Source organism: Paroedura picta, chromosome 4 (assembly GCF_049243985.1).
Source record: "Paroedura picta isolate Pp20150507F chromosome 4, Ppicta_v3.0, whole genome shotgun sequence".
Classification (NCBI taxonomy): domain Eukaryota; kingdom Metazoa; phylum Chordata; class Lepidosauria; order Squamata; family Gekkonidae; genus Paroedura; species Paroedura picta.
The window spans coordinates 82,971,479-83,115,657 of NC_135372.1; the positions used below are offsets into that span (position 1 = coordinate 82,971,479).

The 144,179-nt window shown below is 42.4% G+C and overlaps 1 long non-coding RNA gene across 1 annotated transcript; it reads left to right on the top strand.

Annotated features, from left to right (window-relative positions):
* Nucleotides 1-32,259: 32,259 nt before the first annotated feature.
* On the top strand, nucleotides 32,260-110,802 carry LOC143836823 (uncharacterized). Its single transcript, XR_013230767.1, has 4 exons — nucleotides 32,260-32,308; nucleotides 73,599-73,724; nucleotides 79,761-79,880; nucleotides 108,824-110,802. It is a non-coding gene; the product is annotated as an uncharacterized LOC143836823 (long non-coding RNA).
* The last annotated feature ends 33,377 nt before the right edge of the window (nucleotides 110,803-144,179 follow it).

A 144,179-nucleotide genomic window follows, 5' to 3' on the forward strand; every position in this document is an offset into this window, starting at 1 on the left:
AATGGATATAAGCCTGATATACCCTTCTATGTGGCCATCATTTCCTGAAAATTTCGGCCACATTGATTTCTTAATCATACTTAAACTCAAATGAACAACTTTTTTCTATCAGATCAAGGTTAACATGAATATCAGCAGGCCTGTTCCAGCTTGCAGGTATCCATAAGTGGGACTTCTTGCTGTCACCATCCCTGTCTTTTTCAAGGTCAGCCTGAAGAATGTGGTAATTGGCTAATCATGAGAACCTGTGGGGGTGGTTTGGATCCATTTTGGGGGGAGGCTGTGTCTATACACATGCCTCACTCATTTTAGGGACTCCCTTAAGGAGTCATGGGATGAAGCTATATAGCTGCATACCCAGCTTGGGGGTTGTTGGCTGACTCTTAACTTCCAAGTGGCAAGGGAATCACATAATGGCTTATGCCCATGTAGGGTCATGGGGCTTGCTACTCCACAGGTGCATCCCTAACAGGTAAGCTGGAGAAAGGAGTGACATCAGGCAGCATGCAGGGCACTTGATGCTGGATCCATCCCTATGTGGTGTTAGTTCTGCAGTTGCTATCCATTAAAACTATGGACTATTTTTTCTCCAGTCAGATCAGATCTTTGGTATTGTTCTTCTCTCTCACTCTTTCTCTCTCCTTTTCTCCTAGGACTGGAATTAATACATTGCATAATGTTAGAGTTGCCTGCAGGACAGCTATATACTTAGGGCGCACAGACACCCCCCAAACATTATTCAGGTTTTGAGAAACCACAGAAGTGGTGTAATCATGGACAATATGGTTGGGAAGCATAGTTGTGTATTTGCCCATGCAGAGCCCCTCCCCACCCCTCCAGTCCATCAGTGACCATATATGGTCATATCACCTGATAAATATTTAACACATTTTAAAATATATAAAAGATTAATTAACTCCCACCCATTCAGGAAACCCTTCCAGGGCCATCAGGAAACCGAAGGGTTTCATAAAACCCTGGTTGATAAAGTCTGATATGGAATGTGAGATTCCACACCATTATCACTAGTGTCTCTGTAGGCCACCCAGAGAATAAGTCCTTCTCTCATTATTCTACTGTGGTTGGGGGCACAGCTCCCCTTCATTCATCATTTACTGGGCCCTCCAAGTAAATATAAAACAATAAATCGATGCAAGGAATACAGATTACTTGGTACATGTTGAGCACTGAAAAACACTGGTACATTACTAGATGCATGTGGTATATGGGAAAACCAAAGGTGGTAAGGATGCAAAGGATGAAAATCCACAGTTCTCATGACTGATCTACATACATATTCATGAATTATCTTGTGTCTATGAAGAGGCCATCACAAATGTAGTACCATACTAAAAATGGCTATAGAGAGCCAGTTTGGTGTAGTGGTTAGGAGTGCGGACTTCTAATCTGGCATGCTGGGTTCGATTCTACGCTCCCCCACATGCAACCAGCTGGGTGACCTTGGGCTCGCCACGGCACTGATAAAACTGTTCTGACCGAGCAGTGATATGAGGGCTCTCTCAGCCTCACCCACCCCACAGGGTGTCTGTTGTGGGGAGAGGAAAGGGAAGGCGACTGTAAGCCGCTTTGAGCCTCCTTCGGGTAGGGAAAAGCGGCATATAAGAACCAACACTTCTTCTTCTTCTATATATGAGCCCTGTGGTGGCAGAATGGACTGAAAGCAGGTTGCTGATTTAATTATCCCTGTGAACCCTTCAACTCTAAACCTTTCCTATATGTCAAAAACTAGCTATTAGAAGGAAAAAGTCTACTCAGCTAACTGCCAGTTGCCTTGAGATTATTGACATGAGAGTTAGAACATTCTGGCCTTTGCCACTCAGCAAAGTTCCATGGGCTACTGAGACCATTTTTACAGTTCTGTAATAACCCACATCTATATTCTTAAAGATCCAAACAAAGATGAAATTTCCACACAGAGATCTGCCTCCCTGGGAGGAAACTGAAACTACACTCTCCCTTTGCCCACATTTTGTGAATCCCCTTATACCTCAATTTTTAATTTGAAGGTCCTATGAGAGGAATTCAGTATTCAACCCCACCCCCAACATTCCATCCTGCCACTTTGTAACGTGACTCAGTTTTGCGATGTGACTCCAATGAGAAGTTTTTCCCCAGCCAGCCTTCCTCTTCTTTCCTATGCCTTGCTATCTAACCTCAAACGCAATTCATACTATGGTTTTCCTCAGTTTAAAAAGTGTTCTGGAAAACCTAAAGGCAGACTTGGAAGGTTGTTAGTTCACATTGAGCAATGAGCTTGGGTTCCTAAACTCCACACCTGTCTCTCTCCATTTTTACTACACACACCCCTGCTTTTATATGCAGGCTGAAGAGATGAGGAGATATCTAAGAAGAAGAGTTGGTTCTTATATGCCGCTTTTCTCTACCTGAAGGAATCTCAAAGCAGCTTACAATCATCTTCCCTTTCCTCTCCCCACAAAAGACATGCGAGATAGTTGAGGCTGAGAGAGCTCTGATATTACTGTTCTGTTAGAACAGCTTTATCAGTGCTATACTGAGCCCAAGGTCACCCAGCTGGCTGCATGTGGAGGAGGAGCTGGTAATCAAACCCGGGTCACCAGATTAGAAGTCTGCACTCCTTTTCAGGAGTTTTCAAAGGAACGCAATACAGAGTGGCTCTGCTCCAAGACAGAACTTTGTTCTGTTGCTTCAGACCAACATGGCTACCCACCTGAACTTGTTCAGAGCATTTTTTTTGTGGCTTGAAGGGGTGAGGGAGGAAGCAAGGGTGAAGGGAACAGTAGCAAGCAAAACTCATGAAGTTGGAGAGGAAAAGACCACAACTTTTACAGAGTACAATTGTAGGAGAACCAGCACAGCACAGGGCATGGATCCATAATTGGGCAACCCACCTGCTGGTTGATGACACCAACCTTTTGCCCAATCTGCAATTGCAGGATGGCAAGTTCAGGAGTCCCAGGTGGGTGTCCACCACTGTATGGTTCCCTTGCCACCTGAGTATTAGAGCTGAGTGCCAGCTCCTGAACTAGGCATGCTACAGATGGCCCACCACCATCAAGTCCCCTTATTGGTGTCCCCAGACCAGAGAAGGTAGGCCCAAAGGTATTGACTTCCCCAAACTGAATCTGGTCCAGTGCCCAAACTGCCTGTGAAAAACTGTGACATGCATGGAACAGAAATAATAGAATCACAGAGATGGAAGGGGGCCATACAGGCCATCTAGTCCTCCTTGATGCAGGGTCAGCCTAAAACATCCATTACAAGGATCTGTCCAGGCACTGCTTAAAGACCACAGGCAATCTACATACCAAACCATGCATCAGCATTACCACAAAGTGCAGAACCAAAGGAGACTGGGTGGGGAAGAAGGAGCAGACAGTTGCCATCAGGGCAGGCTACAGCTCCCCAAGAACTGAAGAGGTGGGCCAGGTGAAAATTCTGGCTTTCAGATCTGCACCTGGAAGCCTCACCCCTCCTTTAGCCAGCCTGGCACCTGACTGCCTCCCTGAGCCTGGTCAGTGCAAGCCCTAGCAACTGTCAAAGAACCTTCCCCGTTGCTCACTTACCATCCCTGTGACCACAAAAGCAGCCACAGTTAAGTCCAGGGCCATTGATTTCCCACAAGCGAACACAACATTTGGATCAGACATTGCACCAAAAAGGCGAGCACCAAAAAGCAGCTGCTATAGAAAGAAGGCTTCAATTGAGCAGGAGTAACAATTCCAAGTTACTTTCACAGCTTCAACAGGAGCAACATAAATACAGCCAGTGTTGTGTATCTCTTTCTTTTTTCTCATCTCCAGTCCCTGCCCTGATCCTCCCAGTTCATCCAGGACCTAGGCTAATCAGCACTTTGCAATTGAATAAAGGGTGGGGGAAAGGGAAATTGCTCTCCTCTTGATTCTCTCTGTGCCCAGCTGAGATAAAAATAAAGGGAACAGCGCTGTTGAACTAAATGGCTTTTTCTATTCTAGCAGTCTTTATGTCCTTGAAATTTCATTTGAAATGGAACACTCTGCTATTTCTGCTTCAAAGGGGAGGGAATCAATACAATCAACACGTTAAAATGGTCTCAGTTACAATGGAAAAGTATCTGGGAAAAGAAGAGATGATATGCTTAACAAACATCTGTAAACATAAGACTGTCTGTAAAGAAGGCACATCTTTTTTTAAGCTACTGGGTGGGGGATGGGTTGAGCAAGATGCAATCAGTGTATGACAAATATGGCTTCTGCATTAGTTGTCATTGGGAATACAAAGTATCATTAATAAAGGATTAAAGGTCTCTGAATATGTGCAGGATAGTCCTCTCTTATTTGGATAACTGGTTTGCTGATGCCAGAAACTATATTTGCTAAACATGTCAGGGGCTATGGGAGATGGAATTGACTCTGCTGTGCCCTCCTCAAATTCCAAGTGTTCATCAGCTTTGTATGTATAGATTAGGGGCTGAGCCTGTGGCATTCAGGAATACAATGGGTGCTAGCTTGAGGGGGTGGGGTGGTAGAACTCTGTGGATAGCCTCTTGCTCCCACCAGGACCTGGAAAGGCTGCAGGCTGGAGGCCCCTGGGAAAGGAACTCACTGGCAGGGGCAGCTCTCATGCTGCCTCTGCAACCTCTGAGCCTCAGAGGGAAGTGGAAGGAGGAGTGGTGGTTGGCTGCTGGACAGACAGGCAAGATGGTTGGAGGAGGAGGCACTCAGAGGCGGGACAACTGCCCAGAGTGGGTGTTCAGTGCTGAGTGGCACTTAAGCCATGAGACGTGTTCCTCCTCCAATAAATTATGTGGAACAGATTGTACCACTTTGCTTTTTGCAAACATGCAATTAGAAGCTTCTAACTTATGCCGTGGCACTTCCCTTCTTCAGAAATGAGTCACTGAGTGGTGTGGTATAAGGTGTATATATTTATTCATGAACTTAGCTCAGTGCTATTAAATCTGTGAGACCAGAGTATAAAAGCTCTGCCAACAGCTCCTTCCTCTATATTGAGCCACCAATAATTAGTGTGATGGCTGAGGTTGGCAATGCATGTGCATATATCCATGTCCATATCCATATCCCATCCACCCACCCACCCACCCACCCACCCACCCATCCATCCATCCACCCATCCATCCATCCATCCATCCATCCATCCATCCATCCATCCATCCATCCATCCATCCATCCATCATGTTCTGTGTAAACAGCCCAGAGCTGCAAAGAAATGGGCGGTATAGAAATCTAAATAAATAAATAAAATAAATAAATCCATCCCCTTCCCTTCCCAGACCCTTAACTCCCACCCTAGCTCTTTCCCCAGTCTTCCAAGTCCTTGGGGGTGATATTATAATGAGGAACTCCTTGCTCCAACTCCAGCTATAGAGAGGGACAGATCTGCTTCTGTCCACCCAACCTCAATCAAAAATCTGGCAGAAGAGCTCCATCTTATAGGTCATGCAGAACTGAGCCAGCTCTGGCAGGGCCCTTAGCTCTTCTAGAAGCTCATTCTTCCAGGCAGGGACCAGGGAATAAAAGGTCAAGGTCAGGGCTGATCAAGGTCAAGCAAACTCCCTGTGGCCCGGGGGTTACCAGTAGCCACAGTGCGAAGAGCTCTGTGGGGGGCACAGGGAGAAAAAGTACAATGGGCCCAGGCCACATATGGCTTTAAAGGTTAAAACCTGATCCAGTACTCAACTGGCAACCAATGCAGTTTTCTCAGCACTGGCTGGATATGGGCTTTCTCATGAGGACCTCAGTGGCTGCATTCTGTACCATCTGTAATTTCCAGATCAAAATAAAGAGAAAGGCTGCATAGAGCAAGTTACAGAAATCCAATCTGGAGGTGACCATCACATGGATCACTGTGGCCAGGTGTTCAGGCAGCAGGTAGGGTGCTTAGTAGCCTTGCCTGGTATAGGTGGAAAAATGCTACCTGGGCTACTCTAGTGACCTATGCCTCCACTCTAACGGAAGCATCCAGAATCATGGCTAGATTCCTGGCTGAGTGCGAGGTCTTCAGTTGCACTCTGTCCAGGCTAGGCAAGCATGCTTTTTCATCTGGCCCCTTTTTTCCAAACCACAATTTCAGCTGGCTTTGCCTGAGCCATATTGCCACTGCTTCCAAACCACCAAAAATGTTTCTGGTGGGGATTCAGAGTGGCCATCTATCAAGAGATAGAGCTGGGTGTCATCAGCATAGTGATGACAGCTAAGTCCCAAGCTCCTGACAAGCTAACCCAGATGGTGTATAAAGATGTTAACCAATGTTGGGGAGAGTATCATGCCCCGTGGAACCTCACAAGGGAATTGGTAACTCTGTGACTGCATCTCCCCCACAGCAACCAATTGTGTCCAGTTCCGCTAACAAGTCACTTCTGACATAACAGCAGCCCTATGAATGAATGATCTCCAGAACATCTGATCATTAACAACCTTGTTCAGGTCTTGCAAACTGAGGTCTAAGGCTTGTTTTGTTGAGTCAATCCATCTCATGCTGGAACTTCCCCTTTTCCTGCAGTAATTAATCATATACAACCAGGCTCTGCACTACAGCTGCATCTGGTTCAGTCCTACAGATAGGGATTCTTACCTGAAGCATCTACAACAAACTTGGCTGCAGTTGACAGACCTACTGTTGTCATCAGCTTTCCCAACCCACCTGTTGGTGTAATGGAGGGCAGAGGGGTGGAACTGGTAGAAACCATTATTCATAGAATCATAGAATCATAGATTCATAGATTCATAGAATCATAGAATCATAGAGCTGGAAGGGGCCATACAGGCCATCTAGTCCAACCCCCTGCTCAACACAGCATCAGCCCAAAAGCATCCAAGAAAAGTGTGTATCCAACCTTTGCTTGAAGACTGCCAATGAGGGGGAGCTCACCACCTCCTTAGGCAGCCTATTCCACTGCTGAACTACTCTGACTGTGAAAATATTTTTCCTGATATCTAGCCTATATCATTGTACTTGTGGTTTAAACCCATTACTGCGCGTCCTTTCCTCTGCAGCCAACAGGAACAGCATCCTGCCCTTCTCCAAGTGACAACCTTTCAAATAATTAAAGAGGGCTATCATGTCCCCTCTCAACCTCCTTTTCTCCAGGCTGAACATTCCTAAGTCCCTCAACCTATCTTCATAGGGCTTGGTCCCTTGGCCCCAGATCATCCTCGTTGCTCTCCTCTGTACTCTTTCAATTTTATCTACGTCCTTCTTGAAGTGAGGCTTCCAGAACTGCACACAGTACTCCAGGTGTGGTCTGACCAGTGCTGTATACAATGGGACTATGACATCTTGTGATTTTGATGTGATTCCTAACCATCACTATCCTCCTGGGGGTATGGCTAGCTCCACATCTGGCTGTCCTGCAACCCACCAAGCACCTTAAAGTGACTCCCCTTTTGGTCATGCAGGAATCCACTCAGCACAACCTGCACAATGTTCTCCAGGCAATGCCTAGATGTCATAGGAGGCAAGCAGCTTCATTTACAGAGAGTTACTGAATGCCAAGCACTTCTTCAGCCTGCTCCTTTCAATCAGAGCTGTGTGCCAGGACAAGTTTGCAGGTCTGCTTGCCCTATCCATTCCTTGAGGGGCTGACCACTGTGACTGCAGGATGCTGCTTAAGAGCCAACTGGCTGTCAGCCATTGCCGAGTCCAATCACCCCAAATCATGCTTGCTTCCCCCTCCCCCGCTTCTTCACTCAGGCACAAGTGATTCCCACCCCATGGCTGGGAGCCTGCCTTTTGTTTTATTATGCACATGAAAGATTAATGATGTTATAATTATGTAGTCGTTTACTTATCTAGGAGAGAAAATGAGATGATTCAGGAGCCTGATGTTACCCTAGATTCCCTCCATCAGCTCAGTCCATATTCTAGATCAAACTAGACATGACATGGGATATTCATGCTCAGGATTTGCCAGTTCGGTTGGTTTAGCTGGCACTTGTAAGAGAAAAGAAATTGAATCAAGGATAACCCATTCCCCTCTGCTGTCATTTTCATATTAAAACCTTCTCTGCAAAGTTGCTGTTCACTCTGTGGGAGAAACAGAAAATGCTACAGCTAACATGCTACCAAATAGACATAAATGTTTTCTTTTACAATGTAATAAATAAGCCACTACTAAGGGTCTGAATATAAAACATAGTGATCAGCAGGACAAAGAGTGCAAAATGCAGAGATGTGTAATAAATCCATACTGACTTGGCTTTGTCCAGTCTGGTAATATATTTGGATATATTTAAAGTGTGAGTTTTCCAGTTCTGCACAGTGGCATCTCACACTTAGAACGTTAATGTTAATACAAAATGAACATTATGTGTGATCATATTTACCAGGAATATTACAGGGGAGGGAGAACACTGGTAACAAAGTAATAACTAAGAACCAGTGGACAAGCCTTGGTTAAAAAACCCCAAAACAAGGCATACATATTTGAAACAGTCAAATATGTAGTAGCTCCAAATATGCAGTAGCCATAAATTAGATGTGAAGACAGTCAAGGAAGGAAGCATGTGAACATGAATAGAGTAAAGGGCTTGACCCAGCAGCCCTAACCTCAGTCACCCACCTAGCCTTGGAGACATATAAATGGTGAGTGGAGACATATCTGAGGAACAAATGGTAGTAACCTCTGTCTGATAGCTGGTCATCAGCTTCTAATGTTTCCAAGGTCAGTGTCTGGATAATGTTCAGACCACATCAATGCACCCCTATGAAAACACCTTACCTGCACACCTGACTTTAAAGAATTTTGCTTTCCCATTATTCATGGATTTGTTGGATAATATTGGTGCTATTTTCAGCCCCCTCCAAATCTGACAGTATTCCTGTATATCTTTTCTTCACAACATTATTGGCTGTCGTTACCTGATTATAATGGTGTTTGGATAAATGCTTTGTGTCTCAGTCAATGAATATATATGCCTGCCTTGAAGAGTGAGTTCTACTGCAGGAATATGTTGTATGGGCCAAAAATCTTGAGTTGCTTGGATATTATTCAGCACGGGGTTGTACATCTTCTTATTCAGTTCTGGCTAAAATTTTAAAAAGTTACCTTAAAGCTTCCCATATTGCTGTATTATGCCATTTGTCTAACATTCCCCCTCCTCACATCACTGCCCCCAGAATGTGTGCGTTTGTTCTCTTTCTACTCTGTTATCTTTTCTGTGTTGAGTGACTTTTGAATGCTGATAATAAGGGAATGCTATTTGGCTATTGTCAATCATATACATATTTTCTGGTTAAGATTGGCTGGATAGAGCTGATCTTTTTGAGATGTACAAACCTGGGAACAGGAACATATATTTTCAGTCCAACTTTATGCTGCCTAAAATAGCCATATAAATGCAAAAAAAGATTTAGGGGAAAATATTTTGTATCAATCCAATCTCTTGTCTTACAAATTCATTGCTATGAACTGGCAAAGATTCTTTGTCGAGACAGCTTATTTATGGATTTTAGTAATTTAGAGGGAGATAATCCTTCTTAATTTAACCAATTGAGAAAAGATGTCCTGCCAGCTCAAGAGGGGGTATTATTTGGCATGAATTACAAACAGAACTGCATCTTCCCTGGAGAAAATTTGGCTGGTTGAGAGCACAGTTCTAGAGCAATAATGTTAGGAAAGAATTTACTGTATACATTACTATATACAGCTACTATTCATTTTTCTTCAGGATATATCTCCAAAGCCCCATAGCTGAAAACTTACTTTTCAAATAAGTATGTCCACTGTTTCATTCTTGAGTTTGATCCAACACACCGGATGTGAACATAATAGGAACAGCGAACAATGGATGAAGTGGGTAGCTATTGTGTATTCTCAGTAATTGGAGATATGACTTAACCCTTCAACATGAGGGTTTCATTTATTGTTTATTTTATTTTAAACTAGGTTCAAAGCCCATTCATCAGAATGGGCTTTCAAAGGTCCCCTTTGCCACGGCCGCCCAGCACACCCGGCAGCCCAGCGAGATGGCAGGTGTGCTGGGTGGGCACGGGGAAGTCATCTATAGCCCCCTCCCCGCCGGCAAGCCTGCAGCTTCCCCGGGGCCCACTGAACACACCTGCCGCCTTGCTGGGCATCCAGCACACCTGCCTCATGAGAGCATCCAATATTCAAATAAAAGGGCTTTGAGGAAGAAGACTGAATTTATTGAGGAACTAAAATATGGAAGTAAGACATAGTTTAAGAATTAGTGAGTAGATAATAGAAATACGAACATTTGAAATCTTACTCCTTGGTTCTTTAAAAAATCTGCCATCCATCCCATTACTATTTATAGATTAGAACTATTTTCTTCAGGGAGCAATGATAGTAAGGTAGGTTCAAGTCCCAAGTACTGTTTATGACTCCTATGTGCAGTCTGAAGTGGTACAGCTCATTCTACCTTCTCTGTACTTCACTACTTTATTCTGTTACATGTGCAATGAGATTGTGTCATGAATGCTATTTCTAGGAATGCAATCAAGAACCTACTTACTTGTAGAAGAAAATCTTTCCCCTATGGACATACACATAAACATGTGTCATTTCATTCAGTTTTACATGTCACAGAATTTGGGTTATCTTGATGAAAAAAAATTATTTTTTAAAAAAGGTGCACACTACATATAGTCCTGCCCTGTAAACTTTCTTAACTTTGTAACAAATGCCATCTCTGTACTAATGAGTTCATGTAACACTATATATATGTGCAAATTAGTTATAAAACGTCTATTTAGGAAATTGTGAGTTTCATACAGGTACATTATCATATGTGGTGTGTAGACATGCACCTAACTTGCCATGGGTGTGTGTCACAAAATTCTGCTACCAACTGGCCTGTTCTGCATAGAGTAAACATGGAAAAACAGACAGTTGATGGTATAAATACATTTATAACCATGAAAGTAAAGTGTAGAAAATTAATTAAAAATAATTATTAAATAAATGCATAATCTGTGATGAATGAATGTATTTTGAAATGTGCTTAATCCAGGAAAGTTGAAGTACAGATGCTCTTTATTCAGTTAAATCAGTGAGACTTAAAACTATTCACTGGCTGGATTATGCCTTTTATGTTGAAATTGTGGTAAAGGCTGAACAAGAAACAAAGTAATGACTAAATTTCTGGCAATGAAGGAAGTCAGTCTTTACCCTTTCTGTCTGTTCATATTGATGAAATTTCCTTGGAATTTACAGCAAATCAATGAAGCAAATACAGAGCAATAGAGACAGATAATATTATTGACACACACAAATAAGCATAGCAGTATGGGGGAGGATTAGAAAAGCTTTAAACTCCTAACTTAAAAAATATCTATATTTTTCTTTTCTTTCTGGCTGGGTTGAAAATTAAGAGCATTCTATGAATATTTATAACAAATTCCTTCTATCAGAGGATACATTAAATCTTGCAGCATAACAAAACTGAATTACCATGAAATAAACTTTCTTAATTAAACTAATTAAATTTCTTCCCAGTATGTAATTTAGAAACTCTGATAAACCCTGGTTGAAAAGGTTCATTTTTGCCTTAAGCTGGCCTAAGAAAGTGTGAGCATCTGGCCTGCATATGAAAAAGCTTATTCAGGACAATTTGAGGTAACATTAGCTGCTATCCATGGTGCTGCGATGATATAGGGATCACACCTAAGGAATAAGCTGCACCTGTAACATGCATCTTTTGTCTACAAAATCCAGACCAGTCATATACTAAGTTTTGCTTTCCAAATATATATGTAGTGTAAATGTATTTTTACCACTTTAGATTTTATTAATGATTGATAATTTTAATCATTCAGAATGTCTCCAGCTCATATCTGAATTTTCCACTTGAAAATATCTACAAAAATTCACAGTATTATTTCTAATATCCACGTCATATATGTAAAGTATCAAGCAACATCAGGATATGAAAAAGATGGCTTACATTCAGCATGGTATAACAACTAATAGTTGTTATGGAGTTGATGCAAACAAAAGGCATTTTCAAATGGTCAGAAGTCTAGATTGCTGTGACCACTACATGGCTGATTTCATGTATGTCTGAGTAAAAATTAATTCCAGATTGTTTGCCAGACAATGGTTTTAACTCACCTGCCATGTAATTAGGGCCATGTATGCTTTGTGCAAACAAGGGCATAAACAAATAGAAGTATGATAGTGTAACACATATTTTATACAAGAAATTCTTAATTCTGTAAGAAAATTAATGAAATATTAATGTCTTTATGTTGTATTATTAATTCAGCTTCTGCTATATATAGGAAGTGACAAGAAATGGTACAGGGTAAAAAAGCCTGTCTTTTAACCATCTATAGTTCACATCCTGAACCTCATCTGTCCTCCATAAGATTTGGAAGTTCCATTAGATCAAGCATGAATACATTGTGATCCACCCATCCGAATGAAGCCATCCATTGTGCATACTGTTTGTCCAAAAACCGAGCTATTTTTTTGTAGTCTCAGGCATCAAAATCTAAAGCATATCAAGACCTTGGTGGTGTGAAAGCCAGAACCAGAATATGATTTTTTCCAGTTACAAGATCTAGAAACTTGCTTCCTAAAACAAATTTCTAATTTAGGCAAATAGGTAACATGTATCTTCAGACAGAACATTGCTAAGCATTCTACATTTTTAAAGGAACCACAAATCAGTAGTAAAATCAGTAAAGAAGAAACCCCACAAAACATGTAGCCAAAAGGATTATTAGTTGACACAGACAGTATAAAAACAAATGGTACAAGCTTGAAAAGAGAAAGAAAGGGCATCTGAAGGACAGCTAGGCTATAAACACTTATGTGGCATTTTAATAGTTGTTTAGGGAGAACTTTAGGTCAACAATGAAACAAAAATTTAAAGAAAAATCCAGGGGCACTTCAAAAATGAGTTCTCTGCTAAGACCAAAGTATCACAATATGACCACCAATAGGTTGCTGACTCAGAATGGAAGACATAGAAGAGGTGATGATGATGATGATGTTAGCCATTCAGTTGTGTCTGACTCTTGGTAATTTGGCAGGGAGTTATCATATGGCTGGGTGTGGATGCTGTGACACAGTTTACTAATGTAACAGGATTAACTTCTGCATTTGAAGGACAGCTAGGCTATAAACAGCTGGGCTATAAAATAGCCCTACTGTTATTATGGTCAGTTCTTAGTCTGATGAAGAGTGCTTACACTCAAAAGCTCATGCCTTGAATAAATCTTTGTTAGACTTAAAGGTGCTATTGGACTCTGATTTTATCTTGGTAATTCTATAGGTCAACTGTTGCCATGTTTTTTCAGTCTTACACTGCTTCTTTTAGTTGTACACTGCTCTGGCAAGTGTCCATTTTGATTGTATCTAACCACTGTGTTCTTTTTCGGCCTGGTTTCCTTTTGCCACTAACCAGTCCTAGAATAATTGCTCTCTCCATTGAGTTGTATTGCATGATATGGCCAAAGTAAATGAACTGGAGTTTTGTGATTTTGCCCTCCAGTGATATATCAGGCTTTATGTGCACTAGTATTTCCTTGTTTATGACTTTTGTTGTCCATGGAAGCTGCAGAAGACTTCTCTAGCACCAGAGTTCAAACAAATCTCCTGTCCAATGTATTCACCATCCAACTTCCACAGCCATAAGTGGCTTTTGGAAATAGGATAGATTGAACTAATCTATAAAATAAATTTGGTAATCAGGCTTATGTCCTTGCTCTTCCATGCTCAGTTTAAGTTTATCATTGCTGAGTGACCCAGAGTAATTTGATGTTTAATTTCCATACTCTGATCCATTTGTGATCCAAGAAAAATGAATTCTTGAATGCATTCAATCTCTTCATCATCAATAGAAGAGGTAGCTATTTTTAAAATGAAGTATTCATACATGCAAATGCAAAGTAAACATTGCGCAGCTCCAACACCCTACCTGTCCTTGGAACACCTGGCCACTGTGATCCATGCAATGGTCACTTCCTGGTTAGACTTCTGTAACTCGCTCTACATGGGCCTACCTTTGTTTCTGACCCATAAATTGCCATTGGTGCAGAATGTGGCTGCACGGGTCCTCACTAAGTCACCTTGGAGGGCCCATGTCCAGCTGTTGCTGCGACATCTGCATTGGTTACCAATTTGATTCTGGATCAAGTTCAAGGTATCATCTTTGACCTTTAAGGACATTCACAGCTTGGTCCTTACCTCTTGCCTCCTTATGCCCCTTGCAGGGGTCTTTGCTCTGCAGGTATGAATTTGCTGATCATTCTGGGAACCCAGGAGGCACACCTGGCCTTGACCAGGGCCAGGGATTTTTCAGTCCTGGCCCCTACCTGGTGAAATGAGCTCATGGAAGAGCTGTGGGCCCTGATGAAGCTATCAGGGTTTCACTGGGCCTGCTAAATGGTACTCTTCTGCCAGGCATTTGGTTGACGCCGGGTGGAGACCATGGAGTGTAAGATCAGGTCTCCCCTCCCCCCTGGTTCCTGGACCTCGTCTTAGACCATGCCTGGATGTTGGGCATCTATCCCCTAGTTTTTTCCCCATAAAATGTATTCTGACCGTAACCTCCTGATGACCATGGCTATGAGCAATGAGGTGGTGGTGGAGGAGTTGTATGTTTTTATTGCCATCTTTTGTTTGCTTTTTGTTTTTGTTTAGCTGTTATGTTATTGTGGGAGTACTATTGTAACGGATACAATTTTAAGGGGATTTTATTGTTATTGTGGGGAATATGATATATTGTAAGTTTTTTATATGTGTTATATATCTGATATTTTATGTGAACCACCATGAGCCAGTTCTTGGGAGTGGCAGTACATAAGTATAACAAATAAATAAATAATATATAATTTATGAAAACACTTATATCGGCACAAGCCTAAACCTGGCCAGATTGTGAAGGAACCTAGCTTTCAGTTAGGGAAATCAATATTGGCTCATTACGTTATGATGTTACTTGGAAAAAACGGTGTGTCAGCATGTCAAAAATATCAGGAGAAAGCTATATTATTGTGCCTTTTTAATAAAATTGCAGAACAAAAGGATAAATCTTATGCTATCAGCCTATTGGAGGTTCAGGCAATATGGAAGTTGTAGTTACTATTTGCATCCCTTTACGAAATTTGCTTTATTTGCTATGACAGGACTCATGGTCTGTGCAGTGTTATGTAGCTGAAGTAACATACTAATGCCATTGGAACAGACCTTATTCCTAGCTCTGCCTTACTTGTTGAAAATTTCTCAGAATTCACAAAGGTCTATTTACAAGTTAATCAAATAGTTACATATTGACCCCTCATTTGTTTCAAAAGTGTTCTTATGTAAAATGTATGTCAAATTGGGGGATGGGACACAATATGTTGACTATATATTGAAAGAATATGGAAGACCCATGTGATTGGCCCTGTCCATTCATATGCACTCCTTGGGGGTAGAGAATTTCACAAAAAAGAATTTTTGTGGTTCATTAAATGCATGCACACGCATACACACATACAATTTAATCCCTTGAAGGCTGAAAATTCTCTCAAACCTATTATAATTAGATTCCATCCCATCAGTACTGGCACATCTTTTTGGTACAAGGACCCAGATGCTTGCAACTCTTCCACTGACAGACCAAGTTCTTGCCTTGGAAGAATGTTCCTTGAGCTGAAGGAACATACTAATGTCATTGGAACAGACTTGTAACATGGTAACCATGGCAACTAGTAAGTCATTCTAGTTTCACTGTAACAATGAATTTAACTCCCCCTCTAGAGTTTGCCAATATGGAGAGAGGAAATCCCAAAATGAAAATGTGTATTTGTGATGTAGTGTGTGTGTTTTGATATACCCGATATCATGTGCATGACTAGGGCTGTGATCTTAAACACAGCTATTTAGGAGAAAGTCCTATAAGCATGGTGAGGTTTAGTCTGAGTAAACACATATGCAATCAGAATATGAGGCTGAAATCTAAATCATGTGTATGAGGAGAACTGACATTTGGAGAAGCAAGTAGTCTAGAAATCAAATGAGAAAACAAATATTTAAAGAAATTCAAAAGCAACAGCTTTAGCAATTACATCATCTTCAGTCTGTTTATATGAGCATGAAAGGAAAAGGAGTGAAATTGTTTTCCTATGAGATAGCAAATGGTACCTCCTGCTGTGGTATCAAATTTAATATTGGCAGCCTCCTGTGCCTCTCTAGTTCCATGCTTGGAGGCTGGCGTCTGACTTCCTGGCACCAGCAATGCCTCAGAGGTGCCTGACAGATGTGGACAGAGAGACGAGAATTGCTTGGTTAACCTTGCTATGCATCTGTTTCACTGGGGTCTTCTGTCTGACCCATGAGAATAGGGGAGGCTCCAGAAGGAACTCAAGGCTTCAATAATTTACATGCACCCAATTAATCTTCCTTACATATAGCTAATTAGCGGGGGACTATGTAAAGTGCCTTGGGTTTTTTATAACATTGATCAATTTGTGGGAAAATAATGAGGTCATAGAACAGGGACTCAACTGGTAAATCCCTTTTTATAACCCGAACTAACAGTTTTGTAAACATCTTAGCAAGAGAAAATACAGCATAGTTAAATTAGAAGGCTTATTTCTAGTTTGTAAGGTTTTAGAGATATCGTGCAGAAACTTTTAACACAACATCTGATATTGAATTTTTGCTCATTAACAGCCTAGTTCTGTAAAGAGGCATTCAAAATGAGTGAAGGACAGGCCTGATCTACTCAAGAGAGCATTTCCAAAACTGAGTTCTTAATTGACATGCCACAAAAATTCCTTTTAAAAATGTTTACTCCCTAGCACCTGTGTGATACAGCAGATCTTGTAAGAGCATCATTAGCTACTTAACGTACCGACTAATGTCTAGTAGAGTTTAAAAGATGCAGATGCATCCTGGGATCTGGGCACATGGAGGGTTAATGACACCAAATGGAACACCTATAATAACTATGATAGTGACCAAGATTTGAAGAAGCATTCTGTTATAGGTTGAAGTCAATATACAGGCACAACAGCTGGGCATCAGAAGGGCAACACATGCCTGTTTTACCTTATATTAAATTTGCAACAAAACCAATTGATTTCACTGGATCTTTCTTCCAAGTAGGAGCTAATGTATTCATTTTGTGCATACCTGAATATAGCATAAACCAGCTTATTATAATTGTGATACATATGAATCGTTTCGATTCAGAAATGACCTGGTAAAATATACGTGATATCTATCATACGCAAATATTCTTGAGAGCACATTGATGGCAAAACTTTCTCATGAAAGTTTGGAGGAAAAATGGTTTATCTTTCTGGTTCTGTGCTGACTCAACCAAAGTTTTTGCAGAAGAGCAGCATGCTATTTTAATCTATTGATTTATGCTAAATGCTACAGTATGACGAAATGTTTTGTTTCCTTGACATTGCAGGATCAAATTACAACTTGCAATCTTGTTTCTCCGTGTGCTAAGCTTAAATATCTCATCTACCTTTTTTGTACATTGCTGTCTTGCAAGATTACCTGTTGGCCAATTGTTTTTGTTTGCTTTGTTTTTGGTAAATGAAAAAAAGGTTTTAAAAATGAAAGCAGTTTACAAAGTTTACAAAACCACTGCTTCTTTGGATTTTTAAAAAAGAGAGAGACATTCCTCATTATACATACATTTTATATTTAATGTGGTACTATTGTTTATGCATATCCATAAAATGTTATTATATGTGATTAGAATATGTCTCACTTTCAAAGCCAAGCTGGAATCCTAGCTAAAATATATATAAAGAAGCTATTTCTGCAGAGTTACTTGTCTTAGAATCTACACACACTTTGGATACATTTAAACCTAGCAGTAACCCCCACACAAAGTTTAACCCTTAGAAGAGTTACTTGTACCCTTACAAGACTATAAGTGATACAGTACCACAACAAGCTTGAACAATGCAGAGACTGATACAGAATGAGATCACATTACTAATAGGAGATATACATACACTTTGATTAAGGAATTATCAAGTTTCATGCAATAAAACCATAGTCAGTACTTCATGCTAAATGCAATAAACTCAATAAATATCTAGTTACTCCAGGCACCCAAGAGCTATGGCTACACCACTCAAGATGGAAGGCAAAATGTCAGAAAGAGTTAATAACAGAGCAAGAGAGAACTATAGCTATCAATCCTGAAACCCATTGAGGTCCAATACCAAAGCAGGTGGCTGGATGGCAGATAATTAAGAAAGGGAAACAAGTGGTGCCAAATCTCACCCCAAATGGGAAGATCAGTAGTTGTTCAAGCCCTCAAAAAAAAATGTTCTCCTTATTGTGCTTGGTAATTCTGGGATCCGGCACCCAAAACACATTCCTGTGTGTGTTTTCTGCTGGTGGAGTATTAATGGGAAAAGGGTGTGTGTGTGTGTGTGACAAAGCAGCCCTCTCCCTATTAGCTTGGCATCTGGAGCCAGCAGTGGTGTACATCATAGGACAGATTGTGACCCTAGATATAGGACAGGTAGTCAAAAATAAACAAAAGATTCTTTTATTTCCAGGTTGGAATAATAAGCACCAATTTCGCATGAGGAATTTGCCCCCTGGACAACCTCTCATTGTTCATGGGTTTTAGTGCTGCTTCCACATGACATTGGCAGAAACCTGGAGCTCTCAAGTGGCTGGTGGGTTTTTTTTTTTTTTGTAAGATTTGCTCTGCAATGAGGGAAATTGCCAAATCCTGGTTCCCCTCATCTTGCCACACTGGAATCTGGGGCACAAACAGGGGCAAACCTGGGTGGAGGGAGAAACACATGACAGTCTCAGTAGCATTTTGCCCAACCTCGCACCCACCCTTCCCCTCTCCATTTCCATGGCATGGCCTCTGTTCCTGCAGGACTGCAAAGCTACATGCCCTCAATGAAAATAAAATCTTCTCCTTATTGTGCTTGGTAATTTTGGGATCAAGCACCCAAAACACATTCCTGTGTGTGTTTTCTGTTGGTGGAGTATTAACAGGGAAAGGGTGGGGGCGTGTGATGAAGCAGCCCTCTCTTTATTAGCTTGGTGTCTGTGCTTTCTGTTTTAAATCTTTACTGTGAACACATAATCATTGTAGTCCAGTTACCACGGCCAGTCTATCACAAATGTATCTGAAAACAGAAAGATCATAAGGGGCTTTCCACACAAGGACCAATTTTGCTGAACGTTTTCAGTATGCAGAAACGCTATATTAAATAGTGGCATTTTGTCATTCCGCATACCTTTAATTTTAGTGGAATATTGAAGTCCCAGAAGTATTGTATTAATTCCCCACAGGTTTCTGGTCTTGCTGGAATTGCAACAAAGGAAGCAATATTTTTCCACGCTTCTTCCTGTCCCTGGCCGTCAATCCAACAGAACAGCCAATGAACTGTTGTGTTTGTGCTCCTGAAAAGCTCCTTTCCCTTTAAAAACTGTTTTTTTTAAAGCTGAAAACACCAGTAGCAACAAATATGTGTCCATTCATTGTCTCAGAAAGACTTTTTTTGCTGGCGTAGGAGCTGGCACTTAATCATTTACACGCTCTTCAAATAAAAGAAAAATCCTCCCCCCATGGGCGCGATTTGTGGCCGAAATTACAGGCAGTGTTGAACAGGGGGCTGTATTGTGCTTGGGAACTTTAAAGACACTAGTAGGGAGCTTTGTTTTACTGTTAATCACTTCTGTGGAGGGACTGTAGCCGGAGAAGCCTTGCTCATTCGTTGCTTTCGCCAGTCTAAGGGAAAAAAATGGTGATTGTGTGTCTGGAAGCTCGGGGGCGAAAGCAAGAGAGGGACATTCTTTCTACCTCTACATTGAGAATGCACATGTCTTTTTTGGATGTGTTGCAGGTTGTTCTCAAGAGTCTAGCAGTTTTTAAAGAGGGAATCCACCTTTCTGGATTTCCCGAACAGCGCTATAATGAAGCAATTTTTGCGGGAGTGTTGCAGGAATGTTGCAGATTGTGTATGATGTCATGTGGAACGTTGACATTTAAGTCATGCGGAATGGCCCCCAGAATCCTGAAAAGAGAGCTAAGGGAATGTTTCATTGTTGTGGCATGATTCTGCAGCAACGCAGAAGTGTAAGTTTTAAAAATATGTTTTGGTGTTGTGGCATTTCCCCATAGCAATGCAGAAGTGCCTTAAAAATAATTGGGGGGCTTTGGGGAGGAAGGAAGTTTGAGTCCCAAAACAACAGCTGTGAAGAAGAAGAAGAAGAAGAAGCAGCAGCAGCAGCAGCAGCAGCAGCAGTAGCAGCAGCAGCAGCGTTGGTTCTTATATGCCGCTTTTCTCTACCCAAAGGAGGCTCAAAGTGGCTTACAGTCGCTTTCTCTTTCCTCTCCCCACAACAGACACCCTGTGAGTTGGGTGAGGCTGAGAGAGCCCTGATACCACTGCTTGATCAGAACACTTTTATCAGCACCGTGGAGAGCCCAAGGTCACCCAGCTGGCTGCATGTGGGGGAGTGCAGAATCAAAGCCAGCATGCCGGACTAGAAGTCCACACTCCTAACCACTATACCAAACTGGCTGAGATTGGTGGCTTCCTTGATTGACAAGCTGAGGAGCAGGGAGAGAAATCCGGGTTGTTCTCTCTTCTGGCTTCTCTGTTTCACCTTGTCAGGAAGCAAAAGGCTGTGATGAGGCAGCAGGAAAATGCGGGAGGAGTCTCCAATCAGGAAGCTTGCAAACACGTGGCTTCCAATCACATGTTTGCAAGCAGAAGGCGGAGCATGGTTTCCACCTCCATGCAGAATTGGTCAAGGTGGGTCTGATATAAATGCTTGTCAAAAGGGAAGAAGAGGTGGCCCCAGGTTACTGTGACTGATGAGAGGGTGGATTAAAGATAGTAAGGGAGTGGGTTCTGATCCAAGTTATCCCAAGATGGGACTTTGGATGTCAATTCAAATAGTTTAAAATGGATCCACTGTAAGGCCCAATAGGAAGACTATGTTTCCCCCCTCTTGTTGTGCTGTCCAGAACAAGTGGTGGTCATCTTATATTTGCATACAAGTTACAAGTATGTATGGTAGTAAAAAGCTCTTTTAGTATAAGTTTGACAGGAGGCATCTTACAGTCATGGTTGTCTTTCTTTAGGGCAATGGATCAATAGGCCATTGCAGGTAATTAGATGGAAGTTTACCAAAATATGGGTCTTGATCCTCTGTTTTGATACTGGAAATTCTAATAACAAGTTCTGCTAGTGGATAAAAAGCATATTAATGACTGTAAGTTCTTGATTAGTGGTATGAATGCTTGCATTGGATGAAATGAGATGTTCTTCCATGTGACTCCCTGGGAGAACTATTCTGCTCTGGTTATCATGATTGAATAAGGTATATTTCTGTTTCTTCTTCTGACTTTATACCTTTCATTTCCATAATGGACACAGACTTGCTTGATAGGAGAATACAAAGTCAGGTCCCCGAGAAAAGTCTTCTGGAAATATGCATGCATATTCTTCTAGACTGTCTCATCAATTGAGCAAAGAGCAGGGAATTGAACAAGTGGTGGGCAGTGAGAAAGATGCACACAGTTTTGACTGAGTGAGGAGTTTTCTTCCTCTTTAGAGTTGTCATTTTCCCTGCTGGACTCCTGTATCCTAAATGACTGTCTAGCAGGTTAAAGATCAGCAACTGATTCTTTTATTAGTGCAGATATTCTGTGGCTGGAAAGGTTTTATGTGCCATATTTCTGGCTATTGGGATGGGGCTGAAGTACAGGAGTCCTTCCAGAAAAGGCCTTTTGATCCTATTTTCCCCCTTCCTTGTTGCCTGCACTCGAAAGATAGAGTTGCAGGTGTCCTTTTCCTGGCAAAAGTATTGTCTGCTGTGTAGCAGGAAGGAATGCAAAGGGTGAAGCATTTTCATAAAAAGGTACATACATGTTGCATTTGTGCAGGTCATATCGCGGTTGATAACACAGTTATAGCCTTATATATATATATTAGAAAATAAGCCTGCTGTAGTATAAATACAGCGGGCGCTAGCTGTTAGTCCTGGCCCCCCCGCGCTGTGGCCTAACTCAGGCAGCGTAGTCTGATCGGGGTCTGTGTGCGGGCGGGGCGGGGGGCGGCGGGTGCCGCCACGGCCGATCGTGGTTCCGCCGCCAGTGCTGATCGCGGGCCTGCAGCTGCCGTTCGCGGCTCCTCCTCCGCCCCCGCTGAGAGCGCCGCCGCTGCCGATCTCGGGGCTGCCACTGCTCATCGCGGCTCCTCCGCCACCTCGCCAATCGCGCCGCCGCCACCGCCAATCTTGGGGCCAGCGCCACCGCCGATCATGGCTCGGCCGCCGGCACAGATTGCGGGCCCGCTGCCGCCAATCACGGCTTCTCCGGCGCCCCCGGCGAGCGCGCCGCCCCCGATCTTGGGTCCGCCGCCGCCGATCGCAGCCACTCCACTGCCACCACCGATCGCGGCTTGCCCACCAGCACCACTGCTGGCTCCACCGCCACTGCCAGCTCTGTGGATTCCGTCAGGCTCTTGAGCTGCCGCGGCGGATGGTGGTGGTGCTGCTGTGGTGCTGCTGCTGTTGCTGCCGCTACTGGCGCGAAGCACCTCCCGATTAGTTAGTCCGGCGGCAAGGGACCAATTGCGAGCCGCACATAATGCAGCTCGCAATTGGTCCCTTGCCACTGTACTGACAATCGAAGGACCCAATCGGCAGGCACAAAGCGCCTGCCGATTGGCCCCTTCGATTGTCAGTCCGGGGGAAGGGGCCTATTGGCACCCTTCCTCATCCCAGACAGGGCCCGCCCTCGGGGCCCTTACTGCTTTATTTAATCCGCTCCACTAGGAGCGGTTAAAGATCATGTGATTTGCCTGCTTTCATCCCCCCCCCTCGCCCCGAGCTGCAAAGTAAGCAAGGAGTTAAAGTCATTTTTTCCTCTGCGTTTCCCTTGGCAATAGAAATTATAATGCCATGTTTTAAAGTCCTTAGTATAAATATAGTCTCTAAAAAAGAGAAAAGAATAAAATTCCTGCATCAGCTACTAACATTTAAGAGAATATGGATTTTTAGATGTGTGTAGAAAGCTTGCAGTGGAGCAGTCCTACTCATTTTTCATTTGGAAGTAAGTACAATGAAATTGTTGGACACAAAGCAGGAGAGAAGGGATCCCATTCAACAAGGACTGATGCATTAAATGGAACGCAGTATGTGGAAAACATACTTAAGAAAGAAATTAGGATCAAGTGGCAAGTCTAGCATTTACCACAAAGCTCCAAGCTGATTTTTCATAAAATAAAAAAGTCCCTGAATTGAGAAATATGTGTATCTTTTAGATTGGATTGTGCAGTCAAGAGTATCAAGAACGAAGGAATAATAAATCATTGGACTGTATGTCAGAGTAAATGGTACAAGATAAACCCCTGTTGGAATTGTCAAGAAGGTGACCTTAGGAGCTGCAACAGAATACCTTAAAAAGGAAAGAAAATAAAAGATCAACATTGCCTTTTATCTGAAGGAAATCTGTGTCCACTGTCTTTTCCTGGGATTGTTATAATGTACTGTTTATTAAATAAATTATGGCTTGATCTAGGGACACTGCTTGGCAAAATTATTGAAGATGCTGGGGGGGGGGTGTAAAGCTATTTGTGGCAAATGAATGCCAGCTGTGTGCAATTCAAAACATCATATTGAACTGGCTGGAGAGGAGAATCTGTACAGCTCTTAAGAATTCAGCACTACTTTTTTCATCTTAGGCTATTGATTCAGAATTCATCATATACTGGTGAATAGACAGAATGGCTTCATGGACACTGATTTGGAAATGGGCCAAAGAATGGCAACACACATAAAATGCACTGATTTTTCAGATGTATCAGATTATCCCGTGGCAGGAAAAACCTGCAGAGACAGAGATTTCCTGCTATAGGTGACACTTCCCTGATATTTGCAGCACTGAGAAAAGAATGTATACCATATGTTTATCTTAACAATGAATTCTTTTTGTGTATGCGTGAAGTGGATTTCTTGCCATATTTCTGAAGCTGTAGAGCAGGAGACAGGTCAAATAATTATCCCTGATCTTCATATATTTCTGGAGAGCTCATATTTCTTTAACAATGCAGAAGACCTGAGTTCCAAAGATGGGGAGTGCTCACCAAGAACAACTTAATGTGCTGTTTTGTTTCGGACTTGTGTTGAGGGCTGCTCTTTGTAAATATGATGATGGAATGAAAGTAAAGTTGAAGATAGGCAGGACCCAAGCCCATCATAGACTGAATTAATGGTATGTCTAAAATGGTGACGCTTCCAGTACCAATGGAAGTTTTTGAGCAGTCTTTAGGATCCTACATCTACATAGACTAGTTATTGGGAGGAGGGAACAACTTTAGCCTCCCATCATTCTAATGATGTCCTTGAATGTGCTATTTTTTACTTAGCTTCATGGGAGTAAGGATTGTCAGTGTCTATTTGTTGATGTACTTGATGGACTCTATCACTCTCTGCTTTTGACCTAGGTTGGCCTAGCCCAGCATCTCTGTGTGCAGAGATTTGCATCTCAGATACATATTTTGGCCAGCATCCAAAAAGCTACTGTCATAATGGCAGACTTTTTCTTGGTAAGTAATATTTGCAAACCCTTTACTTGATAGGAAAGCTATGTAGTTTTAAAAACTCATGATAAAAATCAATGTGTCCTCCAGCCTATGTTTGGTAGCTAGACATAAAGGCAAAAGGCCTGGTGTACAACAATCAATAATAGCAAATTGCAAGCCCTGGAAATGTAAAGGTAGTCTACTTAAATAAAGTAAGGAGTTATTATTCATTCTAATAGATTTGTAATATAGTTATGTGCAAACTACTGTACTGATTTTGTAATATTTTTGTCACCCATAGGATTTTTACCTATAATTGAAAAAAGAATATTTATTTACAAATAAATCGGTGTTATTTATTTATTTACAATATTTATTTACAAATGCATTTGTAACTGTGTATTATTGTACTAACCTCTGATGAAGATCTTATAGATTGAAATGCTATGTTGTTGTTATTAGGTGCGAAGTTGTGTCCGACCCATCGCGACCCCATGGACAATGATCCTCCAGGCTTTCCTGTCCTCTACCATTCCCCGGAGTCCATTTAAGTTCGCACCGACTGCTTCAGTGACCATCCAGCCACCTCATTCTCTGTTGTCCCCTTCTTCTTTTGCCCTCAATCACTCCCAGCATTAGGCTCTTCTCCAGGGAGTCCTTCCTTCTCATGAGGTGGCCAAAGTATTTGAGTTTCATCTTCAGGATCTGGCTTTCCAAGGAGCAGTCAGGGCTGATCTCCTCTAGGACTGACCGGTTTGTTCGCCTTGCAGTCCAAGGGACTCGCAAGAGTCTTCTCCAGCACCAGAGTTCAAAAGCCTCAAGTCCAAGTATGTTGTATTTATAGTGTACATGTTTGACTGATGTGTGTGACCTGTACGGAAAAGAAGTTATGTTTTAAAAATGTTTTAATTATCTTGAGCTCTGTTTAATAATTGATTATTTAATATATTTTTATATTTTTTGTCTCTCAACCTCTTTAGCTCTCACTCATACCCATCCTTAGCCAGAAGCAAAAATAATGAACTGGGAGGGGTGGGTCCCGGTGAAGAAACAAATATAGAATAATACAGACGCACTGGGAAACCAATATGGCAATAAAATATCCAAACTGGACTTATATAGAGTCATCTCTCTTCAGTTTTAGTAATTCTTTTATTCTTATTTCACTCAAGTACCAACGCGTTTCGCCTTACAGCTTTTTCAAGGGATGATTTTTATATTTAAGGTCCAACTTATTAAAGAATCTCTTGACAGAGTATAAGGTCATACAATAGCTAAACTTAGCTTGTGGTGCTTCAGACGCTCATTCTTAGCCAGGACATATAACCTGGTATGTTGCTTCCTGCTCCTTTAATAACAATCACAGATTATATTGATTTTGTTATATGTGCACAGATTGTGAATGTCTAATGGTGATTCAAAGTGGATTGTAAGAATTTCTCTCCAATATTAAATGAGGTGGGGAAAAGAGTCCAGTGTTCAGGAAACTTTTAATCTGTTGCTTTAAATCAATGCAATTGAATGAATCCTTTTCAGTTCCATATGCTGTGAATTTCAGAGTTTTGTGAATTTCTTCTACTTGAATAGGAAAGGACTGGCAATTGGAGGAGTTGAAGGGCTCTCCTTTCCAGTCCAGCTGGAGTGGAGACAGGTGCTTGTTCAGCCTCTCCAATGGCCTCCTTTCTGGTCTCATTGCCTTACTCTCTCAGGAGTGCTCTTCATACAAGCTTATTCCAGTACCACATGACAACACAAGTGAATCTTAGCTCATGGCGATGAAGCCTCTATAGTCCCAGTTTATTTTACATTGCACAACACAAACAAGACAGCACCTGGAATGGGAATCAGCTTCAATATACCAAGCAAACCAAAAAGGCCTCTTTTGGTCTCACTACAGGTATTATTTGACATTAAACAGCTACTTTTCTCACAACATACAGGGAAGGAGCAATTTGAGGATAATAATGATAATTTTAGACTACTCCCTGCCCTTTCCAGTTGATGTGTAGCTTTCCTTCTAACATAAGTCACATGGGGAGCTGTGCTCTGGGGTCCTAAATTTGTGATCTCACTTTAGTAACCTAAACTCTACCCTCCATCCCTAAAGAAGAGGAATTTCCCCACATGTTAAATAAGTTACCTAGTAGGTTTTCTAAACTAGGTAAGAGCTGTGTCTCTAGTCTCTGCTGAGATAGCATGCATTCATGAACTGTTGGATGTAGCAGCTCTTTGTAGCAACAAAAAGGGCACTTTCACTGTAGGGAGCAAGGTAGGGATAAACTTTTGGTTACAGGAACAAAACATACACATTTCATAAAATATTAGAAACAGCAAAAATATATGACAGTGAACAACATTCAGAAGAATGGTTATATTTAAGACTGAATACGCCAGCTAACATTGTCCCCAGATACTTTTCCAACTTTTCCATCCCCAGACAGATGCACTATATAAACTGAAGGAAATCCATCAGAACACCTTTCCCCAAAAGGATGCCCTCCTTATTATTTAATACTTAGCTAGTTGGTGGATGGCTTGGATTTTGAACTGTTTTTAAATATAAATTATGGTTTTAAAATCTAAGGTATTTTATGATGTTACTCACCCTGAACCTCATGGGAAAGGTAGGTTTGAAAAATAAAGGTACATCCCAGCATCCTCTGATATTGCAAGGGGTTATGGGATTCAATGCTCAGATTGAACACTGTTTCACTGATGTCCTGCAGGTGGATAACGCAAAATTGGATTAAAAAAACAGCACCATATTAATTTAAACATATTAATTACAAATATATGTGCCAATCTAAATATTACATTTTTAAGAGAGTCAGTTCCAGATTCCCTGGACTCAACTTTCACTCTGTATTTAAAAATAAATTGAGTTGTGTCTATGGGCCAAGCCAAACATTTGCTTTTTAAAATGTGTGGGTACCTCTGACCCAATTTATGTTGGCTATGCAGCAACTGCAGGGAATAGCTATTAAAAATAAAGCAGAACCTGTTTGGGCTCAGAACAGTGCCACAAGTGGGGGGTGGGGGAGAGAGAAGAAGAGCTTCTGCCTCCCCCTAGCTGTATTTAGCATTGAAACAGAGCTGGGTTGGGGAGTTACTTTCCTGTCTTTGCTGTTCCAGATTATTATGTGCCAAACATCTTTTCAGCTATAATGTAATAGATCAAAGGTCCATTTGATGGTGGGTGAATGACAATTACTGTATTTTCCGGCCTATAAGACGATTGGGCATATAAGACGACCCCCCAACATTTCCACTCAAAATATAGAGTTTGTCACATTACATTACAGTACCTGTCATTGTCACCATTGTAGGGCTGCAGTGCAACCGCAGCACCTCCAGCCCGCCCCTGCATCTCCCTGTGACAAGCACTAGTGCGCAAGTGCACATGTGTGAGCTCTGAGTAGACAAGGGGTGGGCCAGAGCGCCGCTGCTTCCCGCCGAGCAGAACGGACTGGTCACGCTGAAAAGGCTAACCCGCTGCGGCCGCGCTGGATACTGCGCGATACTGGATGGTATGTAGAATGAGGTGGGCGGGTATCGGGAGGCCCCTATGGGCAGCTATGTCTATCCCAACTGAAGTGCACCCAGCGTATAGGATGACCCCCCCCCACTTGGAGGCATGTTTTTCAGGGGGGAAAGTATACGCCAGAAAATACTGTACAATTGCCTTTAGGAAGTAAATTACAGGAATGTGTTGCCCTTATTCTGATTTGGCCTGCAAGGATTAAGGAGGTTCTTTTGAGTCTTCAGCTGCTGCATGAATTCACGATTTTATCCCTTTGATATTAATGGCACTTCCAAGGAAAATGCACAGTTTTTAAATCATCTTTGTTGCATTTCTTTTGTCCTCTTTGACTGCTCTCTATTTATACTGTAAATTTCATAGTGAATCTTAATCTATATATGAAATGAACAGTGCCATCATAAAGCTAAACTGAAGCTTCCTCTGGGAGTGGGTTCTCAGCTGAGCTCAAACTGAGCATGAAAGGAGTGATTTATACTTTCCACCATTTCTCTGATGGTCTTCTCTATGGTGGCTGGAACCTAAAGGGAAGTGGGGTGGGTGTGGGGGTGGGGTCTCAGCTGAAGCTGAATCCAAACATGATGGAATAGTGCCTAATGCATTCAGTGACCTGACCATATAAGCATCTTGGAATAGAAGACACTGCAGAAAAGTCTGCATTGCAGAAAAAGCCTCAGCTCCTTCACTGCTCTGAAGACTCTTGAAGCAGATACTCATATGAAGGTATTAAAGCTGGAGTGTGTACTGTATATGTGTGTGTATATATATGTGTAAGGGGAAGAACCCAAAGGAAAAGGTGTCCCTAGGCGTAATGATAAAATTTGAAGTTTAGAGACATTCCATTATGTTTTATAGCACTATAGAACTGACATTTATGGATTGGCCCTAAGATCAAGTAACCTTTACTAGTTCTAGAACCTTTACTAGTTCTAGAACCAGGCTTAAAGTCTGCTACACAAGATGGTTTAGTTGCTCTTTATATTGAAGTAATTTTCAGACATTTCTAATTTTGATAAAGGACTTAGACATATTGCAGACATTATCCTAATTCTTAGCTTTAAAAATGAAACCCAGCACTTAATATTTGGTCCAGGAAGCCTACCAAGCCTCCGACATTTGAATCAGCTTTGGGATTTTGATAGTACCTGACTGAAACCAGAAACATAGTCAAGTAAAAAAAAATTCCTGTAAAGAGTAAAAATAGTATAAGTGAATCCAATGTCTGATGCATTCAGAATCACTCTGGTTGTGACAGCTTTGTATTACCTGACAATTTTAGGTGTTCATTTTCATTTTAGTTCTCCCGGGGGGGGGGGGAGGGGGATAGGAATGTAAATACAAAGACCTTTGAAGTAAATTACTTCTCCAATTTATTTCTGCCTTGTTTCCACAGGAGACAATACTGTTGCTATTTTTCATCATGTTTTGAAACATTAGAAACTTCAATCAAACATTTTAGTTCCACTCCCTGGACATTAAAGTCCCGTTTTAGCTGACTTAAAATGACAGATAGAAAGAGTACTTGCCAACACCCATCAAGTATGGACTCGGAGGCCAACAGGTAAAGTGGACTTGCATATTTTTGGTTTATATTGGGCAACAAGGAGACATGTGTATATTCAGCAATGGAGAATGAGCTTAGCAAGAAGTTGGTAACATAGTGAAAATGGACTGTTTGCCAATGTTTATTAGGTGATTATACCCTTAAGAACTCAAGGCAGATAACAGGTAGTTATAATAAAATAATAACAATCTTTATCAGAAATAAAATAATAAAAGAAATAGACAAACATATATTTAGCACACTAGAAAACTAACGGATAGGAAAATAAAGTGGGGAAAAGGGTTGTCAGTATATTTACCGGTCTTGAAGAGTAGTGAGTAGGGTTGTTTGTGGCAGCATCTGAATTGGCTGTTCCAGGCTGACGCAGCCAGCGCTGCGCCGTGGGAGGGAGGGGGAGCGGGAGGGGAGGCATGGGTGCCAGTGTGTAACTCGGGGCACACATGCAGACATGGAGTGTGTGTGTGCCGAGTTACGCACCGGCACCCATGCCCCCCCCACAGATTGGTGCTGGAACAGCTAATTCAGATTCCGCTGTGCACAACCCTAATAGTGAAGCAGAAATATGACACAACCAGCCAGAAGTGTGAAGGGTGTTCTGAATAGGTTTCCATCAGATGCACACTTTGGGCTTGGCAAAGCTACTGTTTATATATGTTTTTAGGAGAGGGGGGTATATGACTGAGACCAGGTGAACACAAGGTGGAATTTGCCATGGGGCAATATATTAGAAAAATAGGCTTTTAATTTGTAATCCATCTTTTCTAGCAGTGTCTAGGTGTTTGGGAAATAATTTCCATTGGCAGATAGGCAAAGAGTGGATTATACCTTATAGATTGAGAATCTTTCCCAGGAAGCTTTTAAGAAAACAGAACTCTGCCAGACCCCTTGCTCAGCAAATACAATGGGGTGGGGGTGGGGGTCAGTGAGAGGAGAGCTGGCCGTGTCTTGGATTGAAGCTGCTATGTTGAACTTGTGACAGGGAAGATGGAGTCTGGTTGTGGCAGACTTTACAGTGCTTGGCTTGGCATACGTCTAGACTATAGATGAGTGCTGCTAGTTGTTCATAACACATGCCAACCTGTAATGCCATCCTTAACAGTCTAGACTGGTATCTTGAGAGAGTAGGTTGAGTGGACCAAAGCAACTGAAGTTCACAATATTTGCAATAATTTGTAAATGGAGCATATGGTAAATCAATTCAATGTCCATTTTACCACTGCCCTTATCCAGTCAGTCTATATTCTCAACATGCCAATTGAATTGTATGAATTAGCCTATACTCTAGCACAATAATTTCCTGTTTCTTCAGATGTATGAAAGCATGGCAAATGAATGTACTTTTGCATACATATAACACTTAATCTTGAGATATATTTAAAAAAATATTAATAGAACAGAAAATATTTAAAGAAAAGAGGCCCAATTGTAGAATGAGTAGGGGGGGGGAAAACTAGTGAAGCAAGGCCCCCAAATTTATAGTGCATTTTTTCTTTGTCATATAACATTTCAAATTTGTTGCTTAGGGGAAAAAAAAAAGAAAATTCTGTCTAAGTAATCCATGAGTGAATGGAATTGGACCTGGCTCTTTTATTCTCCTATATGTTCCACCACAGGCAGGCTTCTTCATTTTTCTAAATCCCTTTTAGAATATATTTATTTCTTTTCCCAAGTCTTCTACATAAAAGTTTCTTTGATCTAAATGAATTATTTCTCTTTTGAGCTTGTTTGGAGGTTCTAGCAGGGGAGTGCAGCTATCATATACCCTTGACCAAAGAACAGTACACTCCTATTTGGGATGGTCGTCCTCTTCGACCGAGCACACAGCTTCAGTAGGGATGCACATGGAGCAGTGAAGGTGGTAGGGGACGCCCACCTAGGCAGCCACATCAGCCGAATCAACCCTGGTGATCAATAGGGTGACAGATGTTACAGCCAGATTGCCCTTACATCTGAATTATTTATCTTTTGATCTGGATGGCCAACTGTGTATTGGATAATTGAAAAACTTTATTTTAAAATCACATTTCACTGCGAGTATTTCCATCAGTGAATGCTATGGCATTCTTGTGAAGGTTTCCCCTAAAAATAGAAGAATGTCTCAGCCCTTGCCTCTTCTCATGGCTTGTCAATCCAGTAGAGTGTTCATAAGAGGATGATGCTGTACTCCTGATTAATTAGCTGGAATTAATAGTAGCCCCTGGTTTTGTTCTCACAGCCACTGTCACAGATTACAATCAACATTCCATATGTTTGACTACTCACTCAACAGCATTTGATGCTGCTAGATTAACTCTTTGCACGCTTTAACAACTCTTTTGTTGAGATCATCAGTGTGGCAAAAGTATGCTTAAAGGGCTCAGCATTATCCTTCAGTTTTTTATTCCTGATTAATTGAACTACACTATTCCTAATACTGAATTACCTTCTTGCTTTTTCAAACCTAGTTTGAAGGGTGGAAGCATCCCTATTCTGTTAGCTTTAGGCCATAGTGCATTAGCCATTTAGACTTCATCCTTGTGACTTTGCTCAGATGAACAGTATGTGCTGAGCAGATGCAAGCTATATATGTCAGCACAAAGTGAGTGGGCGGGGCAAGCAAGCAAACGAGGTGAGCAGGTGAAATGAGCGGGTGGGGCAAGCAAGCAAATGAGGTAAGCAGGTGAAATGAGTGGGCGGGGCAAGCAAGCCGATGAGGTGAGCGGGGAAGTCAGCAGGTGAGGCATGCAAGCAAACAAGGTGAGCTGGGGAAGGGGGGGGGGCTTTGTCTTCTCTGCCACCACACTAAGGTTCCTCCCTGGCTGCCAATTTTCTCCCGGGTGCCTTTTGTAAGTGTGCCTGCTTATTGCTTTGTGTGTGTATGTCCCTTCCCTAGGCTAAAGCTTCCCAATTTGAAAATGATTTATGACATTTTGGCTTCTATTATTATTCCTAATGCTGACTACGGGCTTTTTGATTGATACACCTTAAATTTTAGTCTGCATCAAAGAACAAGGGCATAGAAATGCTTATTGCAAGACCAACTTATATATAAAAGATTTTAAAAAAACCGAAACAGAGATGGAATGGCAACTTTAGCAAAAACATTTTATTATCACCATGTAGGGTGTCAAATGCTTTATCCGACAGACTTCCCCTTGCTGGCATACTGAAGGCAAAAATTTACACTGGGGCTCTCATATCTCCAGTGCCCCTGAGTTAACTACCCCTCTCACCAGGCATTAGCCAGAAGGGGATCGTATACCCAAGAGGGATCTTACAATAGTGCTGTCAAGCAGCCAAGCCCAGGGGCAAGGAATGTGCAAGGCTCCTCCGCTGAATAACTGTAGTAACGACAAGGCACAAACTCACTGGGACTAACTACAAGGCACAAACAACAAGACAGTTCCAGGTAGGGCTAAGCAAAATAAAAATAAATGGAAGGAAGCTCACTTGTTAGTTAACTTACAATCCTTCAACATCTGGTGCAGCCTCAGAGGGAGGCTTCCTGTTGCATAGTGAACCTCTCCCCAGGACTGTATTTACAAGCACCATCCTCCTTCATCATTCACACTGGACTTTCTTTTTTTGTCTGTCTCTCTGAACCCCAAGCAAAGGAACAGCTCCCCTTTTTAGATCCCCCTCCCACATGGACTGATAGGGCATTGGCCAATCTGGCACTAGGAGCCAGAGTTCAAGCCTGCCAGAAGCAGGACAGTCAACGGAGGGATGTTAACACCTCAAAGAGATGGCATATTTTTACCTTTGGGTTGTAAACTATGCTCTCTACCCAGCGAAGTGTATCGTTCCCATGCTGTGCCAGTCTTTGGGATGCATCTACCTTGTCCATCACCATAACTGTCACATTATTGCTGCCATCTGCCCCTCATCTCACAAAGTACCTTTGAAGCAACGACAGCAATCTACAAAAAAAAAAAAAATCACTTGAGTGAGAAATATGGCAAAGAATAAAATAATACTATACATAAGTTTTCTAATGTTTTATATTTGTTAATTGTACTTAATTGTTAATTGTTGAAATTTAAAAAAATTACAATACTATTTTTGCGTTCTATGAGAAATTTTGCTGTTCCATATAGACCCCCCTCCCGCGGTCTATGGTATCCCTCTTTAACAATATTAAAATCTGGACACCTGAATAAAAAGGGGAATGAGAGCCAGCACTCAGGCCTCTGTTCCTGCTTGCAACTGAGACCACAGCCCCTACCTAGGCTTGTCTATGCTTGCATCCCTGTGGCTGGGAATGAACAGCTGTCCGTAATCCTTGCTGCGTACACATAAGTTTTGTGTCCATGGTTGCTGAACACAGGTAGGTGGAGTAGGGGACACCATATTGAGTCACAAAGAGTGGGAGGGCCCAGCATGCTTACTGAAGCTGCTTGCATGCTGGAAACTGTGGCTAAGCTTAAGATTCTAGTTACTGACTGCAATTCTTCTGACACTTTGCTTAATGGAGTAGACTTTGGGACGTATCTGAACTTTTTCAATTGCATTATATGAGGAACTATTTTCACTCTTTCAGTCTACTTGGTTCTCAAGAAATAAACTAAATTAATGAGGAAAAAATCATTAGAGCTAAGCAATTGCAGAGCTGCAGCAAGCTATTTATTTTTTAGTTACTGCTTTCCCTAAAAGCTCAAAGCAATTTCAGTCATAAATGTTCCATATACAATGAATAATTAAAATGTTATCTAACACTAAAATACAAACATCATCTGACTCTAAAATACAAATACAAACTCAACATTCAGCCATAGATTATTCTTAAAAGCTCCACCTTATACTTCCTCCAAACCATCAATATGGAAGAAATAGCCCGCAAATCATTTGGCAATCCATTCCTAATACACCAAGAACTCTTTGTTTCGCTTACAGAGGAAATTGAAAGGAAGACCAAGAAAGAAGACTGTAAGATCTGTCAAGGCACATTTATTTATTTATTTATTTATTTATTTATTTATTTATTTATTTATTTATTTATTTATTTATTTATTTATTTATTACCTATCACTCCCAGCAAGCTGGCCTGCTGCGGGCAATCTTTTAAGTAAGTAGGACCTAGGCTTTAAAGAATTTTTAAGTTAAAAACCATCAACAAGACCCAAGAACACTTTGGTAACCAATGATGTTGATCCAGTATTGCTGTAATTTGAGCAGTCCAGTTCTTCAATAAACCTGCTGAACTAATTCTGAAGCAACCATAGCCTTATGTCATCTTCAGGGGCAGAAAAAATATAGCACATGGCAGTAGTCTAGTTTTACAATTATAGTAGCATTGATCAGTGTGGCCTGGTCAACTGTATCTAAAAGGGGTGGAGTTTTGATCTGGATTTAATTGAAGAAGTAGAAAAAGAGAAAATGACTCTTTTTTTATATCCCATTTTTCACTATCCGAAGGAGTCCCCAAAAGGTTTATAAACACCCTTCCCTTCCTTTCCCCACAACAAACACCCTGTGAGATAGGTGGTGCTGAGAGAGCTTTAAGAGAACTGATCTGTAAGAACAGCTTTAAGAGAACTGTGATGCCCAAGGTCACCCAGCTGGCTTCATGTTGAGTAGTGGAGAATTGAACCCAGTTCTTCAGATTAGAGTCTGCCACTCTTAACTGCTATTCCCTGCTGGTAGGTTCTATTCCTTTAAACAAAGTGTCAGAAGTTGTTCCTCAGCAACATTGACCTGCTTCTTCATCCATAGTTTTGGGTCCAAGAGTTCTCTCAGCTCTTCGTAATATCTACTAATGTTAAAGCCTTACCTGAGGTTGACAATATGATCTTTTCAAGGTTACCAGCCTTCCTGGTGAATACCATCTCTGTCCAGCGGTGGTCTTAGCAATTGATTGATTGATTGATTTATATTGATTTATATTTATATAACCGCTCTTCCTGTATGACATCTTGGGTTGGTTCACAATATAATAAATACATTAAAACATTGATCATAACCAATAAAACAATAAACAATTAAATTTTTAAACAATTGAAAAAAAGCCTAGGATTCCAATTCTCAGCATAATCAGATTTTGTTTATTTATTCCAGGAAGGCTCTTCCAGGATCTTATGGAAGGAGACCAATAGTTGTTATACTATAGATCATATATTGGCCCCAACCAAATATGGCAAAAGGAAACGTGGTCACCAAAGGATCAAAGCCAACACAGGGATGACCATGAACCAACTAAAAGAAGCGGTAATTGACAGAGACGTGTGGTGGAAGCTTTCCTATAGAATCGCTGAGGGCCAGACACAACTGAACGGATGACATCATTATCATCATAAAATACTTAGCAGAAGAGCTCTATTTTACAGGACCTTTGGAGCTGTGAAAGATCTTCTGGGATCTCAATCTACCAGGCTGGGTCCAGGGCCAAACATTCAGTTTGGGGGGCAGGGACCACCAGCCAGTTGGAATTGGTAGAATGCAATACTCTATGGGGAAGGCAAAGTCACCCAGGTGATCCCTCAGGTATATTGGGCTCAAATCACAAATGGCTTTAAAAGTTAATACCAGAACCTTGAACTGGCTCTGGAACTTAATTGGAAGCCTATGCAGCTGTCTTAGCAGCTATCTGATTCTAGGGCCTGTGGCAAAAGTATAGGATGAGTCCCCAGAATCATCACCACCATTATGCTGGCCACCTACTGGGGCCTAACAATATGTGACCATGTGAAGTGCGTGGAAGCCATGACCCAGAGCTGGCTGCTTGAGCCCTGGATGGATTGCGCATAATGGGCCATAGTGGGCCATCACCAAGCTAGTAGCCAAGTCCCATATATGGCTGGTACAAATGTCACCTGCAGAAGTGTTTTTGAATCTCCCCAGCAGGAAGTCTGGGGAAACTGCCCTGCTGTCTATTTTCTGTATGCTCCTGCCTCTGTCTTATCTGGATTCATCTTGTGTGTGTGTGTGTGTGTGTGTGTGTGAGAGAGAGAGAGAGAGAGAGAGAGAGAAATGCTCTGGGTGACAGATAAAGAGGTCCACCCAAGGAGATGGACTGGGATCATTTCTGCACCAGGAATTTGGCCTGGTACAGCCCTTGTCCAGGCATGGGGTTAGTTTCTGCTTCTGGAAGAAGTTGGCAGCAGTCCAGGGCAAATGAGGGCTCACAGTGTGCGAGGCCTGAGACTGCACCAGACAAGTGCCAATGTTGACCTGAAGCAGAAATTAGTACTGCAACCAGATGAATGCTGCGCTGGGCCAGATTTTTGGTGCAGAAAAGGTTTGGGTGAGGTAGCCCTCCCAAGGAAGGGCAGCTTCTCCGGAAGTTCTGTCCTCACCCATTTTTTATTTTGTTTTTAAGGTGATCCCAAAACTGCTGATTTTCTTGTGAGTATAATGCAGCGAACACCTGGTATATTCTCACTTGAAAGTAATTCCCATTGATGTAAGAGCACATAAATCACCAGAACTGCCTGTGATGGTGGGAAAGAAAAAGAGTGTTCTTTATTCCTGGTGCTTGGGCTGAATTCAGAAGTGAAAGTAAGCTGATACTTTCCTTGCCTTTCTTTTCCAACAACCCAAAAGAACCTACTTTTTAGGGATGTTACATATTGTATCATATAATATCTTAGATTTAGGATAACAGGAATCTATTATTACCTTTTCTCCCTCTGTAATTCTCTTTATTAAAAATCATGGGTGACTTGAAGATTAAAATCAACACCTTAAACTTGATCTGGAATTCAATTGCCAACCAATGCAGTTGCTGGAGAACTGGTTGGAACTGGGTTCTCCACAGGGTCCTCGTAAGGCTGCTGGCAGCTGTATTCTCTACCAACTTTAATTTCTGGATCAGGGATAAAGGAAGGCCACGTAGAGCGAGTTACAGTAGTCTATCGTGAAGGTGACTGTCACCTGAATCAACATGTCTAGGTGTTCTGGGGTCAAAGAGAGAACAAATAGCTTTGCCTGGTATAGATGAATAAACACTTGGCGAGCTGCCTTAGTGACCTGTGCCTTCATATTCAAGGAGGTATCCAGGATCACTCCCAGGTTCTTTACTGACTATGCAGTCTGAAGCTGCACCTGCTTCCTCATCTGGCCCTTTCCTACCCAGTCACAGGACCTCTGCCTTTCAGGATATTTAGCTTCAGCCAGTTTTTCTGGAGCCATTCTGCCATGACTCCCAAACATCTGGCCAATGATTCAAGGGTTGCATTTGGCCAGCTACTCATTAAAAGGTAAAGCTTGGTGTAATCCATATACTGGTGATAACCCACTCAAACCCCCAGACAAGCAGGCCAAAAGGGTGCATGAAGATGTTGAAGAGTATGGGGGAGAGTATTGTGCCTTGTGCATAACTGTTCCTCCCCAATAACAACTTCTGTTTCAGACCTTGGAGGAAGGAAACCAGCCACTGAAGGGCTGTCCCCCATATCCCTGAGTTGGTGAGCTAACAGCTCATGATCAACAATAGCAAATGCTGTGATAATATACCAACAGCGCCATTCTGCCTTGGTCCAGCTGTCTATGGAGGTCATTTGTCAGAGTGACCAGCACTATCTCCATCCCATGGCCTGGCTGGAAGCCAGATTGGGAGGGGTCCAGCACTAAGGCTTCATAGAATCATAGAATCGTAGAATCATAGAGTTGGAAGGGGCCATACAGGCCATCTAGTCCAACCCCCTGCTCAACGCAGGATTAGCCCTAAGCATCCTAAAGCATCCAAGAAAAGTGTGTATCCAACCTTTGCTTGAAGACTGCCAGTGAGGAGGAGCTCACCACCTCCTTAGGCAGCCTATTCCACTGCTGAACTACTCTGACTGTGAAAATTTTTTTCCTGATATCTAGCCTATATCGTTGTACTTGAAGTTTAAACCCATTACTGCGTGTCCTCTCCTCTGCAGCCAACAGAAACAGCATCCTTCCCTCCTCCAAGTGACAACCTTTCAAATACTTAAAGAGGGCTATCACGTCCCCTCTCAACCTCCTTTTCTCCAGGCTGAACATTCCCAAGTCCCTCAACCTATCTTCATAGGGCTTGGTCCCTTGGCCCCAGATCATCTTCGTCGCTCTCCTCTGTACCCTTTCAATTTTATCTACGTCCTTCTTGAAGTGAGGCCTCCAGAACTGCACACAGTACTCCAAGTGTGGTCTGACCAGTGCCGTATACAATGGGACTGACATCTTGTGATTTTGATGTGATGCCTCTTTTGATACAACCCAAAATGGCATTTGCCTTTTTTACCGCTGCATCACACTGCCTGCTCATGTTTAGTTTACAATCCTCAAGTACCCCAAGGTCTCGTTCACACACAGTGTTACCTAGAAGCATATCCCCCATCCAGTAGGCATGCTTTTCATTTTTCTGACCCAGATGCAGAACTTTACACTTACCTTTATTAAATTGCATCTTGTTCTCATTTGCCCATTTTTCCATTGTGTTCAGATCTCGTTGAACTCTGTCTCTATCTTCCGGAGTATTTGCCAGTCCTCCCAATTTGGTGTCATCTGCAAACTTGATGAGTAGTCCCTCTACCCCCTCATCTAGATCATTAATAAATATGTTAAAAAGTACCGGGCCAAGCACCGAGCCCTGAGGTACCCCGCTACTCACCACTCTCAAGTCTGATGAAACACCATTGACAACAACTCTTTGAGTGCGGTTCTCTAACCAATTCCCTATTCACCTGACTATCTGAAAATCCAGATTGCAGTCCTTCAATTTATCCATCAGAACATCATGGGGATGTTCATCCAAGTGTACTTTCAATTGGTCTGCAACCACCTTCTCCAGAAACATAAGATGTAAGATGGGGCGGTAGTTGTGGATCCAAAGATTTTTTTTAATAGAGGGCAGACTGCTGCCTCTTTTAACCTTCCCAGAAACATCCCTGATACAAGGGACTGGTTGATTATGTCCCAAAGAGAGCATAATTGGATTCATAAATTGGATTCAGGTGCCAGAATATAAGTACTCACAATTATGGTACAGCTGCATGTGTGTACTTTTATGAGATACAATGAACAACATGAGGGACAAGACAGGAGATAAAGAAACTGCACAGATAAGTATGAATAAGGATAAAAACAGAAGCTGATTCCTTGGGGTTGCTTTGGGTTTTATCCAAAGCTCTAACCATACCTCTTCAAGCAGTTATGCATGCTTCATTCTGAAATACCATTCAATGAATATTTCATCTGTTGAAGCCCACAGTCAACCAACCATATGTTACACAAACAAGATACATTCCTCTACAATTATGAATGTCAGACAACTAATCAGGAAACCATATTGTGAGTTCTGAATTTACCAAATACTGAATTAAAAAGTCATAAGCCCTAAATAGAAAAGTGAGCTCTCATAAGTACTTAATTGGCAAGCACCTATGAAAAGAAGCAAGCTTGCCCACTGGAGATAATTGATCAGATCCACAAAATTTGTTGGTCATCACAAATATTTGACTCACCATTCTCTTTTGAATACTGCAGAACAATCCAAGGTCAAAAACAAGTCATTGTTGTCATTTAGAGGAATGTTTAATAACCACTGAGATTAATGATATAGCTTCCAACCTATGACTCCCTTTGTCTACTCAGATTGTTAAAATCAGAAGTCACAACATGTGCTGTTCATCCATGCAATTAGAAATATCTGATGTCACCAGACTCACTTCCTTTGTAGGTTTTTATAGAGCTGGAGTTAATGCTGAATATAATCTCCATCCAATCAATGGTATTGTGCTGCATCCAATGAAAACCACATTCAACATAACTGCTGCTAGTTCCTGTTTAAAGTCCTAATCAGAGCCCGTGCCAACGTGTAATCATATTGCAGAATAAATTTTTGTAATATAGAATGTGTAGAGCAGATTCTTTTTATATGCTAAAAAAACTCCAGTGCTGTTCTTTTAAGGCTATTATCAAAAAGTTTATTTTTAAATGTTTCAAACTAATAGCCAAGTAGCTATAAATGTAAGGCTGTAACACACCCTGAAAATATGCCAAAATTGTAAAAGAACTGATGTAGTTTATACAGGGTTGGAGTCCCTATGGGAAAGTAGAACTGGGCTGGTAGCTGTTAAAGAACTCTGTGCATGAGCTTAGAGGAGTAATGGTTCATTGTTATAGTCCTGTCAACACTAAAGGCCCTAAATGAAGAAATGACATTACCCAACCTTATGTTGTAACATGTACCCATATGCTGACTGGCAAGATATCAGATCGATGTGGATAATTACATATTGCTCAATTTTTCTTACCATGGAAATTTACAGATCAGATATTAATATCAAGGATTTTCCTACAACAGGGGATTGCAAAACAATGCACATGACAATTCTCACCAGGTCATATTCTCACAAATGAGGAATAAATGGACAATACTCCATGGACTTAAAGAACAATGGAGAGAAAAGGAGAGAATAGAAATGGAAGTCATTTCAGACCATCAACAACACTAACCTTTGCAAAATTATGGGGTGATAAGGAATGAGGTATCCCTACATACCTCTGCCCAAAACAGCAACAGCCCTATAAGCAAATTTTTCTTTTTTACTGTATTAATATTGAGTATTTGGGAAGACAGCTGTCAACCCCAGCACTCAGGTGTGCAGTGCTAGAGGAATGTTCCCTATATCACTCTTGTTGGGAGTATCTGGGGTAAGAGATAAGCAGTTTATTTTTCACAAACAGCTCTACAGAGAATTGTTCCTCAGACAAAATTTTAACACAGCACATATTGTTGCAGGTCCGTGCTTGTTTTTTCCTCTCAGTAAACTAAGCTATGCTATCAGTACTAGATTGTAAAATGAAGGGAGAATAATAGAACTGGGAAAAGGTAGCACTGCATGGTCCTACAAAACTTAAACAAGAGGGTAGAAATGGTATTATGATAGCTGTTAGGGGCTTGAGCAAAGATCTTATTATTTCATGCCTCAAAAGTTTCAAATTCTAGTGTCGTGTCTATGTAATCTGTTGCAGAAAAACCAAAAAAGGTTGTAAAGGGTTATTCTCTGTTTCTACCTGTCTGACCAAATCAGTCCTCAAGCCACCACTACTGTGGCCTGAAGCCAAAAGAGAAAGGGCGGGTTACCTTTTTCTTCCTACATGTTTCAGCCTCTTCTTTTCATTTTCGAGAGGAGGACACTGGGAAATATCTCAATAGCCTCTTTGCTGATCTTATTTTACCACACATGCTGCATTGTCATTTCCCATTTCTTGCAACAATAAGGATCCTGATGGAGAATCAACAAGCTTTTTCCTGCAGCTGGGCCTTACTCCCAAGCCTTCTCTGTGGAACTTGTATCAACCAGCTATAGTTCAGGTGCTGGCTGTTCACAGGTCTGCACCTCATGGCAACCTTCCTCTCTCCCCATGGTTAGCTCTGAATGGCATCAAATTCAACTGCCTGGCAAGATTTCTTTGTATTGCAGCATAAGCTTTGTGGGCTAAAGTTAAGATTATTAACTGGAATGTATCCCATAAATATAATCATGATACAACAAATCAGTAATCTTTAAGGGCTTCCAAGACTCAAGCAGTATTATGTATGCATGTATGTATGTATGTATATATGTATGTATGTATACCTGTAAACACAACAAAAAGCCGTTGCGTGCATTTCAAAGTGTTTACAATCTAAACATTTCACTAAATTATAGAAAGTTTCAATAAAGGAACAAAGGAAGGACAGGGGCACTGAATATAAGAATATAAGAATATTTCTTATTCTCTATGTTCATTGGTTAAAGCACTAGTGAAATCTTCAGCATATCAGCTGAAATGACTGCCATATCACATAAGATCATTTTGAAGCAGCTGTGAAAAGTGTATTAAGCCTCATTAAAGACATTCAAGTCACCATGGTGCACATAGTTTAATTTCTTAATCTTCCAGAGGAGTCGTTGGTCTTCTTGCCACAGCTGGTGGCCCAGCTTATTGTGGTTGGTGCTTCCATCTTATTGCAGCTGACACCTTTGGCTACTTTCAGCTTATGCCTCCAGCCTGCTCTGGGCAGTTGGCATTCCAGTTGTTTCTCCAGTCTGCTTTGGACTGCAGGACTCCCATTGCTGATACCATTACCAAAGTGCTTGCAAGACCTCTAGCCTGTGACTGGTACTGCTGTAGCTGTGATACCACCTGCCCACCTTGAACTGCATTGAACTGGGTGACACAGGTGGGAAGGATCTGCTTGCTGCTCCACAAGCTCCCTGGACCTATAGGATTTGCCTGGGCACTAACTGCTTTGTGGATCATTGTAGCCTATGACACCTCTGCTCCATTGACTGGTTCCCTGACGGCCACTAATTTTGCCTGTGCCATCACTTGCTGCCCACTGTAGCTGCTGGTAGCCACACCTCTGTACAGATCATAGGCCCTTCTGGCCTCCTGCTTTTGTGGCCAGTTATTACCTTAGGGTCTGTGTATGGGGATCTGCCAACACCATTCTGGCTTTTCAGTGTCAGTGTTATTCTGCAGCTCACAAGCCTTAGGCTTGCAGTTCTACTTGCAGCTTTACTTCAGCAGGTGGCTGCCTGCAGCATGACTGACCCATTGCCCTACTTTAATGTTCTATCTTGGAGAACTGGCCTATCTGGGCTTTGGTCTTTTGACACATTTAAGGAGGTGGTGAGCTCACTGGCAGTCTTCAGGCAGTGGCTGGGCAGATACTTATCATGGATGCCATTCAGGCTGATCCTGCATTGAGCAGGGGGTTGGACTAGATGGCCTGTATGACCCCTATTATTCTATCGTTCTATGAAATATCAGCATCACTTACAAAATTATATTTATTATTCTATCCCTATCTAGGATCCAATCTACCATTTACTGTTTTGATTAGAAAGCTAGACTCTTAACAGAGGAACCTCTAAATTCAATGATGTTAGTAATTCCTTCTTCTCACCAAGCAATTTCTCCTCCTTAACAGCTCCCATTCATAGTCCTTGCATCTTCTTATGTCCTTGGGAACATATTATTGTTCCCAAGGACATGAGGCCTCTTGGATTAGACCAGAATAAAAATGTGAAAAATAATTGCTACTAATCCCAAACAAACATTCATTTGGTAAATACTAATCATTAAACTCTTTAATCATAGTTCCTCAGCAGTGGTATATATATGTCAGCTCCATTAAAAAGTGGACTTTTAAATATTGGACTTGTATGAAAAGAAGTGTTTTTGGATATTTTGTGCATACTTACTCAGGAGTATGTAGGTCACCAACAGAATTATAATTTCTAAATTCCCACTCCATATTTCTGCTTTTTCACAGTTTTTATATAATATTTGCAGACTTTTCCAATCAGTTGTATCAGCAGATTTAGTCCATGTCTGAAGACCAGCAAACCTGACAGTCTATTTGTTATTAGGGTAATAAATAAACAGGAAACTTGTCAAAGGCAAAATTATTCTATGTGCCTTTGTAAGATAAATGCTGCTGTTGAACAGACTAATATTTATGAACTTGAAGGCCACTGTTGTCAACCCAGCTAAAAATCTAACATTATGACATTAAAGCTAATACATAAATAAGCTATTTTGGGCTTCTGTACCCAAAAGGAGCAGATATGAGTCTACTAATAAGAATTTATCTGTAACTTTCAAAGTAGCAGGTGGAGCATAATTCAACTACTACAGCACTATAGCCTTGCCCCAAGAAAAATACATCATAAATGTTCTATCAGCAATTGTGTGTAAGCTGAACAACTTGCGCTGAGCTTTTGCATTAATAAGATGGTTTGGTTTGCCTATCAGAATTCTTCTTTCAGGTTATGAACACTATACATTTACCACAACAACATGATGGGAAGAAAATAATCAGGGTACAAACAACCCATCATATAGCAGGATGTCAGGGACAGCGCTTTATCTGTAGCTTTCTTTCTGGTTAATCACTATTCCTCCTGGGCAACGTATACCTAGCTGTGGTCCTTGCATCTTCCTAGGTTGAAAGCTTCTCTCAGGTTGATTGAATATTTTTTATAGCATTTTTCTCAGATGACATTGATTCCACAGTTCTCCTTCAGACAGAAATCTCTTATGCATTGACATATAGCTATAGAAATAAAAAGGCCAGGCCCCAACTTGCTTGATACACACTTTCAGCATTTGACCACACTCTCATGTGACCATGAAACACTCGGCTTACTTATCAGTGGCTCTCAATGAGCCCAAAGGACACAGAGAATGGACTGCAATCAAACACATTGCTGAAAGGAGGTAGAGCTTGATTCTTACACCAGACATCAATTCCAAAGCTGGATTGCTGCATGAAAAATGCCCCTCCCTGAGAAAGAGAGAGACAGAGACAAAGACAAAGACAGAGAGACAGAGAATAATATGCATTTTAAAGTAGAGTTATTTCAGTTTGGACTAATTTTTTAATCTTGTTTACCTACAAACTGGTGGTAATTTTAATTTGTTAAAAATTTATTAGGAATATACTTGCATGCCACCTTTCCTTCACAATTCAGTTAGTCAGGTCAGATGAGATATATTGTTATACATATATATATATATATATTATTATATTATATTATATTATATTATATTATATTATATTATATTATATTATATTATATTATATTATATTATATTATATTATATTATATTATATTATATTATATTATATTATATTATATTATATTATATTATATTATATTATATTATATTATATTATATTATATTATATTATATTATATTATATTATATTATATATATATATTATTATACAATGCTAGTACATAAACAAGATGATCATGCAAACTAATAGTGACACTCTCATTTGTCAGATGTTTTAACTCTTACTCTTCTTCCTGTGAGAAGAAATTAAGATAGTTAAGGAAAAGCACAAGCACTCCTGAAATTAGACAAGACCTAGTGGTCCTTAGGGAGAAAAAGGCAAGAAACTAAATATTGACAGATAATACCCAACATAAGATTAAAGGTTCAAGTTCTCCCCACTGACCATTGCAGGGATCACAACTGCTGTTGCTAAAATACACAGTGTTTTGTAAATTCAAGGATGGTAGATGCAACAAAACCAGAAGTCTTGCAGCATCTTAAAGATTATCAGATTGATCATAGCATAAACTAGAATCCATTTTTTCAGCTGCACATAGTGATTTCTTAACTACCGAGAGGAAAATATTACATGCAATGAGTATGTAACCCAGCGTGTTGAACTGGACTGGGGGCTTGTGTCCACATTACATGCTTTTCAGGAATGATCCCCTTTCTAGCTAGGGACATGTTCCCACATGTATCTCTTCTATTTAAAGGGATGTAAGCTACAGATACAGGGCAATGCACTTAGAACATGTTCCTGCTCTTTTTAGAGTCAGACAGGCTGGCCCACCCTCAGTGACGCTCTTCTGCCACAATACAGACAGTGATTACATGCATTTAAATTGTCTGCATGTAGAGTCCCATCCCAATCATCACGAATTTTATAAAAGGAGTTGATGTGTGTGTAATTTGTGCACATGTGGGATTTGTAACCCCACTGTAGCAAATTCATGTAAATAGAGGACATGGCTAGTATGCTTGGTTCTGCTCTTCTTCTTTACACATTGCCTTCTAGTTGTTTATGGGCATTTCCAACTTGCTTTTATATTCTGTTTTAATAACTGGTTGCTAATGGATTTTTCCTGTCATTTTTAACAGACCCATTATAGTAACTGGGTGCTAGTGGAATTTATTTACGTGTTCAGTCAAACCCACTTGCATCAGCTTAGCAAAGTGCGATTGAGCTGCTTTTGAGGGAAACAGCTTCCTTTTATTTTCTACCCCTTAGTTGTGCTTCTGAATTTCTATGGAGTCCTGTTTAAAATAAACATAGCACTTTTTACAATGCTGCTTCCCACCCCTGCCCATTTTGCCATACACATTTCCATGGAGGCTTTTTAAAATGTAATCTCAATGGTGCCATTATAGTTTTAGAATCTTTTCCCTCTTAATAAAACAGTAAGGGGTGTAGGGGTGGGCTCAGTCCGTGATGAGGAAGGGAAACAATTGGTCCCATGGCCCTGGAATGACAAGCGGAGGGACCAATGGGAAGGCGTGAAGCGCCTTCCAATTGGCCCCTCACCAGGACAGACCAAAATTCCATCCAGCCAGGGGCAATCTGGAGAAATGGCTGCCAGTCTGCTCCTGACCACCACAGGGAGAGGAGGTCAGAAGGGCTGCTGAGGGGGAAGAGAACAGAGGCTTGGACAGGCTGTGCTAGGCCTTTTGGCCCCAAGGCTGTCCTAACTGTCATGTCCAACTGTAAATTGCCTTAGAACCCTGACAGAGCTGGCAGGAGGCTGCAGAGTGCTCCCCCTCCCCCCCCTTCAGGCCTGCTGCGAAGGAGCCTCTGACAGGCCCTGACTGAGGGGAGGATTTTCCTTCAGAGAGCAACGGAGGCCTACTGCACAGTGTTATTCTGCAGAGGAAACTGGCTCTTTTGTCTCCTGTTTCATCTGCACAACAACCCTGTGCAGTAGGCCTCAAGTCTTTCAATTCAACAACAACAACCTGTGTGGGAGGCCTTAAATGTTTCTTCTCTACCACAAGCCTTTCCAAAGTAGCCCTTTCTGCCTGGGGAGCTGATCTGCAGGTGAGCTGTAATTCCAGGAGCTCTCCAGGCCCCACCAGGAGGTTGGCTACCCCTGGGTTGGAAATATTCCTGGAGGTTTGGAGGTGGGACTTCAAAATCATACAGTGCCTCAGAGTCCAGCCTTCAAAGGAGCCATTTTTGCCTGCAGTTGGGAGGGAGTGATGCAGGTGTGTCCCTCCTGGGCTATGGGCTATGTCCAGCCCTTCCCAGCAACTGTTTGTATTCTGGGACGCAGACAAGCAGACCAGCATTAGTCCTGTGAGTCTGGAAAGTGCATGAAGATCTAAATAAATTCTTACAGCCTGAAACTGTAAATAGGGAGAGGAAGGGAAGATGCTTGGAGACACCTGAGGCCTGCTGGGTCACTGCGGCCCAATCTCAGTTCTCTCCGACCTCTCACAACCCCACATACCTCACAGGTTGACTATTGTGGGGAGACGAATGGAAAAGGTGTTTGTGAACCGCTTTGAGACTCCTTTGGGTAGTAAGCAATAGGGTACAAAAATCCATTCTTCTAAGGAGCAACCATGAAAGAAGCATGAGGACACATAATATTTTATCAACAGGGAAAAAATGGAAAAGAAGGAACAGGGTGGAGACCTGTGTACTGTGACTACCCCATGTGTATTAGGGCAGAGGGGCATTTCGGTGTCTGTGGCCTAATTCACACAAGAAGCGAAATGACGCAGAACTGGGGGGGAATTGGTTGGCATGTAATCTTCCCCTAAGAAGAGTCTCCAGTCTGATTTTCCCTTCACATATCTGAAGACATAGCTCTGGAAAGCTCATCTGTAACCACTATGCCACAATTCCCAAAGGTCAGTCTTTTCCCACACTCTATGAACATTCCAAACCACAGGTTCTTGACACCCATATCTCCACACCCATGCCCTCATTTGCAACCATGCCACCACAACCTTCCACACAATACACACATTCAACCCCATGCCCTTACAGATTGGACAACTCCTCCACTTCCTCTTCCCACTGCCAAGCTCTAGTGCCCGTTGTATTCTTGGATACAATGGGCTTTGCCCCTAGTCTTTAAACCGCCCGCGGCGCCACGGGCGCTGCGGACTAAATAAAGCAGTAAGGGCTGGTGGGAAGGAGTTAGGGTGGGCTCTGTCCGGGATAAAAACTTGGAGGAGTGAATCAGGAGCCGCAAAGCGGCTCCTGATTCGCTCCTCCGAGTGCCACTCCAGGGCAAAGCGGCTCCTGATTCGCTCCTCCGAGTGCCACTCCAGGGCCAAGTATCCAAGCTCACCTCCCTATTGGACACTTGGCCCGTCTCGACAGCCCGCCACTAACTCCACACTCCGCCCGAACAGCCATCCTTGCCAGATGGCTGCTGGGCAGGAGCCTTGCCCCACGGCCCAGGACTTCAGGGAAAAACCTTCCCCTCCGCCCACTGCATGCCCTACCCTGCCTATGGCCTTCCAAACAACACCCCAGCGCTTCCAACCCCCACCCCGAACGTCCGTCCCCGCCCGCCACATCCCCAGCCCCCAACCAGCACACCCTTCCCACCCCTACTCCCCCACTTGCCGCTCCTCGGTTCGCCGCCTTTCTCCGGCTCCCCGCTGCCGCCGGCGTCCGCAAACTTCAGCCGCCACCTCCCCGCTTCCGCCGCCCTTCGCCGCTGCCGCACACACAACACCAATGCCCATGCAGACTTGGAGTGCGCCGCCGAGCCGCTCCGCCATCCACACCACGCCCCTGACACCCCCGCGGCCCACAACATGGCCGCCCGCCTCAGCCCTGCCCAGACTACGCCGCTGACAGCCCCGCAGCCCACAACATCGCTACCTGCCTCACCCCGCCCGGATTACGATGTCCACAAACCTGCCAGATGAGGAGTCGCCGCCGCCGCCGCCCAAAGGTACGCCGCTTCCATGCCATGCAGCCCCGGCCCTGCCAACGCCTTCTGCGCTCCGCCGGGGGGAGGGGGGCAAGCCTCCTGCGGCCCCGTGCTGGCCTGCGCCACGCCGGCCAGGCCTACCCTTGCCCAGTGCCAATGCCATCTAGCGCCCATTTTATCTACAGTAAAATGGGCTTTAAATCTAGTAATAGAATAATACAGTTGGAAGGGACCTTCTGGGTGATCTAGTCCAACCACCTGCACTATGCAGGACACTCACAACCCTATAGCTCATCCACTGTAACCTGCCACCCCCTTGAACTTTCACAGAATCAGCTTCTGTTTAAAAATTTCCAAAGATGGAGAATCCACCACCTCCTAAGGAAGCCTGTTCCACTGAGAAATTGCTCTAACTGTCAGGAACTTCTTCCGAATTTTAGATGGAATTTCTTTTGAATTAATTTCATCCCATTGGTTCTGGTCCAGCCCTCTGGGGCAAGAGAGAACAACTCTTCTCCATCCTCTATATGGCACCCTTTTAAATACTTGAAGATGGTTATCAAATCCTCTCTCAGTTGTCTCCTCTCCAGGCTAAACAGACCAAGCTCCCCCAACCTTTCTTCATACGTCTTGGTCTCCAAACTCTCACCATCTTTGTTGACCTCCTCTGGATACGCTTCAATTTGTCTACAACCCTCTTCAACTGGGGTGCCCAAAACTGAACACAGTACTCCAAGTGAAGCCAAATCAGAGCAGAGTAAAGTGGTACCATCACCTGCCGTGATCTGGACACAATAATCCGTTTGATACAACTCAAAATCCCATTTGCCTTTTTAGCCCCTAAGTTACATTGCTGACTCATGTTCAGTGTATGGTCTACTAAGACTCCTAGATCCTTTTCGCACATACTACTGCCAAGACAATTCTCCCCCATCCTATATTGGTGTGTATGGTTTTTCCTGCCTAAATGCAGAACTTTACATTTGTCCCTATTGAATTTCATTTTATTCAGTTTAGCCTAGTTGTCAAGCCTATCAAAGTCATCCTGTATTCTGATTTTGTCTTCTGCTGTGTTTGCTACCCCTCCCAGTTTAGTATCGTCTGCAAATTTAATAAGTACCTCTCTAATTCCTCATCCAAATCATTTATAAATATGTTGAACAATATAGGCCCCAGGACAGATCCCTGGGGCACTCCACTTGTCACTCTTCTCCAAGAAGATGCTGAACCATTAACAAATACCCTGTCAACCAGTTATCGATCCACCTGAAGTTTTGAAGTGTTATATTGGTTTAGCACTATAGCTTCTTCTGTCTTCTTCTTTTCATCCTTTAGCTGGCGATCTTTATCCTTTAGCAGCCAATCTACTGCTGTAGGTGCTGCTGGATTTTTTGCCTTGTTTATAATATGTTTTCACTGTTGCCGATTGGTGGCAGTTGTTTTGGCCATGTGGATAGTCAATCACTGGTTTCTAAGGTCTTCCTCAATCTGTTTAAGCCATGTTATTTTTGACACCAGACACTGGATCTTCCATTCATTTGGTCATTCTCACCAGAGGGGTTTATGAGGCAGTTTGCTGATGTTCATTCTGCATGGCCAAACCATTGCAGTCTGTTAGCACTATAGTGCTCAACTTAGAACATTGAAAAAAACTACAAGAAAGATTGCGTGGCATAAAGAGAGCCAGTTTGGTGTAGTGGTTAGGAGTGCAGACTTCTAATCTGGCATGCCAGGTTTGATTCTGCGCTCCCCCACATGCAACCAGCTGGGTGACCTTGGGCTCGCCACGGCACTGATAAAAGTGTTCTGACCGGGCAGTGATATCAGGGCTCGCTCAGCCTCACCCACCCCACAGGGTGTCTGTTGTGGGGGGAGGAAGGGAAGGCGACTGTAAGCCGCTTTGAGCCTCCTTTGGGTAAGGAAAAGTGGCATATAAGAACCAACTCTTCTTCTTCTTCTTCTTCTTCTTCTTCTTCTTCTTCTTCTTCTTCTTCTTCTTCTTCTTCTTCTAAAAGGGTGGGGGGGAAAGCAGCACTGTTTGAAATGACCATAGCACTTCAGAGATAACTCCTTAATGGAAGGCAATTTGTTGTATGAAACCCTTGTCCTGCATCAGTTTACTTGAAATTGGGCCAGCAATGAATAACATCTGGTTTAGAACAGTAATGTGAAAATCTTCTATGCTGAGTATACAGAGATTCTGTTAACAATAATTGTGGAGGTTCAGATACTAATTTCTGTTACTGGCTCCCTCTGGTTGTCCCAGCTGGCTGTCCTCTCCAGTTGTCCGGCTGACTGACTGACTATATGCCACTTCTTTAAATGTTTTAATAATGTTTTAATTGTAATGATATAATTTGTAATGTTTAATTTGTAATGAAATAGTAATGTTTGTAATGTTTTAACTTAACGATTGCAAATCCCCCAAAGCCTGCTTAAAAAAGGAATGAGATCCTTTATGATAAGTTTGATAAACGTTACTAGTGCTAAAATTCTTCACATACCCTGGTTTCAGTCCCCTTAAATATGATAGGAATGAGGTGCAGTGCTCACTTCTTTAAGGTATTCAATGTATGGATCTTTTGTGAGATCAAGATACTCTTTTTCATACAACTTGCAACTGCATCCTTCACCTAAACGTTTTGCTGATACTACGCCTAGCACTCTCTGTCCCTTGCCTCTCTGTCTCTTTGTCTTTTTCTCTCTCACACAAAATGTTTTCTGAGGTAATTTTTAACATCTTAAATTGTATTAAGTTGTCATGATACTGTGTATTCAAACCTTTGAAATCAAACATCTTGTTCCCATCTCTCAAATGTCATTCTTTTTGGAAGGTAATTTTTTTGACAGACACCTAGGAAGCTGTTCTGTAAACCCCGCTAGTGTTCCAGGTGGGACTGAGACAATCAAGATTAAACACCATCTAATTTCTACTTTTATCCTCAATATTGCATATAACACATGGCAGACAGAGCAAGATCTCCAAGGAGTTTGGCTGAGCCAGTGTCTGGCAGCCTGGGTGGTAGACAATATATTATTTATCATACTCAATGGAATGAGGTGGGCACTGAAGCTACTTACTGGAGCAGCTGCAAACCCCCAGTCTCCTCAATTTCCCAAACAGGTAATTAACTGGAAAGTCATTTATAATAACTGCTGACATCTCCAGAGATCACAAAATGGACTGTTATGTTGGTAGCTTTGGTGTAGTGATGCATTAGATGACAGTATATTTTCAAAATTTGTCATAGGATTTCTGTTCTCTGTATTGAAGAAAAGACATATTTTAATTTTCCTCATGTATAAAAATTTTGGTGTTGGGGACAAATAGATTTATGGTTGAATGGTTCAGAAGAGAAAAACCTATGCTATTTTTGACAGCTGCTGATATGTAATCATCAATATATTTAACACTCAACATGATCAAATCTATCTGGAGACTAGTGCCCTGAGTAGAAAAGACATATCTTTTTACTACCCTAAAAACATCCCAAATTTGTGGGACAATCTGAAATCTAACAAACAAACAAACAAACATTGAAGTGTTAACCTCTCAAATAATAGAAGCAGCATCTGTAGCTGTAAGAAACAAATATCCCCAGTGTCTAGATAAATGTACATTATCTTCTAGCAGTGGTTTCTGTCAGAAAAAGGGGTAGGGGGTAGGATGTTTTCAGGGCTGTTTTGGCCTTTCAGGATGCATTTGGTCCAGGCCCAGCAGCAATCACCAAGTTACTTGCATGACTCAACAGCATGACTGCTGTTGAAGCCATCCCACAAAGGCCAATGGGATGTAGTGATTGCAGTATCAGTCTAGGATTTGGGGAAGAAGAAGAACTGTTTTTTGTACCCCACTTTTTACTACCCAAAGGAGTCTCAAAGTGGCTTACAATAGTTATTTATTTATTTATTTGTTTGTTTGTTTATTTATATACTGCCCTCCCCAAAGGCTCAGGGCAGTTTACATAGAACTGAGAACCATACAATAAACCATACATATAAATAATTATAACATTAATATTGTCCACCCTTTCTCTTCCCACAACAGATACCCTGTGAGTTAGGTAGGGCTGAGACAGCTCTGGAAGAACTGTGACAGACCCAAGGCCACCCAGGCTGCATATGGAGGAATGCAAAATTAAACTCTGTTCTTCACATTAGAGGGGGTTGCCCCTAACCAGTACAGCAAACTGGCTCTCAATTATTTATTTTTTATTTATTATTACATTTCTATGATCATCCCTCTCAGCATGGCCATCTTGGGGTGGTTTACAATAATTCAATAAAACAATTAAATTCAATAAACAATAAAAACAATTTAAATTGAAAAGGCTTAAATCCCTAAAAGATGAATCTGCTCATGTTCAAATCCCGATTCTGACATGGAAATTCTCAGTGTGACCCTGGGCGAGTTTCATATTCTCCGTCTAACTTACCTCACAGTATTGTTGTCCGGATAAAGTGCAAAGAGAATTATGAAAACTGCTTTGGGTCCCCATCATGAAGAAAGGCAGGATCTGTGAAGAAAGTAAATGTTGGAGTGTTTAAAGATGCCGCTTCTACTTTCTAGTGGAACTGAAGTCAACATGCTAGCACAATGCTAGTACACCAGGTCCTGCTTGCTCTTCCCTCCTTCCGTCTCCCTTATCATGAGCAGTTCAATTAAGAATTTCATACTGGAAACCATGAATGTTTCCTCACGGAGGGGTAAAACATGCGTGGCCTCCTGCTTGCAAATGTAGGATAGTAAACCTCGCATTTGCAGCCCTCCATACGGGAGACCCATCCCATGTTTTTCCTCTGCTCTGTCAATGCTTTCTACTTCCTGATGAGGCTGCAAAGGAAAACAAGCTGAACTTCTGCCTCCACTCCTTGGCTTGTCAATTACAGCAAGCCACCAATCACAGCACAGTGGTTCTCTTGTGGACTAAAACTTTCTTCCCCCACCCCTCTGAGCCCTGAAATTAATTTTTAAAGGCATTTCTGCATTGCTACGCGATAATGCCACAACACAGAAGCATTTTCAATAATCAGAAATCCTTAGTTATGCTCTGTGTGAGGATGGAGAAAATAAGCCATATCTATTATGTTGCGGCAAACTGTAGCTTAGTGTAATGCCTCCATGTTTACAGTTTACCAGAACTGTAAAATAGTTGAGTATTCATTTTATTATAGATTCATGGAAGGGGCCATATAAGTCATCTAATCCACCTCCCTGCTCAATCCATGAGTGACCTAAAGCAGCCAGGATAAATATCTGTCCAGCTGCTGCTTAAAGACTGCCAGTGAGGGGGAGCTCACCACCTCCTTAGGCAGCCAATTCCACTGCTGAACTACTCTGACTGTGAAAAACTTTTGCTTGATATCTGACCGGCACCATTTGACACATAGCCAGCTTGGTGTGATTAGGAGTGCTGACTTCTAATCTGATGAGCAGGGTTTGATTCTCCACTCTTCACATGCAGCCAGCTGGGTGACCTTGGGCTCACCACAGTTCTGATAAAGCTGAGCAGTAATATCAGGACTCTCTCAGGCTCGCCTACCTTACAGGGTGTCTATAGTAGGGAGAGGAAAGGGAAGGCAACTATAAGCCACTTTGAGATTCCTGGTATAGAAAAGTGGCATATAAGAACCAACTCTTCTTATTCTTAGTTTAAACCCATTACTGCAAGTTCTATCCTCTGCTACCACCAGGAACTGTTCTCTACTCTCCTCCAAGTGATAACCTTCAATACTTAAAGACAGCATTCATATCTCCTCTCAACCTCCTCTTCTGCAGGCTGAACATTCCCAAGTCTCTCAGCCTTTCTTCATAGGTTTCCAGGCCCGAATCAACCTCATCACCTTCCTCTACACCCTCCCATTTTTGTCTACATCCTTTCTGAAGTGATGCCTCCAGAACTGTACCTAGTATTCTAGGTGTGGTCTGACCAATGCAGCATAAGCAAGGCTATGACATCTTGCAATTTTGATGTGATGCCTCTGTTAATACAGCCCAAGACTGCATTTGCATTCTTTACTTCCACAGCACACTGTCTGCTCATATTTAGCTTGCAGTCCTCAAGTACCTCAAGATCTCATTCACTCATACTGCTACCCAGCATTGTATCTCCCATCCAGTATGCATGCTTCTTATTTTTGTGACCCAGATGTAGAACTCTACACTTATCCTTATTGAACTGCATCTTGTTTTCATTTGCTCTCTTTTCCAGCGTGTTCAGATCTCATTAAACTTTGTCTCTATCTTATGGCATGATCATTATTCCTCCCAATTTGGTGTCATCTGCATATTAAATGAGTAGTCCCCCCTCCCACCCCAAATCCAGGTCATTGACAAAAATATTGAAATGTACTGGACCTAGTACTGACCCCTGTGACACACCACTGCTCACCTCCCTTCAATCTGATGAATCTGATTCTGCTAAGAGCACAATAAATAACTTCATCTTTCTGGCCGTGTTGATTACATTTGGCAAATTTTTTCCCATTGACTAGCACAAAATTATCAGGAGATTTGATACTTTCTGGATCTTCAAGAAAACAGTATCAGTTTTCTATAGCGCAGTTGGTTTCAAATTACTCCAGAGGACATAAATGCCTTAATTTTGTTTCAGGAATAGCATTGTGAACCATATTCTGCCGCCATCTCACTTCTCACAATGATAGTATTTCAGTTAATTCATTCTCACGAGAGCCCCTCCAGCTCACAGTGTGCAAGCAGAATGTGTCCCCTAAACTTATTTTATATACTAGAACAGATTTTTGTTTCCATGTTTTCAAGTTTGCCTAATGTAATTGGTTTTTGCCCATTGAGGCAGGAAGCACATCTTCCTTCTTTGCTGAACATAAAATTAGCTTTCACTGCTGATTCGTGTTTGTTTGGCTCTGTATAAACTCTCTGTCTAAATGAGTTTGTTCTTTCGAAAGCAAATATCGCTTACAGATTTTGAAAGTGCAGGCAAAAATTTGTAATCTGCTTTCTTCGTTCCCCTTATTATGTTCTGTTAATTTATGTATACATTAGCATGCATTTGCATGATTTATTCAGTTAAAGCTGTACGTGTTTATTTGTATAGCAGCTCAGCAAGCTTTATCACAAAAAGTAAATACTAAGTTTCAATACCATTGATGGATTATAGTCTTGGACTTTAGCCAAGAGAAAGAATCATTCTAATGCTTTGTCATTTCACTGGTAAGAATGTTTCCAAGGAAGATGTTTACATTATTCTACTCAACAGAAGTGAAATTTCATCTGCAAAGCTGAGTACTTGAGCTAGACCAGGATTTCTAAATCAGGGGTTTGAGAAACCCTGGGGTTTCTTGATGGCTCTGGAAGGGTTTCCTGAATGGGTGGGAATTAATTAATTTTAACACATTTGCTAAATTTGTTAAACATTTATCAGGTGAAATGACCATATATGTTCATATTGATCCATCCCTCCCTCCCCAAAGGGCCAATGATGGGCCTGGAGGGGGTGGAAAGGGGAGGAACTCCAGGTAAGCATGTACACAGCTATGCTTCCCAACCCTATTCTGTACTATTGTGTCAGTTCTAGGGTTTCTCAAAGCCTGAAGAATATTTCAGAGGTTTCTTAGTGGTAAAACAATTGAGAAAGCCTGAGCTAGACCCTCAAGATAACAGGGTTGTATCAGTTCAAGAGGAAAGATGAATTATACGCCACTGGGGAAAACTGTCTCCCATTCTGTCTCCCATTCTTAAATGTAGCCAAAGTCTTACCTTTTGTAAATGCAGTTAATTTAATGTCCCGCATGATGTCATAAACAAACCGCAAAACTCCTGTCAAACTCCAGCAACAATCAGAATTTTATAGCACTTAGGGGGAAATCTAAAAAAGTGGATTCTCCTAAAAAAAAATGCTAGACTTCTGAGCACAAGCCACAACACATCAGCAAAAGACATGTGCGTTCTCAAAATAGCAGTAGAAAGAATGTCCCTCCCTAGCTCTCGCCCCCAAGCTTCCAGAGACGTGATCTCCATTCCCCCCCCATTGCAAAAGGAACGAGTAAGCGAGGCTTCTTCAGCTGAAGTCCCTCCACAAGCAATTCAGAAGTGCTTAACAGTAAAACAAAGCTCCCTTCTGCAATTGTCTTTAAAGTTTCTGAGCACAATACAGCCCCCTGTTTGACACTGCCCATAATTTTGGCCAGAAATTGCATCCATCTGGGGAAAAAAAATTTTTTTTGTACTTAAAGAGCATGTAAACAATTGAGCGCCAGCTCCTACACCAGCAAAAAAGGTCTTTCTGAGACATTGAATGAACAAATATTCATTGCTACTGGTGTTTTCAGGCTTTTAAAAAACAGTTTTTAAAGGGAAAGGGGCTTTTCAGGAGCACAAACACAACAGTTCATTAGCTGTTCTGACAGCCACGGGCAGGAAGAAGCACGTAAAAATATCGCCTCCTTTGTTGCGATTCCGGCAAGAGACCAGAAACCTGTGGGGAATGAATAGACCGATACTGGGATTTCAATATTCTGTTAAAATTGAAGGTGTGCGGAACAACAAAATTATGCTATTAAATATAGCGTTTCTGCATACTGCAAACATTTGGCAACATTGGTCGTTGTGCGGAATGGCCATGTGAATTTGGGTTCATGTTAGTTCCACATTGCCTTATATCAAGCCAAGTAGGAAAAACAAGCCACATGGACTGCACCCTGATTGGCCCTATTCCAACTTGGGCAGCCGGACATGTCCCACCCTCCAGGCTGTTCACAAATATATAGAGGATGAACCATGGATAAGGATAATTACTGAATGACAGACAGTAGTGTATTAACTAAGGATATTTTCTCAGTTACACCCTGTTCATTCAGCTTTCATGAGGCGTAGCAATTCAGAGTATGATAATATTAAATGTAGGAATGAAGCATCAACTCAAGAGAATTTCTGTATTAAGCTGTGCAATCTGCAGTTTTTTTCACACATGCCCACTCTTCACATGCTCTTGATGTTCTGCAAATAAACAAATGAGCATCCACCAGTTGTGAGTTGGCTAGCTCAAAGCCTTGGATTGTATCAGAGTGATGCATGCACAGAGACACTGAAAAAAACAGTGCTAATGAGGTTCTGCATATTCGATTGAACCCAGCAGAAAACATTTGTGAATGATAGTGCTGGCTTGGATTATATAATTAGATGAGAGGAGGGAAAAGAATCTTACAATACTGTTTACACATTTTAGAAATACATAAACACACAAGACCAAATGATCTCAACGAATCACATAAGCCATGGTCTATACAGGAAGAAATCAGTATCTGAATTGTTTATGCAAATTTGAAAACAGGGTGGAATCTTTCATCTAAATTTATGTCAAGATAAATGTCAGAGGTCAGAAGTTGTTTTTTTATAATCTGGAGCACAACAAAAGATAGAAACAATTCAAGCCAATTTAACCCGCAGAATCCAGGGAACCGTATTCCACGAAGATGCTGAGAATTCTTTGCTGGAGAGGCCTCTCTGAACGAATTCACAAGGTGCCATGATTGTTTAAGATATCTTAAAATGGTTTAAATTTCGTGAGTGAAAACATTCGTGAGTTCATAAACATTCAAAAATATTCTGGAAGCTCTATTTTAAAAGTATATAGTAAAAGGTAAAGGTAAAGGTATCCCCTGTGCAAGCACCGAGTCATGTCTGACCCTTGGGGTGACGCCCTCCAGCGTTTTCTTGGCAGACTCAATACGGGGTGGTTTGCCAGTGCCTTCCCCAGTCATGACCGTTTACCCCCCAGCAAGCTGGGTACTCATTTTACCGACCTCGGAAGGATGGAAGGCTGAGTCAACCTTGAGCCGGCTGCTGGGATTGAACTCCCAGCCTTATGGGCAAAGCTGTCAGACGGCTGCCTTACCACTCTGCGCCACAAGAGGCCCACTGAATGTAAAATTCAGTGTATACACAAAAGCGGGATGTATCTGGCAAATACATAAAATAAGTTCTTTTTTTAGTTAATAGATCTGTTATTTTAGCACAAATTAAAGAAAAGAAAAATAACAAACTGCAGAAAAAAGAACAAAGAACATGCATTTCACATCACTTACATTATAAGATTACATTCTTGTTATTATTTATTTTATTTCTTTTTAGCTTCTCCATCCCTCCATATTGTAATAAAGTATATAATATACCTTCCATGCTTCTTATATTGTACATACCTTTCATTATATTCAGATTTAGGTAAATTTCTTTAATCTTCAATTCTAGCTGAAACGGAAATGGTCTGAATATTTTTTCTGTCACATGTATAGTTGGTAACCTTATCTGGAGATGGGGTTAGGGTCAGTTAATTTGTGTAGGACATATTTTTATTTATTTATATTTTAATTTATACCCCACCCCTTCCGATGTAGTCAGCCCGGGGCTGGTTACATCAAGATAAAAGAATAAAGTACAACAATTGCCATAAAAACTCCTTCAATTAATCCCCAGTAAAATACAAAAACAATCTAAAATTTCCATCAGATGGCAAAGCCCCATTCCTCCTCTACACAAGTCAGTGGATTGCCAATCCTAACTGCATCCGTGCTCTGGTACAATCAAATAGATCTTCTACTAGGCAGGACCTTCAGTTCGTAGATTATTTATTCCCTGGCACAGCTATTCCTCCCCAGCCTCAACCAAAAGCCTGGCGGAAGAGCCCCATCTTACATATAGCACATGCTATGGGCCCCGTACTTCCTGGGGCCCTACATGGTGTCTTACCCCATGATCAGGGCCATAGCCTCTCACCTCCCCCCTTTCTCCTGTTTAAGGACACTAGGAGTGATACCCCTTTCCACTGTAGGGGACTCCTCCACTCACTGTCTGGCTGTTCCTGCTGCAATTGTATTCTGTTAGAGCTGCATGAATCCTTAAACCACTCCTGGGTGGGGGAGTTAGAATGATAGAATCATAGAATCATAGAGTTGGAAGAGGCCATACAGGCCATCTAGTCTAACCCCTGCTCAACACAGGATCAGCCCTAAGCATCCTAAAGCATCCAACCTTTGCTTGAAGGTGTATCCAACCTTTGCTTGAAGACTGCCAGTGAGGGGGACTTCACCACCTCCTTAGGCAACCTATTCCACTGCTGAACTACTCTGTGAACATTTTTTTCCTGATATCTAGCCTATATCTTTGTAGTTTAAACCTATTACTGTGTGTCCTCTCCTCTGCAGCCAACGGAAACAGCATCCTGCCCTCCTCCAAGTGACAACCTTTCAAATACTTAAAGAGGGCTATCATGTCCCCTCTCAGCCTCCTTTTCTCCAGGCTGAACATTCCCAAGTCCCTCAACCTATCTTCATAGGGCTTGGTCCCTTGGTCCCAGATCATCTTCGTTGCTCTCCTCTGTACCCTTTCAATTTTATCTACGTCCTTCTTGAAGTGAGGCCTCCAGAACTGCACACTGTACTCCAGGTGTGGTCTGACCAGTGCGGTATACAATGGGACTATGACATCTTGTGATTTTCATGTGATGCCCCTGTTGATACAGCCCAAAATGGCATTTGCGTTTTTTACCGCTGCATCACCCTGCTCATGTTTAGTTTACAATCCACAAGTACCCCAAGGTATCGTTCACACGCAGTGTTACCTAGAAGTGTATCCCCCATCTAGTAGGCATGCTTTTCATTTTTCTGACCCAGATACAGAACTTTACACTTAAGCACGCTCCCCTCCCCAGACAGAGCCAAGCAATCCCCCTCCTTTACTGGGGAACTGATGGTGATGAAATGGGATGATGGCTAGAGAACTGCGGGTAGAAAAGTTGCAGTGATACTGAACAAACAAGGTGTAACGCCTTGCTGTGGAGGTGATGCAAGCAAAAAAGCAATATTTCTTTGCTGCCATTGTGTCTGCATATGATTGTCCAACTGAGCTGTTTTGTGGGGTCTGAGGTTTTTACATCAGCACCCCAGGGAATAGGATCCTGATCACATGACCAGTTTGATCTATTTGCTATTCTGCAGACAAAAATCACCAAAATTGACTCGGGGTTAGATGATGGTGTAGATTCATGTTCAAATGATGTACCTAGGGTTGTCAGGTCTGGATTGGGAAATGTCTGGAGGTTTTGGGGGATGTAGCTTGTGGAACATGGGCTTTGGGGAGGTTAGGGACCTTAGTGGGATATAATGCCTTCCAAAAAAGCTACTTCTCCAGGAAAACTGATCTCTCTAATCCAGAGATCAGTTGCAATTCTTGGAAATCTACCTGGAGACTAGCAACCATAGATGTACTTTTGGCATTTACTTGTCTGATTTGTATGGATACCTTTCTGCTTGCAGAGACAAAAGATGTGGCCAAGAACCTTGGACATGTGAGACCTACCACCTCGGTTCTCAAACCTTGCCCTTCCTGGCTGATACAAGCTGCCAGAGTGGACTGGCTGAGTAAGCAAGGGGAGTGGTAAATGCTTCTTTGAGAATGGGAGTTGTGCCACACATGCTCAAGGAAGTTGTGATTAGATTCCAAGGATGCTGTTGATACTCTACACGGATGCTTGGAGTTACTAATGGGTTAGATGTGAGTGAACAATCTGAAACTTAAATCTGAGACAAGGGGTGTTTGCTGGGTTCGTAGAAAAGGACTTAAAATCTCTAATGTCTCAGATGGAGTTTACATTCCATTAAAAAGTCAGGTTTGATGCTTAGGAGTACTGCTTAACGCAGTAGTCACCTCTGGAAACCAGGTGGTTCAGGGAGTGCTTTCGCCGGCTTTGGCTGATGCATATGCCTATGTCTGGGTCAATCAGACCTAGCCACAGTGATCCATGCCTTAATTACATCTAGACTGGACTATTGCAGTGTGTTCTACTTGGGGCTATCCTTGACAAGTGTTTGGATGCTGCACCTAGTGCAGAATGCTGCAGCTAGATTGCAGGTATGGGACAGCTATTGGGATCATGTGACTCCAATATTGCAGTAATTACACTGGTGACTAATCCACTCCTGAACTTAATTCAAGGTGTTATTTTTTACCTTTAAGCTCTACATGGTTGGGATCTGGGTATCTGAAGGGCAGATTTCTCTTGTACGTTCCTGCATAGGAATTAATAGAGGCCCTCCTAATTATCCCCATCAATCAAAGAAACTTGTTTTGTGTGTATATGAGAGAGGGCTTTTTCAGTGACAGCTGCACAATTATGGAACCACCATCCCAAGGAAATGCACCTTGTCCCCTCATTTTTTAATCTTTAGGAGGCTGTTGAAGATGGTTTTATTTAGGACTGTTTAAGTTTACTAGCAGTCCAGAGTTGTGGGGTTTTTTAAAAAATATATTTTATCTAATGTGTGGCAAGTTTAAAGGTTTGCGTTTACTTTAAAATATTTGAGGGGAGTAATAAAAATTTTTGATTAAGCTTTCTAAATACAATGTAAGAGGCAATCACTTTTAGAGGAGCACACTGGAGCTCCATTATTTCTCTTTTAATTTGTTTTTTCCCCACGGCAAAGATACTGCAACTATTCAGAATATGATATGACTATTTTCCTCCACACTTTTGTCTGCTTGTGCCTATGAGGAATGTTGCCACCAGACCCTTAGGGCCAAACAAAAAGATTATGTTACAGAGGGCTCCTGACAGCAGAGCCTGAGACAATCATACTATTACTCAAGTTATACACAACTTCTAATGTCATGTTCATATTTCCTAACACCATGAAGTTATTGCTAACCATTCCCATCACAAGACAGTGCTGCTTTCACACATTGTTGGATGAACTATAGCAATGTGTCATGAGCACATCAAGTCTTTATTTTTTAGAGAAAATGAATTAGGATGGATCTCAACTTGGCCTAACACCATAATTAGTAACGTGTCTTTCTCCTGTGAATGTCTTTTTCTCAGTATTTTCCAACATTTCACTGCATTTGTTTTGTGCTGTCTCTTCTTTCTCAGTTTCATCTCTTGTCTCTTGTATAGTTAATATTTTTGAGCTGATACAGTTTCACTAATTTTTGAAAATCTTTTTAGTATTTATTATACGGCAATTTGATAACTGCAAATTTGAAAAAATGACCTGTAAAGGGAAGAAACTGAATAACTGAAATGATAATTAATGCCTTGGCTTGGGTAATGAGATGAGCCATGCTTTGCGCTTCTTACTCCCACTCCAGTCTTTTCCAGTCTTTCCTGTCCCCAACCTTCCACCATCCATTCTCCTTGCCAGAGTTCTCATGTTTTCATGAGGAAACTGGTAAAATGCCCCATTTCTGGTGGCAGATTAGAGCACAGTTGTATGTGTTTGTCTAGGAATTACATTTATTTGCTGTCTTTTTTCCCATGGAACTTCATTTAAACTAGAGGATAGCAAATTTTGGACAGTAAAGCTGCCAACAGTGACAGGAGAATGCCTGTGCATGAGGGTACTGTTACATTTAACATGTCACATGTAGATATCCTAAAGTAACTGTTCCAAAGATACATTCATTTGATACGATTTCCCTTTCTTGTTGCTTTCACTGGTGATCATGTACATGGCAAAATGACTGGAAGAGAAAGCTTTGATTTCTATGTTGGGCAAACAAAATGTTGGGACATTGATGGAGATCATGGTTCAAAACCCTCTTTCTCTTATTGGCCACATTTATGGAACTTGTCTCAAACTATGTCAAGTTTAAGAGGCCCCAATTTATTGGTAGGCCACCTGGGATAAGCAGCTAGTGTTCTTTAGGGGAGTGTATGTAGCCCAGTGCTAAATATCTAACAATACTGCATGTATCTGGGCATAGTAGAAGGTCTTTACCATTTTAGTATTCCATATCTGACTCCATGGATCAGGTCGGGTTAGGTATGCCCACAGTCTGCCTTGGCTCTTATTTTCAAGATATTGTTGTCAGCTTCTGTCCCTACTCTACATTGATTGTTACCTCCAAAAGGGGTCTTTTGAACATCATTTTCAAGAATTTGTTTCCACAAATTGATTGAGATTTCCCAGATCACATGCTAAAAGCTTAGCTATGTTCAAAGTGCTGTAAAATTATGTGATTCTTTAAGCAGCATCACAAACCACAACAACAAACAACAAAGTGTCTCTCTTTCATCTGTTATTCTTTGTCCTTGGCCCACTCCATTTATCAGAGGTGGTTTACTTTTCTGCTTTCTTTTTCTATCAGTTCTCATAAGCTATCCAAATTATCTGTTTAATTTACCTGTCACCAGGTGGCTGTATGTTTTCCAATTGCATTTAATCCTGGCTATGCTAGCACTTAAGTCTGATTCTTTTTATTAGGGAATTTAAATGGTTGGGATTTATGTTCTCAATTTAACTTTTCTAATAAAAATGGTTGAAAGCCATTGCAGGCATTTATTAAAGCTGTTGAAACTATGTCTGCCAGACAGATCTTCAAAATGACTATTTCCATCATAGCCTTATAATAGTTTCCATATTCAAAGTTAAATCATAGGAGTATAACATCATCCCAATGACAGAAGGGACAGTAAAGGTGGATGAAAACATTGTTAAGAGGTGCCTTAGGAATGTTAAGTAACTGAACATCAGTACCTTTTCACTGATGGCCAGAGCTTTGGTTTTGGAATTGGATATGATGTTTTGCTGCTACAGTGGCTTAGATCAGAAGCCCAGACCTTTGTTTCCTCTGCTTTTACCTACTACTTCAGAATGACTTAACAAGGCTTATATCTCTAGGCTCAGGTCACATGATTAGGGATGGGCATGAACTGGGAAAATGCAATTTGGTTAGTGGTTCATGGCATGTCCAGTTTGTGAACCATGAACTGTAGTGAACTTTTAGCTGCCAAATGATCCAGTTTGGTTTGTGGCATGGTAAGATGCCCCCAGGATATTAAAGACACATAGCAGGTCTTTGGCTGACTCTCCTTTACCTGCCCTCCAAGTTTGTTGAGGATTGTTATTTACAGGATCTGAGCTACAGCCTCCCAAAGAAAGTGCCTCCAGGAAAGTGTTTTCTGGGGAAATGACAGGTGCAGCTTAGCTCATTTTCTGAAAAAAGACCTATTTTTGTACAGTCTGAGAGAGCGTGGGTAAATTAGAATCATAGAATCATAGATTCATAGAGTTGGAAGGGGCCATACAGGCCATCTAGTACAACCCCCTGCTCAACGCGGGATCAGCCCAAAGCACCCTAAAGAATCCAAGAAAAGTATGTATCCAACCTTTGCTTGAAGACTGACAGTGAGGGGGAGTTCACCACCTCCTTAGGCAGCCTATTCCACTGCTGAACTACTCTGACTGTGAAAAATTTTTTTCCTGATATCTACCCTATATCGTTGTACTTGTAGTTTAAACCCATTACTGCGTGTCCTCTCCTCTGCAGCCAATGGGAACAGCATCCTGCCCTCCTCCAAATGACAACCTTTCAAATAGTTAAAGAGGGCTATCATGTCCCCTCTCAACCTCCTTTTCTCCAGGCTGAACATTCCCAAGTCCCTCAACCTATCTTCATATGGCTTGGTCCCTTAGCCCCAGATCATCCTCGTCGCTCTCCTTTGTACCCTTTCAACTTTATCCATGTCCTTCTTGAAGTGAGGCCTCCAGAACTGCACACATTACTCCAGGTGTGGTCTGACAAGTGCCATATATAATGGGACTATGACATCTTGTGATTTTGATGTGATGCCCCTGTTGATACAGCCCAAAATGGCATTCACCTTTTTTACCGCTGCATCACATTGCCTGCTCATGTTTAGTTTACAATACACAAGTACCCCAAGGTCTCGTTCACACACAGTGCTACCTAGAAGCGTATCCCCCATCCAGTAGGCATGCTTTTCATTTTTCTGACCCAGATGCAGAACTTTACACTTATCTTTATTAAATTGCATCTTGTTCTCATTTGCCCATTTTTCCATTGTGTTCAGATCTCGTTGAACTCTGTCTCTATCTTCCGGAGTATTTGCCAGTCCTCCCAATTTGGTGTCATCTGCAAACTTGATGAGTAGTCCCTCCACCCCCTCATCTAGATCATTAATAAATATGTTAAAAAGTACCGGGTCGAGCACCGAGCCCTGAGGTACCCCGCTACTCACCTCTCTCCAGTCTGATGAAACACCATTGACAACAACTCTTTGAGTGCGGTTCTCTAACTAATTCCCTATCCACCTAACTATCTGAAAATCCAGATTGCAGTCCTTCAACTTATCCATCAGAACATCATGGGGAACCTTGTCAAAAGCTTTACTAAAATCCAAGTAAATGACATCAACCGAATTTCCCCGATCCAGCAAACCTGTTACATGGTCAAAAAAGGAAACCAGGTTGGTCTGACAGGACCTGTTGGAAACAAATCCATGCTGACTTCCTTGGATCACCAAATTGTCCTCCAGATGTTTGCAGATCGCTCCTTTTAATATTTGCTCCATTATCTTCCACACAACAGAGGTCAGACTCACTGGTCTGTAGTTTCCCGGGTCATCCTTCCTCCCTTTTTTGAAGATCAGAATAACGTTTTCTCTCTTCCAGTCCTCCAGGACATCTCCAGTCCTTAAAGAGGTCCCAAAGATGATGGATAAGGGTTGTGCAAGTTCTCTGGAAAGTTCTTTGAGCACTCTCGGGTGCATTTCATCCGGCCCAGGGGATTTGAACTCATCCAGTGCAGCTAAATGCCTCTCAACAATCTCTCTGTCCATGTCAACCTGCCACCCAGACACTATCTTTTGGTCACTGCCATCTCTAGATGTGCCTAAACCCTTTGACCTGAGGGGGAAAAAAAGATGTTAAATAGGCGCTGAGCCTTTGTACTTTCTCTGCATCCTCCGTTAGAGTTTGTCCATCCGTACTCGACAGTGGGCCTATTGCCTCCTTTACTTTACGTTTGCTCCTCACATAACTGAAAAATCTTTTCTTGTTACAATAGGCTTCCCTGGCCAATCTTAGCTCACTCTCAGCTTTGGCCTTTCTTATGATTGATCTACAGTGCCTAGTAACCTGTAGGTACTCTTCTTTAGAGCTCTGTCCTTCCCTCCATTTCCTGAACATTTCCCTTTTCTTTCTTAGTTCCTCTTGAAGTTCTCTGTTCATCCAAATAGGCTTCTTAGAGCTCCTGCAGTGTTTTCGTCTTTCTGGAATAGTCATTGATTGAGCATGCAATAGCTCTTGTTTGAGTAACGCCCTTTACATGCTCCCTTCCCTTCCAGCATTCTCGTCCATGGTATGACACTCATCATGTCTCTGAGTTTATTAAAGTTTGCCCTACGAAAATCCAACATCCCCGGCTGGCTACAAGCTTCCTCGGCTCCCCATCTCAAAAGGAATTCTATGAGGACATGGTCACTTCCCCCTAGGGTCCCCACCTCCTTCACCTCATCCACCAACTCTTGCCTGTTGGTCAGTATTAAGTCCAGTATGGCTGAACCTCTTGTGGGTTCATCTACCATTTGATAAATGAAATTGTCAGCCAGGCAGGTCAGAAAGTTTCATGACTGAGGACGCTTTGCAGAATTTGTTTCCCAGCACACATCTGGGAAATTGAAGTCACCCATGATGACAAGGTCCTGCCGCTTGGGTATTTTCTCAAGCTGCTCACAAAGTGCAGCATCCACATCCTCTTGTTGGTCAGGTGGTTGGTAGCAGACACCAACCACCACACTGTTTGTTTTTCCCTCGCTTATTTTCACCCAGATGCTTTCCACTGTAGATATGCTCTCCTTCACTAGAATTTCCTGACAGGTAATTGTTCTTGTATTTCTTTTTCTGCATATGAGATTTGATCTCCTATCTTTATACATGATATACTAGTGTGGTGTAGTGGTTAAGAGTGGCAGCTTCTAATCTGGTGAACTGGGTTTGGTTCCCCACTCTTCCATATGCAGCCATATGCTCTTCTGACCAAGCAGTCCTGTTAGGGCTCTCTCAGCCTCACCTACCCCTCAGGATGTGTGTTGTAGGGAGAGGAACGGAAGATGATTGTAAACATCTTTGAGACTCTTCTTTGAGAGCAGTGAAAAGTGTGGTATAAAAACTAACTCTTCTTCTGTTACTTTTTTCTTTCTCCTTTCTAAGACAGTATGCAGAATATCTTCCAGGCTTGTTCTCATGTTCAAAATGCTTTTTAAAAAAATTTTAAGTAGTCTTTTCATTTCCAACATATCTAATTGATTTTTTCATTGTCTGATTTCTAGTAGTCCATCATTGTTGGAATTTTAAAAATATTCTTGTTCTAATTTGATTTTTATCTTATTAATATCTTGGTTTGTTCTGTTTCCCCCCTTTTCTTCTTGACAACAGATGCTAGTAAGATTCCTTTAATGAAAGCTTTACTTGCTTTCCAAATTGTAGCTGAGATTATTATTATTTATTTTTTTTAAATATTCCAGTTATTTTTTACACTTGTCACATCATCTTGTAGTAAAACAGCATCAATTAACTTTCATCTTCCCCTTTGTTTTCTGCTCCATTTCCAAACTACCTCTATAGGGTCATGATCTAAAAATATTTTCAGTTGAATCCCTGCTTTAGCTGGATTCAATCCTAAACATGGGAAATTACTGAAAAATGTATTCCAATAATTTTTCATGTTTAGGATTTTTAGATCTATCCTTCTTTGGATCTAAAACTTCATTTATGTCTCAAAAACATTATATATTCATCATGAAATTCTAGCATAGTTTGGAAAAATATCTCAAAAAATTAACTTTTGCATTGCTTGGCATACATATTGTTGCTAGCATAAGCACCTTGCTTTCTGGATCTCTTAATTCTTCTATAACGTCTAATTGTGGGTTGTTTATGTAAATAGCTACTGTACACTTTTTGTATACTTTACCTATTTTTTATTATTTAAAATATTTCATTTTTCTTTGTGGGTTGCTTGTAAGCATAAAATATCCACACATTAATTTTTATACTGGTTGAAAATGTTCTCATTTTTGTTAAGAGAGTTCAGTCCATTAATATTTACTAATACTATTTTTAATTTATTCATTTCATCCCAATGCTGATGCCAAGACTATTTCTTCTTTTGAACATTTAGGTCTACTTTTGCTTTGTGCTACTTGAAGATTTTCCTTTCATTCTTCTATGTGGATTCTCCACTCACAGTTCTTCAACCAAAAGATTGGCTTGTTCTTCTGTTTTAATTTTGTTCCTTCATTTTGGTAAAGTGGTGTTTTTCAGTGGTATTTTATTTCCTTTGCTGTTTTGGCTACAAATAGCTTTGTGCTTGTTGCCTTTACTTTGGGAGTCACAAATAAACATTTCCAAAATATTTTTGTAACTGTTGTATTCGAAACTCATTTTGTTTCTTCATTTCACATCTATTTGGCAGCATAGTCTAGTTTTGAAAGCTATATACTTTTTAAATCTCTGCCCAGCATATTAATCAACATTTAATTCTAGATTCTAAATATGCATGACCCAAACTCTTCAATAAAGAATGTGGATAAGTGCTATTTGATTCATACCCACTGCCACTATATATGAAATGCAGCATTTTTTGACCTGGCATCCTTAAAGATGCTGAGCAACTTAAACATTCCATGTCTTTAAAATAAGCTGTGGAAAAATCATCCTTTTTCATGACATTTGGATATAAAGTAACATAGAACAATGGAAAACCTTTGTGTCCTTTTATGTGCCCAGAAGCTGAATCTCCTCTGGCTGGGATAGTCAAAATGATTACAATTTATTTCCTCATTATCAAATGTAATTGCTCCATTAATATGGAAATAAGATTGTCCTCTATAGATTCATCAGGGCTCTTAATGCAGTAGAGGTAGAAGAATTGTTTAGGAAAAAGCAGAACAGATGAATATATTATTCATTATTATATCTACAAAGAAGATCAGAAGGAAGTATCTAAACACAATAGTCAAATTCTGGATGAAAAAACCCAGCTTTAGCAGCCATGGAAACATAGAATATAGTTTGTTATAAATATGAGCTGCATAAACCTACAAAAGGAATTGTAAGATGGATTCCTAAGAGTATCCATGTCAGTCTGCTGCAAACAGAGAAACAAAAAACCAGGCGGGTACCAAATCTATTTTCTTACCTTATTTGCTGTTATAAGAAAGATGTATGGTCTCCTGGCATTCTGAATTGTTTCCTATCTCCTTCCTCCAGAACCTGATCCAGAGGGTTGTGGTGGGGGATGAGCTCTCACGCCCTTATGGACTTCCTTGTGGGGTCCCACAGGGCACGGTTCTCTCCCTCACACTATTTAACATCTTTATGCGCCCTGTGGCCCAGCTGGTATGGAGTTTTGGGTTGGGTTGCCATCAGTACACTGATGACACCCAGCTCTATCTCCTTATGGACAGCCACCCAGACTCTCCCCCGGAATCATTCACCAGATGTTTGGAAGTGGTGACAGAATGGTTCGAGCAGAGTTGCCTGAAACTCAACCCCTCCAAGATGGAGGTCCTGTGGCTGGGAAATAGGGAGCAGGAACAGGAAGTGCGTTTACCCACTCTGGCAGGGGCACATCTTACCATCGCATCCCAGGCCAGAAACTTGGGTGTGACCATTGATACCTCCCTGACTATGAAGGTGCAGGTCAGGAAAGTAGCTGGCCAGGCATTTTTCCAGCCCGACTACTAGCGCCATGCCTGTCCCCCAAACACCTGGCCACTGTGATCCATACAACGGTCACCTCCAGATTAGATTTCTGTAACTCGCTCTAGGTGGGCCTACCCTTGTCCTTGATCTGGAAACTCCAGCTAGTGCAAAATGCAGCTGCTAGGGTCCTCACCGGCACACCTTGGAGGGCCCACATCCAGGTTGTGCTGAGGCAGCTGCACTGGTTACCAATTGCCGTCCGGATCTGGTTCAAGGTTTTGGTTCTAACCTTCAAGGCTTTACGCGGTCTGGGACCCACATACCTGAGGGACCGCCTATCGCCCTATGCCCCCCGCAGGGCTGCACCCTGCAAGTGAGAATCTCCTGGTCGTTCCCGGCCCTAGGGAAGCATGCCTAGCCTCGACCAGGGCCAGGGTCCTTTTCGGTCCTGGCCTCCACCTGGTGGAACGAGATCCTGGGAGAGCTGTGGGCCCTGCGGGACCTTTCAACGTTCCACAGGGCCTGCAAGACGGAGCTCTTCCGCCAGGTCTACAATTGAGGCTGGGGCTGCCGTGGTACAACGACTGCTCTCCCCCGGGCTTCTTCTTGAACACCGTTGACCTCCTTCTCCTCCGCCCCCCCTTTTAGGAAGGGTGGTAGGAAGGGGACCTTATTATTGCGCCGCCATGTTGTGATGGTTTTAAGTCTTTTAATGGGAGTTTTAATGGGGTTTTAAGACATTGTAACCCACCACGAGCCATTTGGGAGTGGCGGGAAATAAGTCAAAATAATAATAATAATAATAATAATAATAATAATAATAATAATAATAATAATAATAATAATAATAATAATAATAATAATAATAATAATGCCCCTGAATAAATTTGTGATGCCACCTTATCTGAAGTATTGTGTACAGTTCTGGTCACTGCACCTCAAAACTACAGCATTGGAAAAAATGCAGAAAATGCAACAAAAACAATTAAGGGGATGGAACACTTCTCTTATGAAGAAAGGTTTAAGAGGTTAGTGTTCTCTGGCTTGGAGGAACAATGATTTGTGAGTAACATAACAAAGGTTAACAAAAATATGCTTGGGCTAGAGAAGGTAGACAAAGGAGAACTTTTCTTCCTTTCTCACAACCCAAGAACTTGTGAGCACACAATGGAATTAATGGGCAGTAAGCTTAGAACATGTTCTTATGTAAAATGCTTTAGGATTGAGCTAAATTTAGTGTGTAATATAAAAATCAACTAGAGTTATTGCCTTTGGGAAAGCCAAGGAAACTAAAAACAGAATATTAAGATCAAGATGTTTAAACTGATTCAAGCACTTCATTCTGTATTTAGATATCTAGCAGGAATCTGAGATGGGCTAAGTGTCACCTTGTGAGCTGCAACAAAGAAATAACAGTTGTGTTCTTTCTTCCTCTTTACAGGCAGATAAAACAGAATGTTACATTCATTAAAAAAAAAACACCTTTCATCCCCTTAACCGAGTCATAGGGCCTGAATGAGTTTCCTAGATATAGTTTTGTCAAGGGCCACTGAGATTATTAGTTACTTGTTTAAAACGTTGTATAAGGATAACACAGTGGATTAATCGCACATGATACAAGCACAGGCAGAAGTACAAAGAAATATATGTAGGAGATACATATATATGAAAAGTCAAAGATAACCAGTCCTTTCTCTCATGAAGCTTCTTAGTATGTATAAAGCCATGCTACCATTCTTGCTGTTTTTAATTTTTTTTTACTTGTTTAATGTTATGAATGGGCATTAATTGGCTCACAAACTAACATTTGTGATGAATTCTAGTCCATGGTTCACAAACTGAAATTCGTGGCAGGCCAACTGCACAAACTTTCCATGAACTCTCAAGTAGTTCATGGTGGTTTGTGAATGGATACATTTCCAGACAGATTGTCTCCATTCAATTATTTACTTTACTTCAAAGCAATGGGTGGGGGGGGGGGATTCTCCATCCATGAAAAGTCTAATAGGAGCCCTTCAAAGCTTAAGAACTTTGCTCTGCTGGCTACCAGAAACAGAGTTCATATTCTGCTCTATGGGATCAGAATGCTATACATACCCTCAGCTCAGTTCTGCACTCTCTCCTCTGTGGGTGTTGCCAATTAGACAAATAAACAGGGAGCTTTTAAAAAGCAGAGCACATTAATGATTGTGAACAACTCTCCCTAGCTGGGGTTTTGGTGTTAGGTGGAAACAGGGCTCTGAACCACCCTGTCTATCTTCTTAGCTACTGGGGCTTAGCTACTGAGTGCCTTGTTTAGGGACTCACACTTTATATCCTTCCACCCCTTCCTGATAATAAGCACCTCTTCCCTGGTGGGGTTTGGGTGTTAGGTGAACTCAGGGCTCACACTGAGCAGATCAACTTTGTTACTGGGTACTTGGCTGAGGACCCACATTTATACCCTCCTATTCCTCCCGGAGCCTCTTGGGGCGCAGAGTGGTAAGGCAGCAACATGCTGTCTGAATCTGTCTGCCCATAAGGTTGGGAGTTCAATCCCAGCAGCCGGCTCAAGGTTGACTCAGCCTTCCATCCTTCCAAGGTCGGTAAAATGAGTACCCAGCTTGCTGGGGGGTAAACAGTAATGACTGGGGAAGGCACTGGCAAACCACCCCATATTGAGTCTGCCATGAAAATGCTAGAGGGCGTCACCCCAAGAGTCAGACATGACCCGGTGCTTGCACAGGGGATATCTTTACCATTACCTTTATTCCTCCTGATTGTGAGCATCTCTGTGTGTGATGAGGGTAAAAGGGGTGCAAAGGATGCTTATCATAGGGGAAGAAGTCCTTTACCCCTTACATGCCACAGGTTTCCATCCCTGCACATCAAACCCATCCTTCCAGGCCATTGGAGCCTGACCCTACTAGTGTATGACCAGGGGTCTTGAAATCTCTGAACCCCTGATCTCTTCCTGGGGTTCTCTGCAAAGCAAGAGAGTTGTTAGCACGACCAGACACCAGAAGTTGCTAACACTCTTTGGAGAGGAGGACTCTGACAGTGGTGATTCAAAGGTTGGGGAGGGGGGAGCCCTGCCATGGGTAACTTTTAGGAGCCTCTATTGAAATTCTGCTTTTCTGTCCTTCAGATCCTGCCTTTGGAAACTTGGGGGTGATCTTGCTAGCTCAACATGTGTTTCCATTGCTTTGCTGCATAGAAGAATATGCCCTGGTTGATGGTTATGCTCTGGACCTGTGTGTTTCAATCCTGGAAGGTAGGCTTGGAGAGTTATAGGCACACTTCCCTTACTTGTGTTGGGGATGGACTAAAGGGGATATCAGGATCGCCCTTTGGAAACAATGGGAAAGACTTGAAGGCTTGAATGCCAATTGGTTTGCATGGGATCCATTGTCCAGCACAAAATAATTGCAATGAAAATGTGGAGTTGATTTTTAATTAATGTCTCTACACCCAGAAAAAACAGCTGTGTGACTATAACAACAGGTCCCAGAGCAGAATGAAGGTCCCTTGGAACAGAATTAGTGCTCTGGGACTGGAATGTAACCCCTAGAACAAGCAGAATTGTCCAGGGGCTGGAATGAGTAGACTGAGAGTAGGAAAAGTCTACTGGCACAAGAATATCAGCCCTCAGTCCAATCTACACATAACTTGGAGGGCATGTAGAGGAGCATCAGTGCGATGTCTCTGGTGTGTCTGATGTCTCTACCTTGCACAAGATCCATTCTATACATTCCTGAGCTTTCTGAACCTATGCCTGTCCTTCAGATAGTACTTTTGTGTGGACATCTTCTTTTGGGAGGAGGGCATAACTCAGACCCTGTATATCCAATCCTCACTAAACCTAGAAGGCAAATAAAAGAGAGCCAGATGGAAATCCTCTGTGAGCTTGGTGTCTCTAGCATGCTGAGGGGCTGTTCTACCACATCACGAACCTCACAAATGGAACCAGTGCCTAAAAGAGCATTATGATCAAGTAGCCAAAACCTACTCAGGGTCCTCAACCCCCCAAAAATAAAACTGGCCTCAACCAAGTTCTGAGCTTCTTTTTTAGAGAGCTAATCCACAAAGTATCTGTCAACTAGGGCAGTGATTTAGCAGATGTTTCCTCCCAAAATAAACTAAATTGGAAGGGGGATCCTTTTAAAGAAGAGAAGGAGGATCTCTACCTATTTGTAAGGGGAAATTAGGAGAGAATTTCCTGTTATACTTGTATGTGAGGTAGAACATCATTCATCTCAGAAAGGAAGGAATAAAGCTGTGGCACAAGCTGAGAATGTCCACTTTCTAAGAACTGATTTTATGAACTTTGTCCCTTTGGGGTACAACTGGGTACACATAGACTGTTGTTTATAGTGGTCTTAGCTGAGTACGTGCTAACAGAGATTTCTTTAGCAAGCTTAGAGCCCCATAATCATTAGGCTGAAAACTGAAGACAAAAATAGGCTGCCATGGACAGAATGCAGATTCTCCTCACTATGCCATGGTCTTCCACATGTCTCCCAATACACAGTATCTAGACAGCTGCTAGTAAGATCCATTTAACTGTATGACATGCCTCTTCCAGTGATATTAAAACACCAGTTGGCAGCTTTGAGACTTAATTCAAAGTGCATGGAACTTAAATGAATAGCACGAAGGTTCACTGAAGTTCATGGTCAGTAGGTTAACTGATTAAACAAATGGTATACACAGAGGAGAAGCTACAAATGGAGAAATGCAGGGCCTTTAGCAGATTCCTAGTAAGGTATTGTGGATATTATAGCCTTTGATTTACAATAACAGTAACACAACAAAATGTAGGATGGTTATGATGTGCGTTACCAGTGAGACATTTCACAAAGAGGACACACATACCTTAAATCAAAAGAGCAAACAATGATAATGGCACTACCAAAAATTCAGTGCATTTAAAATCAATACAAATAATGTGAAAGAGACAAGTAAATTGAATTTAATACAGGAATGCTTGAGCATCCACTGTCTGGGCTCACATTCTGCTTTCTGGTTGCACATAGGGATTTTTCCAACAGGCTGTTCATGGGCAGCTCCTGCCTATTCAGCAGTACAGACAGAGCAAGAGGCAGCATTTCATGTTTGCATACTCTCACACTTATTGATAGGAGTCCTAGTTTACACTGTTTGGTGCCCTAAGGTTTCATCTCCTCTCCATGAGATGTACCAGACCATTGGGGTGAATTTAAAATGTCATTAAACTTTGTTCCTACCAGAAGGATGTGTCTGATCTCTGTTCTGAATACTCATTGTAAACTAGGCCCAGTTTATGATACACGGCGATGAAAGAACAAAATACTCCAGAGAGATCTGTCTTCTCTGTGTGCTCCTCCCCAGCAAACTGTTTACTCAAGCATTTATTTATTCATAAATACCATATTTTCGAAAAGTGTTACCATTTGGTATTTCTCTGAACCCGAGTTATCAAGATTATTTTATTTGTTAGAATATTTTTGTCCTGTCTTTCTTCATGGCTCAAGACAGCTTACAATAATAATAAAAATATATTTATTTCATGCATACATATTTTTGCATGACACTATGGGAACTACAGCTTTTCCTAGCATCATTTAATTACTTGATTGAACCACCTGTGACCCCATGGGAAAACTGCTTTCATCTGTGCAAAAGCAACTGCAAGGCAGAAGGAAATATTCAAACATTTAAAAAAAAACACTTCACAAGGTTTGCAGTGGAATCCTAAGTGGAGTTATATCTCTCTATGCCAACTGACTTCAATGGACTTTGAAGAATATAAGTCTGTCAAGGACTGTACTGGAAATGTATTTTATGTTGCTTGGGGGTAGTGAAGTCTCTGAACTGCACTTCATATAATTCTAAAATGCATTTAGAAGGAAGTATATATGCAATTATTAAATGTAAGCAGCATATGCTCACCAATAAAGTTTCATCATTTGGAATAACTGAAGATATTATCAGTATTATCTCATTACAAGTTAAGGAAAAATCTCCCAAAATGTGCTAACTCCTGTCTTTAGGCTGATGATCTTATGGGAGCTGTGAGGGATTAGACATTCTTTACAGAATCTGTTTAGGTTAGCCTTGCAAATTTATATGTCTTCAATTTCTTAAACAAAAGCAGGAGGAAAGGAGAATCACTGAGAAAGGCAGGAATATTTGCTAGCATATTACCTGTGGCAGAATGATGTGCAAAGTCTATTAGATATCACCTACTGTTCAGTCCTCCTTGGAATCATGTTTATCTGCCCAATTTGATATTCAGTGGGAAGGTGGAATATTTCTGTACTTGAACCCACATTGCTTAGGATGTGTCCATTTCCCCTCTTGTTTCTGATACTATGCTAGCAGCGGCAGCATTGGTAGCAACAGAAGCACACACAGTTGCTAGCTAGGTAGGTTATTATTATGGTCACACTCCAGCACACAGCTTACTTGTTGGAACTTTCCAGAAATATTGCACTGCAGTCATTTTCCTCGCCGTTATGCTAATGGAATCAGGAAAATCAATTGTCCTTAAGGAACAGGGGAATGAGATGTGCTGTAAATGCCACAGAATGAGTGATTGGTTGATTGCAGGGATGGTGATTCAAACGCGTCTCATCTCTACATTATCCTGATGAATTTTTATGGCCCTGCCTTTTTTTCTTCTATAGCTGTGGAGGAAGGTTTATGGCTTGCAGCTTTTTAGTTGATTGAATGCAGCTGGCATTGTTGCAGTGCAGAACAAATAGGTGCTTTTTCTTTACGGCCTTTCAAAAAAAGTAGACAGGAGAAAATGCACACCAACATTTTTGCAACAAAAGCTTTCTTTTAAAAATGCAGATAGTTTATGAAAGTACATCCCCCCCTTTGATACTAGCAAAATCTTCCCAGCAGAAGAAAAGGTTAAAGAAAGGCTAGAAATTCTGAAGGAACATCACACAATATCTTTGTATTCTCCTCACAAAGACAGCTAAGGGCTTCCATTAATGTTTATTTTCATCCAAAGCATTTTTTTTCTTTTCCACAAAGAAGAAAATAAACAAGCCATTTCTTTAAAAAAAATTAAACCCTAAACCAAACAAAAGTCATTGTAAGTATATTAGTGTGTCAATATAAACACTATATACCTACTGTACCTAATCTTATCGGGTTGAATTAAATAACACAAATGATTTGCCTTACAAGGTTTGAATCTGCAGACAGCTAAGACAAAGCACCCAGGATCTTTCTATTTGTGTCAAATTAAATTGCTTATAATTTATTCTCCTCAGTGCTCTGCACATTATAGTTGATGAGCAGAAGTAGTATTTTTAGAAACATTTATTTGCATGTAAAATGTTCTTCTTTTTATTTCGTAGTGCACCAATAATATCTAGAGTCATTACTAAAGTTGGATCTGAAGAGTTTTTTTCTGACCAAATTTCTTATAATTACATGCACAAGAGCATTGGATTTTCTGCAGTAATACTTTTTCTTTGCCTGATAATTTGGTCACTACAGTATTTTCAAAACATGAATGTGGAGGCAGATATATGATAGTGATGCCTTCTGCATACGATTATCCATGTGACTGATACTGAGATTCTGACATATAGCATTGTTTACTTGCCACAGTGTGTGGGCTAGTATCACCAGTTCCTCATATTGCAGTAGTATATGTTCAGTTCAGTTCAAACTTCATTACAGTCATTCAGACCAAGTTGTATGAAGTTAATACATAAAAGTCCAAAAGAATATGGTCATTTGATATAATGCAATTTAAAACAGATCATAAAATAGAACTTAAAATTATGCTACTTTAGAGCATCGGATTTTTATGGCGGCAGCACAAAAATTAGCCAGCTGAGTTGTCACCTGGGGGGACTCAGCAGCCTCTTTGCTCAATCTACATCATGATGTTCTGGCAACTTTTTAAGGAGTGGTTCAATCAAGTTGCTACGAATGTCTACATAAGCAGGGCAGTGGAACAATATATGCTCTCTTGTATCAATTTCGCTACTCCCACAAAAACATTGTATCAGTGTAAGGGGAATGTTCTTATAGCGACCCTCTACAAGAGCTGAAGACAAGATGGAGCATCTTGCAAGGGTAAATGACCTTCTTTGTTTACTTATTACCGGCTGATACAGATAAGACCAAGTGCTCACAGCCTTGACTCTCCATTATACAAGAGCATTTGCCTCATTATATTTTCAAACACTAACAAGGACAGACTCATTGCCACTGACAAAAGCCAGACTGAAAACGGAAAACAAATGAATCTAGAGACCGTTTTGGCAGAGTCAAAGTTTAAATAAATGAGATAAGAGACTTTTTATCTTCTTATACTTAATTAAGCCACTGGACAGATTCTGTCTCTCCTTTGTTACAATTTTGGAATTGTCCACTTTTTTCATGCAGCAATAAATGTCTACATAAGCAGGGCAGTGGAACAATATATGCTCTCTTGTATCAATTTCGCCACTCTCACAAAAACATTGTATCAGTGTAAGGGGAATGTTCTTATAGCGACCCTCTACAAGAGCTGAAGACAAGACGGAGCATCTTGCAAGGCTAAATGCCCTTCTTTATTTACTTATTACCAGCTGATACAGATAAATTGCAGGGGCCAGAACATGTCTTGTTTTATCTGGGGCCCAAAAAGTTAGAGCTTTACTCAGGTCCAGTTTGTTTGTTTGTTTGTTTGTTTGTTTATCTATCGCCCTTCCCGGGGGCTCAGGGCAGTATACATAAGAACAAACAACAATACATAAAACAATCTATAAACATGTGAATAACTTTACAATAATAACTAATGGTTGTAACCGTATAACAATGTAACAGTATAAATAATATAGACAATACAACAGTGCAACAATACAAACAGGTCCAGAGCATGTTGGTGGAATTCTGAGGGGGGCAGGGGGGAGCAGGGGCCTTTCACTTGCTGTTGATTGCGTCTGGTCTCAACCAAATGCCTGGCGGAAGAGCTCCTTTTTGCAGGCCCTGCGGAACTGTTTAAGCTCTGTCAGGGCCCTGATCTCCTCCAGGAGCTCATTCCACCAGGTGGGGGCCAGAACAGAGAATGCTCTGGCCTTGGTTGAGACCAGGAGGACTTCTTTAGGGCCAGGGATCCATGAGCTAATTTGGATAATAAGTGTATGGAGAAGCCCAGACTTTGGATTCCTCTGTGAACTGCCTTAGTCCAAGAAGATTGGAAGTTGTCATTCAGGGTTAAAGAAACTATGCCCTGTGGGTTATGTATTAATTTCAGCCACATTCCTATTGCTGACAAACAGATTTTGTCTTGGACCATTAACATTCCTGTTTCCAGACGCACCTTGGAGTTGGTTACACAGCATGGAAGTTGGAGGATGCCCGAAGGAATTTAGACTGGACCCTTTCAAGCTTGATAGTATCTGATAGCAGAGCACCCAAACATGCACCATAAGTAGTAAGTAGTATATGTGTTTTCTGTGATTCATGACTGTTCATAGCCATGTCTAAAGCTCTGGAGACCTGAAGATATTATGAATGTATACCACTATAAACTGAGGAGAGTTTCTCAAAGGCAAGGATGTGTGGGAGTACCATTTATTTTATCAAGGATCTCCAGTATGTTCATTCTGAATCCTTCTCACATTCATTATTGATTCACCCATACCCTTTTGTGTAATAATTTTTGAGTATACGCAAGAAACTATTATCTCTACAGTGATTGTACTCATGCTGGATTGCAATGAAAATTACATTTAGAGTTAACATGGGTACTGCTAATGATTCCACACAGTGCTTCTAGTTGAAATGCTTTGATCAACCATGATCAGACATCCTGCAAGGAAGACAAAGAACAGGAGCACAGTCTATTAAGATTTCCTCCATTTGAGCTCCTATATAGCCCTCATTGTTTCTCTGGAGATTTGTACAGGAGGCATCCTAGACAAACTTGATCTTATATTTTTAAAAGCCCAGCCTTTCTTGCAACAAAATTCCTCTTCCCTCTTCCAAAAGCACCTTTGCAAAGAGACTTGCTAATCCCTTCACCTCCTCTTTTAATAGACATAAAGCCCAAGGGATCTGCAGCCTATTTTAATTGTTTTTACTCATAGGTAATTCCTATTAATAAGACTTACTTTTAAGTAAGTGTGCTTAGGATTGCAGCCTTGAAATTTCAGACAACAAACAGAAATCCTCTCAGCAGACACTGTCTTCTTCCAATAATCCCTGCATGGTCAATTACTGATAATTTTTTTTTAAAGCTGGGATTCCTTTAAAAATCCTATGGCACCCATAAATGCTGTTTTGCTTGATCAAGCTAAGATCTATCTCATTCAGGCTTGTTCCTTCAACAGCCAAATGGAACATTCCAGGATCTCAAACTGAGCATGAAGGTGATAGCTAGTTTGTTCACAATATGGGAGAAATTGTGTAGGTTTTACTAAGGAGCTTTCACTTTAAAGGCTAATACCCATTGACAACTCTGTCCCCATTTATGGCATAAATTCAGTGATACATTTTTGGTCATCATAACTTCTCTTTTGTGAAGTACACAAATAATTGGGAAAGTAAAGAAATGGAGGTCAAGTTTTTCTTTTAAAGTGTCTGTATTTTGCCTCGTATATGTGTCTCCAGATTTCTAACTACATCCCCGGGGTTGAGATTGCTCTCTTACTTCACAAAACATTTAAAATTAAGGAAACCTTGGAGTATACTTCTACATAATTGGCTATAAAACATTCTCTGGGAAATTCAAATGGCACATATACCTTGCGCTTAAAGTAATTGTCAACTAACAACATTTTAAAAGGAGCTCTAGTGAAGGACTCTCAGGTATACCTATATGTCCTTTATTTAACCAAATGTCACCAATATTGATAATACAGTTTTGGTCATTGTTGTCAGATACTGGAACCAGTAATACTGTTGATTTTGCTACATCTTATAAGACACAATCTTAAACGGTTTGTTTTATTTCTGTCAGAAAATAATAGCATAGATAAAATACAAAATGTGTACTTATAAAAAGGCAACATTTTAAAAAATGATGACCTTGAACCATTAGAAGTTGTGCATTTTCAAAGCTCATTGATTTCAAACTAAGAGGTAAGCATGTGACAGAGTTAAGCACGTTTAACTCTCTCCCCTTGAAATCAACTGGATTTAAGATAAACGTTTGTGGGAGATCCATGATAGTTAAATACAATTTTTTAAATAAATAAATGAAGTTGCCAATTTGTTCTGAGCATGGTAAGGTATCTATTTGTTTTTGCCAGCAGTGTTTTCTTGTTCAGAATTATTCTGTTCCAAATTGCTGTTTGCCCCATGAGGAAAAATCTACCTCATGCAAACAGCTACTTAGAAGGCAGTTTTGTTCTGGAAAATGGCACAGGGAAATGACTACTGTATCTTTCTGTTCCCTGCAATGAAAATATGGGCTAAGATAATATCATGTGTATAATCTACTCAGATTCTAACCCTTAACCATTTAATACAGGAGTCATTTCCTTACTAGTGTTTACAGAAGGCAAAATCCACAGTCCAGCTGTTGTCTTTTTGCACCTCTCTTCATTTTCACAAAAAGTTTATTGTGTTTTGCATATACTAGGATGAATGATGTATGCTGAGACAGATTAATGTTTTTTTTGGTGGGGGGAGGGTTTACTTCTGAATGGCTTGTGGACCATAGTAGACTGCCACAGGGAAAAGCTTAAACATGTCTTTTAAAAATGGACCAACTGATTGTAACTCTGTTTCATTAATATCAGAGAACATTCCATTACATTTGAAATATCTTCTTAGCAGTTTTTAAGTAGCAGGGCTATATATATCCAGATCTACATATGGCATCATTCAGGAGAATACCTGATTGAAATTCTTTTCGTCTGAGAATTTCCTTTCCTTTCTTTTTAAATAAAACACATTAAAGAAGAAGAAGAGCTGGTTCTTATATGCCGCATTTCTCTACCTGAAGGAGGCTCAAAATGGCTTACAGTCACATTCCCTTTCCTCTTCCCCCAACAGATACCCTGTTGGGTGGGTTAGGCTGAGAAAGCCCTGATATGACTCCTCGGTCAGAACAGTTCTATCAGTGCTGTGGCGAGCCCAAGGTCACCCAGCATGCCAGATTAGAAGTCCACACTCCTAACCACTACACCAAACTGTAGACAGGTTTTTTTTAAAATGTAAAAGAAACAGTTTCTGAGTGGAACAACTGTAGACTGCATATAAAAACATTATACACAGAAAAGCAGACATAATAGACATGCTAATTGTCTCTGTACAGGGAGTCATTTTCATGGGGTTTATCAGATATGTGACCCATTTATTTTCCAAAGTAATGAAGTCCATAAAACCTGGCCGAGACTTATCTTGGTTGACTGTTGACACAGCAGAGGGCGGCTGGACATGAATGCGACCGCTGAGTGACTCCTCTGTGGCAAACACTGCATTGGGCGGGATATAGAATCATAGAATCATAGAATCATAGAGTTGGAAGGGGCCATACAGGCCATCTAGTCCAACCCCCTGCTCAACGCAGGATCAGCCCTAAGCATCCTAAAGCATCCAAGAAAAGTGTGTATCCAACCTTTGCTTGAAGACTGCCAGTGAGGGGGAGCTCACCACCTCCTTAGGCAGCCTATTCCACTGCTGAACTAAAAATTTTTTCCTCATATCTAGCCTATATCGTTGTACTTGAAGTTTAAACCCATTACTGTGTGTCCTCTCCTCTGCAGCCAACGGAAACAGCATCCTGCCCTCCTCCAAGTGACAACCTTTCAAATACTTAAAGAGGGCTATCATGTCCCCTCTCAACCTCATTTTCTCCAGGCTGAACATTCCCAAGTCCCTCAACCTATCTTAATAGGGCTTGGTCCCTTGGCACCAGATCATCTTCGTCACTCTCCTATGTACCCTTTCAATTTTATCTTTCAATTTTATCTACGTCTTTCTTGAAGTGAGGCCTCCAGAACTGCACACAGTACTCCAGGTGTGGTCTGATCAGTGCCGTATACAATGGGACTATGACATCTTGTGATTTTGATGTGATGCCCCTGTTGATACAGCCCAAAATGGCATTTGCCTTTTTTACCGCTGCATCTCACTGCCTGCTCATGTTTAGTTTACAATCCACAAGTACCCCAAGGTCTCGTTCACACACAATGTTACCTAGAATCGTATCCCCCATCCAGTAGGCATGCTTTTCATTTTTCTGACCCAGATGCAGAACTTTACACTTATCTTTATTAAATTGCATCTTGTTCTCATTTGCCCATTTTTCCATTGTGTTCAGATCTCGTTGAACTCTGTCTCTGTCTTCCGGAGTATTTGCCAGTATTTGGAGTATTTTATATATAAAGGCACCATATATGTGGGTCTTGTCCTCTTGCTCAGGATACCATGGAGAACAGCTTCCCTCCCACCCACCCCGTGTGTGAATGAAAAATCAGCCTTGTTATAGGGTCTGAGGTGGATGTTGTCATGGTAGATTTGTCACAGGTGTGACAATGGGATGGAGCCTGTTGGCAGGGAGTCCGGTGTGCAATTGGACTCTGTGGGGGTCGGGGGCCTCAGTATGAGGTGGCATGTAAACGAGCACTGCTGACCCAGCGGGGCAGCCAGGGGGACAACTAATTGACATTTACGCCCAATTGGCCCCCCCACATAGATTGCTTCTCTTAGTGGTGGACTCCAGTAGGCAAGGGGATCTGCAAGTCAAATAGTTTCGAGCATACTAAGAACAGTTTGTTTAGAGCATACAGAATTTATATGACTTATGTACATGTTTGTCTAATTCATAAATATATAATTGATTTCAGCATTCAGTTTGTGTTTTTTCATACTGGAACCTGACATTGGGATGCCTGGGAGACAGGCAGGTAAATAAATATTTTTAACAATTAAAAAATAAATTAGGCTGACCTCTGTCTGGCTAGAACAGGGAACTAAGCCACTGAGCCATTTATGGCTCAGTTGCGGGCTCAGTTGCGGGCTGCTGGGATCTTGACATTTGTGTATGTTAGTGATGTTTGTAAACCAGATTTTGAGGCTCTTTCATGTTGTATTTTAATATAAAATGTAGCTATCACAACTAGAATGCTAAATGAATATGATTTGCGATAGGGACATTGATTTTCTTTGTTCTCCGTTATAAAAGACATCTAAATGCAAAAGATCAGCTAGATATTTTCTTGCTGCTTCTTGTCATCCAGTATCAGAGATAGTTATGCATATCCTAGAACATTAAGTCATAGTAACATAACGAAGCATGGTAATACACTTTTCTGTGCATATCTTTAAATGTCCCATGGCGCAGGGCGCCGTGGACTAAATAAAACAGTAAGGGCTGGTGGGGAGGAGTTTGGGCGGGCTCTGTCTGCGATAAAAACTTGGAGGAGCGAATCAGGAGCCGCAAAGCGGCTCCTGATTCATTCCTCCAAGTGGCACTCAAGAGCCAAGTGTCCAATTGGCGCCTCCCTGTTGGACACTTGGCCCGTCTCCCGAACGCTGCGCCTCCAACTCTCCACTCCTCCCGAGCTGCCATCGTCGCTGGATGGCCGCCAGGGAGGAGGTTCGGCCCATGCCACTGGAGCTGGGGGAAACTGCTTCCCCGCCGCCCAGCGACTGCCCTTACACAACAACGCCACTCCTACCTACGCCGCCTCCCCGGATGTGCCCATCCCCACCCTTCCCAGCCCCACCCCAAATGTCCATCACCACCTGGAGCCACCTGCGACCTTCCGACTCCCCCACACTTGACACTCGCCGCTTCCATGGACTTTGCCGTTGCCACTGCGCCGACGCCCTGAGCTTGTGGGGCTGCCTCCCTGCTTCGAAGCCGTGCCACGACCTTTGTTGTTGCCACTGCCGCCAGGCCCCGTGCTCCGGGATGCCCCCGAGCACTGGCAGGCCGCCGCCCACCCGCTCCGCTGCCAACGCCCTGCAGACGCCTCGCCGCACGGCCCAAAGATGGCTGCCGACACAACAACCCCACCGCCGACGCGCACAGATGGCCACGGAAACTACTCACCTCACCAGCCACGCCTCGCCGCTTGCACCACCGAGCCCCAACTTGCCTTCTTGCCGCCACTATTGCCCTTCGCTGCGCCCCAGCCACGGTGAATCTCCCCGATCAGAGGCCACCCCAAGACCCACACCCACCAGCCCCGCAAGCTTTGCCCACCTGCCCAGCCGCCCGCCACCACTTACTCCCACACCTAGCACCCTCTGTATTTATCCCACAGCGGGCTTACGTTCTAGTTTAATATAACTGGAATAACAACAAAAAAATCCAACTGGTATCAGTTAGGACCTACAAAGATTGAATGTCTATATTGTGGTTAAAATTATATTACTTTTATTGAGCACAATTTTTAAAAAACAACAATAGAAATGTAAAACATTTGTATGTGACCTCTGATCAAATCCAGACTTCACAGAGAGGCCTTCAGACCACTCGTTCAATCGCTGGGGCATGTTCATCCATCCTTATGCAAAAAAGCATTAAATATGGTTTAGGTCTATTTGTTTTCTTTGGGTGTAAAATCTAAAAGCACTGCCTAAGCCAATATGTCATAAATGGCTCTATATAAGACTATGTTTATCTTGTATAATTCAGTTTCCAGCTACCATTTTCATTGATGATTGGGTCAAAAGAGATCCTGACCATTGAAAGAGCTGTCAAGAAGTAATGTCTGGATCTCTCTCTCTCTCTCTCTCTCTCTCTCTCTCTCGCACTGTTGGTCCCTCTTCCCTTCCCTCTTGAATGCAGAACCTTCAGTTGCATGGGGTTAATTGCTGCTGTATAAGCTAAAAGAAAAAAGTCAATATATAAAATTGCATTGAAAAATTATATTGAAATCTTGTAAAAATAGAATTTTTAAAGCAAGCTATGCACAGAACATAATGATATCTGCATGACTATTCTAGTAGATATCACCTGTTCAGATAAAACTGTTAAGAAAAAAACAAGTCCTCAATATAGAAAGAAATCTGCAAGTTAATAAAAAAGAAAACAAAAGTAGCTTAGGATATAACAAATAATTTAGCTGATGGGTATATAGATTCCACTGAAGTCAAAGCCAGTAGTAGGATCACTGTTCACACTGGGGAAAGGTGAATGAGAAAAGAAACATTGCGCCTGTTTAGAGGAAACCACCAGAGGGTGCAAGAGAGTAAATTATATTCAGCATGCAAATATACTAAATTTTTAGAAAGAAAAATGTCTTTTGTCATAAAGTCGTTCCTAGAATGAAATATGAAATGCAGTAACCTTCTATACCTGAATTGCCTGGGGGGTCCTCCAACACATTCAGATAATCAGAAGTTCATGGAAAAGACGAAGTTATTTGCCTAAGGTAACATTAACATGGCTCTATACAGATGATGCATTGTGAAGTTGCTCTTGCCTCTCAGTTTCTTCCACTTGCGAGTTTAGGAGGACTACAATCTTGTGCACAGTTAAGGTCCCATTAGAATCCCTGGGATTTCTGTGCATATAGCTATGTGCCAATCTTACAACATCACATAAATAATATCTTTTGTCATGGCTCATGACGTAGAATTCTGTCTTTGGTCTGGTGGAGCAGAACCTTTGTGTGCACTGTGTGAAAGCCCAGTGTGAAACTGACTCAAGAGCTCTTGGACTGTTGAAATGGCTGCAAGATTTGTCCTTTGCTCCCCAGGGCTGCATCATAACAACATTTATAGGAGACACTGGAGGCAGAGCAGCAGCAGCACAAAGTACAGCAGTGATGGCAACAGATCAGGTTCATGATTTTGGGATTGACCTTTAAGGCCATTTGTGGCTTGGGCCAAACCTATCTGAGAGACAACTTGTCTGCTTATGCTCCCAGCAGGGCTCTTCGCTCAGCTTGATGTCAACTCTAATGTTTAATAAACAATATACAGGCCAATCCCATACAGGCATACCTGGATCCCTATGGGGTTTATTTAAGTGTTCATAGGATTGTGTTGAAAGGAATTTAACACTATGCATTGGAAGGATTTTGAAAAATAAACTGCATACATGCGTTGATGAATTTTGCCTGTCTCGTCTTTAGGCGTTTATCTAGAATCCTTGTCATAGTTTTATCTTGCCCTTCTTAAAATATGCTTACTACAGTATACATGTGTCGTGGTTCGGTCCTTGGTGGCTGGGGAACCGGACCGAACCCCGCCATCAGAGGCGCCCGCGATCACGGAGGTAGGGCATGGTGATCATAGGCAAGCCGGCAGCTGGGCGCCCCACCCGATCGTTGAGGTGGCAATGGCCGCTAAAGAACCTCAATGTCCCCCTCCACCTTTTGACAAGGGCCCGGAGATGGCCCTTTGTTCCAGGAAAATGGGCCATCAGGAACCCCGGAAAACCTCGCATATGTGCATGAGTCATGATTGTATCAGCATGTTCCCTCCGCAAGTACTGGGTGGGGCAATACAGCCTAAGGAGGTGGGTTTTGTATAAAAGGGAGCTTCCACCTGGAGTTCGGTGGAAGCTCTTACTCCATACCAGCGGACTCCACGTTGCTGAAATAAAGCTTGTTCCTGTTGTATCGTTCACCAGGCCTGGCGTGACGTTTTCTTCAAAGGGGCACCCTGTTTTTTCAGTTAGCAAGCGGGTCCCCGACAACATGTTACCTCTGCACTTTAGCCTTAGGACAATGATGCTAGGCAGGCTAAGATGAGAAAGGAAAAATGGACCAAGTACATTTGGTGAGTTTCACACTTTGGTGTGAATGAACTCAGGTCTTACTATTCCAAGTCTAGCCATCCCGGGGAACTGAGCTTGGGACTGGCAAAGAGGGGTAAATTTATATTTGTTTGCTTGAGTTGTTGTGGTTTCTGAGCTGTTTGGGATCTGTAAAAATATCATAAAAGCACATGGGCTTTCTGGGAGGGAGGGGCTTCAGCATGAGTCAGGTGAGTCGACTGCCTGCTGTTGTCTGTCTCCTGAGGATGGAGCCACAGTTCTCACTGTAAAGCAGGGATAGTCAACCTGTGGTCCTCCAGATGTCCATGGACTACAATTCCCATGAGCCCCTGCCAGCCCCTGCCTACCCCTGCTTAAAGGATAGCTCGTTAGTTTGTTAGAGGGCTGACTACATAAAGGCAGACAGGATCCCTCTGGGGCTTGTTTCTGGTTCTTTGAATAGGGCTTCTAACAGAGGAGCTGAGCTTGGGAGTTCAGCATGGAAGGTCAAGGTCAAGAGTGAGCCGGAGAGAACCCCTCTAGTTCAAGTAATCCAAGAAGGGACATACAAGCTCCACTTCACTATCCCAGTAAATAAAAATGACTACCTGTCATCAGGCAAGGAGTCATGAAACACAGAAGAATAAATGTTTTCATAGTATCTCATGAGCTAAAGATGTGGTAATACTACATATTCTGGTATCCTTGTATTGCTCTTTTTCCAGTTGATAATTTCTCACACCTTGAAACAATACCAGAATTTCATTGCAGAAGGATAATGGAGAAGCCAATGAAAGTGATGTCTTTACTATGATGGTTTCATTCCATCATTTTAATAATTCTGTGCACCATTTAGGTCATAAAGAACATGAAAATTATGATGGTTGAGATCTGTCTAGTGCAAGAAGAAACAAAGAGAGCCATGGAATTTATGAGTTTTAAACATTCATTAGGACACAGCTAGCATAAAGACACCCTTCAGTGATAGTATGAGTGGCCCTGACAGCAATCCTGTGCAGTCATGAGATGTCCTGATGCAGCCAACTCCATCTTTCAGCATTACAAATAATAGACTTGCTAGGAACACCTTCTTCAGGGCTGTGGGCTGCAGGATTCACACAAAGAGAATGGCTTCCTTTCAAGCTTCAACAGTGCCAGCTGGTGCCTTTTGTAACACAGCCAGTATGGCCTGGGTTGAAAAAATCAAGAGAATGAAAGCTGCTTGCAGCTCCTGGCACCTCAGTTCCATGGTATTTGGATTTGTCTAAAATAAACTGACAATAAGAAAAATAGACCCAATATTATGGAACACATTAATGATGTGTTCTGTTAAATAATTTTTTTTTGAAAAAGTGAATTGTTAGGCTTATTAATGATTGCTCAGTGACAGAGAAAGAGAGAAATACGCTGCTTCTAGCTACAATGTGGCCATATGGTTATGTAGGGAAACTAGCAGTTACCAGAAAATTATTTTATAACTTTTGCCTGTCCTAGGGATACATTTAGCAAGTTGTCCGAAATCCTAGCATTAAGTATATAGAAGAGACAGGAAATCCTGAAAAAGTAACAGCAAGGTTTTTAACCTCTTCTCTAGTAGATGAAAGAGTTGATGCTCAAGTCATGCTTCTGATATTATAGTATATCTCCTTTATTTGATTTTTATTAATTAGTCCCAGAGTATCAAGTTTGTTTATTTTATTTGATTTATTTGATTTGATTTCTATACCACCCTTTCATATGGCTCAGGATGGTTTACATACAACATCATAGGGAATGAGTCAACATAAGGAATGAGTCAACATAAAACATAGTAAATATACAACAATAACAACCCACAGTGGTTCTAAACAACTTCAGTGATCCCAACAATAACAACATAACAAGCTAAACACTCTAGAGAGGTCAGGCTGCTTCAGGCCATGAAGGGGATGTCAGAGGTAGGGGGGACCTGTGGTCGGTCTCAGGCAAATGCCTGGTGGAGGAGCTCCCTTTGCAGGCCCTGTGGATCTGTGGGAGTTTGGGCAGGGCTCTGATCTCTTCAGGGAGCTCATTCCACCAGGTGTGGCCAGGATGGAAAAAGCTCTGGCCCTCGTTGAGGAATGATGTGCTTGTTTGGGGCCAGGGATCACCAGACAGTTGGCAGTGGCGGAGATTAATGGTCTTTTGGGGGTATAGGCAGAGAGACAGTCAGGTACACTGGGCCCAGACCGTGTATGGCCTTGAAGGTAAGAACCAAAACCTTAAGCCTGATCCGGAATTCAATTGGGAGCCAGTTGAGTTCTTGAAGTATAGGCCAGATATGAGATCTCCACAGTGTGTTGGTGAGAATCCTGGCCGCTGTGTTTTGCACCAATTGCAGGATAAGGGTAGGCCTGAATAGAGCAAGTTGCAGAAGTCCAGGCGACCATCATGTGGATCACTGTGGCTAGGTGTTCTGGTGCTAAGTAGGGCACTAGTAGTTTGGCTTGGCATAGGTGGTAGAAGGCCAGCCACCTAACTCTTGTGACCTGTGCCTCCATGGAGAGGGAGGCATTAAGGATCACCCCCAGGTTTCTGGCAGAGTGGGCTACTGTTAGATGCACTCTGTCCAGGTAGGTGCACTTCCTCGCTTGGTCCCTTCTTACCCAGCCACAGGACCTCCATCTTTGTAGGGTTGAGCTTCAGATGACTCTGCTTGAGCCATTTTGTCACTTCTTCCAAGAATCTGGTTAAGATTTCTGGGGGGGAATTGGGGTGGCCATCCATCAGGAGGAAGAGCTGGGTGTCATCTGCATATTGGTGGCAACCCAGCCGAAACCTTCGTACCAGCTGAGCAAGAGGGCGCATGAAGATGTTAAATAGAATAGGAAAGAGGATTGCTCCCTGTGGGACTCCTCATGTGAGCTGATGACGATTGGATACTCTCTCTCCTATTTCAACCCTCTGTCCGCAACCCCGGAGGAAGGAAATCAGCCATTTTAGAACTATCCCGGGATTGGCAAGGTGGTGAGCTAGGAGCTCATGATTTACAGTGTCAAATGCTGCTGATAGATCTAATAGTATAAGCAGCGCTGACCCGCCTCGGTCTAGCTGGTGACAGAGGTCATCAATCAGGGTGATTAGCGCTGTTTACACAACATGGCCAGGCCGGAAACCTGACTGAAATGGATCAAGGGCTGAAGTTTCCTCCAGGAATGCTGATATTTGGTCCACTGCAGCCCTTTCAACTAACTTCCCCAGGAACGCTAAGTGCAAGACTGGGCAGTAGTTGTCAGGCTTCTGCGGGTCAAGGGATGGTTTTTTGAGCAACAGGCGTACCACTGCTTCTTTTAGTCTTTCCGGGAATTCTCCCGTTGAGAGAGAGAGGTTGATTATTTTCCAGAGGAGGGACCCAATTCTTATGTCCGTTGTTTTTAGGAGCCACAATGGGCATGGGTCTAGTGAGCAAGTGGTTGGCCTCGTTGCTGTTAGCATCCTGTTCACTTCAGTTTTTGAGAGTCATCTGAAGTAACTCAGTGTTCTCTCCAAAGACGGCCAAGGCATAGTCTATAGCTTACAGTCCATAGACTATGCAAAAAAGTTTCAAGTTAGACAATACTATATGTGATCTAATCTAGGCTATCTGATCTGTTCCTAATTGTTATGGCTTGGCAAGGAATTCTCCACCTGCAATCCAAATTCCTCATCCGCCAAACACTGAGGAATGAGGAAAAACGGCATGTATAGAAGGAGAGAAACTGCTTTACCCTTTTCTTGCTCAATTTGGTGTTGTGCTAAAAATATGCTTGTGAACATTTTATTTCTAATATAAATGCTTTATAACTATTGATCCTGGTAGTGGTTCACTATGCCACATAGACCTTCATTGTCTTGGACACATGAACTTAAAAGGAGCACCAAGAGAAAAGAGAGGGCAGTCAGTTGGCAAGAAGCTACTCCTCTAGTGGTGCTCAAGGCAGAAAGCTATCCTGTGGTAACTAGACTCTATGGGTAGCAGGAGACACAGAGGCATGACCTCAGAGCCTGGAAAGGAAGCTAGAAGTTCTGACCATCCCAGTAGGCAATTCCTATTAAGATCAGGTAGATAAGTGTAAAGTTCTGCATCTGGGTCAGAAAAATGAAAAACATGCCTACTGGATGGGGGATACGCTTCTAGGTAACACGGTGTGTGAACGAGACCTTGGGGTACTTGTGGATTGTAAACTAAACATGAGCAGGCAGTGTGATGCAGCGGTAAAAAAGGCAAATGCCATTTTGGGCTGTATCAACAGGGGCATCACATCAAAATCACAAGATGTCATAGTCCCATTGTATACGGCACTGGTCAGACCACACCTGGAGTACTGTGTGCAGTTCTGGAGGCCTCACTTCAAGAAGGACATGGATAAAGTTGAAAAGGTACAGAGGAGAGCGACGAGGATGATCTGGGGCCAAGGGACTAAGCCCTATGAAGATAGGTTGAGGGACTTGGGAATGTTCAGCCTATATAGGCTAGATATCAGGAAAAATTTTTCACAGTCAGAGTAGTTCAGCAGTGGAATAGGCTGCCTAAGGAGGTGGTGAGCTCCCCCTCACTGGCAGTCTTCAAGCAAAGGTTGGATGCACACTTTTCTTGGATGGTTTAGGATGCTTAGGGCTGATCCTGCATTGAGCAGGGGGTTGGACTAGATGGCCTGTATGGCCCCTTCCAACTCTATGATTCTATGATTCTATGAGTTGTGGCAATTGAACACAGAGAGAAAAAGCCTCTCTAGGTGTGGGGAAAATCCAGAAGGGCAAAGTGGAACAGGGCTTGCAGGCCAGAGCAGCCCTGTCCCACCACACCAACTATTCTTAAAATGAACAGTGCATTCTGTTACTTGGAACCATTTTATTTACTATATATTATATATTATGGCTAGGAAAAGAAGGGTTATTTGGTAGATTCTTTCATTGTTCTTAGCAGTGACTAACTGAGATGGCGTTTCAGTTTAGATGTTCAGTGCAGGATTCTGTGATTTTTAAAGGACAGAGCCAAGGCACAGATGGGAGAATGCTCAGAATGAAGAAGACAATTTATCTGGAGTAGTCTAATTGGAAAGCTGTTTCCTGTGAGATGGGGCTCTAGAGAGACCGCTGTTTTGTACCTTTGGGGACTCTTCTCTCATTTTAGTCTGCCTTTTCCTGGATTATTTAGTAGATTCTAGGCATATTCCATCTAGGTAGAGAACTTAGTTTTATAATTAGAAAATAGAAACATTATTTCACATGAAAAAACTGATATAATCACAACATGAATCTTCAGAGAACATATACAATGTACAGGTGTGTGTGGATCTCTGTAGAGCACAGCAGAGGCATGTTTCTCTTCTTGACCCTTGGCTGGCTCACAGACATATACAGCATAAAAGTACATGCAGGAGTATAAATGCATAATACATATTCCCATACAATCCTTAGCACCTGCATAATTTTACTGAGACTTGATTTAAATTTTGAGGTAAAAGACACCTAGGGGATTTTGTATTTACATAGGGTCTTGTGTAAACTATCTGCTTCCTACCTACATAGCTGCATTAAAAAGATATCAGCCTAGTGGAAACAAGCAACTGCATGAGTACAGTCACACAGGTGAATTCTGTGGGCCATTCCGCACCAGGATCTATGTAGCAAATTGGTTTCGGAACGAAAAAACGACATTTTAAATAGTGGAATTCGTCGTTGTGCATACCTGCCTTTGTAGTGGAATCCAGTTGCGTTTCTATCATTTTCCACAGGTTTCCAGTCTCGGCAAAAATCGCTAGCCAGGAAGCGATATTGCCAAGTTTTGTCCCGCCCATGGCCGTCAATCAAATGAGCAGCCAATGGGCGGCCATTATCATGCTCCTGAAAAGCCCCTTTCCCTTTAAGGAAGGTTTAAAAAAAACACATTGCAACGAATCTGCGTTGATTCGTTGCAACGGAGAGACCCATCTAGCTAGCAGGTGGTGTTTGAGCTGCCGTTTCATCGAGTGAAACCCCCCCCCCCCGCATGGGCCTGATTTTCGGCCGAAAATAGAGTGAAAAATAAAGGGGAAATAAACCAGCAAATGGGGCTGTGTGGTGCTTGGTGACTTAAAACAGCTCTGGGAAGGGACTGCAGCCGGGGAAGCCTCGCTGGGTAAACGAAGGCTCACCGGTGCATTGATCTCCGCTCGCTCCGAGAAAAAAAAATGGCGATCACTTCGCCGGAAGATCAGAGGAGAGAGCCAGGGGGAGGGACTTTGCAGAAACTGCAACAATGGTAACACACAGAACTTTCCCGCTAGTGTTGCAGATTGGTTGCAAGAGTGTAGCGCTTTCCAGAGCGTGAATCCACTTTTTGGGATTTCCCTGAAAGCGCTACAACGAAGCGCTTTTTGCAGATCGGTTTCAGGAGTGTGGCAGATTGTCAACGACGTTGTGCATAACTGCAAATTAGTAGCGATTTCAATTTGCAACCATTGTGCAATTTTGAACTAGTGTGGAATGGCCCTTTGCCTCAGCTGCTAGTGCTTTATTTGGCCCTGGAGGACATTGCTATAGTTATCCAAGTGATGGTCACTTCAAGGCTTGATTACTGTAACTTGCTCTATGTGGGCCTCCTCTTGTTTCTGATCTGGAAACTGCAGTAGATCCAGAATGGAGGAGAGTCCACATAAGACCTGTCCTTCACCCCTTTTTTCCTGTTGTGTGTATGTGTTCTAGCTATAGTGCACTAAAAGAAGAACCCTTTCCCTAGTTTTTCATCTGCATATCAGCCGGCTGAACACTGGAAAGACTGTTCTTCCTCCATAAGCAGAGATCATGTTCCTTTCTTAAATGTACTCCTAGCATGCAAAACCCCTTTGATAACTGGCAACATGTGAGTGTGTGCAAAGTTGGCTGCAACTCAAAACTGCTTTGGATTCTGTTCACTTTTGACAACTGCTGGTGGGGTTTCAAGGCAATGGACTAGCATAGGTGGGTTTGCCATTGTTTGCCTCTGCATAGCAAGCCTAGTATTCCTTGAATGTTTCCCATCTGACCCAGGCTGACCCTGCTTCCCAGATCAGATGAGATTGGGCTAGCATTAGGTGAACATGTTCTGGGACTGCAATTTGTCTGAGGGAAGAGTCCTCTGGCAGCTGCCCTGGAGAGCTTTTTTGTGGGCTTAGTTGGTTTAACTTCAAATTCCCACCACTTCCCTGGTCATTCCAACTTCCTTCATCTGTCTCCAGGGACTAGTGAATGTGTTTCTCTACTTGTGTGTGGATTACCCTTGGAACATCTGCAGTCGGCTTGGTAGTGGGGTGGGGGCATCTCTATTCCCTTGTCTTTCTCTAGACTCCTGCTCATAACTGCATGTTGATCTGCCCACTGAAGGAGGGGTGGTCGTAGAAGAGAGCTGTGAAAGAGAGAGAGAGAATAAGAAGGAGAAGACAAGGAGGAATGGCTTGAGCTGAAGCATCAGCTCTACCTCTGCCAAGGAAAACTGGAGGATGAGGAAAAGGACTGATCTTGCCATGGGAATTTAACTTTTGATTAGCATTTTATCACTGGTCTCATATTGCTTATTAAAAACTTTAATTAGAAAAATAATTTTAAATGGTGTCCATGTGGCAGTGAAGGAGAGAGTATGGTTGAATGGGTGAAACAACTTTGATGTGAGTAGGAGAGTAAAGGGTGGCAAAGGACTGGGGGAAAATCAAATTGGAATCATTACACTTTTGGATTCACTTTGACTTTTAGATTCACTTTGATAAAAAATGCAGGGGAAAAGTGAACAGGAAGTGAAGTGAGTGCTAAAGAGAGTTAAAAACATATGCACAAAGGAAACAAAACCCCAACAGACATGTATGCTAAAAGTGAAGGAAAACACCCAAGAGTAATAGCCCATAGTAAACAAGTGCTTGCACTTTGACATATCCCTAAGAGAATCAACCATAAGTAGAGAACAGGAGAAATCATGGCACATCACATTATTGTTCCCTTAGTGAATTCCTTTCACAGATATGCAGGTCCCCCAATCTATACTAAGCCTGTCTCCTGGCAATTTAAATCTTTTTACCTTGATCCAGTGAGTGCAAACTGCTGTATCAAGAAAACGTGAGATTGCTGTGTAGGGGAAAACAGTCACATCCTGCAGTGTGGTAATACTTTATTACATTTTTTGGAGGGGTGGACTGGCACAATTGTTGGTTGTGCCAGTAGAAATCAAGTGCAGTCCATTTATAGGAAAACAGTCACAAAAGCTCACCCCATCTTTTATCAATACTAGAAATATCTATTTCCTTTAAACTTTCCTCATATGATTTTTCAATTTATCCACTCAAAAAAAAAAAAATCCAGAAGGGTAGTTAGCCATGGAGAGATTTGACAATACCTCCCAGATTCTTGTAATATGAGAAAAACTGCTTCATATCACCAAGATAAAATAATACAAAAGAATTAAATTGGCTCTAAGGAGAGATTTGTTTTGCCAGAATGGCAGTGTGAATTGGCAAGCAAAGACAAAGATAGAGTGATTGCCTATGAGGCTGGAAACATACTAATCACCTTCAGCAAAGCAGCCTCAGTTCAGGATGATAATTATCAAGAATTTGATCTCCTTGTTGACCTGGCTAAGGAAATAAATCCAGGCAAGATGAAGGGGTACAAATAAGAAGATTATAGCATGTAGCAGGCACACTGAAAGGTTTGCAACTAGAAGGTACACAAGCAGAAGTGAATTATTCTAAATAATCCACATTTAAGGAATGGAAGGGTTAGATGGAAATAAACAATGAAAGATAACCAATAGAAGCCAGATTGGAAAGGAGAAATAGCAAGTTTATAAACATCTCATTGAAGATTAAATATTCTTAGTAAGGGGTTTCAAATGCAGAGCTAAACACTTTGAGCTAATTCACAATGGAATAAGAAGAGGAAGTGACTGGGTATAGACAGAGTTGTCTGGGAATGGAAGGGGGGAAAACTCCATTGTGAAAAAAATAATGGATTGCAAAACCATTTATTTAAATGTAGCTTTAAAAGCCGCTTGAAAATATAGTTTGTTACTCACATGCAATGATATTTTGGAATAAATTGTTGTTAGGTGCGAAGTCATGTCTGACCCATTGCGACCCCATGGACAATGATCCTCCAGGCCTTCCTGTCCTCTACCATTCCCCTGAGTCCATTTAAGTTTGCACCTACTGCTTCAGTGACTCCATCCAGCCACCTCATTCTCTGTCGTCCCCTTCTTCTTTTGCCCTCAATTGCTCCCAGCATTAGGCTCTTCTCCAGGGAGTCCTTCCATCTCATGAGGTGGCCAAAGTTCCATCTTCAAGATCTGGCCTTCTAAGGAGCAATCAGGGCTGATCTCCTCTAGGACTGACCGGTTTGTTCGCCTTGCAGTCCAAGGGACTCACAAGAGCCTGTCTCCAGCACCAGAGTTCAAAAGGCTCAATTCTTTGACACTTGGCCTTCCTTATGGTCCAACTTTCACAGCGATACATTGCAACTGGGAAGACTAAATGCACTTTTGTTGGCAGGGTGATGTCTCTGCTTTTTAGAATGCTGTCTAGATTTTCCATAGCTTTCCTCCCCAGGAGCAAGCGTCTTTTAATTTCTTTGCTGCAGTCCCCATCTGCAGTGATCTTGGAGCCCAGGAAAATAAAATCTGTCACTATCTCCATTTCTTCCCCATCTATTTGCCAGGAATTGAGAGGGCCGGATATTCATTTTCTTGATGTTGACTTTCAAGCCAACTTTTGCACTCTCCTCCTTCACCCATATCAACAGGCTCTTTAGGTCCTCTTCACTTTCTGCCATTAGAGTGGTATCGTCTGCATATCTGAGGTTGTTGATATTTCTCCCTGCAATCTTGATCCCAATTTGTGACTCATCTAACCACGCCTTTCTCATGATGTGCTCTGCGTACAAGTTAAATAGGCAAGGTGACAGTATACAGCCTTGCCGAACTCCTTTCTCAAATTTGAACCAATCAAATTCCATGCCCGGTTCTCACTGTTGCTTCTTGACCTGCATATAGGTTTCTCAAGAGACAAATAAGATGCTCTGGTATTCCCATCTCTTTAAGAACTTGCCACAATTTGTTGTGCTCCACACAATCAAAGGCTTTAGCATAGTCAATGAAGCAGAAGTAGATGTTCTTCTGGAACTCCCTAGCTTTCTCCATGATCCAGCGTATGTTGGCAATTTGATCTGAAGTTCCTCTGCCTCTTTGAAATCCTGCCTGTACTTCTGGAAGTTCTCGGTCCACATATTGCTGGAGCCTAGCTTGTAGGATTTTGAGCATAACTTTGCTAGCATGAGAAATGAGTGCAATGGTGCGGTAGTTTGAACATTCTTTGGCATTGCCCTTCTTTGGGATTGGAATGTAAACTGACCTTTTCCAATACTGTGACCATTGTTGGGTTTTCCAAATTTGCTGGCATATTGAGTGTAGCACTTTTATTGCATCGTCTTTTAAGACGATGGAATAAATACAGACCTCAAAAGAAGATAATCCTATTACAAAAAGTACAGAGGTACCAAAATAAATGAGACTGTGCCTTTAGGTAGAATGTGGAATCACAGGATGTAGTGCTGTCTTGAACATGGATTCAGTTTCAAATGGGCTATAAGATGAAGCTCTTCCAACAGGCTTGACTTGAACCAAAACATCAATGGACTGCCTCTATATAGCTAAACCCCCTCAAAACCAAAAATTGAAGGCAGTAATGTCATATGGTGGACCAGACAGTATGCTTGATTTTGAAGGTTTTATTGTTTTAAAGTTTTAATGTTTAATTTAATGTTATTTATGGATGAATTATACACATAGTTATCTATGTGATTTTAAAATGATGGAAGACACCCCGAGCCAGCCTGCTGAAAGAGGTGGGGTATAAATCCCAATATAAATTAAAATAAATATATAGATAGCCCCCATTCCCCTGCTGGCCTTACACAACTGATCAAAACAAACAAATAAACCAAGATATTTTAAAGTGAAATAGGTTGCTTACCTGAATTCGCGCAGATTTCTGTAGTGGGATGGATTCAGCAGGATACCACCGTCCTTGTTAATATGGAACTTATATATTCCTTCTCAGGATACTTGGTCTTGTTTTCTATTGAAATCAATGGGGTCAAAACTGAATGTAATAATAAAAATTAACAATGTTTTTGAGATGAAAATAAAGAAGAGTGCACTTCCCTATTGTAAGCTAGCAAGAGTTTTTCTTTATCCATAGGATTGGATCACACACAGCTAGATCATGATGAAATGTTAAAAAAAAATTTTTTTAGTATCAAAGAAAAAAGGAAAGAAGAAATCAGAACATGTATGTATGTATGTATGTATGTATGTATGTATGTATGTACGTACATACTTACATATGTACGTATGTACTGTCCTATCTAGGGGCAGGTCACACGAAACTTATAGTGTTCATACTATAAATCTACAAGTTTCAAGAAAAAGTCCCAGCATTCATGAAATTTTTCAGGTCATCTTCTGCTTATCTAGTTGGTGAGCTTTGCCATTGTGATGTATTCGCTTCGCTTCTCTGACCATAAGTCCAATTTGGCAATTCTTGCTGCTTCCATATTGAGGCAATTAGAAGTCTAGCTGCAGTTGTCTCATAAAAGAAGAATTTCCTAACAAACATAGGGAAATTCTCAGGAAAAATCCTAGTAATGTACGTTTTGTTTCTAATGGAAACTGGATTTTAAGTATTCTTTGCAATTTCTCATGAAATTTTATCCAAAACATTTTAACTTTCCAACAAGACTACCACATATGAAAAAAGAACCTATAGCATCATAACATCTCCAATGTCCCATCAAATATCAGCTGTAATGATTTTTTTTCACATAGAAGTTATATCTCTTAGTTAGTCCTTTCCATTAGCAGAAATTAACTCTGGGATCCAATTCATCATTTTAACATGAGTTTAATGTGCATTAGCCCTTTAGTTAGCATAAACTGATAATATGAATATGCCAGTATTGTGACTCACTATCTTCTATTTTAGTACCCTTTTTGGAGCTTTTCTGATATCTCTCCACAGTCTGCATATGGACAGCACACATTTAAAAAAAGATGCACTACACCAAAGTAATTGTTTTCTTGCACTAAAAGTTTTCAGCAAAGACTACCCTGCCCTAAGAGTTTAGGTATATAGCAAAACAATTTAGTAAAGGATATCAAAGGAAAACCACATATACAATAATAATTAAAAGCAGAATAATATATGAAACTCTTACAACCTCACCAGCTAGCTTATCTCTGAGCAGCCACTAAAAGAAAGTAGTGATGTGATACGGCATGCAAAGAGTAAACTGCCACTGTGTTTAAGTGCTCCTTTGGCCTAAAACCTGTCCACCTGCTATCCAATGGTTAAGCCTAAAATAGAATGTCAATTGTCTTATGAAATGTAGTATGTTTAAGTCCATAGCTGGCATCCTTCAGCATTATCATGCCTCAAAGCAACTGAAACTTGAGAAGAAATTGCAGTGTCTGAGATGGTGTAAGCATATGTAAAGTAAAAAATATATAAATCTTCTACAAATCACTGGGGCATAGAGTCTAATATTTATTTCAATGATATTTGAAGTGGGATTTTTTTAAGTACTTGCCTCGGGGGATAAAGCAAATAGCTCCATTTACTCTAACTGTTTGATTAAATTCCCAAAGAAGCAAAGTCACTGGGCAACATTAATAAACTTTGTAGCTATGTAAGCTAAAATAATGATTAGTGTAATCAAGTTGAATGCTTCAAGGCATAAGTTGATCATCTGTGGAGATCAGACATTCCCCCCTCCCCAGTACAGCAATGGATAATTTGCTTGATAAGTTTTTGAGATTCCCCCCCCCCCCCACACTACCTTCTGAGCACCAGGTATTAGTTACTGTTTTGTTAATGTGGTTGCCTCCCGTTGATAAGAATTACTAAAACAATAGCATGGTGGATCAGAAATCACATTGAACTGATGGTAAGCTTATTAGAAGCATGGGAGAACCAAGACATGGAGAGAAATGTAACGGTTGTTGCTGAGGTTAGATGATCAAAATAAGACACAGTGGGAAGAGATGGGAACTGGATTCCCTTATAATTGCTGCCTGCATTACTGACATCTGGGACCACAGGATGCTCCTGAAGCAACACCACTTTTGAATAGTCCCCTGTGAAGTACTTCTTTAGACCACACCTCTATTCCAGTTATTCTGTACTGTTGTCCACCTGTTTTGGGCAGACTCTTAAGGTATGGGCTACAAACCTTTTAAATTAAGTATACAAAAAGAGATTTAATTTGCTTCTAGTCATTTGAAAACCTCTTTGTGCAAAGATTCTTTAATATTGGAGCGGACCATTGCAATTTCTAGAAGCCCAATAGATTAGTAATCATCATTTCAATGGAAAACATATTTACTGACGTAATTTCCCTCATTCCCCATTGGGATAAAATTCTCAGAGATTGCATCCTACATATTCAGATTTCAGACACGTTCCTGTTCTATATGTAATTAAAATTCTTACTTGTAGAATGGCAGAGCTATGAATTTACCTGTGAATTAATTTTTCCCTATTTAGGCATCAGGCAAAAAGTATTCTAAGCTAATTTGCCAAACATTGTTGACCACATATTTTGGCTTTTTAATCTTTAATACTTATTCTATTTGTAAATAATATTTAGACTGCTGATTTTATTGACAATAATTTTTACTGATTAGATTTTTAAAGTGCAATACTAAACAGAGTTACATCCTTGTAACAAAAAATGACATCAATTGACTTTGAAGTTTGTAACTCTATTAGTATTGAGAGTTCTTCTAAAAATGTGGTTGAGCTGCTATTAAAGTCTGATCAGAAGACCCCCTTCAGCCCAAGTGTTGAAAGTTGGACTTTTCCCCTAGATCAACCTTTCTCAAGTTTTTTTTTTACAATTGAGAAACTCCTGAAACATTCTTCAGGCTTTGAGAAACTCCAGAAGGCCCATTATGCACAGCCGCCGAAACGGCGATTTCGGGTCACATGGAAAACACGGAGGGGGAAGAGGCAAAGCACACCAGTTATGCATGGGACGGGGCGCGACGGCGGCAAAACCCAGAGTAACCGATTATGCACGCGCCGATCCCGGCGCCGCTTCTGGTTGCGCCCCGGTCACCTGGAAGCTGTGCTTTCTTCCGCGTTTCGCTAACGCGGCATTTTCGGCGCCATGCACCGAAGCTGTGGCCAGTTGCAGCCGGCACCGTGCTTTATCAGTGATTTTAGTCACCGCCATTCCACCCCGAATGTGCGTTATTCCCCCCGTGCATAATGGGTCGAACTGGTGCAATCATGCAGAATATTGTTGGGAATCATAGTTGTGTCCATCCAGGGACACTCCCCTTCCCATCCCTTCCAGGCCCATCATTGGTCACTCTGGGAGGGGTGGTTGGGTCGACATGACCATATATGGCCATATCACTTGATAAATGTTTAACAAATTTAAAAAATACATTAAAATTAATTAACTCCCACCAACTCAGGGATCTCTTCCAGGGCTGTCAATAAACCCAGGAATTCCATAAAACCCTGGTTGAGAAAGCCTGCCTTAGGCCTATTATGCACGGCCGCTGAAACGGTGGCATGGAGAACGAGGAGGAGGAAGAAGCGAAGCAAACCGATTATGCACGGGACAGAACACAATGGCGGCAAAACCCAGAGTATCCGATTATGCACAGGGCTACTCCGGAGCCGCTTCTGGTTGCGCCCTGGTCCCAGGAAGCTCCACATTCTTCTGCATCTCGCTAATCAGGCTTTTTCGGCGGCATAAGTTGATTCTGCACCCGGTTGCCGCCTGCAGCGTGCATAATTGGTGATTTTAGCTGCCGCCATTCCACCCCGAATGCAGACTTTCCACTCCGTGCATAATGGGCCTTAGAGAGACTGGTTTTGAATCTTATACAAAACTAGTAGGGTTTTTTTTAATCGTTGCAGCCAATGCAGTTGTTTTCTGAAACCAAAGAGGCACATTTTGCAGATATGTTGCACTATGAGACTGGGGAAAGCTTGATAAGTCAGTCATAAAACTGCTAGAGGGAGAAATATGATCTGGATTGTAAAGTCATGAATCTGCCATTGTATGAGCTGTACATATACTTGGACAAGCAGGCTTAAAAAAAAGCTTGTCAATACACCTTCGTTTCCATTGGGACCTGTAAAAATTTAAAGCCATGTTTGGGACTAAGAAAACATCATTCTTTCACTGTTCAGTCTGCAATAAGAGTTATTAGAATATTGAGGCAAATAATTGCCACAAAATGTGGAACTGTTACATATTTATAGAAACAAATATCAGATCCTTCATCTCTAATTCTCATGTACATGACATATACTAATGGGCTAAATGCATTCCTAAATATTGCTGCCTATTTTTTTCTGCTCCATTTTCAGGACAATGGCAAGCTTAGGAACATCCTTTGTTTAAGTGCACATTAACAAATAATGATGTATCAAGGGTTGTTGGGGGTAATTTGCTAAGTGTAGATATGGCATTTGAAGTGATCATATCTCAAAGTGGCAGAACAGGATGTAATGGGTCCAGGCATCCTTCCAGGCTAAAAGTTAGCAAGCATACCCAATGGGACACAATTGAGAACATAAGTGTCAATTTAGATTGTAGATGCAGCAGGTACACTTCTATAAACCCACTGCTTTTAAAATGAGCAAAAATAAAAAGAAGAAGAAAACAGTGCTCAGGATGACAGAACTCTCTAATGGAAGTATATACATCATTTGTGCCTTTTAAAAAATAATCTTTTTATTTTAGATATAAGAATAAGAAAGATAGAAAATATCCAAATTACTTAGTATCCGTCTTCCTCATCCTCCCAGAGTCTTAGGTTTCTGATCAATCAGCGATATAGTCCATCAAAAAGTGCCATTGTTCCTGATGTTGTTCCAATGGTATTTTGTTAATGATGCTTAAGTTTTGCCATTTTGGATAGTTCATTTTGGATAGATTGTAAGCTGTGATATGTGTCTTTTTAATGTCTTATTTTATGCCAATAAAGGTAGTCTGAATCTGAATCTGTCTTATTCATTACGCAAAACGAGAGCTGTCTTTCAAGAATGAGAAAGTTATCTTTTAGTTTAGATTCTTATTTTTGGGAATCTGGCATTTTCCTCCCTCAAGGATGTGGCCAAGAATTAGAATTCTAACAATCATAGGTTGACCACATGCAGTGGAGAAATCAGGTCTTGTACATTGTGTACAACAGATAATTTAGAAAAGTGCTTGTGCTGGCCAGAACCAGGCTGCATGAAAAGCTTGATCTGCCAAAATTCCCTCTCTTACATAGGCCAGAATATACCTCGATTGTGCACCAGAAGGAAAAAACACTTTTATGGGAAATAACAGGTAGCTTCTTATCAGCCACTGTTTCACTGGCCTCTTCATTGTTTGAAACTCAGTGCTTTAGAGCGGGGGTCATCAACCCCCAGTCCGCGGCCTGGTACCGGTCCACAAAGGCCACGGTACCAGTCCGCAGGCAGCCGTACCCCCACAGCGAGAAGCTTGGGGAAGAGGCAGGCCCGGCACGCCGGCGATGCAAACACGCACGCGCAGTTGCCGCACATGTGTGTTAGCACTCCCTGGTGGTGAAAATGCGCATGTGTGGAAAGTGCGCATGCGCATTTGCGCGCAGCTGCTGTGCGGCGCCTGGGTTGTCGGCTCTCCCCTCGCCCCGGAGGCGGTCCCTAACCAAAGAAAGGTTGGGGACCGCTACTTTAGAGGGCCATTGAGTCCTCCCAAAGCCATCCCAGTGTGAGTTGGATTTATACATCCCTTGTCAACCATTGTGTTCTACCTATGAAGTTTGCACATGTTTTCTGCGTGCTCCAGGGGCTCTATCTGAGATAGCTACCTTCTCTGAGCTTGTTTGTTTGTTCCTGTTATATCTTGGTGTTGATATTATTCAGATACCTTTTGTCCCTTCATAGCTCTCTACCTTATATTGCCCAGGTTCATTTTTTCTCTCTTGGCCTTGTTCTATCTGCTCTGGTCCTGCTACTGAAAGCTTTTTTTCAGTATGTGTTGGGATTATGGCATTAGGTACATCGGCAGCACATTAACTCTTTTATATATGTAACATAAAAATGAAGGGTTTTTCAAATAGCTTTTAAATGGTCATATCAGGAGCTGACTCAAGGGCTGACTACTAGCTTTGCCCTCTGCTGAATGGGCCTTTGTACTATAAAAGGCTTTTGCTTTCCAGAGGCAGCAGCACTTGGAGCTGAGAGAAGGAGGATGTGGCATATCAGGAGATGACTCCTAGCTCCGCCCTCTGCTGAGTGGGCCTTTGTGCTATAAAAAGCTCTTGTTTGACAGAGGGGCATGCCAAAGCTGTGCACAAAACGGTGGCAGGGGAAGAATTTGGGGAAGAGATGGGTGGCTGGGTGGGTGTTTGGGGAAAGTGGCGGCGGTGCGCAGGTGCGGCAGAGAAAGAGACAGACTGAAGGGAGAGAGAGAGAGAGGAAAGTGAAAGGGAAAGGGAAGAGGATGGGGCAGGGGGGAAGGAGGGTGGGGGGAGGTGAAGGGGAGTTGTGAGGGGGCTCATTCAACTCCCTGCTCAAGAATGGCTGGTTCAAGTTCTGTTTCTATTTCTTTTTGTTATCTTCTTCTGGTTGCATTTCTGATTCCAGTAAACCTCACTGTCTATTGTTGCTGCCCTTTGAATATCTGCTTTGAGTTTTCATGCTTCCTCTCTTTTGCCTGTAGCTTTTGCTGCTTTTATACATCCAACAATTCTTATAGTTTCATCTGAGAGCCATTTTGATCTTTTTCTGGCTTCTTGTATGGTATGTATTTAACTGCTGTTTTAACAACAGTTGGTAGAATTTCCTGCCACAGTTCAACAGGCATCTTCTCTATTGAGTCCAATAATTGAAATCGATTTTTCACCTCCACTGCATATGTGAGCGGAATTATATTTACATTGAACTTCCTTAACCTTGATGTTCTCTTGATGTTGCAGAGTTTTGTTTTGATTTTATTCAGTAATGTCTCTCTGCTTGTATGTCAACTTTTGCATTAAAGTCACCCATTATGTAAATGACATCCTTCTTGGGTACTTGTTTTAAAGTGTCTTGAATGGTGATATAGAAGTCTTCAATTTCTAGAAGTTAGCAGTGACAAAGCATGTTAACATCATATATCTAACTAGTAAAAAAGCCCATTGTATAAAGAAGACAATGGGCGCTAGCAGACGGGGGCAGGTGAGGGGCGGAAGTCTACCTGTTAGTGGAGGCTGCCGGCGGCTCCGTGGCTCCTGACGGGTGCTCCTTGGCGGTTCGGCGGTGCTTGGCGGGTTTTTTTTTCTTTTGGTGGCTCCTCGGAGAGGTGTGTGTTTCTGCGGCGATGAGGGCAGGGAGGGCCCTGCAGCCGCGCTGTGCGCACGCACGCTTGTCGGCAGTGTTTTTTTCTTTTTTTCTGTCGGTGGCTCCTGGGAGGTATGTTTTTCTGCGGCGATGAGGGAAGGGAGTGCCCGGCAGCCGTGCTGTGCGCACGCTCGCTTGTCGACGGTATTTTTTTTCCCTGTCGGTGGCTCCTGGGAGGTAGGTTTTTCTGCGGCGATGAGGGCAGGGAGGGCCCTGCAGCCGCGCTGTGCGCACGCACGCTTGTCGGCAGTGTTTTTTTCTTTTTTTCTGTCGGTGGCTCCTGGGAGGTGTGTTTTTTTGCGGCGATGAGGGCAGGGAGGGCCCGGCAGCTGCGCTGTGAGCATGCATCGGAGGATGGGTGCTCCTCGGCGGCTCCTGACGCGGCTCGTCGGCGCTTGTTGGCTGTTTTGTTTTTTTTTCCTTTCGGTGGCTCCTCAGAGGTTTGTGTTGTTCTGCAGCCATGAGGTCATGGAGCCCCCGGCAGCCGCGCTCTGCGCGGCTGCCGGGGGCTCTCTTGCGGGCGGCCTGACGCATCGGAGGCGCGAAGCAACTTTGCCAGCAGCAAAGAAGCAACTGCGAGCTGCGCTGCGCGTGGCTTGTAGTTGCTCGGGCTGGGAATCGGAGGGACCAATCGGCAGGCGCTTTGTGCCTGCCGATTGGTCCCTCCGATTGTCTGTCCGGAGGAAGGGTCCAATCCGGACCCTTCCTCATCCCGGACACATCCCGCCTCAGAACGCCTTACTGTTTTATTTAGTCCGTGGCGCCCGCGGCGCCACGGGCGGGGTTAAGATTCTGAACTGGGCTATAAAATAGGGTTGCCAGGCATGGCATGGCCCATCAGCTGGAAGCTCCTTATTATGCTTATCACAGAGCAATTGTTGTTGCTGCTCACTGATATCGCTTCCTGGCCATGCTGGAAGAATACTCTAGTAGTTGCCCAGAAGCGATGTCATCACATAGCTGCAATAATTTCTACCCCACCCCCATTTGGCCACCCTTCTTCTGCCCACTTGCCGGCTGAACATCAGCAGGCAGGAAGTTCTGGGAATTTGCCCACCACAAGCAGACACATGAGAAACCAAGGCATACAGGATGAATAAAAAATATCCACTCAATGTAGCTAGAGACAGGTGATGGGAGATGTGACCATTGCATGATTCATCTGTGTGACTTGTTCAACCAGCCTTGGTGTAGCAGAAACCCTGCTGGTGATAACCTTGCAACTCACTGCCCTATTACTCACCTGGCTTTGCAGCAGCCACCATGCAACTCCCTTAGTTTGGCCAGAACTAGTTGTGGCCACCACACAACACAGCTGAGTGACTTGCAACTACATGACTTTTCCCCCTTGGCTTGATTTTCTCCAGACTGACAGTGAGTGAAGAAGCAAAAGCTAAAAACTTGGGAGGGGAAGATAAAAGTATGTTGGTTGGTGAGTTGGAAATAGAGAAGCAAACTGGAGAAGGGGAAAAGATATGGGGTGTGCCAGGGGGAAATAGGAGATACTATAGGGAGGGGGAGAAAGGGGAGAATGAGATCTTCCCAGTAAGTTCTTGTAAGCCTCTGATTGTAGGTTCCTATTACAGAATCATTAGATACTGACACATTCAGACTATGAAACTCAGAAAAATAATATGAGTCCTATAGGAGAAGCAAATGACCATGGATGTGTTACACATACACAATGAGTTTACATGGCCTGTTTCTGTGTTTAATGACTTGTGGTCTGTTTTGTACACCCTCTGCTGACCAGAAAGAATGGGTGGTTTGGCTTTGGTATTTTAAATGTATTATGTATGTAATATGTCACTAGGAATCATTAGATGTTATTACAGTACTGTTTGTAGAGCCAATAGTAATACAATATTGTCATCTAATGCAGTGGTCCCCAACCCCCGGTCCGGGGACTGGTACCGGTACTGGTCCGTGGATCAGTCAGTACCGGGCTGCGGCTCCTTCTCGTCCTCCTCCCCCGCTGCTGCCTCAGGGGCTGCCCTGCCACTTTGCTGCCTGCTCACCTTTGGTGCTCTCCAGCGGCCGCCATGGCTGGGGCTCCCCCTCAGTGTGACACTGCGATGGTGCTGCTGGCAGCGCCCCCCAGTGGGTGGTGGGTAGTCAGGGGCGCTGGCAGGAAAGCAAGCGGAGAAGGGGCTCAGACGGCAATGGCAACGTCCCTCGGCAAAAGACTACCCCCCCCGGGCCCCAGTAAAATTGTCAAGCGTTGATCGGTCCCCGGTGATAAAAAGGTTGGGAACCACTGATCTAATGAAAAGATTAACCTACCAAAGAAATCAGTTTTCGTTAAGAAATAGCCTGTTCTTCTTTTACTTTTTTTTACAGGGATAATCTTTTCCAGTTTCATGGACTACATTGTTTTACATCTACAAGAATCTATGTGAAGACAGTATGATAGGAGATATCCATCTCCTAACAAGTTTTTACACAAATGCTCAGTGAGCAGCATGAAATAAACAAATGTGTATTTTTTATTCTATAAAATAATTTGGATTTTAACAATGTTAAAACTGTGAAATATCCTGGTAGAAAATATTGTGTCTATTCTGTAGACTCACTTGCACAAGGGTGATCCTGGGCAAATAATGGCTTGTCAGATTCCATTCATTTGTACAGGATTCCTGGTCATTCTCGCCACAGACACAAACACACACACAATACGAGAGCTACTAGCAGTTCAAAGTATGCAGAAAATGCTTCCAATCTTGTTACATATTCTTTTTTTCCTTCACACAGGAAAGCATTCTGTCCTCCAGCTCAAAAGGTGAGCTATTTTTAAATGATGTGAAAAGAAATACAGATGAAAGGTTTTCTTCTTATCCACAGTGTTTATTTATACCATGAGAAACTTGCTGGTGTTTAATATTTGTCCCAGAAACCCTTCAGTAGTAATTTGTATCAAGTGAAGCAACAAAATTGACAAGCAGCAAGATTGAACTCACTTGAAAAGCCATTTATGACTCCATTCAATGATTCAGTTTTCTAAGGGCAACAGCAAATGTCAGCATGGTTACAGTCTGAAAACTCATCACTTGACATCAGGAAAGAATGGTGACCTGCCCAATAATGGAAATTCTTTCTCTCCTTCCTTAATGGCATTGCACAATGCAATGGGAGAAGTTTACTGGGCTTCACCTTGGCATTTGAAGAAAGAAAAAGAACGGTCTCTGCCCAGTGTAAAATTTGTAAAAGCAGAACGAGCAGCAACATTCTTTGATGAAATAGAGCATATTCTGGAAGGGGAAGGGTTAATAAAACATTGATGTCCTTTGTTGGAAAAGAAGGCTTGAAAGCTGGCAAAGTCACTTGTCAAGAAAACTGAAGAAATGAGAAAAGCTCTCATAAAGTGTGACTTTTTGTCACCATTAACCTCCTACCACATGCTAAAGCAGATGGGATTTCTCTGGGCTCTTGCCAAACTCTGAGTTCATAAGAGGCTAGAAATAGAAAGCTCAGCACCAAATGCAACCAATGATAATTGAGAGCTTGTTCTCACAAATGTCTATGGTTGTAAAATATGGGAAAGTGTTCCCAAAGTAGCCACAAGCCACAAACATCACAAAGTGGCATTTTGGTCACCCGATGGAAGTGACAAAAATTAAAGTCATTAAAATGCCAAAATGAAGATCAAGAACTTATGAGATGTTGAAAAATCTGGCAAAAATTCAAACCAATACTGAAGTCTCTGAGGAAACTCATTTCAGGACATTTCAATCTTTCCCAGTGTAGCAAGTGTAGCAGTAAAAGACAATAACCTACCCTAAGATAACACAGCTGTCAAGTTCATTTGGCACAAAACATCCTATTGTGAATTTTCATTGCTGTTGCACAGAATCTGGCAACCCTATAAGTTCTGACATTGTTTTTATCTATAAGCAGCAAAGAAGTGTAAAATTTTCTTGAACACCCTGGAAATCAATATAGCAGTGGTAGAATGAAATTAGTATGAATGTCATTATAATATTAACATTATAACATTCTACTGTTTCTATATGTCTAGACTCACAGGGGCATTTCCTTTCGAAATAAGGTATTTCCCTATAACTTCCTTCTATCACAGTTGAGGAAAGGCTGTTACAACCTGCTAAAATAAAGGCCCTCCTGTGACTTAGTACTTCAACTTTGGTTCAGCTTTTTGTCTGTCATGATGTTTTTCAAAAGGTGATCAGGGAATACCTTATATGAAGGAACAGTCAGTCTTAAATATCTGCAATCCAAATGGTACAGCCCTTTCCAGTTTCTTAAACTAATCTTCTGGTTATAAGCATCTCATACTCTCTATTGCCGTGTGTGCAATTCCTTGGCTCCCTCTTCAAAACTTTTCTGGGTTCATTTATTACCTAAGATGTTACATTCTGAATTATTTCCATAATTATTTTCCGTAATATCTTTGCCAATGTTGTTGCTGCTGTTGTTGTTGTCATGTCCAACTCTTGGGAATCCCGTGGCACAAATACCGCCACAATCCTTGATCCTGCACCACCTCCCTCAGCCATGCAATGTCCATTCTGATCATGTCCAAGCACCATGCCCTTGAATGAAACTCTATACTGTATGTCATGATGGTGTATATATTATTTACTACTGCAAGCTGCAGAAAACGATGACAAAGATATCTTAAGTGTGGAAAAGAAATAAACATAATTTAATGTTGCCCAATTCTCACTACAGCTACTTTCAAAATGACTTCTACCTACATTTCAATTCTGTGTTGGGGTTCCCCAGAACTGCTTCCTTCCATACACTCATTCATGTATCACTTTGGTTCCTGCTATCACGACTGTGTCTGTTGGCTGCAAGTCACATTCCAGGCTAACCTAAAATGACAGTGCATTGTCATTTTTCTTAAATGATGATACAACCAGGCTGTAAAATTTAATATTCTATTTTTAAATCCACCCCCTTCAGGACCTAAAATAAAGTGAAAATGATTATTTTGTTCTAGGTCTCACCTTAGTGCATCTAGTGACAAGAAAAGACTCTTTATACTCAAATAACAATTTATTCACAGTTGCTTGTATAAAGTACAAAGTGGCTGAAGTAAGGAGAATACATTACAGATCCCCCAATAAGTGAACAATACAGTCAGATAAATATAGAACACAAGAGAATACAAATGTTTTATCTTCTCAACATTGGCATAGCCTACGATCCCACTAAGATGATAATAAATAATATAGTTTTCATTTTTAATGAAAATGTACTTCCTGGAAGGGGGGGGATACATTTGACTGTACAATTTGAAATAGTAAGACACCATGCCTTACTAACCAGTGTATATTACATAAACAGAATGTTCTTCATCCCTACAGTTAATTAAAATATGCATCCCCTCCCCCAATTAACCACTAAAATAATTTGTTTGGCAAATTGCTTTGATGCTTATTTTTCTCTAGGAAGCAGTGTAATTCCCAGGTATTTTGCAAATTAAGCTCAACAAAATAATCCTTGAGAGTACTCATTTCCCTATAGATGAACAAGGCATTGTTCCAATAAAATCTTTCAAACGGATGGTTAGATTGAATCTCTATTAATATTAATTTGTGTTACTTCAGTATTCTGTTGATAAGCTGTTCTTTCTTGTCCTTTGATCCAACTGTACTCATGTACTCATTGGGAGCTGGGATTGAATGGGGAAGGTGCATGATGGCTTAGCTAAAATCAGGAAGACATTACAATTCATTATAATGGCAAGAGAGAAAACTACAATGGCATAGAGTATAGAATGCCAGGCAGAGTTGCAAAGCAGCCAGTAACTTGTTTGTTGAAGTTCATTGGGACAGAATGGAATAAAGGCAAGTATTTTGTATTCACTCCAAGGAAGAAAGGCAGCAGTAAAAGTAAGTGGCGAGGATGGAGCTGTGACGGACATCAGCTGGACATTTCCCACACCAGGAATTATACCTGCCTTACTGCTTGCCTGGTGGAGAGACCAATTCCCATTTCCACTTGATGTTGTCAGTGAGTTGGGTCCATCCCAGGTGTGGCCTGATGCAGAACCTCCATCACCCTGCAGCAAGGGAATCTGGATATATCTGCGTTCCCTTTTTTGCCGCAAGTAGCAATAGGGCCTCATTTGGAGCAGGCCCCTGTGGCAGGGTTAGAGTCAGGCCATCCAAGCTGGGCTCCTCCCCTGACTATGGCTTCCTGGAAGGGACAAAACATGCCCCAGCAAGTTCTGCAGTGTTGTGCAGCATTGCTGAACTGCAGGGGGCATTTTTTTTGTTTAGGAACACAGTATTGCTACCACATTCCTAAAAAGGAAAAAACCTGCCCGCCCCCCCTGCACAGTGGAACCTTTATGCCCTGGCTGCCTTGTGCGGAAGCACAAATCTGAGGCAGACAGTGGGTGCCACTGAAATCGGTTCCCTCTAGGGATGCAGGAAGTGGCAGGGCAAATTGCCCTGCTACGAACACCTGGTGGCAGCCTGGTGCAATGCTGCTAGTTCAGTAAATGTCCTGGAAAAGCAGATACCAAGTGCTGAAGGAACAGCAACCAAGAGAGAATAAAGAGTAAAATTCCTTCACTAGGTGGAGAATTGCTGAGAGCTCACTGATTGACTGGCCAGACATAGGTGAAGGGGGAGTTGATATATCAACTGTAGGTTGGAGGGAATTCATTCCATTCTGAAACTGGATTCTGACTGAGAGCTTTTGGGGATCTGACTCTGCAGAGTAGACTAGTTCAACTGTACTTAGTTGAACAGCAGAGTGGGAGGAATATCATTGTTGCCAGTTGCAATACCTAAGCTATGTCTGTTATTCCTGTATCCAGGTACAACTGTGGGCAGAACCAGTAGTGTGAGCCCTTGGGTGTGAACCTATGCCTTGAATGAGCCAAACCATCAGATTCAAGACCAGTCCACATTTTAGTTGGTTAATTTCTATTTGTTTTATTTAATTGTATTTTATACTGTTTAATTATTATTGTAAGCCACTTTGGGTTCCAGCAGAATGATAATTTAATTGATAATTTGTCATGGAATTTGAACACTGTCCTTCAATATATGGATACATTTACATGCAGATAAAGTGATTTATCATAGGTAACTATTCTTACATAGATAATGTCTATAGTAGTAAGCCATGCTCATGTTTAAGATGTAAAGAAATTCCCTAGTGGTTGATTGTATTTCACTATAAGGCAAAGTAATACTATTTATAGAGCAAGCTACTGTGACCTAGACTGAAATACTGGGAAATTCACGCCAGATGCTAACACCTTAACTTTGAAGGAACTCATCCTTATCAAGCCCTTCTCGATGAATCTGCAAACTGAGCCTTGGTGTTTTAATGACTAGAAATCATGAATATTAAACTGAAGAAAAGTTGACAGTATTTAAATGAGCATCATTAAGAGACACATAAATTAACAGGATTTTTAGTTCTTGTGGAACTGCCGTTTCAATGTTAATTAAACAACTGGAGTGCTCTTGTGCATTTCTAGCAAACTGTCCCTAATGTGCACTGCTGAATATCATTATGGGTGGCTGCCTTGCTGTTTAATTATTTTCAAGCTGATATTTTCCCCTGCTGCTGCAGTAGTTTTATGCTTGTCTTGCATTCAGAAGGTGATGGGGCTTATTCCCTAAGGAGTCTGTCAGTTTGATCTACATGTGGTGCTTATATCGAAATATCCATTTTTATAACTGCTGTAACATGCACATATAATGTTGCTCCCTAACCCTACTGAAAAAGGCTTGATTACTGACTGCACTATCTTTGTACATAACAGCCATTTGATGACTTACTGGGATTTTAGCAGACATTCTCTAGTGGTAATCATTATTCATTCCACTGAACATGCAGGTGGTAAAGAATCTGAATTTAAGAAATGGAGAGGCGGAAAAGGAAAAATAGCATCAAACTGATTGATCTCTTCTCATTACTTCACACATGTGAGCTCAATTGTTATACTCACTGCTACACCATATTTAACTATAACTCCTGATTGTTTGGAAGCTCTTCTTTATTTATCTGCTTTGTAAATATGTCAAATTAAACTTCTTCACACAAGTTGATGTACTGAGCCTTTTAAATATCATATAGCACCAACTATTTTGGGAATTAGGAGACAGTAATCCAACTTCCCTTTGGCTTTGGGTTTCTGCCTTATTTTCTCCTACCCATGCAAGAGACTGTCAGGTGTTGCAAGGACTCACAACAAGCTTCTTTAACTAGAAAGCATTTATTGAAAAGTACTTCATACATGTAGACTCGAGAAGTCAAATCTGCCTGAGGACAGATTTGCTTCTCCTTATCAATACAGTTATCCCGCCCAAAACTTGAAAGTTCCCAAGGGAGGGGAGGAAGGAAGAGGAGACAGGTACCATTAAAAACAGTGTTACTTTCACATGTCCTTGGCTGTCTCCAGGCCCAGATAAGATGTTATGGTTACATGATACAGGCCCAGCCGGAGGACTTCAAAAGAAAGAACATTCACAGCTTTAGAGATAATTGCTACATAGTTTCGATTCCAAGCAAGCAGGCATAATATATGGGCCTGGGGCCCAGGCACTAAGCTACAAATAACAATCTAACTGTCATGGAGAGACTCAGGCTAATTTATGACAGGGTTTTCTAACAATCCTGACATCCCTCCGCATTAAAACAAACTCCCCTTCATCACCCCGCATCCACAGGCCGTGGGCACAATGGGAAAGCTCGATGGAACGCACGGAGAAGGCGAGGGGCTTTTACATTCCCCGCATCAACCCACTCCCTCTCCCCCGAAGGGAAATCCTTCCAATCCACCAAATACTGGAGCCAGCCTTTGTGCACACGAGAGTCCAAGATTTGGTTGACCTCGTAGTGGGTGTCTTTGTCGATAAAGACTGGTACTGGCGTTGAGAACGGAGGATGCCACACATCCGGCAGGGGGGCACGCCGCAGCAGGCTGGAATGAAAAACCGGATGCACATTCCTGTAAGTTTTCGGCAAACCCAGTTCAACAGTCACATCATTGATCACTTTAACGATGGGGAAAGCCCCCACAAATTTGGGACCCAATTTTTTAGACTTTTGCTGACAACTGAGGTTTTTTGTTGAGAGATAGGCGAGGTCTCCCAACTTCCAAGTTGGTGCAGGCGCTCGTTTTTTGTCAGCCTGGGACTTATACGCTTGTTTTGCTCCCTCGAGGCTAGAGACAATGGCTGGCCATGCTGCACTAATATCCTTGGCCCATTTAGTGACATCAGGAGCTTCAGTAGAAACTAGTTCCCAGGTGGGTGCAGCAATCAGGTCAGTCCCATATACCACCTTAAAGGGAGACACCCCAGTGGAGGTATGTACCCCATTGTTGTAAGCAAACTCGGCTAGAGGTAAGAGGGCGACCCAATCATTCTGTTGGTGGTTAATGAAACAACGTAGGTATTGTTCCAGAATTTGGTTCACCCGTTCCGTTTGTCCATTGGACTCGGGGTGGTAGCCAGAGGTCAGAGCTTGTTCCACCCCCAGCAGCTTCAAAAGCTCCCGCCAGAACTTGGCAACGAACTGGGAGCCACGATCCGTGAGCAGTCACCTAGGAATACCATGTAGTCGGACTATGTGAGTCACGAACAGGGATGCCAGTTTGGCCGCCGAGGGTAGACCCACGCAGGGAATGAAATGAGCTTGCTTTGAAAACACATCCACTACCACCCAGATCACCATTTTACCCTGGCTTGGAGGCAAGTCTGTGATAAAGTCCATTGTCACATCGGACCAGGGGCGAGAAGGGGTGGGCAAGGGCTGCAGCAACCCCCGTTTCTTTCCCCCTGGAGGTTTGGAGACAAGGCAGGTGGGACAGCCTTGCACATATTTCTCCACATCCCCTCTCAAAGTTGGCCACCAGTAGTGTCGTCTGACCAGGTGCAGGGTTTTCACAAAGCCAAAATGTCCTGCAGTTTTTGCGTCGTGGTACAATTTTAAAACCTCCCCTCGTGCCGCCGCTGGAACGTAGAGGTGCTCGTCTTTGAAAAACAGCCCCCCCTTGTCCACCAGGGTGGGCCGAAGGGAAACAAATTCAGTGTCTTGTAGGACCTCCTTCTGTACCCACCCACCGGGGACCGGGCTCCCCCTTTTGTTTGACTACGCATCACGGCAGCCAATCCTAGCTGGGCGGGCGTGAACACCGTGTCTACCAATGGGTCTCGTTTGCTATTGTACTGTGGCAAGCGTGAAAGAGTGTCCGCCAAAAAGTTCAGTTTGCCAGGCAGATGCTTTAAGGAAAAGTTGAACCGGGAGAAAAACTCCGCCCACCGCATTTGCTTTGCGGACAAGGAGCGAGGCTGCTTGAGTGCTTGGAGGTTTTTATGGTCTGTCCAAACCACAAAGGGGACGGAGGACCCCTCAAGCCAATGCCTCCACGTAGCAAGAGCCAACTTTACCGCAGCCGCCTCTTTTTCCCAAATTGCCCAGTTGCGCTCTGCCCCCCAAAATTTCTTGGACAGGTAGGCAAGGGGATGCAACTTCCCGTCTTTCCCCTCTTGCAGGATCACGGCCCCCATTGCCACATCCGACGAATCTACTTGCACTGTAAATTGCTTGGATGGGTCAGCATGCGCCAACACCGGTTCAGACGTAAAAAGGCATTTTAAATGTTCAAAAGCCTCCTGACAAAGCGGGGACCACTGAAGCTGGGCACCCGGCCGATTCGCAGCCTTCCCCCCTTCTTTAGTTTTCAACAAGTCCGTTAAGGGCAATGCCACCTTGGCAAAATTAGGGATGAAAGTTCTATAAAAATTCGCAAAGCCTAAGAAACTTTGAAGTTGCCTCCTTGTCCGGGGCGGTTCCCAGGCCAATAAGTCCCGAACTTTGCCCGGGTCCATTTCAATCCCAGCCCTGGACACCCGGAATCCGAGAAACTCCACCGCCTCTTGGTGGAACTCGCATTTCGATAATTTGGCAAACAGTTGGTGCTTCCACAGCCGGCAAAGCACCTCCCGGACTAACTTCACGTGTTCCCCCAGGTTGTCTGAATACACCAAAATGTCATCAATGTAGACCAACACCCCCTGGTACAACAAATCATGCATAATTTCATTGATCATGTTCATGAACAAAACCGGAGCGCCGGCGAGGCCGAACGGCATGACGATGTATTCAAATTGGCCCAAAGGGGTGTTGAACGCCGTTAGGTACTCGTGCCCCCTCTTTATGCAGACCCTGTAGTAAGCTTCCCTCAAGTCCAGTTTTGTAAAAATCCGCGCCCTCCCCAAATGCCCCAACAGATCCTTAATCAATGGTAAGGGGTAGGCATTGCAGGTGGAAACAGCATTCAGCCCCTGGTAGTCAGTGCAGAGGCGAAGGGACCCATCTTTCTTTTTCACGAAGAGTACTGGGGCAGCCAGGGAGGAAGTGGCCGGTCTAATAAATCCTCTGGCCAAATTTTTATCCAGGAACTCCCTGAGCTCCTTCATTTCCCTCGGGCTCATGGAGTACAATTTGGCTTTGGGAAGCGGCTCCCCCTATTTCAATTCAATTGCACAGTCTGTTTTACGATGGGGAGGCAACTGATTGCATTCAGCCTCAGCAAACACATCCTCAAACCCACGATACTCCTGTGGGAGGGCTAGTACCCCCGCCTCCGCCACTGCGGCCATCGCTCGGCAGTCCTGGGCGGGTAGGGGTCGAAAGTGCTGCTTGCACCCCAGGGACGAAAACTTTACGGTCACTTGTTTCCACTTCACAGTGGGATCGTGTTCATGCAACCAGTCCAGCCCCAACACACACGGGAACGCAGAATGGGGCACCACCAGGGGTTGGATCTGCTCCCAATGTTTATCAATGTCCAAGTCCATAGGGAGCGTTTTCACTGTTGCCTCCCCCCCCGGGGCACACTTCCCATCCAACTGGGTAATGGGTAGGGGCTCCCTCAGAGGCACCTTCCCAACCCCCAAAGTCTCGGCCAGTGCTGGGCTCACCAGGGTTTTGGTACAGCCCGAGTCCACTATGCAACGTACTCCCAACTTTTTCCCCGAGCTGGGTTCTGTGAGAATGGCGGGTAAGAGAACCAGGGGAGAGTCACTCACCGCGCGTTTGCCCCTGCCGGGGACCTGCTGGCGGGGCGCCTTTACAGCAGGTCGTCGTCGTTTCCCGACTGCTCCCCGGATTGCGGCTCCTCCTCCTGGCTGCTGCCACTATATTCCTTCACCACAATCGCTTCCCCAGCTGGGGCGAGCAGGGACTTGGCGGTTTTCTTTGGGGCCGCTTTCTTCGTTGTCGTTGCTTTGGCTGGTGCTCCTCCCGTTGGTTTGGTGCTCACCGAGCTCTTCGCCCCAGTTTTTGCTGGACACTGGGCAAGGAAGTGGCCTGCCTGGCCGCAGCCCAAGCATAATCCTTTCTCCATGCGAAGGGTGCGCTCGCTGGGATCCAGTTTGGCTTTGGGTTTGGGTTTCTTCGGTGTGGAGGTCTTCCCCCCCGCCTTTTCCTTGAATTCAGTGGCCCATTCAAGTCGGCTTTCCATTTCTCCCACCAGTTGTACCCAGCCCAACACGGTCAGCGGGTCGTCTAGGAGAAGGCACTTGCTGGATAGGTTCCCGGAGAGGCCCCCCACGAAGGCATGCACCCTCTGGGGTTCTGTCCAATCCGGAACGGCCGCCGATAATTTTCTGAATTCTCGGGCGTACTCTGCCACAGTCATTGCCCCTTGTTTGAGGGCCTTGAGTTGCTTTTCAGCCGTCTCCTTCTCAAATGGCTCCACGTACATCAGGCGCATGGTTCTCAAGAAGTGGTTGTAGTTTCGCACGGCTCTCGGGTTGTAACGGTAGAGATCCATGAACCACTTTCCCGCCTCTCCATCTAGGCACTCTCCCACTAAACGAATGCGCTCGGCATCATCATGGAACGTAAAGCCCATGTCCATCATGTAAGCTTGGAGGTGGACCAGGAAAGAAGGAAAAGCGGACGAGTCGCCCGAGAAACGGGCCTTAAACTTGTAGGTGCTCTGCATCTTGACCCCCCTCAGATGGGGAGGCAGGCGACCCGGGCCCCAATCCGCCGGAGCCCGGGTCCTCGAGGTCGTGGACGCACCCCACGACCGACTCCTGCTGCTGCTCCAGCCGCCGCCGCCGCGCCACCAGCCGCCGCCGCGCCACCAGCCGCCGCCGCTCCGTCAGCTGCCGCTGCTGCTGCTGCTACCACCTGCGCTCCTGCGGCTCGAGCTCCATCTACCCCTGCCTGGACCACAGCCCGGCCCGGCACCAGGGGTTCCCCTCTCCTCCCGGCAGCGGCCGCCCCGAGGTCGTCGTCCTCTTCTTCTTCGCCCGACGAATGCGCTGCTGCCCTCACTGCCGCCAGGGCTGCGGCTTCGACCTCGGCTGCAGCGTCCATCACTGCCACCTCACGCTCCCTCAGGGTTGGGAGGTCTCCCGCACGTTGGCCACCCGGTTCACGGAAGTCCGCTTGCAATTCTCGCAGCAGGCGCCTTGCCTCACGCTGCGACTCCGGAGCCAGTTCTCCCGATACCGCATGCAGCCAGTTGGTCACTCTGCCGATCCTTTGCTGCAACTCCTGCACCTCAAGGGTCGTCGCCATTCCTCGATTTGAGACCCCCGCAGGCAGTTGCTCAAGCCACAGTTCATCACCTGTCAGGTGGTCATACTTTGACAGACGCCTGCGTTCGGTGATGTGTCTTTCCAGGAACTCGGAGTGTCCCGGGGTCGCTTCCCCCAGGGCTTTGGCCATTCCTGAGCTAAACGAGCCCGCTCCAGCCACTTCGCCTTGAGAGTAGTCCCAATCCAGACCCTCTTCCTGCTCAGTATAGATATTACCTTCGTCCTGCATATTGGCAGCCGAAAGGTGTTGTGAGATTTGACTTAATGTCAGGTGTTGCAAGGACTCACAACAAGCTTCTTTAACTAGAAAGCATTTATTGAAAAGTACTTCATACACGTAGACTCGAGAAGTCAAATCTGCCTGAGGACAGATTTGCTTCTCCTTATCAATACAGTTCTCCCGCCCAAAACTTGAAAGTTCCCAAGGGAGGGGAGGAAGGAAGAGGAGACAGGTACCATTAAAAACAGAGTTACTTTCACATGTCCTTGGCTGTCTCCAGGCCCAGATAAGATGCTTTGGTTACATGATACAGGCCCAGCCGGAGGACTTCAAAAGAAAGAACATTCACAGCTTTAGAGATAATTGCTACATAGTTTCGATTCCAAGCAAGCAGGCATAATATATGGGCCTGGGGCCCAGGCACTAAGCTACAAATAACAATCTAACTGTCATGGAGAGACTCAGGCTAATTTATGACAGGGTTTTCTAACAATCCTGACAGAGACCAGAATGCATACAATATGGTATGGTGTGCAGGATCAGGATACATATCAGATCAGAAAAAGAAGAGGTGGTCTTTATACCCTGCTTTTCACTCCCAGGACTCTCAAAGTGGCTTACAATCATCTTCCATTCTTCTGCCCACAACAGAAATTCTGTGAGGTAGGTGAGGCTGGGAGAGCTCTGACCAGAATGCTCTGTGAGAACAGCACTATCAGGGCTCTGATAAATCCACAGTCACCCAACTGGCTACATGTCAAGGAGCGGAGAATAATACCTGGGTTGCCAGATTAGAAGCCACCACTCTTAACCACTACACCAAGTTGACTTTCTTCACTCCTACTCAGTAGCTAGTCCTCAGGAAAATGGTTGTTTTAATAACAGGTTTATTTACTGCTTACAACTGACAGAAAATTCTTGGAGGACTGCAATCAACACATGCACAGAACATGAATGAGGCCTCTGCCATTCAAGCCTTAAGGAGAGAAACAGACACTAGCTCTTGAAAGCTCACTTAAAGGTATATACAAAAATATCTACCACCATGCAATCCTAAGCAAAGTTACACCTTTCAAAGTCCATTGACATCAATGGACTTAGGTGTAACTTTGTTTAGGATAAATCTCCAGTTTATCATTTGGGGTGTTTTTGTGAATAGTTCCGAATTATGTTCCTGGAGATTTGAGGGTGGAGGCTAGGGAGATTTCTCAGTGAGGTCCATGCTCCAAGGCATCAATATTCTCCAAGTTACCAGATCTCTGTAGTATGGAAATCAGTTATAATACTCAGAACTCTCCAAAATCACCTAGAGTAAGCCATCAAGGAAACGATCAAGGAAAAATAGAGCATCTTCAGAGTAACATGCTGTTTTTTGCCAAACACAAACCACTACATAAATCTGTGACACTAGTAGACTGGCTTGGCATAAATGGAAGAACACCTGCTGAGCTACTGTTGTGATTTTTTCCTCCATCATTGAGGCATCAAAAATCACCCCCAGGTTGCTGGCTGACTGCACGATGAGAGGTACACTCTGCTCTAGATCCTTCCTTTCCAGCCGGAGAACCTCCATCTTTGAAGGGTTTGAAATGGCTTGCTTTAAGGCACACCATCACTGACTCCAAGCACTGGACCAATGTGGTTGGAGGGGCATCTGGCCGATGGTCCATCAAGAGGTAGAGCTGGGTGTTATCTGCATATTTAAAGGTCTCACTTCTGGCCTGGCCATAAGATAGCAATGGCTTGGGTCATCCTGACAGATGATCTCTGTAGGAAGTTGGGTCTAAGTGGGTTGGTGCTGCTGTTTTTACTAGATCTGACAGCAGTGTTTGACACGGTAGATCATAGGCGTCTGGCCCACTACCTTCCTGACATGCGGATCTGAGGCACAACTCTTAAGTGGCTGCAGTTTTTTCTCCATGGCTGAGGACAGAGAATGATGCTAGGGGGAAACATCTCCCAACAGCACGTCCTGAACTATGGAGTCCCACAGGGAACAATACTCTCCCTGATGCCATTTAACATCTGCATATGTCCCCTGACCCAGCTGACCTGGAGCTTCAGACTGGGTTGTCATGAGTATGCAGATGACACCCAACTATTTCGATTAACAGATGGCCATTTGTCATCATCCCCAGATAATCTGGCCAGTTGCTTGGAGGCCTTGATAGACTGGTTCAAGTGCAGTCGGCTAAAGCTGAATCCAGCCAAGATGGAGGCAGTCTGCCAAGAGGCAGATGGTTAAGATCCCAGTTCTTGAGGGGGTCCAATTAACATCTGTGACCTCCGCAAGGAGTTTGGACATGATGTTGGACTCCTCCTTGTCAATGGACATCCAGATTGTGAATGTCACTTACCTGGCATTTTTCCAAGCATGACAACTAGTACCATTTCTCTTGACTCCCAACCTACCCAGAGTGATCCATGCAGTGGTCACTTCCAGGCTAAACTTCTGCAAGTCACTCTACACTTGAGAGTGACCTGGAGACTCCAGCTGGTCCAAAATGCAACAGTGCAGGTCCTTACAGGGACCCAGTGGAGGGCACACATAACACCAGCACTTGCCCAACTGCATTGGCTCCAGATTGAAGACTGGGTAAAATTCAAGGTTTGGGTATTAATTTTCAAAGCCCTAAAGTCATCATATCTGTGTGTCCGCCTCTCCCGTTATGCCTTCTAAAGAGCACTATGGTCTATTGATCAAAAACTGCTCAGGGTCCCTGGCCCCAAAGAAGTAAAACTGGTTTTAAAGAGGGCCAAAGGCTTTTTGACCCTGGCTTCGGCCTGATGGAATGCTCTGCTAACCAAGATCAGGGCCCTGCAGGACTTTAACCATTTCCGCAGGACCTGCAAGGCAGAGCTATTCCATCAGGCCTATGGTTGAGGCCTGGAATACAACTACATACCATTTAATTGGCTGGCTTCCCTTGAAAACATCCCTTGAATAGAAGCTATCAGAACAACAAGACAAAATACACTGCCAAAATAAGAATACACTCCTTAACATTTAATTAGTGGACAGTCAGATTCAACTTTGAATTTTTTAATGTAAAGTGTGATTTAAACATTACTGTATTTATACTCTGATGATACATGCCTATATCCTCACAAGAAGAGCGGGATAGAAAAATATTCATTTATTATTATTAAACTCCTGGTTAGTTATAATTTATTCTGAAGTCCTATGCTTGTCTTAGTGACACAAGCTTTCCCCACCCTTTCTTTGCTTCCCAGTTCCAAGTCTAATTTTGTCAGCCAGAGAAAAAATTATCTGCTTATTGTATTGGAGTACAACAGATTTAGCTGAGCTATTCAGTCCAGTACTTGGTTAGGTCACCTAATTTATACAACAGAAAAAATGTTCATAATGTTCTTGCCACAAATGCTTCAGGAAGTCTATGCTCCTTGTCATGAAATCCTGTTCCTGTGACTGTCTTTGCCCAGGAAACTCTGTCCACATTTCAGTTCTGACTGTAATCCCCATTGCCAGTTATAACATCTCTTCCTAGGATTAGGCATTCACGATGTCAAGGGACTCTGCAGAACTGTCATCATGGATTTATGGAGTTCTGCACAGCAGTGATGTCCTGGAGATGAGAGATACCTGATAAATAAGTGTTTTCCCCTGAATCCAATGCAGGTTGAATAGTTGTTATCTGGTTTTATGATACAGTTAGACAGATGTCTGAACAAGTGAGAACTTTCCAAAAATATGGTAGCCAACAAAATGACCTATTTATAAGACAATGACAACAGTTAGAAACACAACACGTTAATGAAGGAAAATAATTTCTGTGGGGATGTTAGGACTCCTTGTTTGTAAACGATAAGCCTGCCTGCTCCTGTAAGCAAGTAACCCTAACACTTGACTACAGCAATTTTTTTTGTGGAGCTACCCATAGTCAACCTGATAACTTTGACTGCTGCAAAATGCTGCAGCTTGCTTAATAACCACTGTAATGTCAGATACTTTACTATATTTAATCTGGAAAATCTACATTTACAGACTCAATTTAACTTACCAGTTTTAACCTGTAAAGATGATCTGAGATCAGCAATATTCAGCTGTACACTCTGCATGTTTCCTCCCAGCAATGTTTTTTTTTGCAATCCTGTTGAACTGGTATGAATGGAATCAGCCTTTTCCAGGCTATTCTCTGTAAGAAAGTACTGGTTCCAATCTGGCTCATCATGCAGATATATAAAGTAAACTGAATCAGATGCAGGTTAAAACCTACAGATATAATAAGGATGATTTGAATGCAACCATGGATGAGTATAAGCTATAAAAATAATGTAACTATAGATATGGTTGAATTATACATCCAGTGACACAACTGTACTGATGATATAATGTGTGATTGATCAGTCAGGATCAGCATGATCTAAGTTCTCTGAGAAAAGAATACAAGAAGGTTTCCAACTGAGGTAATATTAAGAATATACTATAGAATAGTTATAGATAATACAACAATCTGCATTATGTTACCATTAATGACTAATTTCCTTGATCTAAATAAATACATATATCAAATAAAGGCAGAACCTCACAATACAGCTGTGTGATAGCCAATTTGATCCTCCACCTGTCCTGTCACCTAATCAAGATGGAATGCTAGTTTCTGATAGAGTCATGAAAATATGAGAGGAAAACAGTAAATTATATAAGGTTGGATCAAAGGACCAGGAACAGAGCCAATTTAATTTCACTGAAAGGACAGTTGGAACTAAAATGATAGTTTGATTTTTAAAAGGCAGAGTTTTTTTTGAAATGAAGGAAGTTAATTAACAAGATTAATTTAGTTTAAGGAACTAATGGACCTAAATGCAGCAAAAATGGATTTTTGTTAAATCAATATTACATGAACTGTCCTTTTCATGCAAAATGCTGTAAACAAACTTTAAGTAAAAGTTCTAGACCTAATCAGATATATAAGGGTCATAGGCAAAGCATTTTAAAAATGAAATGTCACTTAGAAAATAACTTCTTTATTTGGGTATATGTTTTGCAGACTGCCATCTGGACTATATTCATTGGTTAAGGTGCATGGAACTTAAAACAACTTAACAAGGTGTGATTTTAAGCTAACAGGAATTTAAAATATATACATGTTTATACATTTTGGTAACATGTTTACTAAAATATCAAACATAAATAGTAGACAACAGCTGCAAATCTGCTAATCAACATAATATAACAATGAGGAAAGAACTATTTTTGAGATACTATCCCATCTTTCCTAAAAGTCAAGAGTTAACAAGGTGCCATATGTCAAGAATGTATTTGGGCTCAGCATAATGCATAATGCACAACTAAGCAGTATTTTATCAGTGATACTACATGTAATACAGAACAATAAGTTTACCACTGCAGAGATGGCTGGCCGAGCACATTGTGTTAGAATTCTAAATGTTTCTAAATTAGCCTTTTGAAAGTATACATTCTCTAGCAGGAATTCATAGATGCATTGCACCTTTGCCTAGTTGCATGGTCTTTATCTGATAGAACAGAAGTCAACAAGATATGCTGTCAAAGACCAAGGGATAGTGGTTAGAACCACAACCAACAAAATAGAGCTCAGCTGGTTAAAAAAGCAATAGGCCATATAGCAGGACACTGTGCCTCGTGCCTGACTCACTGAGGAACAATCTGCATAAGCACAAACAGTGTATTCTAGATCAAGATTACAAGAAGATCTCCAGATCTACAATCTCCAGATTGCCAGTGACTGGTTGGGCACTAGGAAGGCTTCCAGAACTACCATGGCCGGTTTTTTGATCCAGTGGCCAGCCCTGCAGCAGCAAAGCAGCCACTGGTAAGTCTGTGGTTGTAAAAAGATGCAGCATAAGCTAACATACTATTAAATTTACAGCTGAAAAAAAAACTGTAGATTTCAACTACATGAATGTAAACATATACAAATTAAAATAGCTTCCATATACTAAATCATTCCATTTAGCCTAATATTGACTAATTTGTCTGATAATAGCTCTCCAAGTTGTCAGATAGGACATACCAAGAGTCAAAATTAGGACATTAGTCATGCTAGGCAAGAGTTCAGCCACAGAATAATGGTGATTTTCATAGGAAGCTTGTCACTACAGATAATTGTGGACCACCTAGGCACTTGAAAAATAGCTCGCATGAAATAGAAGCTGTAATGTTCTCCATTCAGTTGGGCGGGCTTAGAACTCTACTCAACAGAAAATGGAGTCTGGTTATACTGTAAGAACAGGTGAAATAGAAAGCTGAAATAGAAAGCTGAAAGCTATGCAGCATCAGTAGTTTGTTACAGTTTTATAATATACTAGTAAATAAGCCCGCTGTCTCCTAAATACAGTGAGCGCTAGGGACCATGAGACCCTTCCCGGGCCGGCTGGCAGCGTTCCCATCGGGCCCCCCACAGGTGAGGCCAGCCAGGTGGCAGCCTGAGAGGCTTCCTACCGTTGGTGGTGTCCGCGTAGATGTGAGCGTCGGAGGTGGGCTCGGAAGAGTGCGGGGTCGGGCAGCTCATTGGCGGCAGCAGTGCTGGGGGTGGGGGCGGGCGGGGCTGGGTGCCTGTTGTGGCATCTGCATCCTCTGGGCAGCAGCTCTCTCACGATCGGCAGCAGGCGGGCAGTGGCTCTTGCGGCAGGCTTTCCGGGCGGGCAGCAGCACTTGGCAAGGCGTGTAAGCCGTGGGCTAGGCATTGTTGTCTTGCTGCTGGCGGCGGTAGGTGGGCGCGGCCGCTGGCCTTCGCCACTTGGGCCTGGCCGTGGGTGGGGCATCTTCTCAGCGGCTGCAGAGCCTGTTGGCTTGTGCGGGCGGGTATGCAGCAAATGGCAGCAGCCGGGCAAAGCTGGGCAAGGATGGAGAGGGTAGGCTTGGAAGAGAGCGGGGTCGGGTGGCTCATTTATGGCGGCGGCACGGGGTGCACGCATGGGTGGGTGGGGACAGGTGCCTCTCACGGCATCTGTGTCCTCCGGGCACCGGCTCTGTGGCCATCGGCGGCCGGCGGGCAGTGGCTCTCACAGCGGGCTTTCCCTCCAGTCTGCGTGTGTTGGCAGGGCATGCAAGCCGCGGCCATGGCGCCATCCTCTTGCTGCCTCTTGTTAGTACAAAGACTAGTGACAAAGCCCATGGCATTCAGCAATACAACGGGGTGGTGGTAGAAGAATTCTGCAGATGGTCTCACCCTCCCCCCAGGACCTGGAAAGGCTGTAGGTTGGAGGTCCCCAGGCAGGGAACTCACCGGCAGGTGCAGCTCTACACAGCAGGGATCTTCAGCTTCTGAGCCTCATAGGGAAGTGGAAGGAGGAGGGGGTGTTTAGGGGTGGGGGACAGAAGGCAATTCGCTGGCCGCTGGATAGAAAGGCAAGCCAGTTGGAGGAGGAGGCACTCAGGGGCAGGACAGCCACCCTGAGTGGCACTTAAGCCATGAGACACACTCATCCTCCTAGGCCTTACCAGAAATATTGAATGAAACAGACTGGTACTAAAGCCTGTTCTGAAAAAAACACAATTGGCTCTAGGCAGCCTCCACTCCCTTTCAATAATCCCCATCAGCCTGCAAAGGTAGACAGGTACTATTGAAAGACAGCATTGGCTGCGTTGGATCCTTTTATACATTCCCACTCTGGTAAGTCAGAGAGGTTGTGTTTTAATAAAGCAGGGCCCTGTGTATGCTACACAGTCACCTAGGTGTCAGAATCAGCTGTAAGGCATGCAGGGGAGGTCTCTTTAAACACTTCCTGCCAACCTAGCAAGGGAGGGAGGGAGTGTTTTAGAGCAGGGGTAGTCAACCTGTGGTCCTCCAGATGTTCATGGACTACAATTCCAATGAGTCTCTGCTAGAAAACACTGGCAGGGGCTCATGGGAATTGTAGTCCATGAACATCTGGAGGACCACAGGTTGACTACCCCTGTTTTAGAGGATTGGGGCCCCACATGCACTCCCTTGCAAGGCAGGGGGTGTTTTAAAGGATTGGGGATGGGGAGCTCTTAAACATTCCCTGCCTGCTTGACAACTCTGGGAGGGAGTGTTTTAAAGGATCGGGGGCCATCATGGATGTCAGAATCAGCTGTAACATGGGGGGGGACTTTTAAAACACTCCCTGCCTCCCTACAGTGCTGCTGGCATTAGAGCTGATGGTAACAGCTCTGGGAACTGTCAGCATCATCTGCAAAGTGGGTGACTTTGGTCCTTTTAAAGGCTCTGCTCCTCACCTTCCAAAGCAGTGCAGGGAGGAAGCATTTGGAGGCAGAGGGGCTGCCTGCCTTTGAGCTGGGCTGTTACCACCAGCTGTAAGGCAGGTAGCCCCAGTCTCTTTAAAGGGTCCTCCCCCTGTCTGCCAAGGCAGGGTGGGGAGGGAGCATTTTAAGGCAGTGGGGCCACCCACCTTAGAGATGATGGTGACAGCCCAACTGGACTGTCACCATCAACTGCAAGGCAGGGGACCCCAGTGCACTGCCCCTTACCTTCTCCTTCCCTCCCTTACAGCACTGAATGTTCTAAAGCCTCCTGGTTGATGAGTCTCATTCTTGAGTTTATAGAATGTTTAACACATCAGAAGGACCTGACATTTTTTAGGTTATGATGATGATGATATTATTGGAACTCAGTTTCAGAATGTTAGTTACCTGAAGCAATATTCTGGCAATCTTTAGTGTGACTAACCACGCTACTTAGCTTTGAAGGCCTCATTTCAGAAAGGAAGGAGTTCAAATCAGATTTTAAATATACTGTAATAAATATGTATATTTAGAAAAAACTTATTTAAAATAAGTATGCATCCTACTGTTATACTAATTCAACAGGGCTGGGGATTCAGGTATAGTGTATCATGTCTATTTTTCACCATAATAATATGTACAATTCAGTTCCTACCAAAAACATGTGATTATTGATTTAATCTTTGTTTCTTTGGTTTTAAACTCTGCTTTGGCAATAACCTTTCATTGTCTGTTTGAATGTATGAGCTTAATAATTTAATTCTCAAATGTCTACAATTAACCAGTCTAGAGTGATTATTACTGTATCTAGAAAGCATGACCATTGCTTCATTTCTTTGAAACAGATCATTAAATTTGTAAATAGCACAATAACACCAGTGACATGATATCAATAAATTTGTACACAAGCAACTTGATGATCACATTATTGGTCACCACAGCTTCCATTTTTGTGTGTTGCCCTTGAAATTAGTTGTTGTTTACCAATTCCACTAGAACTAGTTATGATAATACAGTTTTAGTGATAGGAATTCTGCACTTTGTTCTTAAAACCACTATTTTGAAATTCGTGAAGCAAAAGTACTGCTCAATGAAACTAAAAATTTTCACTCCCATAAACATTGATTCTTATCCTGTTTGATAAGTAAATTAATTAATTTCTGGTTATTCTTAGGGGAATTTCTATAACTGCAATATTCCAGTTATCTTTGGGATTAAAAAAAAGATATTTGTAATGATGATACCAGAACCACTAGTATGGCCTGTTCTGCAATTGATGAAATTGAGAATTACAATAGGAAGTAGTCTGATTTTCTAAAAAGCCTCTTTCTATTTTCAACTGGTACCAAGCATGTACATCAAATCTTCTGACATACCATCAGATATAAAAGCATTTTTAAAGCCTTTCTTTGTTCCAGCCTTTTAATGTTTGTTTTGCTACTGTTTGCAATGACAGTTCCAGTTAAAACAATATTGCAACATTTGGCACAAGTTGCTAGATAATTAGGGAGTCTTTAAAATGGATTTTCAAGTCAAGAATAATAGAGACAATTTATGGTAGAACAGATGGTTGGCCTTCATTTGCCTGTTGACAGGTAGCGTGTTGTCAGCACTTCAGGTTGTTACCATACAGAGAACAGCAGTTTGGTATCTTAATTGGGACCCTGAAGATTACACTGTGCAGCTATTGTTGGGCATTTTCAGGCACAGGAAGCTAGACAACAGGGTGATTTAAAGAAAATAATCCTAAATTTTAAATAGAAATGCAGAATGTGGGGCATTAGTTTTTACTACTCAGTGTAGTATGGCTTTAATGTCAGTAAGTTAGACATAAGTTAATAGTGCAGACCTGACCAGGCTTGAGTCATGGCTTGAGCATACAATAGCTCTTGTTTAAGGAGAACCTACCCATCACTTGCTCCTTTCTCTTCCAGTATTCCCATCAATGGGATGACTCTTATCATGTATCTGAGTTTATTAAAGTTTGCCCTATGAAGTATAACATACATTTCTGACTCTGAATTTCATTGGCCCCTCATCTCAAAATAATTCTAGGAGGACATGGTCACCCCTGTAGGGTCCCCATCACCTTCACCCCATCCATCAGCTCTTGCCTGTTGGCATTATTAAGTTGAGTCTTCTGTAAGTTCCATCATTTGATAAATGAAATTGTTGAGAACCCAAAAGTTGAGCTACAAAGATAATTTTAAAATGCAAAAATGTATTACAATAAAGTTAAACACAATGATAAATCACAATTGTATACTGTATATCATTACACAACTACATATGGACCTAAGACCAAACACATTTTGACCAAACGTATATTCCTCAGTGGTGAAGTTATTTTAAAATGCACTAACACATAAAATTTTAGGACTTGTTGGGAGGTAAAGAAAGTCTGTATGGTACTGCTCCAACTAATCTATGAATTTTAAAAATTGTCTAGTTTGGAGCCCACAAAATATGATTCCAAAGGCCACCACTCTCTGAATTTGCTCAGCTTTCATTCAACAGTGCATTCGCATGTGTTTTGACAGGAAAAGTATGAAATTAAATTGTTGGTCAGGCAGGTCAGAAAGTTGCACAAGTCTGGACGCATAGCACAATGTTTCCCAGCACGCATCAGGGAAATTACATGCAGTTTGCTGTGCTGCCAAAACTGTGTGAAATAAATTGTGGTTGGTTCTCTTAAGTACAGCTTTTAGTTTAGGGTTGGTCCAGTATAACTGTCCAACATAGGAATGTAGCTATACTCTAATCTTTTGTATTATATTAAAACTAGGGGCAAAGCCCGTTGTCTCCAAGAATACAACAGGCGCTAGAGTTTGGCAGTGGGAAGAGGAAGGGGAGGAGTTGTCCAGTCTGTAAGGGCATGGGGTTGTCATGTGTGTTGTGTGGGAGGTTGTGGGGGCATGGTGGCAAATGAGGCCATGGGTGTGGAGATATGGGTGTCAAGAACCTGTGGTGTGGAATGTTCGTTGATTGTGGGAGAGGACTGACCTTTGGGAATTGTGGCATAGTGGTTACAGATGAGCTTTCCCGAGCCATGACCTCAGATATGTGAAGGGAAAATCAGACTGGAGACTCTTCTTAGGGGAAGATTACATGGCAACCAATTCCCCCCAGTTCTGCGTCATTTCCCTTCTTGTGTGAATTAGGCCACATTCACCGAAATGCCCCTCTGCCCTAATACACATAGGGTAGTCACAGTACACAGGTGTCCACCCTGTTCCTTCTGTCTCCCATATTTTCACTGTTGGTAAAATGTTATGTGCCCACATGCTTCTATCATGAGAATGGGCCACAGTGACCCAGCAGGCCTCAGGTGTCTCAAAGCATTTTCCAATCGTCTTCCCCTTCTCTCCCCATAGCAGACTCCCCATGAGGGAGGTGGGGTAGCGAGCCTCACATGGAAGCTGGCAACCCTAAGAGAAAGACTGCCTGTGCACAGCAGTCTTGACCTTAGTAAGGTTTTTAATACTGTTTTTTTATTTGCCAGGCCAAGGTTATTTGCCAGTTACTATTTCAGTTACGATGTGTCTCCAGACATTTACTTGTTCTCTATTTAGTTTCAGGCTGTAAATATTTATTTAGATCTTCCTGCACTTTCCAGACTCACAGGACTGATGCTGGTCTGCCTATCTGCGCCCCAGAATACAAACAGTTGCTGATAAGGGCTGGCCATAAGCCATAGGCCAGGAGGGACACTCCTGCACCACTCCCTACCAGGCAAAAATGGCTCATTTGAAGGCTGGACTCTGAGGCATTGTACGATTTTGAAGTCCCACCTCCAAACCTCCAGGAATATTTCCAACCCAGGGGTAGCCAACCTACAGGTGTGGCCTGGAGAGCTCCTGGAATTACAGCTCACCTGCAGAGTATAAAGATCAGCTCCCCAGGCAGAAAGGGCTACTTTGGACAGGGTTGTGGTAGAGAAGAAACATTTAAGGATTCCCACACAGGTTGTTGTTGAATTGTAAGACTTGAGGCCTACTGCACAGGGTTGTTGTGCAGATGAAACAGGAGACAAAAGAGCCAGCTTCCTCTGCAGAATAACGCTGTGCAGTGGCCTCAAATCTGCAGAGAGTTGCAAAGAAGAAAGACACATGGCTTGGCTGTGTCTAACCCTTGGCCAGAGCAGTATTTTAAGTGAGAAAGGGGCTTTTCTGTAGCCTCCCTGTCAGGCAACTGTTTGGCAGAAGGGGAAAGTCCCCCCCCCCCAAAGGAAGGCCCTCAGGCTCCCCTGCATTGCTTTCTGAAGGAAAAGGCCTCCCTCCCCTCAGTCAGGGCCTGCCAGAGGCTCCTTCGCAGCAGGCCTGAAGGGAGGAGGGGGAGCACTCTGCAGCCTCCTGCCAGCTCTGTCAGGGTTCTGAGGCAATTTACAGTTGGACATGACAGTTAGGAGAGCCTTGAGGCGAAAAGGGCTGGCACAGCCTCTGTTCTCATCCCCCTTGGCAGCCCTGCTGACCTCCTCTCCCTTTGGTGGTCAGGAGCAGACTGGCAGCCAGACTGGGCTGGGTGAATGGAATTTTGGTCTGTCCTGGTGAGGGGCCAATAGGAAGGCACTTTGCGTGCCTCCCCATTGGCTGCTTGGCCCTGGATGGACACTCGGAGGGCCCAATCAGGAGCTGCTTTGCGGCTCCTGATTGGGCCCTCTGAGTTTTTATCCTGGACAGGGCCCGCCCTAACTCCTCCCCAAGTGGCCTTACTCTTTTATTTAATAGGACCCTGTCCTATTTAAAGATGGATATAATAATAAACTGACAGCAACATTAATCAAAGATTATCAGGGTTCATTGCCAACACACACACACAGCAGGAAAGAAGACTTATCATTAGTGAGTGCTGACCAGTTATAAGACAAGAAGCCATAATGCCTGCTTGGAATGATAACACAGCTACCAACAAGGATCTATCATTTCAAGCTCTCAGCTTTTTCTCACCTGTGAAACATTCCAAAAGGTAAAAATTGCAGCTTATAAATCTATCTATATCATACTTCAGGATTCATTTTCTGGTGGCAATTCATGTGAGCAATGCAAATATAGACTGTTGTTAGTACAAATATTGCTGTCGGAAGCAGTACCCATTGACATCCGCATGGTGGATCCTACATACAGAGTTGTCCATGGGAATGTTCTGCATGGAGCATTTTAACACATATGGAATGGGAATTTCTGAAAACTGTTTAGAGATTAAGCTTCAGAGCTACAAAATCTTTCCCAGATCCCAAGTCTCCATGGGTTATCCATGGAGAAGAAGAAAGAACTTTGAAGTGTAACGTCTTCAGTAAACATAGTTTTTTGAATTTAAGAGTTTCCATGGTTGGGTTCGTATATTAGCTACTATCACATTTTCTCACTGTTTGGTTTAACTTGCAAGCAAATTAAAAACAATTTTGGTATTTCAGGATTAGATTGAAAGGCAAGAAACTGCTTAACAAAGCTATAAGCAATTATGTAAAGCATTGTAATTCTATAATTAATTTATATTGCAGAAAAGTGCAAAATTGCATGATTTGAAGCAATTATTTCTTTCTGTCCTTCAGAGAGTTCATGCCTTCATTATTCCTGCAGTCCTCTATGATTGTTATTATACAGCCACATCTTCCACATCCCTAAAAACAGCACCCAGAAATACTGAATATTCTATTTTCCAATATAAACATAGTGTCATGAACCTCGATTCATGCCATCTCGACTCCATCCGTTCCTGCATATTCTCACACCTCTATGCTCCCCCCGGCCGCATCTGGCCAAGGCCGTAAAGCAATAAACCTGTCCTTTGAGAACTCCACTCCCTTCCTTTCCCAGTGGGAGAGGACTCTGTCCGAATGTATCATTCTTACTGTAAGTGTCCTTGCGGAGACAGCCCAAAGTCTCAACAAAGTGCCAACCACTTGATAAGATCCCTGGCCATCTGGCCGCCTGAGAACCGACTTGTTTTCGCCACCTTTCTGCTCTCCCGCCAAAAAGTCTTCTGCCCCCCGCCCCTACCTGGTGCACCCTATAACTACCCCTCTTGTTCCCCTTGTACTTTGTTATTATCAAGATCTTTGCTTAGGAAGATCTTGGCCTGCTTAAGCGTACTGTGGACTTTGCCTAATAAAGCTACTTTTGGAATTTGCAACCGGCTGTTGGATTTCGAATGCGCTTTCACCAGAGGCTCCACAGGCTGGGCTCAGCCTGATTCCTGACACATAGCCTTTAGAATGACTCTTTCCCCTTTGAGATAAAATATGGTCTAAATGGCTTAGATACCACCATCATAGTCATACATGAGTTATACTTCTCTTCACATGTACCTGGTGCCCACACACCCCTGACTTGTCCTGAAAGCTTATATGAAGTCCTATATGTTTATGCACTTGGGCCCTGTCTGAAAAATATAGGACATCCAAACACATATACAGGGCCTAAGGAGGCACAGCTATGGATATATAGTGCCTTTTAAATATATTTAGCAGAATATGTGGATGCCAGAAATGTCTGCTGCCACACTTTTGTTCTTCCTTCTGTACCTGTTCTCACTGAATTTATGGAGAAAGTATAACATGTCCATGTCTGTTGTGAAACATCTGCTATCTTTCTCCACGTCACTGTATATTAAAAGACAGACCTGTAAAGTCTCACCTCTAGGAGGAAAAGACCATGTGATATCAATTCCCTTAATTTTAAATTAATATAGAAATAGTTAAAATTCTGATGAATCAATTAAGCCAGGAGTCCAGATGACAATTATTTCTGTGCTTTGGGCTCTGAAAGAGCACCAAAGAAGTTAAGAAAGACCACTGATTAGAATAGTAGTTGTTGACACAGATGGCTTTGTTGGCACAAGGAAAGGGTTCAAACAACAGCACAACCTTTAAAAGACACCATACAACTACTAAAACCATAAAATATTTCAAGAACTCCCAGTTAAAATTCAAAACTGAATTCTATGGATCTGGCTAAATGTGTCTATAGCATGGAGAGTAATCTTTCATTAACCACAAACAACAAAGTCAGACCTATCTAAAATATTACACATTGACATGGACAAAATCAAGGCACTTAAAACTCAAAATTTCACAAAAACAAAGAAACAAGAGCCCCAATAACAGATTGCTTGTTGCCAGATGTTTTGAAGCATGCATATACTTGAATAATGAATGGAAATGATCATAGAAAGAAGAATCATTATTCTATACTAGGATAGGTAGCTATAATATCTTTTGTACAGACACGTGAAATTGTCATTTGTTTCAGTTGGAAATTTGAATAAGTAACTTAAGTATTTGAGGGGCAACAACAGGAAGTGTCAGCGTCCATAAGTTGTTTAATTAGATTTGAGTCTAGTAGCACCTTAGAGACCAAGAAGAGATTCAGGATATAAGCTTCCAAGAGTCAAAGCTCCCATTGTAGTTGCAGGCCTTCAGGAGGCATTTGGTTGCCACTGTGGGGAACAGGAGATTACATAAAGAGGGCAGTGATGCAATGCTACCACAGTAATGTAGGATATTTCTCTGTTAAATGTAGATTATGAATTCTTTGCTATGGGAACCACAGAAATACTCAAATGAGTAGCTGTGTTGGTCTGAAGTAGCACAATAAAATCAGAGTCCAGTAGCACCTTTAAGACCAACAAAGATTTATTCGAGTGCAAGCACCCTTCATCAGACTATGATTTTCTTACATGACAGGGAATATATAGCAAAAATCAATTCTGTTACATCAGTAGACTGTGTCTCAACCAAATACAGCCGATGATAATCCTTTGTCAAAACAGCCAATCAATCCCCTAGAATTCAGTGTACTTTACAAAGAGAAACCAAAATGCTGCTATTAGAGATCAAAGGCTATCAACTCCCCATATGTTGCTTGCTCCATACAACTGCGAGACATTCCTCCCAGGGAATTGCTGGTCACTTCCCAAGGCCAGGGAATCAAACTCAAAAGTCCATTACAATGCCATATCTTACAGTCATATTATCACAAATAAAATACATAGTGAGGAATATGGAGTTTAAATTCTCCATGGAAGCCAAAAATATACTAAGTATATTGCCTAGCAATCTGCCAAAAATTGAAAGAGATATTAAAATATATGGCAACAGCAGGTAGAATGATCAATGGAACACTATGAAAACTAGACATTTGTCTGCATTTAGAAGAATGGAAAAATAAACTTGCCAAATATGCAGTAATGGCAAAATTAACAACTTATCTGAGAAACAGTTCAGTTACAACAATTGAAGAGGGAGGACAGTTTTTACTACACAAATAGAAGACAGAATGAGAAGTCTAAAACTGTATAGCAGTTGTATTACAATAAAGAAGGAGAAGGAGAATCAGTTCTAAATGTAACATGTTGGGTGTAAATGTATGTAAGGAAGTGGATTTTGAGAAGAAACAAATTTTCTATATTCTGTATTTCTGTTATATTACCTATTTGCTAAAAGTAAAAGCTAGTACATAGAAATAGCAAAAATATGCAGCACTGAGTAGGCAACAATGGTAAAATTAATAATCCAGTTGAAAAACAGATTTGTTAAAAATTTGAAATGTAAAATGTTGAATATAAATCAATTCCAACAGAACTAAATTTATATACAGTTACCCAAGGCTGAGGACAGATAGCAACAATGCATATACAAGTAATTAAATTACATTGTTAAACAGTTATTAAATATTTTAAGTTAAAATATATTATTTAAATTAAATTATTAAACTGCCTCCATTATAAAGAAAACTCCATTTTCGTTGGGCAGTTGGTGTTTTCATGGATGTCACATTGCTGTTTTGTGAGCAAGAAGGTCTGCATTTCTTTGGTGTTACTTTCCTGGCCTCAGCCATAGGCCTGGCAGAATCTTGCAGTCCCTCCAGAAATGTTATGCCAATGGAGGGGGGGTTGGAGAGAAATATTTTCTGTTTCATATATTTTGTTACATGTAATTACACACACACACACACACACACACACACACACACACACACACACATATATATATATATATATGTAATAACATGTAACAAAATATATGAAACAGAATATATATATATATATATATATATATATATATATATATATATATATATATATATATATATATATATATATATATATAACACTGCCGGCGCCACGGACTAAATAAAAGAGTAAGGGGTTCTGGGGCGGGATGTGTCTGGGATGAGGAAGGGTCCGGATTGGACCCTTCCTCTGGACAGACAATCGGAGGGACCAATCGGCAGACGCACAGCGCCTGCCGATTGGTCCCTCCGATTCCCAGCCCCAGCAATTGTGAGCCGCGTGCTGCGCGGCTCGCAGTTGCTCCTTTGCCGCCAGCCTGACGCATCGGAGGCGCGAAGCCTGGCTGCCGGGGGTTCCCTGCTCGCAGCCTGATGCCAAAGAGAGCCGACGACGACAGACCGCCACCCGGGGGAGGCCCCGCTGCCGGAGGGAGCCCCTGCCGTCACAACGCCGACCCGCAAGACTGTAAGTACCTAGCGCCCGCTGCATTGCTCATATATATATAGGTAAAGGTAAAGGTAAAGATATCCCCTGTGCAAGCACCGAGTCATGTCTGACCCTTGGGGTGACGCCCTCTAGCGTTTTCATGGCAGACTCAATACGGGGTGGTTTGCCAGTGCCTTCCCCAGTCATTACCGTTTACCCTCTAGCTGAATAGAGTGAGAATTTGCTTACACCTGTTATTATTTATTATTATAATAATAATAACAACAACAATAACAACAACAACAACAACAATAATAATAATACTTATTATTTCTCAGCCATCCACTCATTCCATCAGGTTGGAGCCAGGGCCAAAAGCTCTGGTCGAGGCCAGGTGCATTTTTCTGGGACCGGGGCTCACCAGCAAGTTGGCAAAAGCAGAGCAGAGCTCTCTTTGGTGGTTGTACTTGGAGAGTTGGTCCCTAAGATCCCAAAACTGGAACCCTTGTTTTTTTAAGTGTGTGTATTTAAATCCTAGCTGCAGTCTGTTTTGTTATTTGTTTTCCTTTTTCTATTACAAAAGCATGCCTAAGTTTTAGCCTTATCTATGAACTCACTATCCCTACTCTCTGATAATAGTACTTTAACACCTAGCTGTATTAATATGTGAGCAGAACCCTGCTGGGCAGAGCCAGTTTGCCTTCTGATTCTGGTCCCCTGGAACATGGACAAATCAGGTTGTGTGTAGAAAAGCTGTGCATGTCCTGATTGATCTGGCCCCACTCGCACCCACCAGGTGAGCTTCTCTGGGGCTGGAAACAACCAGTAAGTTGGTAGCTACAGAGCGCCGAGCCCTGTGGGGGGCGTAGGGCGACATTCAGTCCCTCAGATAAGTGGGTCCCAGACCATGTAGGGCCTTAAAGTTCAAAGCCGAAACCTTGAACCTGATCCAGTCCATAACTGGTAAGCAATGCAGCTGCCTCAGCACTGGCTGGATATGGGCACTCCAAGGTATCCTTCAGCCGCATTTTGTACCAGTTGCAATTTCTGGATCAGAAACAAGGGAAGGCCCATGAAGAGTGAGTTACAGAAGTCTAGTCTGGAAGTGAGCATCACATGGATCACCATGGTTAGATGGTTGGAAGGCAGATAGGGTGCTAGTAACCGTGGCTGACAAAGATGGAAAAATGCCTGGCAGACTACTTTCTTGATTAGCCAAGAACCTCTTATTGGCAGAGTCTTAATACTCAAAGAGGGCTGAGGCATCAAGCTGCTTAAAAGAATAAAATAGTTTTATTTAAAAGAGAAACAAACTTTGTATAGCAAGAGGAAAGAAGAGAGTCCTAACTATCTAACTGTTCTGTTGTCCTCATTCTGTCAATTCATTGTGTTCTGGAGACGAGCAATAAGGAAATGTGCTCAAAGGAACAGGAATTCTCCAATTGAGCCATATGCAGGATACTAGAGGAGAGTATTTGAAAAACATCAGGAAGTTCCTATTCTAAATATGCTAAAGACACATCTCCTCTGATGCCCCTTATATGCTTTTGAATCATGCACACTACAGATCCTGCATATTCCAACACTTCTAAGTCTGTTCAGGAATAAAACCAGCAACATCTGAGTAGTCTGAGTAAATCTAACCAAATGAGAGCTAGACCAGAAAATTAGAACAGAACTACAATTATGTAGGACTGGTGCCACATTCACCTGTGTCTTGAAGAAGTAGTAGTCAGACCATGGCACAGACTGAACACCCAGCCCCACAACAAGAACATTCCTCAAAAGTTTGGTGCTTAATAGGTGCTCTGTATTCACACTGTGTACGGACACTGGGAATGTCACAATAAACAGCTCTGATCACATTGATATGAGAACTGTGATACATGCATAGAGTACATTTAGATGCAGAGTAGGGTTGGCAATTATAATTCCATCCCCCCTGTTTTTAGAAAATATAGATTTGTTAGCTGAAAAGGGCTCATTTTACTTTCTTTCCCTCACCATCTGATCTTTCATCCTTATAATTTGATTTTAAGAAAGGTTTTCTTACTCATTTTGTATCTCACAATTTTCAGACCAACACGGCAACAGCTCTCTAGTTCACAAATGTGGACCTTCTGCTTTAGAGCACAAGTGAGATCTCATTATGAAATAATTGAAAGGAACACAAAGACACAAGGGGGTAAAATGATACCTTTTATTGGGCTGGCATCTGTTGGTGAGGGAATGTGCAAGCTTTTAAGTGCTATTCTCCATGCAGAGTTCACTGAGGTGAAAATGCTTGAACTCTCTCACTAACAGATGTTGCCCCTATAAAAGCTATTTCTTTTCCTTTTGGGTGTCTCATTCTCTGGGGTCAATATTGCAACAATATTTTATGTGTGCCATTAAAGAAATGCACTCACTACTTACAAACCATCAGGTTTGTATTTTTTACGCATATACAGTTTAAAAGTCATGCTGCCCTCCATGGAAGCATACATGCCTATTTACTTCGAAATAGGTTCTTCAGAGTTCAATGGGCTTATTTCCAGGTAGTTGTGCATGACCTTCAAGCTAGCTCAGAATTGAATCAAAGACGTGTATTTTTGGCTGCTTTCAGAAGTGACTAGCTTAGGTTATTTTAAGATCCACAAAAATCTACTAGACACAATTGCTAAACAGAACCTCCATGTTCAGATACAGTATAATTTCTGAATGCCTGTTTCTGTGCATGTGTGTGTGTGTGTGTGTGTGAGAGAGAGAGAGAGAGAGAGAGAGAGAAACAGGAGAAGGCCCTGGCCCCCAAATCCCTATGTGAAGGCTTAGAAGGGCCTGTGGTTGTTTCTGTTGCAACCTGGGGATAGTCTGCACACAAAGGATAATGCACTTTCAATGTGCTTTGGCAGTTGGATTTTCCAGTGCAGAACAGGAAAATCTACTTCTAAAGTGCATTGAAAGTGCATTATCTATTGTGTGCAGACTAGGCCCAGGTCTAATCCAAGAGGGCTTTACTTATGTTATTAGCATAGAATGAGTCTATAGGAAAGTGAGACATTTTAGATGAATGTGCATGGGAGAAGAATAAATGTGAAAGATCTTGATAACAAGGGGACGCTGAATAACATTTATTCTCCTCTCTGCCAACATGCACTTAAAGTCTGGGTGTGTCTAGTGTTGTACTCCAAAGGCTCTTTTCCTTCAACACTGTAACCTAGAGGTGGGCAAGAAACCTACCTATGAAGGGCATAAAAGTACGATTATTGCCAAACTAATGTCATTTGAAAAAATAAAATTCCCTCTAATGATTTTAACTTATGATAAAAGTTTATAGGTGATATCATTTTTTTTTTATCTAACATATTTTGTACATCTTTAAATCCAAGACCACTGTTGATTAGTAAGAAGCTGTTCTTCCCCTTGTTCCGTTTTGCTTTGTTATTACTAATTAATGCTTAGAAAATTTGATCATCTTGATGAAAAGGGATAACTGAGAGAAATCCAATAACTAAGAAATATTTTTTTCTTTGTAAGTTGATGGTTTTGGTTGCAATTAATTATATGGCAACTAAAACCATCCCAAAGAAAAAGAAATGCAAAAAAGTAAAATGGCTGTCTGAGGAAGCTTTACAAATAGCTGCGGAGAGAAGGAAAGTGAAAGGCAAGGCAGAAAGAGAAAGATACACCCAACTGAATACTGAATTCCAGAGAATAGCTAGAAGAGATAAGAATGCCTTCTTAAATGAACAGTACAGACAAATAGAAGAAAACAATAGAATAGGGAGGACTAAAAATCTCTTCAAAAAAATTGGAGATATGAAGAGAACATTTCATGCAAAGATGGGTATGATACAGGACCAAAATGGTAGGGACCTAACAGAAGCAGAAGAGATTTTTAAAAGGTGGCAAAATTATACAGAAGAACTATACAAGAGTGAACTTAACATTCTTGATAACAACGAGGGGGTAGTCACTGATCTGGAGCCAGACATCCTGGAATGTGAAGTCAAATGGGCCTCAGGAAGTCTGAGCAACAATAAAGCTAGAGGAGATGACTGCATTCCAGTTGAACTATTCAAAATCTTAAAAGACGATGCACTAAAAGTGCTACACTCAATATGCCAGCATATATGGAAAATTCAGCAGTGGCCACAGGATTGGAAAAGGTCAGTTTACATTCCAATTCTAAAGAAGGGCAATGCCAAAGAATGTTTAAACTACCGCACCATTGCACTCATTTTTCATGCTAGCAAAGTTATGCTCAAAATCCTACAAGCTAGGCTCCAGCAATATGTGGACCGAGAACTTCCAGAAGTACAGGCAGGATTTCAAAGAGGCAGAGGAACTTCAGATCAAATTGCCAACATACGCTGGATCATGGAGAAAGCTAGGGAGTTACAGAAGAACATCTACTTCTGTTTAATTGACTATGATATAACATTTGATTGTGTGGAGCACAACAAATTATGGCAAGTTCTTAAAGGGATGGGAATACCAGAGCATCTTATCTGTCTCTTGAAAAACCTATATGCAGGTCAAAAAGCAACAGTGAGAACTGGGCATGGAATCACTGATTGGTTCAAAATTGAGAAAGGAGTTCGGCAAGGCTGTATACTGTCACCTTGCTTATTTAACTTGTATGCGGACCACATCATGAGAAAGGCGTGGTTAGATGGTCTTCCCAGTTGCAATGTATGGCTGTAAAAGTTGGACCATAAGGAAGGCTGAGCATCAAAGAATTGAGGCTTTTGAACTCTGGTGCTGGAGAAGACTCTTGCAAGTCCCTCAGACTGCAAGGCGAACAAATCGGTCAGTCCTAGAGGAGATCAGCCCTGACTGCTCCTTAGAAGGCCAGATCCTAAAGATGAAACTCAAATATTTTGGCCACTTCATGAGAAGGAAGGACTCCCTGGAGAAGAGCCTAATGCTGGGAGCGATTGAGGGCAAAAGAAGAAGGGGACGACAGAGAATGAGGTGACTGGATGGAGTCACTGAAGCAGTTGGTACAAACTTAAAAGGCCTGGAGGATTATTGTCCATGGGGTCGTGATGGGTCGTACATGACTTTGCACCTAACAACAACATGTAAGTTGAAAAACTGAGCAAAACAAGGCAAAATTAATCAAGCACATGCAGCAAAATAGATTAACTCAAATTTAAAATTTCTACTAAAAAATTAAAGCTTTTAAGGCAGTGTTTTTTAAACACTGTGTTGTAGAGAACCCTAGTGTTTCTTGAAAGCTTATCCTTGCTGAGTTCCATGATGTCAGATGAGTTTTTGTGAAAGCCTACGTCCACCAGTACAAATTTTCCCTTGCAGAAGTTTCTTCAGTGCGTTCCAAGCCTCACTGAATTTGTACAGGGCGAGGGTGAACTCAAAGAAGCATGGCCAGTGGCTCTCATGAACCAAGTTTGTAGGGTGGATCATTAAATTCATTCATCCGTCCGCCCATCCGTCCATCTGTCCGCCCGCCCACCCATTCTTCATTCATTCATTCATTCATTCATTCATTCATTCATTCATTCATTCATTCATTCATTCATTCATTCATTCATTCATTCATTCATTCATATACTGCACCTCACTGCAATGTCTTCGGGCAATGATAAATGCCAACAAGTGAAAAGGACTGATCTGAGCAATCTGTCTTCCATAGAATGATGGATTCAGATGATTTCCAGGAGGTGTGTCCTATAGATATGAATGGTGGTTCTGTTGTTGATACACTAGTGAACATTTAGGGGCTTTTCGCACGCCTTCAAAATCGCACAATGGTTGCCAATTGAAAACGCTACTGATTTGCCATTATGCACAACGTCGTTGACAATCTGCCACACACCTGAAACCGATCCGCAAAAAGCGCTTCATTGTAGCGCTTTCAGGGAAATCCCCAAAAGTGGATTCACCCTCCGGAAAGCGCTACACTCCTGCAACCAATCTGCAACACTAGCGGGAAAGTTCTGTGCGTTACCATTGTTGTGGTTTCTACAAAGTCCCTCCCCCTGGCTCTCTCCTCTGATCTTCCGGCGAAGCGATCGCCATTTTTTTTTCTCCGAGTGAGCGAAGTTCAACCCACCAGCAAGCCTGTTTAGAGGCTTCCCCAGCTTCAGTCCCTCCCCAGAGCTGTTTAGTCACTAAGCACAAACAACAGAGAAGCCTGTTTGCTGATGTATTTTCCCTTTATTTTTTACACTGTTTTTGGCCGAAAATCGGGCCCGTGAGGGGGGGGATTTTTTTTTTCACTTGGGGGGAGCGTGGCAACGATGAAACGACAGCTCAAACACACCTGCCAGC